The sequence below is a fragment of the Phacochoerus africanus genome, chromosome 7, assembly GCF_016906955.1.
Source record: "Phacochoerus africanus isolate WHEZ1 chromosome 7, ROS_Pafr_v1, whole genome shotgun sequence".
Classification (NCBI taxonomy): domain Eukaryota; kingdom Metazoa; phylum Chordata; class Mammalia; order Artiodactyla; family Suidae; genus Phacochoerus; species Phacochoerus africanus.
Genome location: NC_062550.1, coordinates 56,019,237 through 56,134,721, shown reverse-complemented (window position 1 = coordinate 56,134,721; position 115,485 = coordinate 56,019,237). Strand labels below are relative to the sequence as shown.

Sequence of the window (115,485 nt, the reverse complement as noted above, 5' to 3'; positions counted from 1 at the left end):
TTAAGACCAGATACTATAGAATTCTTAGACGAAAACATAGGCATACCACTCTGACATAAATTGCAAAAATATCAATTTTGATCAACCTCCTAGAGTAATTAAAATAAAAATAAAAATAAACAAATTGGATCTACTTAAATTTAAAGTGTTTGTACAGCAAAGGAACCATAACAAAACAAAATGACAACCCTAGAATGGGAGAAAATATTTTAAAATGAAGCAACCGACAAGGGATTAATCTCCAAAATATGCAAACACTTCCTGCTGTTCAGTATCCAAAAAAACCCCAATCCAATAAAAAAAAATGAGCAGATCTAAACAGACATTTCTCCAAGAAGACAGATAGCCAAAAACACATGAAAAGATGTTCAACATCACTAAATATTAGAGAAATGCAAATCAAAACTAATATGAGGTACCACTGTACACCAGCCAGAATGGCCATTATCAAAAAGTCTACAAACAATAAATGCTGGGAAAAGTGCGGAGAAAAGGGAACACTCTGACACTTTTGGTGGGAATATAAATTGGCGCAACCACTATGAAAATGACTATGGATTTTCCTCAAAAAACTGAAAATAGAACTACCATATGATCTATCTAGAGATTTAGTAGTGGGATTTATCTAGAGAAAAGCATAATTTGAAAAGATACATGCACCTAAAATGTTCACTGCAGCACTATTTACAATAGTCAAGATATGGAAATGTCTATCAACAGAGGAATGGATAAAGAAGATGTGTACCTATAGACAATGGGGTATTAGACATAAAAATGATGAAATAATGCCATTTGCAGCAAAATGGATGGATGTATAGATTATCATACTAAGTGAAGTTAGACAGTGAATGACCAACATCATACACCATTTATATGTGGAATCTAAAAAAAAGATATAAATGAACTTATCTGCAGAACATAAACAGACTCACAGACTTTGTAAACAAACCTATGGTTAATGAAGGGGACAGGAGGGCCTGGGGAGGGATGGACTGGGGCTTGAATTTGGCATATGCATACTGAGGTATATGGAATGATTGGCCAATGGCTTTACAGCACAGAGAACTCTACCCAATATTCTGTGATAATCTATGTGGGAAAATAGTCTGAAAAAGAATGAGTGCATATATAACTGAATCACTTTGTTGTACAGCAGAAATTCTCACAACATTGTAAATCAACTATGTATCAATAAAATTTTTAAAATGAAGAAATCAACCCCAGAAAAGAATTGAGCAAAAATGACTAGAGACTAATCAATATGCTACTAAAAAACCAATAGGTCAATGAGGAAATCAAAAAGGAAATTAAAAAACACCTTGAAGAGTTCCCTGCTGGCAAATTATTACACTTAGAATGGATAAGCAACGTGGTCCTAGTGTACAGCACAGAGAACTATATCCAGTCTCTTTGGATGGAGCATGGTGAAAGATAATATGGGAAAGGGAATGCATATATAGGTATGATGAGGTCACTTTGCTATACAGGAGAAATTGACACAACATTGTAAATCAAATGTACTTTAATAAGAAAAAAATCTGCTGTGGCTCAGGTCACTGTGGGTTTGAGGGCTTCATACACAGCTTGGCGCAGTGGTTTAAGGACTTGGCATTGCTGTAGCTGTGGCATAGGTTGCAATTTCATGTTGGGTTTGATCCCTGGCCTGGGAACTTCCATATGCCATTGGTGCAGTCATAAAAGTCAAAAGACAAATGCCTTGACACACACAACAATGCAACTACAACCATACAAAATCTACGAAAATTCATGATGATACAGGCCTTCCTCAAAATATAAGAAAAATCTCAAAATATCTAACATACCACCTAAATGAATTAGAAAAGGAAGAACGAACAAAAGGTAAAGTCTTCTTAGGAAGAAAATAATAAAGATCAGAGAGGAAACCAATAAAATAGAGATTTAAAAAATACAAAAATGAAATAAAATCAAGAGCTGAATGGGAAAATTCAGCTTTGGGTAAATTTGACAAACTTCTGGCCAGGGTCACTAAGAAGAAGAAAGAAAACAAAAATGAACAAAATAAGAAATGAAAAAGGGGAATAGCAATCAATACTGCAGAAATACAAAAAGTCCTAAGAGAATACTATGAACATTTATATGCTACAAAACTGACAACCTAGAAGAAATGGACCACTTTTTAGAAACATATAGCTACTAAAATTTAATCAAGAAGAAATAGGTATTTTGAACAGACCAATCACTAGAATTTTAATAGAATCTGTAAGAAAAAAAAGCAGAAATAACAGTAACACAAATCTCCATACAAGCAAAAGTCTAGGACCAGATGGTTTCCCAGGCAAATTATACCAAATATACAGAGTAAAATTTATACTGATTTTTCTCAAACTCTTCTGAAAGATTGAAGAGGACACCCCAAAGACACTGTATGAAGCCACCATAACCCTTTTAACACAACCAAATATACCACCCAAAAATATATTAAAGGCCATTATCTTTGGTGAATATAGATGTAAAAATTTTCAATAAAATATTAGCAAATTGAATCCAACAACATACAAAAAATCATACACCACAACCACGTAGGATTCACCCCAAGTTCACAAATATGGTTCAACATACAGAGGTCATATATCACATTAACAACAAAAAAGAACATGATCATCTCTACTGATGCAGAAAAAACATTTGACAAAATTCAACATCCATTTGTTATCAAACTCTTACCAAAGCAGGTATAGAGGGAACATAGCTCAAAATAATAAAAGCCATTTATGACAAACTCATAGCCAATGTAATGCTCATTGGTGAAAAGATGAAAAACTTCATGCTAAAGTCTGGAGCAAGACAAGAATTGCCTTCACATCACTTCTATTCAACATAATATTGGAAGTCCTAGCCACAGCAATCAGACAAGAAAAAGAAATGAAAGTATCCAAATTGGAAGAGAAGAGGTAAAATTGTCACTCTATGCAGATGACATGGTACCACATACAAAAAAACCCTAAGGACTCCACACAAAAACTACTAGAAATGATCAATGAATTCAACAAAATAGCAGGAGTCAAGACTTACATTCAGAAATCAGTAGCATTTCTATATACAAACAATGAAATATCAGAAAGGAAATATTTTTTAAAAACCTTTAAAATCCCCCCCCCCAAAAAAAACACCTGGGAAAAATTCTGACCAAGAAGGTGAAAGACTTCTATTCTGAGAACTACAAAACATTAATAAAGGAAATTAACGATGATACAAAGAAACAAAAAGAAATTCCATGCTCTTAGATTGAAAGAATTAATATTGTTAAAGTGGTAATATGACACAAAAGAATCTACAGTTTTAATGTGGTCCCTATATAATTACCCATGACATTTTTCACAGAACTAAAATAATTCAAAATTTATATTGAACAATAAAAGAACCAGAATTGCCAAGGTAATTCAGAGGGAGAAAAAAAAAAAGCAGGAATCATAACTCTCCCAGATTTCAAACTGTATTTCAAATGCTATAAAGCTAGTGTAATCAAAACAGTGCACTACTGGTACAAAGAAAAAAATATGGATCAAAGCAATAGAATAGAGCAGAAGTAAACCCATGTGCATACAGTCAATTAACCTTTGACAAAGGAGGCAAGCATATTCAATGGGAAAAAGACTGTTTCTTCAGCAAGTTGTGCTGGAAAAGTTGAACAGCTGCACATATATCAATGAAGTCAGAACACACTCTCACACTGGGTACAGAAAGAAACTTAAAATGGCTTAGAGACTTAAGACATAACACTAAAACTACAGAAGAGAACATAGGCATAACATTCTCTTGACATAAATCATACCAATGTTTTCTTAGGTCAGTATTCCAAGGCAAGAGAAATAAAAGCAAAAAAAAAAAAAATCCAACTTACAAGTTTTTGCAAGGCAAGGGAAACAATTTTTTAAAAATGAAAAGACAATCTATGGACTGGGAGAAAATCTTTGCAAACATGGTGACTAACAAGAGCTTACTATACAAAATATACAAAGGGTACCTACAACTGAATAACAAAAAAGCAAATCACTTTGAAAAATGGGTATAAGACCTAAACATATATTTCTTCCAAAGAAGACATAGGGATGGCCAGTAGGCATATAAAAAGATGCTCAACTTCAACCCATAAATACACCCAGACACGTATGGTCTATTAATCTTTACAAAGGAGGCAAGAATATGAAATGGGAAAAAGACAGTCTCTTCAGTAAGTGGTGCTGGGAAAACTGGACAGCTGCCAACTGCATGTAAATCAATGAAACTAGAACATACCTTCACACCATGCAGAAAAATAAACTCAAAACTGCCTAAAGACTTAAAAATAAGATAAGACACCATAAAACTCCTACAAGAGAACATAGACAAAAATTCTCAAGGGGGGAGAAGATGGAAGCAGAGGAGTAGGACAACTACTCCCACAAATCCATCAAAAATTCATCTATATGTAGAATTTTTGCCCCACAAAATTGCTGAATGCTGACCAAAGAACCCAGGATTCTAATAGAGAAAGAAAGCCTTCATGAAACTGGGTAGGACAAAAAGAAAAAAGGAAAAAAAAAAGGAGAGAAAAGGAGAAACAAAGCAGGTCAAGACCTGCACACCTGGGAGAGAGCTGGAAACAGAGGAAAAACAAACAAACAAAACTCTACACCCTGAGAAGTCCCCCACAGTAGTGAGGAGACCAGACAAGGTAGAGGAAGAACTTTTGAGTATTGGAAGAGAACAGAGCAATCAGACTAAAGCAGTTGAAATGGAAATGACCCTCCCAAACAAAAGCAGGGGCAGACAAGGGCAAGGTACTGAAATTCCAGCTTTGGAGATCAGACTCAGACAGAAAACTGGGGCTGACTACCCAGGGAAAAACTGGGATTGGTAGCACGGGGACAGCTTGGAGGGACTGGAGTCTAGAATAAATACATTTGAAGTTGTAAGCTGAAGAATCCTGGTCAGACTTGGAGGTTAGATACCATTCTTGGGGGTGCTGGAGAGAAGGCTATAATCCACCACTATACCCTTATGCTCTATGATCATTCTTGGACTGCAAGACCCCAACTGCCCCAGCTCCAGGATTTACCCTTGAGCAGTGGCTGCTTAGAAGCAGTTGCAGAGCAGCCCACAGTACTTAAGGCTATAGAGAAAGAGGAGCAAGCAGAGGGAACCCTTTCAATAGATGAAGGGAACTCAGGAATAGCACAGTCCACACTTCCCCAGCCAGCATATGGGGGGGGGCACCAAAGTGACTGCTGTAACAGCACAGAAGACTCAGGGGATCTCCAATGGCCCTTGGTGTGGGTAGAGAGCTTGGTTTACCCTAGGGGAAAAATAAAGCTGTTTTTGCAAACAGTATGGAGGGACCAGAATTTGGCAGGAGGTCTCCTGAGCTGACAGAGACCTCTAGATTTCCTAGGGGGTGGAGAAAGCTATTTCTGAAGTAGCATGGAGGGGCGGGATTCTACAAGTGCCCCCCAGGTGGGCATAGAGCTGCAGTCTCCTTACCAGGGTGGAGAAAGTTACCTTTGAAACAGGAAAAGCTCCTGAGAGGCCATAAGGGGCCTTCCAGGTGGGTGCAGACCTGCAATTGGCCTAGCAGATAGAATGTGTTTTTGGAAACAGCATGGACAGTATAGAATTCTGCAGGAAGTCTCCTGAGCTGACAGAGACCTCTGGATTTACTAGGGGGTGGAGAAAGTTACTTCTGAGGCAGCACAGAGGGGTGGGATTCCTAAAGTGGCCTTCAGAATGGGCACAGAGCCACAATCTGCCTAAGGGACAGAAGGTGATTTGAGAAACAGCATGGACTGTCTGGGTTCTCTAAGGGGCCTCCTGGGTGGACACAGAGCTGTGATTTGCCTAGGGGGCAGTGAAAACTATCTTGGAAGAAGAAGTGAAAAGAATCCTGGAAATATGCAAAAGGCTTCCTAGGTGGGTTAAGAGCTGTGAAAAGCCCATTGAACTGGTAAAGTTATTTCAGAAACAGCCCAAAAGGTCCTGGGAATCACAAAAGGCCTAGTGGGTGGGTGAAGAGCTGTTAACTACACAAGAGATGGAGAAAGTGAAATTGGAAACAGCACAAAAGACACTGGGAGTCACAAGAAGCCAGGTAGGCAGGTGGAAAATCTCAAAAGGCCTAGTAAAGGGGAAAAGTGAACCTGGAAACAATGCAAATAGGCTGGGAGACACAAACCTCCTAGTGGATTGATGTAGTGATCTCATAAAAAGCATAAGTTCCATTTCTCTGCCAACAACCAACCAGGGGACCACAGAAGCAGAATATGCTGCATTGATAGTGAAAGGAGCTGAGAGGGACCCACTGCTGCACATTTTTATAGTACAACAGCTACAAGGAGCACTCTACCATCAGCCTGGTGAGAGAGGGACTGCTGGAAAGGTAGAGGACATTCAGCTAGAGAGAAAGCCTTTTATCAATAGTTAGGGAGCAGTCTCTGCCCCTGAGGCTACAGAGAATGGACAAACAAAGGGAGTGACTACAGAGAGGCACCTGGCTCCCAGCTACAGAGAGCAGTCCTTAGAACCTCCCTTACAATGGGAGGGACTGTGGTATCAACTGCTGATACTGCCAATCACAGGAAACCATCCTGAGAGCTACCTGGAAGAAAAAGGAGTCACAGGAGCCAGTCCTAACCCCCCCACCACAAAAGCTATCCTGTGAACCATGAACCACTGCCAACATTCACACAAACCCCATCTGTAATAGCTACCTGGCTTCAGGGCATAGCATAATACCACTGCTCCCATCACGTGCTCTAGTTACATGTGAGCCACTAACACCCCTGTGAACTTCAAGACAAGGCACCAACTGTGGCATCTACATACCTGTAATCAAGGTACAACAAATATAGAAAATTAGACATTATGAGATGACTAAGAAATAACCTTAAGACAAAGGAACAAGATGAAAACACACACACACACAAAAAAAGCCAACTAAATGAAGAGGACATAGGTACTATACCTGAAAAAAAATTCAGATTGATGATAGTAAAGATGGTCCTAGACCTTGGGAAAAAGATGGACACACAGAGGAGTTATGAGAAATGTTTAACAAAGAGCTAGAGGACCTAAAGAACAAGCCAACTAAGATGGATAGCACAATATCTGAAATGAAGAATACACTAGAAGCAATCAACAGCAGGATAATGGAGGCAGGAGAATGAATAAGTGACATGGAAGACAGAGTGGTAGAAGTCACTGCCACAGAAAAAAATAAAGAGAAAATAATGAAAAAAACTGAGGAGAGCCTAAGAGATCTCTGGGTCAACATTAAACATACCAACATTTGTATCACAGGGGCTCCAGAAGAAGAGGAGAGAAAGGGCCAGAGAAAATAATTGAAGAGATTATAGCTGAAAATTTCCCTAATATGCACTCACTCAAGTCAAGGAAGCACACACATAGAATGAACCCAAAGAGAAACACAGTGAGACATATACTAATAAAACTGAAAAAAAAGTACAAAGAAAAAAATATTAAAAGCAACAAGGGAAAAGCAACAAATAACATACAAAGGAATCCCCATAAGGGTAACAGCTGGTCTTTCCACAGAGACTCTGAAAGCTAGAAGAGAGTGGCAAGATATAGTCAAGATGATGAAGGGGAAGAATCTAGAACCAAGAATGTGATATCTAGAAAGGCTGTCATTCAGATTTGAGAGGAAGATCAAAAGCTTTTCAGACAAGCAAAAGCTTGAAAGAGTTCAGCAACTCTAAACCAGCTCTACATCAATTACTAAAGAAACTTCTCTAAGCAGAAAAGAAAATTCCACAACTAGAAACGAGAAAATTTCAAAAAGAAAACTCATTGGTAAAGACAAAATAATATAAAGGTAGAAAATCACCCATTGACAAAAATGATATCAAAACTAGCAGACATGAGAAGAAGAGAAGACAAATGCAGAACATTGAAAGTACATTAAAAAATAAGAGAACTGTAAACCAAAATAATAAATAGACACATAAAAAAAGAAAAAGCAATACAAATACCACACTAAAGATAGTCAGTACATCACAAGAGAAGACAACAAAAAAGGGAAGAGAAAAAAGACCCAAAGTAACAGTTCAAAGCTATTAACAAAATGGCAACAAATACTTACCCATAATTACACTGAATGTAAATCAATTAAATGCTCCAACCAAAAGGCACAGACTGGCTGACTGCATACAAAAACAATACCCATATATATGCTGATTACACGATACCCATTTCAGAAAGCGAGAGGATGAAAGATATTCCATGAAAATAGAATCAAAGGAAAGCAGGAATAGCAATACTCATATCAGACAAAATAGACTTTAAGATAAAGAAAAATCACAAAATACACAGAAGGACACTGTCTAATAATCAAAGGACAAATCCAAAAAGAAGATATAACAGTAGTAAGTATATAGGCACCTAACATAGGAGCACCTTAATATATATAGCAACTACTGACAGCCATAAAAGGAGAAATCTACAGCAACACAACAACAGTGGGGGATTTTAATATACCACTTATATCAAGTTAAAGACCATCCAGTCAGAAAATAAGGAGGAGTTCCTTTCATGGTGCAGTGGTTAATGAATCCGACTAGGAACCATGAGGTTGTAGGTTCAATCCCTGGCCTTGCTCAGTGGGTTAAGGATCCGGCATTGCCGTGAGCTGTGGTGTAGGTCGCAGATGCGACCCAGATCCCACATTGCTGTGGCTCTGGCAAAGGCCAGAGGCTATAGCTCCAATTCGACCCCTAGCCTGGGAACCTCCACATGCCATGGAAGTGGCCCAAGAAATGGCAAAAAGAAAAAAAAAGAAAAAAGAAAAGAAAAGAAACAAGGAAACACAGGTTTTAAATGACACCCTAGACCAGACAAATTTAACTGATATTTACAGAATTGTCCATCCCAAATCAGCAGAATTCTTCTCAGGATAGATCACATTTTGGGCCACAGATTAAGCCTTGCTAAATTTTAAAAAGTTGAAATTATTCCATGCATTTTTTTTCTGACCACAATGCTATGAGACTAGAAATCAACTACAAAAAAAAAAAAAATCCAAAAACACAAACTCCTGGAATCTAAATATGCTACTTAACAAACAACAGATCACTGAAGAAAGCAAAGAGGAAATCAAGATATCTAGAGACAAATGACAATGAAGATGCAACAATCAAAAATCTATGGCACACTGCAAAGGCAATTCTGAGAAGAAAGTTTATAGGAATACAATCTTACCTTGAGAAAAAGGAAAAAGCTCAAATAAACCTAAACTTACACCAAAACTAGAGAAGGAAGAATAGACAAAACCCAAAATTAGCAGAAAGAGAGGAATCATTAAGATCAGAGCAGAAATGAAATAGAGACAATGAAAACAATATAGAAGATCAATGAAACCGAAAGTTGGTTCTTTGAAAAGATTAACCAAGTTGATAAACCCATAGACTGACTCATCAAGAAAAAAAACAAAACAAAATGCGAGGGCTCAAATCAATAAAGTTAGAAATGAAAAAAGCAGAAGTGAAAACTAACTTCACAGAAATACAAAGGATTATAAGAGACTACTATAAGCAACAGGATGCCAATATAATGGAAAACCTAGAGGAAATGGACAGATTCTTACAAAGGTACAATTTGCCAAGACTGAATCAGGAAGACACTGAAAATATGAACAGACCAAACACAAGTACCAACATTGAAAATGTGATTAAAAACGTTCCAAAAAATGAAGGTCCAGGACCAATGGCTACACAGGTGAATTCTATAAAACATTCAGAGAAGTTAACGCCTATTCTTCTGAAACAAAAAACAACAGAGGAATGAACACTCCCAAGCTCATTCTATGAGGCCACCATCACCCTGATTCATAAACCAGACAAGGATATCACCAAAAAAGTAAATTACAGGTCAATATTACTGATGAATATATATGCAAAAATCCTTAACAAAACAGTAGAAAACCGAATCCATATATATAGTAAAGGATTAAATACCATGATCAAGTGGGATTCATCCCAGGAATGCAAGGATTCTTCTGTGAATCAATCGATGTGATACACCACATCAACAAACTGAAGAATAAAAACCATATGATCATCTCAATAGATGAAGAAAAGGCTTTTGACAAAATTCAACATCCATTTCTGATAAAAACTCTCCAAAGAGTGGCCATAGAGGGAACCTGCCTCAACATAATAAAAGCCATATATGAAAAACCCACAATTAACATCATCCTCAATGGTGAAAAACTGAAAACATTTCCACTAAGATCAGGAACAAGACAAGGATGTCCAATTTCAACAATTGTATTTAACATAGTTTTTACAGTCCTAGCCATGACAATCAGAGAAGAAAAAGAAATAAAATGAATAGAAATTGGAACAGAAATAAAACTACTACTGTTTTCAGATGACGTAATACTATACCTAGAAAACCCTGAAGACAGCGCCAAAAAAAAAAAAAATTAGAACTCATCAATACATTTGGCAAAGGTGCAGGCTACAAAATTAACACACAAAAATTGATTGCATTTCTACATACTAATAAAGAACCGAAAGAGAAATCAGAGGAACCATCCCATTTACAATTGCATCAAAAAGAATAAAATACCTTGCAATAAACCTACCTAAGAGACAAAAGAACTATACTCTGAAAACTATAAAATACTGATGAAAGATATCAAAGATGGTACAAATAGATGGAAAGATATACCATGATTTTGGATTGGAAGAATAAATATTGTCAAAATGACTATACTACACAAGGAAATCTACAGATTCAATGCATTTCCTATCAAATTACCAAAGGCATTCTTCACAGAACTAGAATAGTATATTTAAAAATTTGTATGGAAACACGAGAACACAAATAGCCAAAGCAATACTGAAAAACAAAAATGAAAATGGAGGAATCAAGCTTCCTGACTTTAGACAATGTTAAAAAGCTAGAGTCATCAAAAAAATATGGTACTGGCACAAAAACAGAATTATAGATCAATGGAACAGGATAGAAAGGCCACAAATAAACTCAAGCACCTATGGTTACCTAATCCATGACACAGGAGGAAACAACATACAGAGGAAGAAAGATATTCTTTTCAATAAATGGTTCTGGGGAAACTGGAAAGCTCATGTAAAAGAATGAAAGTAGAAGACTAATTTATATAGAAGACCATATATAAAAGTAAACTCAAAATGGATTAAAGACCTAAACATAAGGCCAGACAAGATAAAACTTCCAGAGGAAGACAGACAGAATGCTCTTTTGATATAAATCATAGCAACATCTTATTTGATCCACCTCCTAGAATAATGATAATAAAGACATAAATAAACTCATGAGATCTAATTAAACTCAAAAGCTTCTGCACAGCAAAGAAAACCATTGGGGGGTTTCCACAGAATGGGAGAAAATTTTGCCAATGATGCAACAGATCAGGGCCTAATCTCCAAAATATACAAAAAACTCATGCAACTCAACAACAACAAAAAACCCAAAAAACCCAATTGAAAAATGTGCAGAAGGCATAAATAGACATTTCTTCAAAGACATACAATGACCAACAGTCACATGAAAAAAATGTTAAATATCACCAATTATTAGAAAAACACAAATCAAAACTATAATGAGGTACCACCTCACAGCAGTTATAGTGTCCATCATTAATAAATCAACAAGCAATAAATGCTGGAGAGGGTGTGGAGAAAAGGCTACCATCCTACACTGTTGGTGGGAATGTAAAGTAGTATAATCACTATGGAAAACAATATGGAGGTACCTCAGAAAACTAAGTATAGAATTACCATATGATCCAGCAATCCCACTCCTAGGCATCTATCCAGATAAAATTTCATTCAAAAAGATACATTCACCACTATGTTCACTGAAGTGTTATTCACATTACCCAAGACATGAAAAAACCTAAATGTCCATGGACAGATGAATGGATTAAGATGTAGTACAGATATACAATGGAATACTATCATCCATAGAAAAAGACAAACTAATGCCATTTGTAGCAATATGGTGCAACTTCACTTAAGTGAAGTAAGCCAGAAAGAAAAAGAAAAATACAAAGGATATCACTTATATCTGGAATCTAAAATATGGCAGAGACGATCCTATCTACAAAACAGAAACAGATCACAGCCAAGGAAAGCAGACCTGTAGTTCTCAGGGGGTGAGGGGGGAAGGAGTGTGATGGACAGGCAGTTTGGGGTTTCTGGATACAAAACTGTTATATTTAAAATGGATGGGCAATGGGGCCCTACTCTATAGCACAGGGAATTATGTGTGATTGTGTCACTTTGCTGTACAACAGAAATTGAAGAAACATTGTAAATCAACTATACTTTTATAAAATATTTTAAAAATGGATCAAATAGAATAAAATACCTAGAAATAAACTCAACCAAGAAGGTGAAAAACTTATCCCCCAAAACTGTAAAATATTGGTGGAGGACATTTAAAATGATACGAAGCAATGGAAAGATATTCTGTGTCCTTAGATTGAAGGATTTAATATTGTTAAAATTTCCATAATACCCATGGTACTCTATGGATTTAATGGAATCCCTATAAAATTACCCATGACACTTCTCAGAGAACTAGAAAAAATCATTCTCAATTTCACATGGAACCGTAAAGTACCCCAACTTGTGAAAGCAATCCTGACAGAAAGGAACAAAACTGGCAGTATCACCACTTCAGACTTCAAGATATACTGTAAAACTATGATAAAAAGAGCATGATCCTGGCACACGCACACACACACACACACAGACATATAGATCAATGGCATGGGACAGTAAGCCCAGAAAGAAACCCTAAGTCTTGACTAACTAATATGAAAAATGAGGCAAGAATATACAATGGAGAAAAGACAGTCTCTTCAATAATTCTAGATGAGAAAACTAGAAAGCTAAACGTAAAAAAAGTTTTCCCCTGCAACATAGAAAAATATATGCAACATGTATTAAAAACCTAAATGTAAAACCATAAAACTCCTACAAGAAAATACAGGCAGAACACTCTGACATTAATCAAAGCAATAGTTTCTTTCAATGTCTCCTAAGGCAGAGAAAACAAAATTTTAAAAAAAGCAACAAAAAACTAAATGGGACCTAAGTAAAATCAAAAGCTTTTGTACAGCTTTGGAAACCACAATCAAAATGAAAAGACAAACTTCCTAACAGGAGAAAATATTTGCAAAGAATATGACTAATTGGAAGTTATCAAGAATATATAAAGAATTCATATAACTCAGTATCAAAGAAAATCTTAAAGAATGGCAATCACATGGGTCAGAATGGATATCATCAAAAAGTCTATGAGTAACAAAAGTTGGTGATAATGTGGAGCAAAGCAGACACTTGTACACTGTCGTTGGGCTTGGAAATAGGTGTAGCCACTGTGGAAGACATTTTGCATGCTTCTTAAAAAACTAAAAATCAAGCTACTCTAAGACTCAGCAGTCCAACTTCTGGGTGTATAAATATATATCCCAAAACAACACCTAATTCAAAAATATACATGCAACCCATAGTTTTAGTAATATTTAAAATTTCCAAGGTAAGAAAGCAAACTAGGTGTCCCCAAACAGATGAATGGAGATGATGTGGTACATATATGCAATGGAATAATACTAGGCCACAAGAAACAGAATGACACATTGTACCTTGCTGCAACATAGATGGACTTGGAGGGCCTTATGCTAAGTGAAATAAGTCAGACAGAGAAGCAAAAATACTATAGGATATCACTTATATGTGGAATCTCAACAGTCCAATACTATGAATATGACAACAAAGAACTGAACTCAAAAATGTAGAGAACAAGCTAGTAACCACCAGTAGGGAGTATGGGAGGAGCAAAATAGGGGTGGAGGTGTAGGAAACACAATGACTGGTTATAAGTTAGGCTCAAGCATATATTGTACCACAGGGGGAACCTGGTCAATATTTTGTAATAACTGTAAATGGGGAAAATCCTTTAAATTTGCATCAATTTTTTTTGTCTTTTGTTTTTTTAGGACCACACCCACATATGGAGCACAGCATATGGAGGTTCCCAGGCTAAGGGTCTAATTGGAGCTGTTGATGCCAGCCTATACCAGAGCCACAGCAATGCCAGATCTGAGCCATGTCTGCAACCTACACCACAGCTCACGGCAATGCCAGATCCTTAACCCACCAAGCAAGGCCAGGGATCGAACCTGCAACCACATGGTTCCTAATCTTATTCGTTTCCACTGCGCCAAGACAGGAACTCCTGGATCAAATTTTTAAAAATTAAAAAATAAATGAAATTTAACACAGCAAACACCATAATGAACAGTGGATAGCTGAAAGCCTTTCCTCTAGAATCGGGAACAAAGTAAAGACACTCACTCTTGCCATTTCTTCTTAAAATAAATGCATTTTCCATAGCATTGGAAGTCTTATCAGACCAAAAAAACAAAACAAAACAAAAAAAAAAAACCAAAAATGAAAAAAAGGCATCCAAACTGGAAGAGAAGGAATAAATCTGGCACTTTTTGCAGATGACATAATATTTTATGAGGAAAATCCTAAAGTCTCCACCTCAAAACTATTCAAACTAGTAAATGACTTTAGTAATGTTGTAGGATAGAAGATGAATATACAGAAATCTGTTGCTTTTCAATATACAATTAATAAACTATCAGTCAATGATGTAAAATAGAAAAAAATTCATTCCACTTAAAGTGCATCAAAAAGAAGAAAATATATAGAAATAAACTTAAACCTAGGAGTTAAAAGACCTATATCTGAAAACTATAAAGCAGATGTGAAAGACACTGAAGAGGTTACAAATTAATGGAAAGATATCTCATGCTTTTGGATTGGAAAAATTAATATTGTTAAAATTTCCATATGACCCTAAATAGTCTACAGATTTAATGCAATATCTATAAAAGTAACTGAGACATTTTTCACAGAACTAGAACAAATAATCCTAAAATTGATAGGGAACCACAAAAGACCTTGATTTGCCAAAGCAATATTGAGAAAAAAGAACAAAACTTGAAGTATCACCCTCCTGACTTCAAGATATACCATAAAACTATAATCAAAGCAGCACAGTACTGGCATTAAAAAAAAGATTCATTGATCAATGGAACAGAATAGAAAACCCAGAAAGAAACCCACAGGCCTATGCTTAATTAATTCAACAAAGGAGTCAAGAATATATAATGGATAAAAGAGTGTCTCTTCAATAAATGGTGCTAGGAAAACTATACAGTTGCATGTAAAGCAATGAGATTAAAATATTTCCTCACACCACATAGAATAATAAATTCAAAATAAATTAAAGACCTAAATACAAGACCCGCAACCAGAAAACTCCTAGAAGAGAACACAAGTAGAACACTCTTTGACATAAATCACAGTAATAACTTTTCTGGATTTGTCTCCTAAGAAAAAGAAAGAAAAGAAAAAGAAATGGAATCTAACTAAATTTAAAGGTTGCTGTACAGCATAGGAAACCATTACCAAAATGAAAAGACAACATATGGAATGGGAGAAAATATTTGCAAATGATATGTCTACAAGAGGTTAATATCCAAACTCTATAAGCAGCCCCTACAATTCAATACTTAATATCAAAAACCCCAATGATTCAATAAAATATGGGCAGAGGTACTAACAGACATTTTTCTAAAGAGGACATACAGGCTGGAAAAGAATGGCTATGTGTATATGTATAGCTGAATCACTTTGCTGTACAGCAGAAATTATTACAACCTTGTAAATCAACTCTACTTCAATAAAACTTAAAAAGAAGAAGACATAGAGAGAGCTAAGAGGCACATGAAAAAAAATGCTCAATATCAGTAGAAATGCAAAGCAAAAAAATAATATATTATCTCAAACAGGTCCAAATGGATATCATCAAAAAGTCTACATGGCTGTAAAAAGAAAAAAAATAATTAAGTCTACAAATAACAAACTTTGGCATGAATGTGGGGAAAGCATATGGTTGTATACTGTTGGTGTACATGGAAATTGGTGTGATCACTGTGTAAAACAACATGGAAGTTTCTCAAAAAAAACAAAAAATAGAACTACTGTAAGACAAAGCATTCTGACTTCTTAGTGTATATATCTTAAAACAACAAAACTACTAAATGAAAACAATGAGAATAAAGTAGTTCCTCACACCACACATAGAATAATAAATTCAAAATAAATTAAAGACCTAAATATAAGACCTGAAACCATAAAACTATAGTGAAGGAATCTAAGGTTTCCATCAACAGATGACTAGATAAAGAAGATGTGGATTATGTAAAAATATACAATGAATAATACTCCACCCATAAAAATGAACATTTTGCCATTTACAGCAACATGTATGGACTTGGAGGGCATTATGCTAAATGTAATAACATCAGAGAGAGAGAGATACTGTATGATATCATGTATATGTAGAATCTAAAAAGTAATACATGGAGTTTCCATCGTGGCACAATGGAAACAAATCCGACTAGGAACTATGAGGTTGCAGGTTCAAGCCCTGACCTCCCTCAGGGGTCAATGACCTGGCATTGCCATGAGCTATGGTGTAGGTCGCAGACGCAGCTTGGATTCCGTGTTCCACTGTGGCTATGGTGTAGGTCAACAGCTACAGCTCTGATTAGACCCTTAGCCTGAGAACCTCCATATGCCATGGGTGCAGCCCTAAAAAAAGAATAAAAGACAAAAAAGACAAAAAAAAGAAAGAAAGAAACAATACAAACAACTGAGTATGCAAAACAAAGCATACTCATATGTATAGAAAACAAACTAGTTGGTTACTAGTGGGGATAGCAAAGGAACAAGGGCCAATTTTAGGTGTATGGAATTAAGAGATAAAAAATAATATGTATAAAATTGATTATATATGCATCAATAAATTGATTATTGATATATATATATTAATATAGTAAATGAACTCTGCTTCAATTAAATTAGATAAATAATTAATGTACAAATAAAGTATTATATATAACAAGTCTTTAAGGCCCAGTGAGTCCATGATGATAATCTGAAAATAAGCCATGAGGGAATGTTAATGAGTTTTCTTCAACTATTTAAAACAATGTGGATACAAACACAGAACAGACAGAAACCTGGATTTCAAACAAATATGGTTTGCCATGGAAGAACAACAAATTGACTGATGAACAAAATGGAGTGGAGGTAGTGCAAGAATAACTAAAGTGATAGTGATTAGGGAGAGAGGCAAGATGGCAGAGTAGAAGGACTCAGCTCATCTCCTCTCATGAAAACACCAAAATTACAAGTAATTGATGAACAACCATCAACAAAGTAGACTGGAAACTACCAAAAAAAAAAAAAATCCTACATCCAAAGATGAAAAAGCCACATTGAGATAAGGGGGACAATTTAGTGATACAATCAATCCAATATCTACAGGGTAGGCAACCCACAAACTAGAAAATAACTGTATCTTTGAGGCTACCCTACAGGAGTGAGCATTCCAAACCCCATATCAGGTTCTACAGCCTGGGAATATGGCATGGGGAGGAAGAGCCCTCAGAGCATTTGGAGGCCACTGAGGGCCAGCAGGCTTGAGCAAAGGGGATTCACAGGCCTGGGGGAAACAGAAACTCCACTCTTGGAGGGTGCACATAGGTTTTCATGTGTACTGGGTCCCAGAGCAAAGCAAGGACTCTATAAAAATCTGAGCCAGACTAACCTGTGGGTTTTGGAGGATCTTCTGAGAAAGCAAGGGGTAGATGTGGCTTACTATGGAGCAGGACTTTAGAGGCAGAGGTCACAGGTAATAATCATCAATGTGAGCTACCCTGGAAGCTGCCACTATGGAAAAATCTAGACCAAAGCATTAGGGCCAAGGCCAAACAAAAGACAGGGTGGGGATGCAGACCCACCCATCAGCAAACAGGCTGCCTGAAGTCCTCCAAGGAACACATCCACAATTAAACATACTCAAAGATTAGACCCAACCTACTGGAGGACCAGTGGGCAGGTACCAGTCTCTCCCATCAATGCCTACCTACCACAAGCCACTATATCAATGTCACCTGCAAGAGGGAAGACATTGGAAGCAAAAGTTGCCACAACCCTCTAGCCTACAAAACAGAGACCACACAAAAAGCTATAGAAAATGAAAAGGTAGAGAAATATGAGCCAGATAAAAGAACAAAATTCCAGAAGAACAGCTAAAGTGGAGCACCTATATAAAAAATACTTTAGAGTAATGATAGAAAAGATGATCCAAGATCTTAGAAGAAACTAAAGTAAAATATTAATAAATTACAAGAAACTCTGAACAAAGAAATAGAAGATTTAAAGATCAAAGTGAACAACACAATAACTGAAATGAAAAATTCACTAGAAGGAAACAACAGCAGAATACAGGAAGCAGAAGAACGAATAAGTGCAGTGGAAGACAGACTGGTGGAACTCACTGACATGGAACAGAATAAAGAAAAAATAATGAAAAGAAATGAGGACAGTCTAAAAGAACTCTGGGAAAAGCAACAAATAGCAAACAAGGGAATCCCAATAAGGTTATCAACAGATTTTTCAGCAGAAACTCTGCAAATCAGAGGGAGTGGCACAATATACTTAAAGTGAGGAAAAGGAAAAAAACTCCAATCAAGAATACTCTACCCAGCAATGCTCTCATTCAGATTTGAAGAAATCAAACGCTTTACAAACAGGCAAAAACTAAGATAATTCAGCATCACCAAACCAGCTTTACAAAAAATATTTAAAAAAATAAAAATAAAAAAACTTCTCCGGGCAGAAAAGGCCCCAACTAGAAACAGGAAAATTACAAATGAGAAGGTACACAGGTAGAGGCAAACATATAGTAAATATAGGAAATCGTTCACACACAAATATATCAAAACCAGCAATGATGAGAAGAGGAGAATACAAATGCAGGATCCTGGAAGTGCATTTGCAATTAAGAGAACAGAAACTTAAAAGAACCTGGTATGTATATATAGAATCCTATATCTAAACCTTGTGGTAACCTCAAATTAAAAATCTACAATAGATACACAAATAGGAAAAAGCAATTCTAACACAACACTAAAGATAGTCATTAAACCACAAGAGATGAGAACATAAGAAGGGAATAAAAAAGAGCAACAAAACCAAATCCAAAACAATTAACAGAATGGCAATAAGAACATACATATCAATAATTACTTTAAATGTAAATGAACTAAATGCTCCAACTAAATGATACAGACTGGCTGAATGGATACAAAACACACACACATATATATATTACATATATGCTGTCTACAAGAGCATAGTTGTAGGGACAAGAGCATTTCAGTACTAGGGAAACACATAAAGTGAGAGGATTGAAGAAGACATTCCATATAAACAGAAAGAAAAAGAAAGCAAGAATAGTAATACTCATATCAGAAAAAAATTGACCTTAAAGACAGTTGCAAGGCACTAAGAAGGTCATTACTTAATGATCAAAGGATCAATTGCAGAAGATATAACAATTGAAAATATACATGCACCCAAATAGGAGAACCTCAATATATAAGGCAACTACTAACAGACATAAAAGGAGAAATCAATAATACAATAATAGTGGGGGGCTTTAACACCCTACTTACAGCAATTGACAGATTATCCAGACAGACAAACTACAAGGAAACAAAGGCCTTAAATGATGCATTAGAACAGATACACTTAATAAATATTTATAGAGCATTCTATGAAAGCAGCAGAATACCCATTCTTTTCAAGTGCACAGGGATCATTCTCCAGGATAGATCACATTCTGGGCCACAAATCAAACCTTGGTAGATTTAAGAAAACTGAAATCATATCAAGCACCTTTTCTTGCCACAACATGATAAGACCATAAATCAACTACAAAGGGGAAAAAGAAACTTCGGAAACAAACAAAAAAACCCTCCCACAAACAAGTGGAGACTAAACAATGTGCTACTATACAACCAATGGGTCACTACAGAAATTAAAGAAGATATCAAACAATATCTAGAGACAAATGAAAATGAAAACACAACTATCCACAATCCATAGGATGCATCAAAAGCACTTCTAATAGGGAAGTTTACAGCAACAAAAGCCTACTTCAGGAAACAAGAAAAATTGCAAATAAACAATTTAACCTTACACCTAAAGCAAACAGAGACAGAAAAACAAACAAAACCCAAAGTTAGTAGAAGGGGAGTTCCTATTGTGGCTCACTAGATTAAGGACCTGATGTTGTCTCTGTGAGAACACAGATTCAATCCCTGGCCTCACTCAGTGTGTTAAGGATTTGGCATTGCCACAAGTTGTGGCATAGGCTACAGCTGCAGCTCTGAATTAACACATGGTCTTCAAACTTTCATAGGCCACAGGTGTGGCTGTAAAAAAAAAAAAAAGTAACAGAAAACTCCCAAATCCTCCCAAAAAATCAAAGAAAAAAAATTTGGACCTCCCAAAAGCAAAAAAAAAAAAAAAAAGCAAAATCAAAACAAAAAAATTTAATAGAAGGAAAGAAATTATAAAGATCCACAAAAGCAATAAATGTTATAGAAAAGACAATAGTGGGAATAATCAATGAAAATAAAAGCTGGTGTTTTGAAACAATCAATAAAATTGATAAACCCATAGCCATAATCATCAAGAAAAAAGGAAAGGGCTCAATAAATAAAATTAAAAATGAAAAAGGAGATGTTACAATGGATATCCAAAAAATGCAAAGGATCATTAAGAGACTACTACAAGCAACTATATGCCAATAAAACAGACAACCTAGAAAAAAATGGATAGATTATTATAAAGGTACAATCTTTCAAGACTGAACCAGGAAGAAATAGAAAAGATGAATGAGCCAATCACAAGTACGAAATTGAAACTGTGATTTTTAAAACTTCCAAGATACTAAAGTAAAAGACTGGATGGCTTCACAGGTGAATTCTATCCAAACTATTTCAAAACACTGCAAAGGAAAAAACACTCCCAAAGTTATTATATGAGGCTACCATCACCCTGATACCAAAACCAGACAAAGATACCACACACAAAAAAAAGAAAATTCCAGCCAATATCACTGATTAACAGAGATGTAAAATCCTCAACAACATACTGGAGAACTGAATCCAACAATATATTAAAAGGATGATCAAGTGGGTTTTATCCCAGGGATGCAAGGGATTCTTTAATATCTGCAAATCAAACAGGGTTATACACCTCACTAACAAACTGAAGAATAAATACCATATGATCATCTCAAAAGATGCAGAAAAAGCTTTTTACAAAACCCAACACCAATTTCTGATTAAAAAAAAAAAAAAACCTTCCAGAAAGTGGGCATATAGGGAACCTACCTCAATGTAATAAGGGCCATTATGACAAACCCACAGACAACATCATTCTCAACAATGAAATGGTGAATTTCTGCTAATATCAGGAGAAAGGCAAGGATGTCTGCTCTTACCACTTTTATTCAACAGAGTTGTGGAAGGTCTAGCCACAGCAATCAGAGGAAAAAAATAAGTAAAAGGAATCCAAGTTGGAAGATAAGACATAAAAATATTGCTGTTTGCAGATGACACAATACTGTACAAATAAAATCCTAAAGGTGCTATCAGAAAACTACTAGAGCTCATCAATGAATTCAGTAAAGATTCAAGATACAAAATTAATAAACAGAAATCTCCACATTCCTATACACCAAGAAAGAAAGATCAGAAAGTGAAATTAAAGAAACAATCCCATTCACCATCACATCTAAAGAATAAAATACCTAAGAATACAAAAGATTGTACTCTGAAGACTATCAGACACTGTTGAAAGAAATCAAGGCGACACAAATAGATAAAAAAGTATGCCATGCTCTTAGATGGAAATAATCTATATTGTCAAAATGACTATACCACCCAAGGTAATCTACAGAGTCAGTATAATCACTATTAAATTACCAACAGCATTTTTCACACAACTAGAACTAAAAATTTTTAAAATTATATGGAAAAAACAAAGATCCTGAATAGCCCAAGCTATCCTTAGAAAAAAATGGAGCTGGAGGAGTCAGTCTCCCTGATTTTAGTCATCTAAACAGTATGGCACTGGAACACACACGCACGTGCACACACGCACACACACACGTATAGATCTACAGAACAGGATATAAAGCCCAGAAATAAACTCAAGCAGCTATGGTCAACTAATCTATGACAAAGGAGGCAAGAACATACAATGGAGGGAGTTTCTTTTGTGGCTCAGTGGTTAACGAATCTGACTAGGAACCATGACGTTGCAGGTTCAATCCCTGGCCTCACTCAGTGGGTTAAGGATCCAGTGTTGACATCAGCTTTGGTGTAGGTTGCAGACTCGGTTCAGATCTGGCATTGCTGTGTCTCTGGCATAGGCTGGCAGCTACATCTCCGATTAGACTCCTAGCCTGGGAACCTCCATATGCCATAGGTGCGGCCCTAGAAAAAGACAAAAAAAAAAAGAATATACAATGGAGAAAGACAGTCTCTTCAATTTGTGTGGCTGAGAAAACTGGACAGCTACATGTATAGGAATGAAATTAATATACTAACATCATACACAAAAATAAACTAAAAATGGATTAAGAACTAAGGGATGTAATATTGATACCATAAAACTCAAGACAGGAAAACACAGGCAGAATACTTTCTGATATTAACCACAGAAATATCTTCTCAGATCCACCTCCTAAAGCAATGAAAATAAAAACAAAATTAAACAAATGGGATCTATGTAGACTTAAGTTTTTGCACAGCAAAAGAAATCATAAACAAAATGAAAAAATCCACAGAATGAGAGAAAATAGTTGCAAATGAAGTGACTGACAAAGGGTTAATCTCCAAAATATACAAATGACTCAGGCAGCTCAATATAAAATGAACAAACAAACTAAAAACAACAACCAAATCAAAAATGGGTGGAAGAACTAAACAGACATTTCTCCAGAGAATAAATACAGATGGCTGAAAAGGTCATGACAAGATATCCAACACTACTCATCATTAGACAAATACAAACCAAAACTATGATGAGGTACCACAATATACGAGCCAGAATGGCCATCATCAAAAAGCCTACAGACAGTAAATGCTAGAGAGGGTGTAGAGGAAAGGGAACCCTCTTACACTGTTGGTGGGAATGTAAATTGCTACAACCAATATAGAGAACAGTATAAAGTTCCTTAAAAAAATAAAAATAGAACTATCATATGATCCAGCAATCCCACTCTTGGGCATCTATCTAAAGAAAACCTTAATTTGAAAATATACATGCTCCTCAGTGTTCATTGCGGCACTATTTACAATAGCCAAGACAAGGAAGCAACCTAAATGTCCTCTGTTAGAGGAATGGATAAAGATGATGTAGTTTATGTACAATGAACTATGAGCCATAAAAAGAAGGAAATAATGCCAATTGCCCACACTGCAGATGGATGTAGAGATTATCATACTAAGTGAAGTTAATGAAAGAATAACATTATATGTAGAGAATTTATATGTAGAATCTAAAACAAGGACATAAATGAACTTATTTGCAGAACAGAAATAGCCTCACAGAGTTTGAAAACCTATGGTTACCAAAGGGGATAGATGGGGTGTGGGGAAGGTTGGACCAGGTGTTTGGAATTGGCATATGCACACAATGGTATAAGGAATGATTGGACATTGGGGACTTTCTCTATAGCACAGGGAATTCTACCCAACTTTCTGTGGTAATCTATAGGGGAAAAGAATCTGAAAAAGAATGGATGTGAGTATATATATAACTGAATCATTTTGTTGTACCCTAGAATCACAACATTGTAGATTAACTATACTTCAATTAAACTTTAAAAAAAATATAGTGACTAAAATAATCTAAAAACAGAGATGCCAGGAGGTGGGATCAACATGGCAGAGAAGTAAGATGTGGCACTCACTTTCTCCCACAAACAAATTTAAAAAATCAACTACGTATAAAACAGTTTGCGCAGAACATCTACTGAACACTGGAAGACTTTAAACCTCAAAAAAGGGCAAGAAACTCTCCATATAACTGGGTAGAACAAAAGGCGAAAAGAGAGAGAGAGAAGAAAAAAGAATTAAAGTTGGGATCAGCACTCCTGAGAAGGAGATGTGAAAGAGGAAAGGAAAATGCACTCAGGGAGGCCACCTAACTAATGGGAAATCAGATGGGGAGATCTCAAAGGCTCATAGGAAAGTGCAGCAGCCTGACTGAGGAGGTCAAAGCAGAGAGAGAGCTGCACAAACCATCGGTACCACTGCCCCTGGAAAATACAGCCTAAGATGCTTACATGGGTGCTGGATAATGAGTCTTAGGCTCCGGAGGTCAGTTCTGGGTAGAGGACTAGGGTTGGCTGTGTGGAAACAGCCTGAGGTGCTAGGGAGTAATGTTCCACTGGCTGGGGAGCAGAGCACCACAGCTGAAGGAATCTGGGTGGGAGCCTGGGCCTGAAGGAGGAGCAAGATGCCATTGTTAGGGAGGGTGAGAGGAGGAGGGGTGGTACTGTCATAGGAATATCTTTCTCTAAACATGTGTGGGCTCCAAGTGGCAAGGTGCCTCTTCTGCAGGCTACGGGCTGTGGGGGCAAACCACCACAGACATCTCAGACTCTAGAGCTACATGTGGCCTGCCACTACCAGGGGTCCATAAATAGGCACCACCTGCAGCTCCAGTCACCTCAGGGATCCGTGCAGAGGAGTGCACTGTAACCAAGTGCCACCCACTATTTCTCTCACTCTCCTAGGAATACACAGGCCTGGCTGCTGCCACTACCAAATGCTCTGGGTTCCAGCTACACCTGCCTGATGGCCACTGCCACTTTCCAGGGCCCTACAACCAGGAGCTGCTGGGTCACCTCCCTGTGTGTCCTTGCCACTGTCAAGGGCCCAACAACAGGCACTGTATACTAGCTCTGCCTTTTGCCTCCATCTCTCTGGAAGCACAAGCAGGCCATATACCAGCATACCCCATATCAAGGATAACAGTCTGTACACACCGAGGAAAGAGACAGCAGACATCCAAACCAAAAGTCAATTTCATGTCAAAAAATAAAAAGTAAGCCCTCACAAACTACCCAGGGGCACTTCTGCATATAAATAGACCTCCAAGACTACAGAAGTTGTTTTCCCTAAACTTACAGGATAAGAAAAATATAAACAAAATAAATAAGCCCAGGAACCATTCTCAGTTAAAAGAACAGGAGAATTCTCCTGAAGGAGCAAATAATGAAACAGAGACTCACCTTAGGGGAAAGGACACATAAATTGAAAGTAAGGGGATGGAAAAAGATATTTCATGTGAATGGAAAAAACAGGAAAACAGGTGTTACAATACTCATGTCAGACAAAATAGACTTTATTTTTATTATTTTTTAAATTGTTATTTCCCCAAAACATTTTTTTTCTACTGTACAGCATGGTGATGCAGTTACACATGCATGTACACATTCTATTTTCTCACATTATCATGCTTCATCATAAGTGACTACACATAGTTCCTAGTGCTACACAGCAGGATCTCATTGCTTATCCATTCCATAGGCAATAGTGTGCATCTATTAACCTCAAGCTCCCAACCCATCCCACTCCCTCCCCTTCCCCCTTGACAACCACAAGTCTATTCTCCAAGGCCATGATTTTCTTTTCTGTGGAAAAGTTCATTTGTGTCATATATATCACCAGATATAAGTGATATCATATGGTATTTGTCTTCTCTTTCTGACTTACTTCATTCAGTATAAGAGTCTCTAGTTCCATCCATGTTGCTGCAAATGGCATTATTTTGTTCTTTTTTATGGCTGAGTAGTATTCCATTGTGTATATATTCCACATCTTCCTAATCCAATCATCTGTCCATGGACACTTGGGTTGTTTCCATGTCTTAGCTATTGTGAATGGTGCTGTAATGAACATGCAGGTGCATGTGTCTTTTTTAAGAAGGGTTTTGACTAGATTTATATGCCCAAGAGTGGGATTCCTGGGTCATATGGTTGTTCTATGTATAGTTTTCTAGGGTACCTCCATACTTGTTCTCCATAGTGGTTGTACCAGCTTACATTCCCACCAACAGTGCAGGAGGGTTCCCTTTTCTCCACATCCCTTCCAGCATTTGTTATTTGTGGACTTATTAATGGTGGCCATTCTAACAGATGTGAGGTGGTATCTCATGGTAGTTTTGATTTGCATTTCTCTAATAATCAGGGATTTTGAGCATTTTTTCATGTGCTTGTTGGCCATCTGTACATCTTCCTTGGAGAAATGTCTATTCATGTCTTTTGCCCATTTTTCCATTGGGTGGTTGGCTTTTATGTTGTTGAGTTGTATAAGTTGCTTGTATATTCTAGAGATTAAGCCCTTGTCAGGTGCATCATTTGAAACTATTTTCTCCCATTTTGTAAGCTGTCTTTTTGTTTTCTTTTTGGTTTCCTTTGCTGTGTAAAAGCTTGACAGTTTGCTTAGGTCCCATTGGTTTATACACTACATTAACCAAAGAAAAGTCTAAAACCACATGATCATCTCAATAGATGCAGAGAAAGCATTTGACAAAGTACAACATCCATTCATGATCAAAAATCTCACCAAAGTGGGTATAGAGGGAACATACCTTAACAGAATCAAAGCCATTTATGACTAACCCACAGCAAATATAATACTCAATGGAGAAAAGCTGAAAGCCTTCCCACAAAAATCTGGAACAAAACAAGGATGCCCACTCTCACCACTGCTATTCAACATAGTATTGGAAGTCCTAGCCACAGCAATCAGACAAACAAAAGAAATAAAAGGCATCCAAATAGAAATAGAAGAGGTAAAACTGTCACTGCATGAAGATGACATGACACTATATATAGAAAACCCTAAGGACTCAACCCCAAAACTACTTGAACTGATCAGCAAATTCAGCAGAGTAGTAGGATATAAGATTAACATTCAGAAATCAGTCACATTTCTGTATACTAACAATGAAATACTAGAAAAGGAATACAAAAATACAATACCCTTTAAAACTGCACCCCAAAAAATCAAATACCTGGGGATACACCTGACCAAGGAGGTAAAGGACTTATATGCCGAGAACTATAAAACATTAATCAAGGAAATTAAAGAAGATGTAAAGAAATCAAAAGATATTCCATGCTCCTGGGTTGGAAAAATTAATATTGTAAAAATGACTATACTACCCAAAACAATCTACAGATTCAATGCAATCCCTATCCAATTCCCCATGACATTTTTCACAGAACTAGAACAAATAATCCAAAAATTTAAATAGAACCACAAAGGACCCAGAATTGCCAAAGCAATCCTGAGGAACAAAAACTAAGCAGGAGGCATAACTCTCCCAGACTTTAGGCAATATTACAAAGCCACAGTCATCAAGACAGTGTGGTACTGGCACCAAAACAGACATACAGGCCGATGGAACAGAATAGAGAACCCAGAAATAAACCCAGACACATACAGTTTGATGAAAGAGGCAAAAATATAAAATGGGAAAAAGTCTTTTCAGCAAGTATTGCTGGGAAACCTAAACAGCTGCATGCAAATCAATGAAACTAGAACACACCATCACACCATTCATGAAAATAAACTCAAAATGGCTCAAAGACTCATATATAAGACAAGATACCATGAAACTCCTGGAAGAGAATATAGGCAAAATATTCTCTGACATCAACCTTAAATGTTTTCTCAGGTCAGTTTCCCAAAGTAACAGAAATAAAAGAAAAAATAAACAAAATAGACTTTAAAACAGAGGTCAGAAACAAAGAAAAACAAGGACACTATTAAATGATAAAAGGAACAATTCAAGAAGGGGATATTACACTCATCAATATATATGCCCCCATTATGGGAGCACTCAAGTACATACAACAAATACTAATTCACTAGACAGATAAATCAATAAGGCAACAGAGATCCTAAATTACACAAGAGAAAAGTTAGACTTGATGAAATTTTCAGGACATTACATCCAAAAAAATCATAATCTACATTCAAGTGCACATGGAACACTCTCAAGGATTGACCACATACTGGGGCACAAAACTAACCTCAACAAATTTAATAGCACAGAAATTATTCCAAGCATATTCTCTGACTGCAGTGGCATGAGATTAGAAATCAACCACAGGAAAAGAAATGATAAGTAGTAACAAAAACTAAAGTCAGGAGAAAGATGGAAATCATAAAGATCAGAAAGGAAATCCATAAAATAGAGACTTGAAAAACAATAGAAAAAACCAATAAAACCAAGAGCTTGTTCTTTGAAGGGTAAACAAAATTAACAAATCTCTGGCCACACTCACCAAGAAGAAGAGAGAAATAACCCAAATAAACAAAATAAGAAATGAAAAAGGAGAAAGCTCAACAGATACAGCAGAAATACAAAAAATAGGAAAATACTATGAACAATTATATGCCAAAAAATTTGACAGCCTAGAAGAAATGGACAGCTTTCTAGAGACATACAGCCAGCCAAAACTGAATCAAGAAGAAGTAGATCAACTGAACAGACCAATCACTAGAAATGAAATTGAATATGTAATAAAAACACTCCCTACAAACAAAATCCAGGGCCAGATGGCTTCACGGGTGAATTCTACCAAACATACAAAGAAGAACTGATATTCATCTTTCTTAATCTTTTCCAAAAGGTTGAAGGAGGAATGATTCCAAAGACATTCTATGAAGCCACCATCACCCTAATACCGAAACCAAAGATACTACCAAAAAAGAAAGTTAGAGGCCAATATCTTTGATGAATGTAGACGCAAAAATTCTCAACAAAATTTTAGCCAACCAAATCCAACATCATGTAAAAAAAATACACTATGACTAAGTGGGATTCATCCCAAGTTCACAAGGATGGTTCTACATATGCAAATCAATCAACATCATATACCACATTAACAAGAGAAAAGTAAAAAAGCACATGATCATTTCAATAGATGACAAAAAAGCATTTGACAAAGTCCAACATTCATTCATGATAAAAACTCTTACTGAAGTGGGCATAGGGAACATACCTTAACATAATCAAAGACGTTTATGATAAATCCGCAGCCAATATAATACTCAATGGAGAAAAGCTGAAATTTTCTTGGTAAAATCCAGAACAAGACAAGGGTGCCCACTCTCACCACTTTTATTCAACATAGTATTGGAAATCCTATCCACAACAATCAGACAAACAAAAGAAATAAAAAGTATCCAAATTGGAAGAGGTAAAATTGTCACTCCATACAGATGACATGATACCGTATATAGAAAACCCTAAGGACTGCACACAAAAAGTACTTGAACTAATCAATGAATTCAGCAAAATAGCAGGATACAAGATTAACATTCAGAAATCAGTTGCATTTCTGTATACTAACAATGAAATATCAGAAAAGAAATATAAAGACATAATACCTTTTAAAATTTCAGGCCAAAAAATTAAATACCTCGGAGTAAACCTGACCAAGTAGGTGAAAGACTTATATACTGAGAACTATAAAATATTAATTCAGTAAATAAAAGAGGATTCAAAGAAATGGAAAGAGATTCCATGCTTCTGGATTTCAAGAATTAATATTGTTAAAATGACAATTCTACCTATAGCAATCTATAGATTCAATGCAATCCCTATCAAATTACCCATGATATTTTTCTTAGAACTAGACCAAAAAGTCCAAAAATTTATGTGGAACCGTAAAAGATCCAGAATTGCCAAAGAAATCCTGAAGAAAAGAAAATAAGCAGGAGGCATAACTTTCCCAGACTTCATACAATATTACAAAGCTACAGTAAGCCAGACAGTGTGGTACTGGTACAAAAGCAGACATACAGATCAATGGAACAGAATAGAGAACCCAGAAATAAATGCAGACACCTATGGTCAATTAATCTTCAACAAAGGAGGCAAGAATATAAAATATATAGTCCCTTCAGCAAGTGGTGCTGGGAAAACTGGACAGCTGCAAGTAAATCAATAAAACTAGAACATACCCTCATGCCATGCACATAAAGAAACTCAAAATGGCTTAAAAACTTACACATAAGACAAGACACCATAAAACTCCTAGAAGAGAATGTAGGCAAAACATTCTCTGACATCAACTGTGCAAATATTTCTTAGATCTGTCTCCAACGGCAATAGATTTAAAAACTGGGTAATCAAACCTACAAGATTTTGAATAGCAAAGGAAACCATAAAAAAAAAGACAACCTATGGGATGGGAGAAAATAGTTACAAAAGGTGTAACAAATGAGAGCTAAATCTCCAAAATATACAAACAATGCATACAACTCAAAAGCCAAAAAACATACACCCCCAACTGAAAAGTGGGCAGAAGACCTAACAGACATTTCTCCAAAGACATATGACTGGCCAACAGGCACATGAAAAAATGTTCAATATCACTAATTATTAGAAAAATGCAAATCAAAACTATACTGAGGTACCACTGCAAGGATGCCCACTCTCAAACCACAAACAGTTCAGAATGGCAATAATTAATAAGTTTACAAATAACAAATACTGGAGAGGATGTGGAGAAAAGGGAACTCTCCTACACTGTTGGTGGGAATGTAAATTGGTACAACCACTGTGGAAAATAGTGTGGAGTTACCTCAGAAAAACATATCATCCAGCAATCCCACTCCCAGGCATATATCCAGACAAAACTTTCATTCAAAAAGATATATGCACCCCTATGTTTATTGCAGCACTATTCACGATAAGCAAGACATGGAAACAACCTAAATGTCCATGGACAGATGAATGGATTAAGATATTGTATATATACACAATGGAATACTACTCAGCCATAAAAAGAACAAAATAATACCATTTTCAGCAACAACTACAGACTCTCATACTAAGTGAAGTCAGAAAGACAAATATCACTTATATCTGGAATCTAATATATGGCATAAATGAACCTATCTACAGAAAAAAATTCATGGATATGGAGAACAGACTTGTGGCTGCCAAGTAGAAGGGAAGAGGTAGTGCGGTGGACTGGAGTTTGGGATTAGTTGCTGTGAACTACTGTATTTGGAACGGATAAGCATGAGGTCCCACTGCCTAACACAGGAAACTATATCTAATCACTTGTGATGGAATATGATGGAGGATGTTAAAAAAAGAATGTATATATATGCGTAATTGGGTCACTTTGCTGTATAGCAGAAACTGACAGAACACTCAAATAAACTATAGTAAAAATTTGTTTCAAATTAAAATTTAATAATAATAATAAAAACAGCATTGCTATATGATGTATCATTCCCCTCCTGGGTATATACCTGGAAAAGACAAAATCTCTAATTTGAAAATTTACATGTACCCCAATGTCCACAGCAGCACAACTTAAAATAACCAAGACAAGGCAGCAACCTAAATGTTCATCAACAAACGAATTGATAAATAAGATTGATATATATGTGTGTCTATATATATATGTATGTATATCTAATTGTATGTATATACACACACAGTGGAATATTTACTCATCCACAAAAAAGTATGAAATGTTGCCATTTGTAGCAACACTGTACCCAAAGATCATTAAACTAACTGGAGTAAGTCAGAGAAAGTCGAATATTATATGATATCACTTATATGTGGAATCTAAATCATAGTACAAGTGAACTTTCAAAACAGAAAGAGACTCATAGACATAGAAAACAATCTCATAGTTACTGAAGAGGAAAGGGGGGGTAGAGATAAATTGAGAGAGTATGGGATTACCATATGCACACAACCACAAATAAAAATAAACAAGGCCCTATTGTATAGTATAGGGAACTGTATTCAGTATCATGTAGTAAATCATAATAGGAAATGAAAAAGTATACATATGTATACACATACATATATATGCGTATAACCAAACTGCATTGCTGTATACTTGAAACTAACACAATACTGTAAATCAACTATATTTTAATAATAAATATATAAAGTGATTCCATGATATTCATCACAGATAAGGAGGGAAATAAGAATTTGAGTGCTGTGGGTTGAATTATGGCCCACCAAAAAGATATGTTATAATCCTAACTCCCTGTATCAATGGATGTGATCTTATTTGGAAAGAGTTTTTAAAGATATAATCAGGTTAAGGTGAGGTCCTTGGATTAGAGCCTAATTCAATATAACTGATGTCCTTTTAAGAAGAGGAGAAGACAAAAACATACAAGGAGAGGATGACTATGTGACAAAGGAGGTAGAGACTGAAGTGGTAAACCTATAAACCAAAGAATGCCAACAATTGTCAACAAATGCTAGAAAATAGAGGAGAAGCAAGGAAGGAGTCTCCTGCATAGGTTTGTAGGGAACCTGGCTCTGCCCACAACTTGATTTCGGACTTCCAGCTTTTAGTACTGAGATAATACAATTCTGTTGTTTTAAGCCACACAGTGTGTGATACTTTGTAAATTCATTCATTTATGGTTAACTCATTTATGGCTGATTTCACACCACAGTGGCAAGTTGAGTGATTTGTGATGGAGATTGTATGGTCTGCAAACCCTAAGATATTTGACCCTTTATAGAAAGTTTGCTGAACACTGGTCTAGAGTATGAAAGTAGGATACAATGCAACGCAAGGCTGTATGTGAGAAACTCTGAATATCATGTAAAATGAATATGATGTACATTCAAAATAGAAACATGAATGGTGGACTAAAGAGGTCAGAAAAGCAATCATGTTAGAGAGTGAATCTGAGCAAGCTGAGACTAGATCAAATTACACTCTCAGGGGAGAACTGCATTTTGTGGAGAGGAAAAATAGGCCTTTTGCATTTTTTTGATGGGTAAATAGTCTCCTCTTCATTGCAGTCAATAAAATAAGAATGGTGAACATGATAAGAGCTGTTGTAGTGCTAATGTTGAGTAGTGCTAGAGTGGCTCCAATGGCCTTCTGTCTGGCACATGAAAAGTTTAACACCTTAATGATGTTTGCTTTCTGATGGCAAAGGCTGGCTCATTACTAAAATAAATTATTTGGTCTTTTAGAGTCTGGACACACCATTGCTCCATTATAAGATTTATTATTTATTTTCCTTGTGTATTTTTCTTTTTGTAGTAAAATAGTTTTAATTTTTTTTTATTAAAGTATAGTTGATTTACAATGTTGTATCACTTTCCGCTGTAGAGCTGAGTCACCAACTCGTACATATATACATTTTTTTCTCATACTATATTCTAACATGTTCTATCCCAAGAGATTGGATATAGTTGCCTGTGCTCTATAACAGGACCTCATTGCTCATCCATTCTAAATGTAGCTAGCATCTATCAACCCCAAACTTCCCATCCATCACACTCCCTCCCCCCTTCCCCTTGGCAACCACGAGTCTGTTCTCCATGACTGTGAATCTGTTTGTCTTGAGATAATTCATTTGTGCTGTATTTTAGATTCCATATATGATATCATATGGTATTTGTCTTTCTCTTTCTGACTTACTTCCCTTAGTATGAGAATCTCTAGCTGCATTCATGTTGCTGCAAACGCCATTATTTCATTCTTTTTATGGCTGAATGTAGTAAAAAGTCTAATAATAATATTTGACAATTAATGATCCTACCATTATATGAATATCATATGTGTAATGATGAAAACTTTTAGACATTTTGTACTTTGTTATTTGCAATATATTTTTGAATATATAATTTAATCCTTAAAACCACTCTGTGAATCTGTGTTTTATTTTTTTAATAAAAATTCTGCTTTATAGAGGAAGAAGTTGAGACTCAATAAAGTTAATCAAGCCAGTATCACAGCCATTTAAGAATATGGTGGATTTTGGAGTTCCCGTCGTGGCTCAGTGGTTAACAAATCCGACTAGGAACCATGAGGTTGCAGGTTCGATCCCTGGCCTTGCTCAGTGGATTAAGGATCCGGCATTGCAATGAGCTGTGGTGTAGGTTGCAGATGCGGCTCGGACCCCATGTTGCTGTGGCTCTGGCGTAGGCTGGTGGCTCCAGCTCCGATTCGACCCCTAGCCTGGGAACCTCCATGTGCTGTGGGAGCGGCCCTAGGAAAGGCGGAAAAAAAAAAGGCAAAAAAAAAAGAATATGGTGGATTTTGGTTAATACCATTAGCAAATTCATTTCTTAGTATAAACTGCATGCAAGCTAATGCTGATCAAAATCCTCTAAAATGGTACTCTTAAAAAAGAATTTATTAGAGTTGTATAATTTCTCAGTGCAAGGAGTTCTTCCTTCTTGGAATTTAGATGGAATGACTAACTGAATGCCAGAAAATCAATTTTTTCCCCTTTTTTGGCCTCTAAGATTCATAGAATTGTGATTATGAGCAAAGGATCATGTCGCTTTGAAAATTAACTCTTTCTCAAAAGAACTCTGCAGAGCCTTGGGCTCATCAGATTCTAGAAAGAATCCCATTGGGGGAAGAACTATACAGATATTTAGCCCATGAGCTTTTTTTTTTTTTTTTTTTTTTTTTTTTAAGAAGGATTCCAGTGATGTCCTCAAGGAGTGGCTGGCTTAAAAACTTCTTGGAAGGAGAAGGAGAGATCTTTGTTACAAACTTCCGTCCCTCCTCCTGATTCTGTTCTCTTACCCTCTGCCCCCTGCAGAGTTGTGTTTTCTGGGAATCAGCAAGTAAGATCACAAGTGGTCTTTTCTTTTTTCACTCCTACCCATAAAGAAAGCTTTATCACGTGTGGCCTTAAACTTGCAGCAAATTGCAAAGAAATGGCTCAAAGGCTTCAGCTCTTTCCGTGCCCTGGGAGCTGAGATGCACGTCAGTCGCTTTGCCAGCGTGGCCTGTTTCCTGCAGACTGACAAAGAAAAGAGGCCAGGAGGAAAGAGAAAAGAGAAGGGCTTGGCCAGGGGTGAGACCATGCCCTGCATCTTTTCTTTTCCCTAATCTGCTCTGTTTGTGTCCATCCAAGCTCTCCCCACCTGGCAAAACAGCACAAAGTTGCTGTAGAATTCACCTGTTTCCTTTTTCAGCCTGTGGAGTGTGGTCCAGCCTCTGACTAGGCACATTGAGAGGAACTGACTGTCTGATCTCCATCTCCAGGTAAGATTTGGTTCTCTGCTTTTGTATTTTTGTGATGATCACATCAGATTCTCACAGGAGAAAGTTTAATCAACTCTTATGATCTGCACTGGAAGTGTCTTACCCCTAACACTTCTCGTAAAACTTGTAGGGGCCCTTGTTAGGTTGTTGGACATGAGAGAGGAAAACTGGTTAAAGTCAGATAAACTCAGATCTGGGTTCAGATTTTGACTCTGATGCTTGTTAGCTGGGTTGTTTTTGAAAAGTCTCTTAACTGCTCTGAGTCACATTATTTTCTATAAAATGGGGATTATAATATTAACCTTGTTGTTTTAAGGATTAGCAACAAGTATATAAATCACCTGGCACATAAACAGTACATGTTAAATCTGCATCTGATACAAACAATTACTGGCAGTGCCCTCAATGATCCCTTGATCAGCTTTCTAAACAATACATACCCCCTAGAAAGGAATATGAGATTATTTGCCCTTCCAAAGGGAGGGATCCTGGTGTCCAGAAGAAAAGCTAGTATAAAGATAGCTATGAGAAGAGAGTAATGGGAGAGGCTGCCTTTCTACCTTTCTCTGTGGGGTCTATGGAGGCTGACTGCTGGATGGAGTTCATCTCAGGATCCAGGCACGGAAGTCACTCTATCTGCATGATCCGACTACAACCTTCCCAGGGCACCTGCACTCTTTAAAGACTAGAGGCTTGCCTTTTAAAACCCTGTGAACAGAGAATTACCTTTTTTGGAGCTGAAATGGGGAAAACTGCTTGGTTTAATTTTCTTTGGCTTCCAGAGTAAGTTATACCCCAGCACAGGGTGTTGGATGAAAACTTCGTGGAAATCTGTTCAAGTGGTGGGAGAACAAGTAAGGATCTGCCAAATGCAAAGCCTGCTAACCAACTGTGCTCTCACTCTACTTTTGCAATTGTTAATGTGGGGGGTGGGGGGGGGGTGGCAAGTGCAGAGAACACATACCGGCAAGATCTCTCCATTCATATTAGCAAGAGTCGCATTTCCTTTTTTTTTTCCACAGACAGATAAAGAGCTCAATGCTCATAAATGTAGCTTCCTTGAAACACACTATACTTGAGAGGATATGCAAATTAGCCATGAAGATGAAACTGTATTTTCAGTGAAACTATGCAGTGTCAATATTTGAAGCTAGATGCTATTTTGCCCTAGCACAGCATCAACTAGGATGGCTAGAGTTCTCTCATTTTTTTTTTTTCAATTACTTACGGATTCTCGTTAGAGTGCTTTTTGTGTCAACACCTATAAATGTAAAAGAACACAGTGTGCTTTGGTGTCTTAGGTTTTAAATATTATTTTCAACATTTCTTTCCTCTCTCTCTAGCATTAGCATTCTAGATATAACCCTTTGACTTTAAAAGCTACATTTAGTAGAAGTGATAGTATAATTTATTATTAATTTATTTACTGGTCAGCAGTTTAACTATTGTGACAGACCAGAAATAATATATCTGGACCTCTAAAATAGTAGGCCAGTTTGAATTGCAGAGTTTAATTCTTGGAAGAAGATAGTATTTTACACTGTAAATGTGATATTATACATTTTGTATTTTAAAATATTTTGGTATGTATTTCTTGCTTGGTGATATTTCTGTATCTTTAACATTTAAAATATTTTTTCATATAAGAAATGTATGTTTATTTAAAAATTGGAAAATATGGATACACAAAACATTTAAAAAAATCATCTACAATGCCACCAACCAGAAATAGTGTTTACTTTTTCTTTATAAACTTTCTGAATTTTTGTTTCTATGTATATGTATCAGTGAATATATGTGCTTATTTTATAAAATAGTGTTATACATGCTGTTTTGCAACATTGTATTTTAAAAATCAACTCTACAATAAAAATATTTCTATATAACTATATTTACTTCTTTACACTAATTTCTATTGGTTTCAGAAGTTTTCATTGTGTGAGTATACTATAATTTGTTGAACATTTAGGTCATTTTGTTTTGATTTTTTTTTTTTAACTAAGCAATGTATCTCTCCAGGAGTTTAATTAAAGGTACTCAGTAGTTTCACAGGAAAGAAATTTTCTTAACCCAATAATTCCCCTATGCCCTTTCATTGTTCTGACAAAACACTGATCTGGAAAACTAGTTTTAGCGGCTCAGTGGGTATATGAATTTGGCTATTGGTATTAATAGGTAAAGAAGAACCTCTATGTCCTCAATTTCTTATAATTTGTTTTTTAAAAAACCATAAATGGATGTTGAATTTTATCACCTGATGTTTTGCTTATACTGAGATTTTATCATTTTTCATTTCAAATTTTTCTAGTTTTTTGAGATAAAATTGATAAAAATTGTAAATATTTAGGGTATACAATGTGATGTTTTAATATACATATGTAACATTTTGAATTTACAATATGATGATTTAGGTAAATAAATTTCCTAATATGAATCAACTGTTACAAATAAAACAGAAAAATCTTAATTATGTAATTTTAATTAATTTGTATTTTCTAGTATTTTACTTAGGATTTTAGCATCTCTAGGTTGGCTCTGAAGTTTTCCTTTTTGTGCTATCCTAATGAGGTTTTGTTATCAAGATAATCCTGGCTTTGTCAAATTAATGGAGAGTATTAGCATGTATTTCCATTATCTACTAATTTTCCTTAAAGAGTATTCCTTGAAGCACTTCTGTACATCATTTATACTTAGCATTTTTGCTTAGGAGATAACTTGAAAGACATTTTTGTTAATATTTTATTTTTTCCCTCCTGGTTTGTACCAATACAGTAAACCTATATTTGCTAAAAAGTTATCCATTGCCAAGACTTTAAAGTTATTTCTGTATATTTTGCATAATTTTTATTTTCCTAAACATGTTTTACAGTTCACTAATATATGCACAAGTCTTTGTCTTTGCTCTTGTTTAGACTTCTCTGCTCTTTGTTTGTTTTAGTTTTTTTGGCTTTAAATTTTGTTTTCCTCACTTCCCTTTGTCCATTTTTAAAAGTTAAATTTATGCATGTTTATGAAATTGAATGATCTAAAAGTCTAATAATAAGTTGGATAAAAAATGTCCTTGCCCTCTCCTCAACCCATTTCCTACTCCCTGGAAGAAACCCCTCCACTTTTAAATCTTTTAGGTCTTTCTTCTGATATTTCAAAATAAATTGTGTATACTGCTATTCTTAGATAGCAGATTTTCCAGTTTGAGATATTATCTATGAATTCAAACTATGAAAGATTTAGTAAACATAGAACAAGTATTACATAAAGTTAAGGTAATATACACATTGGTAGAATAACCCTAAACTTATACGATAGTACATTAAATTTTTACTCCAAAGTTATTCCTTTAGTTCGTGTGATGAGAATATAGAAGATGTATTAAAGTATAAATGCATCATCTGATAAACATTAAGGTTATCCAGAAGTTAGTTTATTTTTAAATCCCTCAACTTAGATTACTTTATCAGGCAGACACAGAGCTACATGGGATCTTCAGGAAGTGGGGCATAGGATATGTAAATATCGACGTGAACAACAACAATAACAAAAAATAGGTTCAGAATATGTGAAAATGTCCAGTGCTTGGTAAGGACAAAGGAGGGTGGGAAATTAGACATAAGAAGAGAGGCCATCTTTCTTACTTTAAAGCAAGCCAAAGACTATTTGTGCTTGAATTAAATCTAAGCCTGAGGCACAAATTATGCTGCTTATTTGTCAAACTAAAATGATGCACAAATTGGCCCTCTTCTCTTTTTTTGCCATCTTTTAAGTTTTACTTTGGATGCTGCAGGCCCAAGAGAATCACAATGTGCTGTAGGCATCTTTTCCATCCATTCTGCTAAGATGATAGATTTAAAGGCTTTAAAGTCTTAATTCTAATGAATCAATATTCAAATGGCTGAATTCCTCTCCTTCCTTTCCTGCTTGCCTCTAGTTTAAGCTGGCAAGACCACAAAGTTAGCAAAATTCTTTCTCATTATTTATTCCAAAGGCAACATTTAAATTTATTCTTTGCTGTAATGAGGCTTAAACTGGAGGAATTGAGGAAGAATGCTGGCTACAGCATCCCAATAGCAGGATTACTTAATCAAATATCCTGGTCCATTTTAATTGAAAAACTTTGCCAACTTACTGTGGTAAAATAAGGTAGCATCATGTCAACTTATGTCTACAAAATTGCAATCTACTGTGAAATAAAAACATTACTTAATAAACTGTGTGGATTTGAATTAAATTGTTTTTTGGTTTTTTTGTTTTTTTACTTTAAAAATCAACTGTGACGGATCAGAGACAAGGAACATTTTCATAATGGACCCTACAGCCAAAGAAAATATCCAGTTATTCAACAAAAATTCAGTGCAGTCTGTTGGGAGGCCTTCTTTTAAAACAGAATATCCCTCCTCAGAGGAGAAACAACCCTGCTGTGGTGAACTAAAGGTAACAATTAAATGATAAACAACCCTTAATGGTTAACTGAAGAGCATCAGAAAATCTGGTGAAGTTGATGCTCTTGGCTCTCAATCCAGGTATTTTCTATACATTGCCGCTAAAAGCAAGATTTTTTTGCCTTCATAAAAAGTGATCTTACTTGCAATTTATGAAAACCACACTCTGCCAGGCAGCGAAAGCAATCTTTGCCTAACCACAGAGGTTAAATTACTAAATATTAAATAGAAAGGAGAGAAGTAGACAATAATAATATTTATGAAACATGTACCATGTACCAGATGTTACACTATGCACAGTTAAACCATTTAATTGATGAGATCTCCATATTATTCTCATTCTATAAATGAATATTTTGACTTTCCTGGCCACAAAATAAGGGGCAGGGTTGCCTTTTAAATGATGCTCCACATGACTACAAGTTCCTGTTCTTTTTTTTTTTTTTTTGAACCAAACATTCACTTAACAAATATATAGGTGTTTTTCATATAATGCTAACCTGCCCTATGGATAAATACTCGATCACAGACCCAAGTCTAGCAAAATGAAAATGAACTATTTTTTTCATTGATTACAAATTTGAGTATGAACTTAATTGAATACGAATTTAAACATGAGGAACTGTAATTCTACTACTCCCATTTATTATGTTTCCTGCTGGAACATACACCATTGCTACAAAATACACAATCAAGAATATTGTTGTAAGATGTTGAGGTGTTTGGTTTATGTTTCCATTTTTTTACCTTTCAGTGGCTCTTTCCTGTCACTGCTTTACCATACAACGTCTTCTTTTCAAAGCCCAGAACCTCTAAATGTCCTTTTTTTGCGGGGGTGGAGGAAAAGGGAAAAGAGATGGAAATCAACATACATTATGAATGAAAATGTATTTTTATTATTGGATAATCATTATTCAATTTTTAGAACTCCCCATGAGCTTGAAGTGGGAAGAAGCCTATTATAGTGCTTGAATGAAATCTTCAGTGATAACAAGCTTGTTACCTTGTTCATGGTTGGCGTTTTTTTTCTCTTTTGTTTAGCAAATTTCCAGTCCTGTGTCAGGCTGGAGTTAGATGAAGTGTGACCTGTCATATTTTCCAGGTGTTCTTAGGTGCCTTGTCTTTCGTTTACTTTGCCAAAGCGCTGGCAGAAGGCTATTTGAAGAGCACCATCACGCAGATTGAGAGAAGGTTTGAACTCCCTTCTTCACTGGTGGGAGTTATTGACGGTAGTTTTGAAATTGGTAGGTATTACAGGTGTCTGATTTTTTTTTTCTTTTTACAGCATCACCTGCGGCATATGGAAGTTCCTGGACTAGGGGTCGAATTGGAGCTGCAGCGGCCAGCCTATGTCACAGCCACAGCAACACCAAATCCAAGCAATACCTGTGACCTACACCACAGCTCTCAGCAACACCGGATCCTTAACCCACTGAGTGAAACCAGGGATCAAACATACATCTTCACAGACACTAAGTCGGGTTCTTAACCTGCTGAGCCACAATGGGAACTCCTGACTTTACATTTAGTATGGGGTTTCCAGGCATGACTAAATGATATCCTCACTGCATTCCATTGTCAGCTAGGATCAGACCATTTGGACAGTTTTGCTTGGGCCTTATCTTATGCTACAGTACAGGCAATTTGTTCTCTTTGAGTAAATGGCAATGAAAATTCTGCCCCAGGTGTTCACTATTATAATACTCACACCAGTTTTCAATCAGAGTGAGAAAGTTTTCTGGGAGAGAGGGTAAGATACTGCAGGTTTTGGAGTTAAAGCATGTGGAAAATATCGTTAGAGAAGAATTAAATATCCTAGAAGCCCTGGCATTTAAAATTCAGAAGAATCCAAATGAGCCCTATGAAAATTTATTATAATGATTTAAGAAGTGAAACCATAAAAAGGTTCCTTCTGCCCAGTGGCCTAGAAAAACGATAAAGGGATTCTATTAACAAGAACACTAGAGCAAAGCACACAAAAATTCTACTCTCTCATGTCTTTGGTTGGCCATTGACTATACACTTCCTCTTAGAATTTCAAAAGACCATGCAATTTTAGTCACTGTTTTGGAAGTACTTTAAAGAGTGCAACCCCACTTAGTCAGCTTCCTGAGCTGATACACTAAGAGGCTTTGATTTTTTGTTGAAGTGATCAAAATTAGTAGCCTCTGTGGTCTTCACTGCCTGTAGGGACACAAATATACGAGACGGTAAAATCTCAAATGGCTCCAGGTTCAGCTACACTTGAACTTTCAGAAGTATGAAGGAATATTTTTTTCAGCAATTTTTTTTTTTTTAGTTCAGTTGGGCTGCACTCCATAGGCCCACAAGCCCGGTACAGCAGAAACTGACAGGACATTGTAAATCAACTGTAATTTTAAAAATTAAAAATAATAAAGAATAAAATTTGTGGGAGGGAAAAAAAGACTGAAGACAGACCCCACAGTCAACAAAAGAGACATAAATAGTTTAATGGATAGGGGGAGCTTACTCGTCTGAAGCAAGGTCATGGAGACACAGCCCACCGTATGCAGCAGACCATGGGCAGGACATGGTGGCAGTCTTTACTTCTACTCCCAGGGGCAGGGGACATTACCAATTATAGGGGGAATTGACTTCAGGTTGGCACATTGGTTACCAGGGAAACCAGTGGAGGGTCACTCCCCTCACCACCCCTTTGATAAGCTGTGGTAGTGGAGATGTTCTGTCAGAGGTCAGAGCAATCACTAGCTGGGGGCAGGAGCAAGTTTATAGGAAAGACGATTATGTGAGAGTATAGACGAAGCAGATACTGGTTGAGCAGGAGATGTATAGAGAGCAAGAGAACAGCCATCTTCGGTGCCCTGACTGAAGATGTTCATACTATATATTTCAGTTCTGATACTAAATATCACAGCATTAAAAGACTGAATAGGTAAACTTTTACCTTCAGGCTTTTGCTTTCCAAACTCATCTTTCATCATCCTACTAGAAAAAGATTTTTTGTTTCATTGCTAGTCAAACATTAATATTCATACACATGACTGGACAATTTGTTTAAAATGCACAGACTGATTTTGTAAGAAGGGAAGTAAGATTCTGCATATCTAACAAGCTCCAATACAATGCTGATGCTATTTGTCAATGAGCTGCACTTTGTGTAACAAGTTTCTAAAGCATCTGACCATTTCATTTCCTTCTGTAAATTCCTTAGATAGGCCTGGATAGTTGATGTATTCTTTGATGCTTGCCCTACCTTGAATGAAAGACCATAGAGAGTGAAGGTAAGGGTAACACTGTATCAGAAGAACAAGTATGAAGAGGCAGCTTGTGTCAGGCAAAAGAATAAATGAGACTTACAGAAATAAGAAGAAATGAACAGAGAAAAACATTTTAGAAAGAATATGGTGCAAGCTTCTTGTTGGATTCCTAGATCCCAGTGCAAAACTTGAGAGAATCTATATTTAATAGAGGGTGCTAATGTTGCATAGGAAGTAACAAAGACCCTGAATCTATCATGTTAATTCTTCCAGACCATTCTAAGTACAGAAATTTACTGTTTACTGGATTAGATGCAATAAAAGTCCTCATAATTCCATTCCAAAACATTATCTCAAACATCACAGGTTTGCTTTATTTATTTGCAATCCATAGTTTTCCAGAAAAGTGGGTTCCCTGACCATAATTTTAATTTATTCCTTTTACCTTTTTCCACATTCCTTTCTTCTAGGACTCTGGACCCCCTTTCCACCCCCTGTCATTAGTTTAAATTCTTCCCTTTTTGTGCAGAACAATTTTATTTATCTTTTTTTAAATTTTTTTATTTTTTAGGGCCACACTCACGACACATGGAAGTTCCCAGGCGGTGGATTGAAACAGCCATAGCTGCTGGCCTTATCCACAACCACAGCAATGTGGGATCTGAGCCAAGTCTGCGACCTACATCACAGCTCATGGCAATGCTGGATCCTTAACCCACTGAACAAGGCCAGGGATCGAACTCGCATCCTCATGGATGCTAGTCTGGTTCATTACCACTGAGCCATGACAGGAACTCCAGAACAATTTCATTTATCTTTTGACATCGATTGGCATTATCATCTAACATTCATATACTGACACTCAATTTCTTCCCAAATAAAGTTGTAACAAGGACTCTTGCCCCTAAAATAACAGGGTTGCCAAAAAAATAAAATATTTTTATATCAAGAGTCTGCTAATATTTCCAGATATTATTTCTTTGTTTCAAAGTTTTCCATGTATTTTCTACTAAATATTTCAAACGATTGCCTTTTACATTTTAATATTAAGTCAACTTGATATAAATGTTTTAGGTACACTTGGGTTTTTAGGGAAGCTTTGGGTTCACAGCAAAACTGAGTAGAAGGTACAGAAATTTCCGACATACCCCTTGCCCAGAGTGGTACATTCTTTACTATTTATGACCTGCAATAACAGCTCATTATCACCCAGATTTTACATTAGGGCTCATTCTTGGTGGTGTGTATTCTGTGGGATTAAACAAATGTATAATGAATATATCCACTATTATATTATCATGCAGAGTACCTTCAATGCTCTAAGAATCCTGTGCTCTATCTATTCATCCTTTTCCCATACCCCTGACAACCACTGATTTATTATTATTATTATTATTTTTTGCTGTCTCTATAGTTTTGCCTATTTCAGGATGTTATATATTTGGAGTCATACATTACGTAGCCTTTTCAAATTGGGTTCCTTCTCATGGTAATAAGCATTTAAGGTTCCTCCATGTCTTTTCATGACTAGGTAACTCACCTATTTCTAGCACTGAATAATAATCCATTTTCTGGATGGACCTTCATTTACTTATCTGTTCATCTATGGAAGGACATCTTGATTGCTTCCAAGTTTTGCCAATTATAAATAAAGCTGCTATAAATGTGTGTGCAGATTTTTGTGGGGACATAAACTTTCTACGCTTTTGTGTAAATACCAAGGAGCATATTTGCTGGATCTTATGGGAAGAATATCTTTAGTCTTGTAAGACATTACCAAATTGTCTTCTAAAGTGGCTGTTCCTTTTGCAATGAAAGTTCAGCAATAAATGAGAGTTCTTGTTGTTCCACACCCTCATCGGCTTCTAATGTTTTGGATTTTGGCCATTCTAACAGATATGCAGTAGTGTTTCATTGTTATTTTAATCTGCAGTTCCCTGATGACATACGATGTTGAACATCTTTCCATGCATTATTTGCCATCTACGTATCTCCTTTGATAATGTATCTGGCAAGGTATTTGGCCCATGTTTTAATCATGTTGTTTGTGTTCTTATCGTTGGGTTTGAAGAATTCTTTGTATATTTTGGACAAGAGTTCTTCACTGAATATGGCTTTTGTAAATATTTTCTCTCAGTCTATGGCTTCTAATTCTCTTAAAGTTGTCTTTCATAGAGCAGAATTTTAATAAAGTCTAGCTTATCAATTCTTTTTCCTGGATTGTGTTTTTGTGTTGCACCTAAAAAGTCATCACCAAACCCAAAGTCCTCTAGGTTTTCTTCTAAGTTACATACTATTGAAACTTACATTTACGTCTATTATCCATTTTGAGTTTATATTTGTGAAGACTGTAAACTCTATGTCCATATTCTTTTTTCTTTTTGCATGCATATATCAAGTTACAGCCCATTTAAAAAAACTACCTTTGCTGTGTTGTATTACCTTCATTCCTTCCTCCAAAATCAGTTAACTGTATTTACATAGGCTCATTTCTGGGCTATCTATTCTGTTCATGAACCTGTTTGTTTATTCTTTCAGCAGTATCTCACTGTCTTAATTACTATGACTTTATATTACGTCTTGAGATTGGGTAATGTCAGTCCTCTAACTTGGTTTTTCTTCAATATTTTGTGGCTATTCTGGGTCTTTCGCCTCTCCATATAAACTTTATAATCAGTTTGTTACTCACTAGCCATAAATAACTTGCTGGGATTTTGATTGAGTTTGCATTAAATACATCAATCAAGTTGGAAAGGATTAATATTTTGACACACTGAGTCTCCTTATCCAAGAACATGAGATATCTCTCCATTTACTGAGTTTTTTCTATTTCTTTAATCAGTCTTGCAGACCTCTTCATATAAATTTTTTTTCAATTTTTTAATCTTCTTTAATATTTTAATTTTTTTCTATTATAGTTGATTTACAATGTTCTGTCAATTTCTACTGTACAGCAAAGTGACTCATTCATATATTTTTTTTCTCACATTATCCTCCATCATGTTCCATAACAAGTGACTAGATATAGTCCCCTGCACTATACAGAAGGATCTCATTGCTTATCCACTCCAGAAGCAACAGTTTACATCAATTAACCCCAAACTCTCAGTCCATCCCACTCCCTTGCCCTCCCCCTTGATAACCACAAGTCTTTTCTCCAAGTCCATGCGTTTGCTACTTTTCTGTAGAAAGGTTCATTTGTGCTGTAAATTAGATTCCAGACATAAGTGATAAGGTCATATGGTATCTGTCTCTTTCTGACTTACTTCACTTAGTATGAGAGTCTCTAGTTCCATCTATGTTGCCGCAATGGCATTATTTCTCCCCATTTTTCAATTGGGTTGTTGGCTTTTTTGCTGTTGAGTTGTATAAACTGTTTGTATATTTTACAGATTAAGCCCTTGCCAGTTGCATCATTTGAAACCACCTTCTCCCATTCTGTAAATTGTCTTTTTTTTTTAAACAGTTTCCTTTTTTGTACAAAATCTTTTAAGTTTGATTAGGCCCCATTGGTTTATTTTTGTTTTTATTTCTGTTGCCTTGGGAGACTGGCCTAAGAAAACATTTGTATGGTTGATGTCAGAGAATATTTTGCCTATGTTCTCTTCTAGGAGTTTTATGGTTTCTTATGTTTAAGTCTTTAAGCCATTTTGAGTTTTATTTTTGTGCATGGTGTGAGGGTGTGTTCTAGTTTCTGTCCTTGTTAAACTTTTCCAAAAGATCGAAGAAGGAGGAACACTCCCAAAGACATTCTATGAAGCCACCATCACCATAATACCAAAACCAGACAAAGACACTACCAAAAAGAAAATTATAGGCCAATATCTTTGATGAATATAAACACAAAAATGTTCAACAAAATTTTAGCCAACCGAATCCAACAATATATTAAAAAGATCATACACCATGACCAAGTGGGATTCATCCCAGGTTCACAAGGATGGTTCAACATATACAAATCAGTCAATGCCATACACCACATTAACAAAAGTCAAATACCACATGATTATCTCAATAGATATAGAAAAAGCATTTGATAAAGTCCAACATCCATTCATGAAAAAAAAATTCTTACCAAAGTGGGTATAGAGGGAACATATCTTAACATAATAAAAGCCATTTGTAACAAACCCACAGCCAATCTAATACTCAAAAGAGAAAAGCTGAGTCTTCCTTCTAAAATCTAGAACAAGACAAGGATGCCCGCTCTCACCACTTTTATTCAACATAGTACTGGAAGTCCTAGCCACAGCAATCAGACAAACAAAAGAAAGAAAATGTATCCAAACTGGAAGAGAAGTGATAAAATTATCACTCTATGCAGATGACATAATACTATATATAGAAAACCCTAAGGACTCCACAGAAAAACTAGTTGAAAAGATCGATGAATTCAACAAAGTAGCAGGATACAAGATTAACATTCAGAAATCAGTTGCATTTCTGTACACTAACAAAGAAATATTAGAAAAAGAATATAAAAATACAATACCTTTTAAAGTCACACCCCCCAAGAAAATTAAATACCTAGGAATAAACCTGACTCTTCACATAAATCTTGTAAGTATATTGTTAGATTTATACCTATTTCATTTTGGGAGTGCTAATGCAAATGGTATTTTTTTTTTTAATTTTAAGTATAGTTAATTTACCACATTGTGTTAGTTTCTAAGTGTATAGCAAAGTAATTCAATTTATATATATTATATATATTCAGTTTATATATATTTATTTCATTATGGGGGTGTTAAGGTAAATGAAGTTGTTTTGAATTCCAATTGTTTATTGCTGGTATATAAGAAAGTGGTTGACTTTTGTATATTAAACTTGTATCTTACAACCCTATTATAATCACTTATTAGTTCCAGGACTCTTTTGTTAATCCTTTCAGATTTTCTACATAGGTGATTGCATTTTTTGGAAACAAGGACAATTTTATTTCTTCCTTCTCAATCTATTCACTTTTGTTTCCTTTTTTTTTGGTTCTATGACACTAGTTCAGACTAGTAGTGAGAAGGGACATCCTTGCCTGATCTTAATGGAAAAGATTTGACTTATCACCATTAAATATAATGTTATCTATATTTTTGGTAGGTTTTTTGTTTGTTTTTCGTGTTGCTTTATAATGATGAACCCTTGGCATATGGAGGTTCCCAGTGGCTAGGGGTGGAATCTTGAGCTATATAGCTGCTGGCCTATGCCATAGCCACAGCAACGAAGGATCTGAGCCATGTCTGTGACCGATAGCACAGCTCATGACAACACTGGATCCCCAACCCACTGAGCGAGGCTGGGGATTGAACCCTCATCCTCATGGATACTAGTCAGATTCATTTCTGCTGAATCACAATGGGAACCCCTTGGTAGGTATTTTTTTTTTACTGAGTTGAGGATGCTCCTCTCTTCCAAGTTCCTGGAGCTCTTTTTATGAATGGCTGTAGAATTTTATAAAATGCTTTTTCTGCATCTATTGATATGAGCATGTAAGTTTTCTTCTTTAGCCTGTTGATGTGACAGATTATATTAACTGATTTTCTAATCAATTATTTAAAAAAAACCCTGCATACCTGGGAAAAAGCCATTTGGTCTTAATGTATAATTCTTTTTATATATTGTTGGATTTTATTTGCTAAGATGCTGTTGAGGTTTGTTTCAACTATGTTCATGAGAGACATTAGTTTGTAGTTTTCTTGTAATGTCTGTCTGAATTTGGTATTAGGGTAATGGTGCCCTTGTAGAATTAGGAAATGTGTCTATATTCTGAAAGACTTTGCAGATAATTGGTATAATTTCTTCATTAACTATGTGGTAAAATTCACCAATGAATCTATTTGGACCTGGTGCTTTGTGTTTTGGAAGGATATTAATTATTGGTTCACAATTTATTTTTTACTTTTTATTTTTTTGTCTTTTTTTGCTATTTCTTTGGGCCACACCCGAGGCATATGGAGATTCCCAGGCTAGGGGTTGAATCGGAGCTGTTGCCACCGGCCTATGCCAGAGCCACAGCAACGCGGGATCCGAGCCGCGTCTGCAACCTACACTACAGCTCACGGCAACGCTGGATCCTTAACCCACTGAGCAAGGGCAGGGACCGAACCCGCAACCTCATGGCTCCCATTCGTATTCGTTAACCACTGCGCCACGACGGGAACTCCACAATTTCTTTTTTAGATATAGGAATATTCAGATTATCTGTTTCTTATTATGTGAGATTTGGCCAATTTTGTCTTTCAAGGAATTTGTCCATTTCATTGAGATAATCAAATTTGGGGGCATAGAGTTATTCATAATATTCCTTTATTATCTAATGAATTAAATTATTTATTACTTGTTTTCTTCTGCCTGCTTTGATTTGCTCTTCTTTTTCTAATTTTCTAATGTGGAAACCTAAGATTACTGATTTTGGATACTTCTTTTTAATATATGCCTTCAGTGCTATAAATTTCCCTCTCAACACTGCTTTTTCTCCAACATGCAAATTTTGATAAGCTCTGTTTTTGTTTTCATTTAGTTGAATTTTTAAAAATTTATTTTGAGACAACTCGTATTTTACTTAGAGACAAATTATTTAATCTCCACATGTTTGAGATTTTACAGCTCTCTTTCTGCTACTGATTTCTAGTTTAATTCTGTTGTATTCTGAAAACAGATATTGCATGATTTATATCCTTTGAAGTAGTTATGGTATATTTTACAGTCCAGAATGTGGTCTCTCTTGGTGAATGTTACATGTGAATTTGAGGAAAATGTATATTATGCATTCATTGAATGAAGTAGTCTGTAGATATTATAACAAATTAATTGGGGTGTTGAGTTCAACCATGTCTTCACTGATTTTCAGTGTGCTAGATCTGTCCATTTCTGTTAGAGGGATATTGAAGTCTCTAACTATAATGGTGAATTCATCTATTTCTCCTTGCAGTTCTATCAATTTTTTTCACATATTTTGATATTCTATTATTAGGCATATGCACATTTGGGGTTGTTATGTTTTCTTAGAGAATTGAATACATTTTTTTTTATATTATACAATGGCACTGATAACTTTCCTGGTCTGAAATCTGTCTGAACTTACTATACTACTCCTGCTTTCTTTTTATTAATGTTAGCATACTACATTTTCTCCATTTATTTTTAACCTATATGTGTCTTTAAAGTGAGTTTATAGACAAATATCTTGACCAGCTCTGGCAATCTCTCTTCTAATTGGTACACAGAGACTGTTGATATTCAAACTAATTATTGATATAGCTAGATTAATCTCTACCATGTTTGCTACTCTTTTTTATTTGTTGTTGCTCTGTCTTATATTTGTCTTCCACCCGTCTTCCGTCTTTTGTGGTTTTAATTAAGCATTTTATATTATTCCATTTTTTCTCCCCTTTATTATCGTAACAGTTATTTCTTTGTCTTTTGGGGCGGAGTGCCTTAAGAGTTTGCAATATACATTTACAAATAATCCAAGTCCACAGTTAAATAACTATTCCACTTCAAGGGTAGTTCAAGTACCTTAGAATAACAAAATAATTTGAATTCCTCTCTCTCATCCTTTGTATTATTGCTATTATTCATTTATTTATACATAAAAATACATATATACATAAGAATACATTTTTGATATTATTGATACTATTATTTTGAAATGTTATTTGCTAGATCAATTGAGAATAAGAAAAATAAAAGTTTTTAATTTATCTTCCCTTATTTCTTCTCTGATACTCATCCTTTCCTTATGCAGATCTGAGTTTCCAAACTTTATTTTTTTCTTTTCTCTAAAGAACTGCCTTTTCATGCAAGGCAGGTTTACTAGAAACACTTTTTCTAAATATTTGTTTGAGAAAATATTTCTTCTTCAGTTTTGAAGGGTAACTTCACAGAATCCAAAACTTGAGGTTAATGGGTTTCTCTTAACACTCTAGAAATTTCTCTACTACACTTTTTTTCTATTTTGCATGGTTTCTGAAATCAGATTAAATTCCTTTTTTCCCCTCCTCTATAGGTAAGGTGGGTTTTTCCTTTTTAAAGGAACTATCTCCTTATCTTTAGTTTTCTCTATTTTGAAAATAATTGATCTAATTTAGATTTTTATGGGATTTATCCTGCTTGTTGTGTTCTCAGCTTCCTGTGCCTGTGTTTTAGTATCTGGCACTAATTTGGTAGAAATTCTCATGCATTATAGTCTTAAATATTTGTTTTCTTTTCTCTTTCTGAAACTTCCATTACCTGTATGTTACACCTTATGTGATTCCGCAGTCCTTGGGATATTCTATTCTTTCTTCCCCCAGTCTTTTCTCCCTTTGCTTTTCAGTTTTGGAGTTTACTATTGACATATCCACAGGCTCAGAGATTCTTTCCTTAGCTGTGTCCAGTTTACTAAAAAGCCCATCAAAAGCATTCTTCATTTCTGTTACAATGTTTTTGATCTCCAGCATTTTTTTCCAATTCTTTCTCAGAATTCACATCTCTTTGATTACATTGCCCATTTGTTCTTGCATGCTGTTTCCTTGATCCATGAGAGCTCTAGGCATCTCATTCATAGTAGGTTTATATTCCCAGTCTGAAAACTCCAATATCCCTGCCATGTCTGGTTCTGATGCTTACTCTGTCACTTCACTTTTTTTTCTTCTTACTTTCAGTGTGTAATTTTTTTCATGCTAATTGAGCTCCTGAAGTAAAAATCACAAAAGGGTGGGGACCCTCGATCACTAGGTTTTGCTGGAGATTTTATCTCTCAGAATTGTCCATGCTGAGCCTCCAGGAATTTGTCAGTTATAATAGCTCAGGTTTTTCCTACCATAGCACTAGTTCCCAAGATGTGTTCTTGTGGGTTTCTGTTCCAGCTGGCCACAATTCTCTGCATTTTCCTGTTGGTCTTTCCAATTTAATGGGCAGAAGTCTACCCATGACCTCATCTGTCTAAAAGATCCAAGAAGAGTTGTTGGGTTTTGGTCTTTTACATGATGTTAGGATGAAGTGGCTACATCCAGCTTCTTACATATTGAACTGGAAAAGGCATTTCCTTGAAATAGATTTTAAATATAAAGTTAAGTAGCAAGCTCTTTATATTATTGTTGCTAATTATCCAACCAACACTAACTGAATATACACTTAACCCAATTATTTTGATATCTTCTTTATCATATATTAACTTACCACTTAAGTGTAAATATTTTCCATTAAGTCTGTTGATCCCTACTCAATAAAAGACTTTTTTTTAAATGATTTTTATTTTTCCATTATAGTTGGTTTACAGTGTTCTGTCAATTTTCTACTGTACAGCAGTGACCCAGTCACACACATATATATACATTCTTTTTCTCATATTATCCTCCATCATGCTCCATCACAAGTAACCTATACAACAGGATCTCATTGCTTATCCATTCCAAAAGCAATAGTTTGCTTCTATTAACCACGGATTTCCAGTCCATCCCACTCCCTCCCCCTTGGCAACCACAAGTCTGTTCTCCAAGTCCATGAGTTTCTTTTCTATGTAAAAGTTTATTTGTGCCATATATTAGATTCCAGATATAAGTGGTATCATGTGGTATTTGTCTTTCCAAGACTGTCTTCTTGATTATAGTTTTATAATTAGCTCAGCTAGTAGGTGGGAATATCTCCAACTTTTCATCAGTTTTTTTCTTGGCTATACTTGGAATAGTTTCCTGAAACATCTTATTTTGGTTTGATTGAAATTGCATAAAATTTATATATCAAATTGGATACCTGGCATTTTATGTTAATGAGTTTTTCCAGCCATGAACATGTTATATCTCTTCATTTAGTTTGACCTTTTTTAAAAATAGCTTTCAATATTATAATCTATAAATATACTACTTACTTTTTTATATTTTTCTACATATTTTAAGTTTTTGTTGTCAAAGAATTTCAGTTACATTTATTTAGTAGTTCCTTGAATACTGAAGCAGTATTAATATCTAATGTTATATGAATGCAGCAATCATTAAATTCATATTAATTTTAATTGATTATCTATAGAGGATGTAGAGTTTTTTTGAATAAACAATCCTACTGCATTGACCTCAGTGTTAGAAGCAGTGACAGTGAGCATCCTTCTCATATCTGAGCTTAATGAAAATAAAATTTTCACCATTAAACAATATGTGTGTTTTGCAATTTTGATAGATACTTTAAATTTGCTTAGATTTTTTTCCTATCATAAATGAGAGGTTAATTATACTGAACGCTTTTGCATCACTTAAGACAGTCATGGAATTTTTCTCCTATCATTTAATGTAGAGCTTTAATTAATAGATTTGTTTAATTGGTGGTACACTTGCACTCCTAGAATAAACTGCATTTGGTCATTTCTTCCATTGGCCCTAGTGTGGTTTTGGTTTCAAGAGTATATTTGTCTTATAGCATGAGTTGGGTAGCATTCTTTTTTGTTATCAGAAGTATTGTGCGTGGGTATGTTAGGAGAAAGTGAAAAAGAGAAAGATGAAGCGAATGAGAGGAAAAATCTACCACTTGAAAAACTGATAAAACATATTTGTAAGCCTCTCTGGACCTGTTGTCTTTTTCAAAAATTTGTGGTAGTAGATGTGAAGTGGTTGAAACACAGTTTGATCTTTTATTCATCATTTATTTTCTAAATGTATCTTCTGAGAACTCAGAAAGGATACTAAGTAAAGGAAGCAAAAACTTCTATAGGTATCACAGAGACTAAAATGGTACTATGTAGTGTTTGGCATACCAACAATTGTTAACACAGAAATAGCTTGAAAACATGACTTTTATTGTGAGATGGTGGTGGTGTGGGAGTTGCAGAGGGTAGCTAAATTACCTATAAATCAAAAGTCAGTTTTCACTTGAAGTTTGATTTACTGTGACACATCAGCAGAAATATAGACAATTATCAATATAGATTTCCTCTACTAAATATTTAAATTCAAATGAGAAATGTCATACTTGATTAATTTTTTTTTTAATGTGAAAACTGAAAAGAGCTCAATTCTTCCTGGAGCAAGCTACTTTCCTTACTATCATCACTGTCCTCAGGCTGCAAAAATTGCTACTTTTTGCATTTGACTAAAGCTGGCAATGTGAATAAACAGTAGTAAATTAGATAATTGCTTACAGATGTAAGGAAACTCACTCTTTCTGGAAAATTGTAACATCAAGAACTTCAAAGCAAGGCCACCCAACAGCCATCACAATCAATTGTTGAAGAATTGCTAAGTCTTACTCCACCTAGCACTAGTTCTTTCAGATGTAAATATCTAAAACTTTAAAGTCTCTTGAAATCTAAGACCCTAAACAATGTTTATCAAAGCATGTACCAGGAACCATCTCCATCAAATATGATACTAAAAATGTAGATTTCTTGACCTGCTCTGTCCCACCTCCCCAACCTATGAAATCAGAAACTGTTAGTAGCTGCCAAAGATTATGCATTTTTAATGTTTCTATTTCCCTTGCCACCCCTTTCCAGTAATTTTTGTGCACAGCAAAGCATGAGAATATCTTCCCTAAAGCATGTTTAATCAGTTTTAACCATCATCAGCTAAAAGTAATTTATCACATCCTTTACTAGAGTTATTTTTAAAATGCTTAAGTCCCACCTTCAAAAATGTATTCTTTAGTTATCTTAAAAAAAGAGAGAGATGGATATATTTTATAGAGACTTTCTATTTTATAAAATTTGTATTGCAGGCATACGTTGAGGTTATATAATTGATGTATTTCTGAAGTTATGTGAAGTAATTTTTGTTTCTATTTTGAGTCATGTTTTTGTAAAAAAAGTATATAAATATGTATTTCATAATTTGCTTTCACTTAAAGGGAAGGACAGTTGTGTTTATTTTTTCTTTCGGAGCTATTGGGTAAAGCAAGAATATATATGCTGCAAGAAGAAACAGGAAACTGATAAAAATTTTAATAGAAAATGTTAACAAGTGAAGAAAGGGTAATAAAATAGACTTCAAAAATCACCAAGGAAAATTTAAGAGGGCAATTAAATGAAGCCTTCTACAATTTAATTTACAATTTGAAAGTGTTTGATAAAACACTTTTTCAAAGCACAAATTAAAGTGGATGAAAATGAGATAGGTTAGTTATTAAAATATTTTGATAAAGGAATGAGATGATTGATGTAATGAATTTGAAAATAGTTTCCACAGTCAGATCAAAGGAAAAAAGACAAATGACAGAGAAGATGGTGGAAGATGGTTTACTCAAAACGAAACATTGCCAGACATTCATTCATTTAGTGGTAGCCATTTAGTTATGCTGATGACTTTTTCTAAGTTCTCCAGTTTATAAATATTTTATTCTTTTCCCCAAAGGGAATCTCTTAGTTATAACATTTGTTAGCTACTTTGGAGCCAAACTTCACAGGCCAAAAATAATTGGAGCAGGGTGCCTAATCATGGGAGTTGGAACATTGCTCATTGCAATGCCTCAGTTCTTCATGGAGACGTAAGTATAAAGCAAACATTTTTTTCTTGCTTTAACCATACAGTTGCATAGATTCCATTTGATGATTACAATTAATTATTTAAATTTAAGAAAATAACTTGTGCCTTAAACCCTGATAATTTATATCTTATTTTTATTACATGTACTTTGGGAAAATTTCAAAATGCTTATAATTTTACCTATGATATAATAAGCTACAAAAAAATTTTTCAATATACTAGTATGAATTGTCAATAAAATTAAAGGAGTATTTTCACTATTTCTTCATTCAAAGACTAACTATGGAAGCAAAATATATAAATAAAAGGAAAATAATAAATTATATGGTAAATGTCAAACAAGAGTCAAATGAGTAACAAATGAATGCTACAGACAATATGTTGGATCATGGTACAGCTGACTGGCAGATCATTGGCTTTGGGATATATCACCAACAGAAGTAACTCTTCAGTGTTCACATACTATCTAATAGAACTTCCTCAATAGAAGTGAAGTGTCTGTGTTCTTTAACCCTGAAGTTTACTTTTGTTACTTCAGTTCATAATATTGTTAGTTCTTACATACAACTTTGGTAGTTCCAACTTTCCACATTTGTCATATCAATTCACCCTTAGAACAACCCATAAGGCAGGAGAGCAGAGTTTATAATTTTTATTTCACATCTAAGGACCATGACTTAAGAGTCTGGTGACCTTCTCAAGTTTAGGTGTCTTGTAGTTATAGAACTGGAATCTTAAAACAGGTATTCAGACTTCTTCATGCATATCCATACTGCCTCTCTTCTCTGTGGTTACCCATTGCCTACTGAGCCAAGTGACTACCAAGAGGTTTTTAGAGCAAGAGAATATTTTAGAAAATATTATATATCAAGTAATACTTTGAGGTCTGCCCATTCTAGATGATCATACCACAACATTTTAGAGCTGATTTCAGAGACGTAAGTGATCTGCCAAACTTTTTCTTGGTTTCCTAGGTCATTTATATCAACATTCAAAATCTAAATAATTATGCCTATAGAAGTTGCCTTCTGATAATTGAGAAAGCTCAATTAAAAAAATTCAAAATACAACATAATCACTATTGACAGTCACTTTAAAAGCCTTTAGGCATTATAATGATCCTTGGTATCTGTGGAATTATCTGAAGAAAGGAAATTATATTTTCCATGATTTTAATGCTAAATGTCCTCCTCTATGGAAATTTTTTCACCATAAGAGGTGATTTATAGTCATTATTTTTACATAAAAATGAGCCACTGTAAATAATTATTACTTTACTTTCTTTCATGACACCGGGTAATTGATTCAGATATAGTATAGTACCTGCAAACTAGATCTACCAGCAATCTCTTCAGAAAACTGTCCTGTTAAATGTTGGTTTGGTTGAGTGATTCAGATTCAGGGAGAGCTGTAGAGTCAAACAGGCCCCCTAAATGAGTCAAGTAATATACCTATAATATTTTAACATGATGTTAAATGAGCCCAGAGTAAAGAAAATATTCTTTTTTATACAGGTACAAATATGAAAGATATTCTCCTTTCTCCAATTCCAGTCTCAGCATTTCTCCATGTCTGGAGTCAAACAGTCCATTACAAATCTCCGTTATGGAAAAATCACAATCCAAAATAAATAATGGTAAGAGGATTATTTTTTACCTAACTTGACTAAGCAAGCTCTTTTTAAAGACTTTATAAGTGCTTTAGTACGAAAAAAAGTATCTATGTGATTTTTTGCTGTCAAAAATTAATGCTTAAATTAAGATATTATAGTGCCATAAAATTTCCTAGAATATAAGGGAGTATGTGATGAGATCCTAAGAAAATATGCATACAATCAAATATTACATAAAACTGGGCATTGATTGCTGGTGACTGAGAAAAGCTTCCAGTGTTTCCAAATAAGGTGGGCTGACTGGCCAACAGGGACTTGCTGTATAGCACAGGGAACTCTACCCAATATTCTGTGATAATCTATATGGGAAAGGAATCTGAAAAAGAATGGGTATGTAGATATGTGTAACTGAATCACTATCTTGTACAGAAGACATTATCACAACATTGTAAATCAACTATATTTCAATGAAAATTTAAATAAAACAAAACAAAGTGGGCTGTGAAATAGGTTCAAACTAGTTTAGCACATACATATCTCAGTCCACTGCTCAGACATAAAAGAAACACATTTTTCCCCCAAACTTAATTTCTGTGTCCAGCCCCTTTTTATCAGAATGACAAAAACATAACCTCAGTCATTTTGTCCCTAACCTCCATGCATTTTCCCAGTGGTTGCTTACATTCTAGGGAGCTTACATAATAATAAAGGGGAAAACCGGGGGAGGGCACCTCGGTGTTATCAGTTCTCTGTCAGCATGAATATCTAAAATCCCTCTGGTCACAGAGTTTGTTCATACATGTCATCTTAGGGTCATCTTATGTCCACATTCATGTCCTTTTTAGCACAAAGGCTCTCTCTGGAGCAAAAGTGACCATCTTGGAAACATGGAAATAATTATGCTTTCCACAGGAGATAGGATGTGGGGAATTTCAATACAATGTCCAGAGTTCCATGCAGCTGACCTACACTGCACAATGATATGCTTGGGAGCATGGGAATCATCTCTTCTGTGTCACTCTAGGCATGGGGAATCCTATGAAAATGCAGGGGCAGGAACACTTAGCTATACTGTGTAGTCATCTCATCTTTGGGGCATTGCTATCTCCCTGGTCTCTACTGGCCATAGTGGCACAAGGTCTTCTCACTCATGAAGTCCTCAAATCTACCCATAAGTCTCTGTCATGTCTCTAGGATGCTGCACTGACAGCAGCTTGAAATCCTCTCATTCCATAGCCATTGGTATCAATATATTCAATACTTCCTCCTCACCACCCCCATTTCACTCCCAACTCCTAGCTTCGGAAATCTATTTCTATGTAGGCAATGTGGAAGCCCTTTTTTTATATTCCTGCTATACACTCAAATCTTTTATCTACGCTATAAAACTTTTTCACTCCATTAATTTCCTCACTGATGCTTTCTTTTGAGATGTCTTTTCCTTGGTCAATGAACCCTAGAGATCTGGCTCTTGGATTGAAGGGAAGGAACAGAGGATTAAAAGAAGTATTGAAATATGAGAGGAGAAAATGGGGAGGTCATAAACATGTAAAAATTTTACCTTGTCCTGCTGCATGAAAAGAAGAAAGCAAGCATTTTAGAAGAAAAGGCAAGTATGAAATAGGACATATATAAATCAATAGATGAAAACAGAGGGATTGTTTATATAAAAACACAATAGTAAATTTAATTTCGGTCCACACAAAGAGGCAAGGAGTTGAGATAAAGGATTTGGACTTTCATCTGTACATAATGTACAGTCATTGAAGATATTTTATCTTGTCTTTGGTTTACACAATCAGAGAAGAGACATGCTATAAATGGCAATACAACTAATTAGGAAATACCTAAATGTTTAATGTTAAAAAGAGAAACATAGTGTTTAAGGGTGGGAAATGAAAATATTTTTAATGTAAAGAGAAAAGTTATTAGGTACAGAGTATAAGATTCACAATTCAATCATTTCCTTTCTTTTAAATGAAGCCTTTCTCCCTTAAAGTCATAGATGTATGTGGACAGGTGATAATGGGGGTAAATAGAGGACTCCTTTCAAAAAGGTTTTTTGCACAAACCCCATTTCCACAGTAAAACTCTAGAGCAGAGATGTCCACCAGAACTTCTGTGATGTTGGAAACATTCTACATCTACGCTGTCTAATACAGTAGCCATTCGCTGCATGTGACTATTGAGCATTTGAAATACAGCCAGTATGACTAAGGAACTGAAGTATTAACTTTACGTAATTTTAATTTAAATTTCAATAGCCACCTGTGGCTTTTGTGGCCATTGTATTAGAAAGCATAGATGTAAGGGGCCCTCACTTGTTTACAAGACTATTCTACCAACAAGCTTAGAATCCCACAAATATTAGGTCTGGAATTGACATTTGAATCGATTTTGAAGAAAGGAATTCCCATTGTAATTGGAGGAGTATAACAGAAATACAGGGAAGACACATGAAAAATCCCTGCTCACTAGCTACATTTCTAGAGAAGGCAGAATCAGAACTGCAAGCATCATGACTGGATAGTAATTTTTTGTCACAAAGACTGATTCATCTACGTAAAAGCATTCATCTGTTTTTTAAAACCCACACTTTACTTTCAAAAATTACTTTCAAGTTTACAAAAGGAGAAAATATCTCCTGCCCTGCCTCATGGGAGTATTAGGAGAATTCAATTTAAAAATGTCTGCAAAACCACTATCCCAGTGCCTGGCAGAAAAGAAGCATTCAGAAGTGGTAACTGTTGTGCAATCAGGTCAAGATGACAGAGAAGTAAGATGTGGGGCTCACCTTCTCACACAAATGTACCGAGAGAGAGAGAGAAATCTACATGCAGAACAGTTCTCACAGAACATCTACCGAATGCTGGCAGAAGACCTCAGACTTCCAAAAGGGCAAGAAAATGTCCATGTACCTTAGAAGGATGAAATAGAAAAAAAGAGAGAAAAGAGAAAAAGGAATAAGAATAGGACCAGCAACCCTGGAGGAAGCTGTGAAAGAAGAAAAGTTTCTGCATACTGGGAGTCCGCCTGAGTCCCAGTGGAGAGATCAGCAGGGGCAGAAGGGGAGCTTCAAAGTCTCAGAGAAAAGCACAGCAGCCAATCTGAGGAGGGTAAAGCAGAGAGAGCTGTCAATGGTCCATGCCACTGCCTGGTGCACCCAGGACTGAGACCCTTGACCAGGTACACCCTTGTCTGCTGGGGCAGGTGAAGTCTGGGTACTGAGGCTAGGGCTTCAGAGGTCATACCTGGGGAGAGGACTAGGGTTAGCTCTGGGAAAACAGCCTGAGAGGGCTAGGGTATGATGCAACTCAACCTAGGGAGTGCAAGAGGAGACCTGGGCCCACCAGAGGAAAAAGGCACCATTGTCAGGGAGTGTGAGAGAAGGAGGTTAGGGCCACCATAGGAACTTCTTTTTATTTGCTTTCTTCTTTTTTTAGGGTTGCACCTGTGGTATATGAAAGTTCCTGGTCTAGAGGTTTAACTGGAGCCACAGCTGCTGGCTGACACCACAGTCACAGCAACACCATATCTGAGCCATATCTGTGACCTCCACCACACCTCATAACAATGCCAGATCCTTAACCCACTGAGCAGGGCCAGGGATTTAACCCACATCCTTATGGATACTAGTTGGCTTTGTTACTGCTGAACCACAATAGGAACTCCCAGGAAATTATATTTCTGTGTACACAGGCTCTTAAGTGGCAAGGCACCATTTCTATGGGCCACAGGGGTGGGAATAAGCTGCATCAGCCCTCTCAGACTCCAGAGGTGGTCATGGCCCACTGCCATCAAGGGTCCTGCAACTGGGCACTACACACCACCACCACCTCCCAGGAGTATGCAAGGCCTGCTGCCACCACCACTGCCAGGGATCATACAACTGGGTGCTTCCCCACCTCCCTAGCAGTATACACAGGCTGTGCACCTTCATGCTGCTTACTGAGGGGATAAATGCCTGCACAAGCTGAAGAATGAGTCAGTAAACATCCAAATAAAAAGCAGTCTCACACCAAAACAAAACAAAACAAAAAAAACCAGTAAACCCACACAAGATACCCAGGGACACTTTGGCATGTAAATAGCCTTCCATGACTATAGTAAATAATTGTTCCCCCTAAACTCACAGAGTGATAAATATAAGCAAAATGAAGAAGCAGAGGAACCACTCCCAGTTAAAAGACCAAGAGAATTTCCCTGAAGAAATAAACAATAAAAATTGAAAGATACTGAGTTCAAAAAAGGAAATAGTATTCAGTCTAATAGATAACTGAGTTCAAAAAGGAGATAATAAAAATATTGAAGGAATTAAGAAAGGCAACAGTCTGCATCTATTAACCCCAAGCACCCCATAGATTCAGAGTATTGCCTTTGGTTTGGCCTAGCAATGAGATTTTACTGTGTAGCACTGGGAAATATGTCTGGTCACTTATGATGGAGCACAATAATGTGAGAAAAAAGAATGTACACATGTATGTGTAACTGAGTCACCATGCTGTAGAGTAGAAAATTGACAGAACACTGTAAACCAGCTATAATGGAAAAAAATAAAAATCATATAAAAAATTAAAAAAATAAATTAAAAAAATAAACATTAAATTAAATTTAAAAAATAGGCTATCAACAGAAATACAGATTACTGTAAAAAGAAACTAGAAACTATAAGGAGAGGCCAGGAAAAATTGGAAAATTTATTTGCTGAGATGAAGCTGAGCTAAAGGCAATGAATAGAAGAATAAATAATGCAGAGGAACAAATAAGTGACTGGATAGAATAACAGAAATTACCCAATCAGGATAGCAGACAGAAAGACAAATGAAAAAAAAAAAAAAGCAATATAAGAGATGTATGGGATAATATAAAGTGGGCCAATCTATGCATAATAGGGATTCCAGAAGGAGAAGAAAAGGAAAAAAGGGGGATAGAAAATATATTTGAAGAATTTATGACTGAACACTTCCCAAATCTGAAGAAGGGCTTTTTAATGACCTTTTTTACATCTTCATGTTTATCCTTTTGCTGTTCCTTGTGTTTATCAACACTTTCACATATATATTTTTTTCCTTATTGATATGTATACTGGCTTATTTAAGTGATTACTTTCTAATTGTTATTTCTTCCTTCCTATGTCTTCTTGCTTCTTTTCTCTTTAGAGGAGACCTTTCAATATATTTTTAGGATATGTTTAGTATTGCTGTATTTTTTTCTTAGTTTTGTTTTCCTTAAATTCACAAAGTAAGAGTTTCCAGAAACAGGAACTACAGAGGGTCCCAAAAAAGATGAATACAAAGATACCCACACCAAGACATATAATAAAAATGGCAAAATTTAAAAAGATGCTGAGGGCAACAAGAGAAAAACAAAGAGGTAATTACAAGACCCCCATAAGGCTGTCAGCTGATTTCTCTACTGAAACACTGCAGACAAGAAGGGAGTGATATATTCAAAGTTCCGAAAGGGAAAAATCTGCAACCTAGGATACTCTATCCAGCATGATTATCATTTAGAATAGGAGAAATAAAGAATTTCTTTGGTGAGCAAGAACTAAAATATAGCAATACTAAACTTATCCTAAAGAAATATTTAAAAGTCTCCACTAAAGAGAAAAGAAACAAGAAGACATAGGAGGAGGAGATCACAATTGGAAAGTAATCACTTAAAAAAGCCAGTAAACAGAGTAAAAAGGACAAAGAAAACTATTTGTGAAAGCCTTGGTGAACACAAGGAAACACAAAAGGATAAACGTGAAAATATATTAAAGGTCATCAAAATCATAAAATGTGGGAAAGGAGGGTAAGAAAATGTAGAAACTTTTTTGAAGAATATGATTAAGTAACAGGATTAAGATGGCAGAATAGAAGGACTGCAGCTCAACTTCTCTCCTAAAAACAACAAAATTCACAACTAAAGACTGAGCAATCTCCACCCAAATGGACCAGGAACCTTAAAAAAGATACCCTACTCCAGAAGCAAAAGAGGAGGACACAAAAAGAGGCAGGAGGGATGATTTCATGATATAAACAACCCCATGCCTCCCAGGTGGGAAGCTCCACAGACTGAAAACTATCTGGTTCACACAGACTCACCTATAGGAGTGAGAGTTCTGAGCCCCACATCAAACCCTCACATGCAGGGATCTGGCACTGGGAGAAAGAGCCCCTGGAGCATCTGGCATTGAAGGTCAGTGGGGCTTGTGCACAGGAGCTCCACGGGACTGGGAGAAATGGAGACCCCATTCTTAAAAGGTGCACACGGATTTTCACGTGCACTGGGTCCCAGGGCAGAGTGAGGTCTCCATAGGAATCTGAGTCAAACCTGGCTGCAGTACTTGGAGGACATCCTGGGAAAACAGGGCTGAATGTGGCTTGTTGTGGGGGAAGGACATTGAAAGCAAAGCTCTCAGGAATATTAAGCAGCCATGCCTTTCTCTGGAGGTGGCCATTTTGGGAAAGCTTGGGCCCACCCATCAGTCAGTGCTGAGAAGCACCAGGGCAAACAACAACCCAGGTGAGATCACAGCCCCACCCCTCAGTAAACAGGCTACCTAAAGACTCCCCAGGCAAACAGCTGCCTCTAATCCCATCCAGAGACAAAGCCCCACCCACCAGAGGGATAAGAATCAGCTCCACCTACCAGGGGGCAGCCATCAGCCCCTCCCATCAGGAAGCCTACAGCAAGCCCCCATGCTGACTTCAGCCACAAGGGGGGCAGAAGCCAGAAGTAAGAGAGACCACAACTCTATTATCTATAAAAAGGTCACCACACCAAAAACCTATAAAAATGAAAAGACAGAGATGAGGGAGAAAGGAAAAACCCCAGAAAATCAGCTAAGTGATCATGAGATTCTCAGCCTCCAGGAAAAAGACTTTAGACTGTTGATGCTGAAGATGATGCAAGACATTGGAAATAAACTGGAGGCAAAGATGGATAATGTACAGGAAACACTGACCAAAGAGATACAAGATAGAAAACTTAAACAAGAAGAGATGCAAAATACAATAACTGAAATAAAAAATTCACCAGAAGCAGCTAACAGCAGAATACAGGAGGCAGAAGAACGAATAAGTGAGGTGGAGGACAGATTAGTGGAAATTATGGATGCAGAACAGAAAAGAGAAAAAAGATTGAAAATAAATGAAGTGAGTCTCAGAGAACTCTGGGACAACATTAAATGCACCAACATCCGTATTATAGGGGTGCCAGAAGGAGAAGAGAGAGAGAAGGGGACAGAAAAAATATTCCAAGAGATAATAGCCGAAAACTTCCCTCACATGGGAAAGGAACCACTCACTCAAATCCAGGAAGCACAATGAGTACCATATAAAATAAACCCAAGGAGGAATACACCAGGACACATATTAATCAAACTGACCAAAATTAAAGACAAAGAGAAAATATCGAAAGCAGCTAGGGAAAAGAAACAAATAACATACAAGGGAACCCCAATAAGGTTATCAGCAGATTCTTCAGCAGAAACTCTGCAGGCCAGAAGGGAGTGGCATGATATACTTAATGTGATGAAAGGAAAAAACCTCCAACCAAGATTACTCTACCCAGCAAGGCTCTCATTCAGATTTGAAGGAGAAATCAAAACCTTCACAGATAAGCAAAAGTTGAGAGAATTCAGCAACACTGAACCAGCCTTACAACAAATACTAAAGGAACTTCTCTAGGCAGAAAAGAAAAGACCGCAACAGGAAACAAAAATTCCACAAATGACAATGCTCACCAGTAAAGGTATATATACAGTAAAGATACAAAATCATCCACACACAATTATGCCACCAAAATCAGAAATCATGAGAAGAGGTGGGTACAAATGCAGGACACTGGAGATGAACTTGCCATTAAGAGAACAACTTAAAACAATCTCATATACATATAGACTCTTATATGAAAACTTCAGAATAACTGCAAACCAAAAATCTACGATTAATAAACAATGAATCTCTGGAGAAGAAATATATCTCATAGTAAATAAGTGCATAATCCACCATGAAAGGGGTCATTTGACATCATTCTTGGAATGCTGAAGTCTTCTTAGATCTGATTCTGCTTTCCTCTCCATCAAAGAATTTATGATAATTAAGTAATGCAACTGTACAATTTAAAAAAAAAAAAAGAATATGGTTGAGGCTATATGATTATCAGTAAAAAGCAAGTAGATATAGGAAGGACTTAACATACTCAAAAAACAGAGCAACCACAAATCAAAAACATACAATATATATAAAAAAAGCAAAAAGAACACAAGCATAAAACAAGAAAAATATAAAGGAAAAGAAAATCATCAAACCATGAAATAAAAAAAAATGAATAAAGAAGAAACAAAATCAACTGGAAAATAAGTTTAAAAGAGCAATAATATATATGTGTCAATAATTACCTTAAATGTCAATGGACCGAATGCTGCAATCAAAAGGCATAGCATGGCAGACTAGACAAAAAAAATAAGAGCCTACAGTAAGCTACCTATAAGAGACCCACCTTAGGGCAAAGGGCACACACAGATTGAAAGTGAGAGAATGGGAAAAGATATTTCATGAAATTGGAAATTAAAAGAAAGAGGGAGTTGCAATACTCATAGCAGACAAATAGACTTTAAAGGCCAGAAAGAAAGAAAAAGAAGGGCAGTATATAATGATAAAAGAATTGAAACAAGAAAAGGATTTTACAGCTAATACACTAGAACCCAAATACATAAAACAAATAACAAACATAAAGAGAGATATTGATGGGAATATAATAATAGGAGATTTTAACACCCCACTCACATCAATTGACAGATCTTCTAGACAAAAATGAGGCAACAGAGATCCTAAATGATACAATAGAAAGTTAGACTTAATTTTTCTTTTTTTTTTTTTTTTTGTCTTTTAGGGCTGCACTGGTGGCATATGGAGGTTCCCAGGCTAGGGTCGCATTGGAGCTGTAGCTGCAGCCTATCCCAGAGCCACAGCAATGCAGAATCTGAGCTGCATCTGCAACCTACACCATAGTTCATGGTAATGCCAGATCCTCAACCCACTGAGCGAGGCCAGGGTTCAAACCCACGTCTTCAAGGATGCTAGCTGGGTTTGTTAACCACTGAGCCATGATGGGAACTCCAGTTAGACTTATTTGATATTTTCAGGGTATTACACCAAAAAAAAAAAAAAGCAAAAACACCCCAGAATATACATTCTTTACAGGTGCACATGGAATATTTTCTAAGATTGACCACACACTAAGATATAAAAATAACCTCGAAAAATTTAAGACTATAAAAATTATTCCAAGCATTTTCTCAGACAACAATGGCATGAAACTAGAAATCAACCATAGGAAAAGAAATGAGAAAAAATACAAATACTAAAAATTATGTTACTAAAAAACCAATGGCTCAATGATAAAATCAAAAAGAAAATAAAAAATATCTTGAGACAAATGAAAATGAAAACACAACCATAAAAAAAAAAAAAAAACAGGAGTTCCCGTCATGGCTCAGTGGTTAACGAATCCGACTAGGAACCATGAGGTTGCGGGTTTGATGCCTGGCCTTGCTCAGTGGGTTAAGGATCTGGCATTGCTGTAAGCTGTGGTGTAGGTTGCAGACGTGGCTCGGATCCCACGTTGCTGTGGCTCTGGTGTAGGCTGGCAGCTACAGCTCTGATTCAACCCCTAGCCTGGGAAACTCCATATGCCATGGGAGCGGCCCAAGAAATGGCAAAAAGACCAAAAAAAAAAAAAAAAAACACCCCACATATGGGATATTCCAAAAGCAGTTTTTAGAGGGAAGTTCATAGTGATACAGACTTTCCTCAAAAACAAGAAAAATCTCAAATCAACAACCTAACCTACAACCTAAAAGAATCAGAAAAAGAACAAACAAAACCTAAAGTCAGCAAAAGGAAATCGTAAAGACCAGAGAGTAAATCAATAAAGATTCAAAAAACAAAACAGTAGGAAAAAACCACCAAGATCATCGTAATAGATGCAGGGAAAAAAATAATTTGACAAAACTCAACATCTATTCAATATAAAAACTCTTACTAAAGTGGATATAGAGGGAATATATCTCAACATAATAAAAGCTATTTATGATAAACCCACAGCCAATACTCAGCAGAGAAAAACTGAAAGCCTTTCTGCTAAAATCTGGAACAAGACAAGAATGCCCACTCTCACCACTTCTCTAGAAATAATATTGGAAGTCCTAGCCACAGCAATCAGACAATAAAAAGAAATAAAAGCTATCCAAACTGGAAGAGAAGTAAAACTGTCAGTATTTGCAGATGACATGATACTATATATAGAAAACCCTGTAGTCTCCACACAAAAACTACTAGATCTGACAAATGAACTCAGCAAAGTAACAGGAATCAAGATTAACATTCAGAAATTGGTTACAAGTTCCCTGTGGCTCAGTGTGTTAAGAACCCAACTAGTATCCATGAGGATGCAGGTTCAATCCCTGGCCTCTCTCAGTGGGTTAAATATTGGCATTGCTGAGGCTGTGGCATAGGTCGTAGACACACCCCCAGATCCTGCATTGCTGTGGCTGTGGTGTAGGCTAGGAGCTGCAGCTCCAATTCAACCCTAGCCTGGGAAATTCCATATGCTGCAGGTGAGGCCCTAAAATGAAAAAAAAAAAAAAGTTGTGTTTCTGTGTACTAAAAATTACATATCAGAAAGGAAATGTAGAAAAGCAATACATTTTAAAAATCATGCCAGAAAAAAAAATACCTAGGAATAAACCTGACCACAGAGGTAAAAGACCTATATCCTGAGATTTATAAAACATTAATAAAGGAAACTAAAGAGGATTCAAAGAAATAGAAAGATATCCCATGCTCTAGATTGGAAGAATTAATATTGTTAAAATGGCAATACTACCCAAAGCAATTTACAGATTTACTGTGATCTCTAACAAATTACTCATGATATTTTTCACAGAACTAGAACAAATAATCCAAAAATTTACATGGAACCATAAAATATTCAGAACTGTCAGAGTAATTCCAAGGGGGGAAAAAAAGCAAGAGGCACAACTCTCCTAGATTTCAGACTATACTAAAAGCTACATTAATCAAAACAGACTAGTATTGGTACAAAAACAGGTGTATGGATCAATGGAAGAGAAGAGAGATCCAAGAAATAAACCCACACGCCCAGAGTCAATCTTTGACAAAAGGAGGCAAGAATATAAGATGGGAAGAAGACAGTCTCTTCAGAAGGTGGTGCTGGGAAAACTGGATAGCTGCATGTAACTCAATAAAGTTAGAATACACCCTCACACCATGCACAGAAATAAACTCAAACTGGCTTAAAGACTTAAACTAAGACATGACACCATAAAACTCCTAGAAAAGAACATAGGCAAAACATTTCTGACACAATCATACAGGTGTTTTATTAGTTCATTCTCCCAAGGCAATAAAGACAAAAATAAACAAATGGGACCTAATCAAACTTACAAGCTTTTGCACCACAAAGGAAACCATTAAAAAACCAAAATGACAACTTGCAGAATGGGAGAAAATAGTTGCAAATAATGCAACCAACAAGCACTTAATCTCTAAAACATACAAACAACCCATACAATGCAATAACAACAAACCCCACACAACCCAATCGAAAAATGGGCAGAAAAACTAAATAGTCATTCCTCCAAAGAAGACATGCAGATGGCCAGTAGGCACATGAAAAGAAGCTCAACATCACTAATTATTACAGAAATGCAGATCAAAACTACAATATGATATCACTTCACACTGGTCAGAATGGCCATCATCAAAAAGTCCACAAACAACAAATTCTGGAGAGGGTGTGGAGAGAAGGGAACTCTCTTCCATTGTTGGTGGGAATGTAAGTTATTGCAACCACTATGAAAAACAGCATGGAGGTATCTCAGAAAATTAAATCTAGAACTACCATATGATCCTGTAATCTCACTCATGAGTATATGTCTGGACAAAACTATAGTTCAAAAAGATACCCCTATGTTCACTGCAGCACTTTTCATATGGCCGAGACATGGAAACAACCTAAATGTCCATGGACAGATGAATAGATTAAGAAGATGTGGGTCATTCTGCTGTACAGCATAAATTGACAGAACACTGTAAAAAAACTGAACTGGAAAAAATGAAAATCATTTTTTTAAAAAAAAGTTGTGGTTCATACATACAATGGAATATTAGTCATAAAAAGAACAAAATAAAATTATTCACAGCAACATGGATGTAACTAGAGATTATCATATTAAATGAAGTCAGAAAGAGAAATACCATATGATATCATTTATATGTGGAATCTAACACATGACACAACTGAATTTATCTACAAAGCAGAAAGAGACTCACAGACACAGAGAACAGATTTGTGATTGCCAAGGGAGTGTGGGTAAGGGATGGATTGGGAGTTTGGGATTGCTAGTTGCTAACTATTATATATGGAATGGATAAACAAGGTCCTATGGTATAACAGGGAATATATTCAATATCCTGTGATAAACCATAATGGAATAGAATATTATTTAAAAAGAATGTACAAACTAGTGCTTATCAGTAAGAAGAGGGGCAAAATAGGGGAATTTGGTTAGGAGATACAAACTATTATGTATAAAGTTGATAAGCAACATGGATATATTGTATAACAAAGGAAATTATAGCCATTATTTTGGAATAATTTTTAATGGAGTATAATCTACAGAAATACTGAACCACTATGCTGTACCCCTGAAAGTAATATGAGATTGTCTCTGTTCTATAGATAGGTCTATTTGTGTGATATTTTAGATTCCACCTAAGTGATAGCATGTTATTTGTCTTTCTGACTTATTTCACTTAGTATGAGAATCTCTAGTTGCATCCATGTTGCTGAAAGTGGCATTATTTTGCCCTTTTATGGCTGATTAGTATTCCATTGTGTATGTGAATCACATCTTAATCCATCTGTTGATGGGCATTTATGTTCTTTCCATGTCTTACAGTGCTACAACAAACAGAGGAGTGCACATATTTTTTTAAATGAAAGTTTTGTCTGGATATATGCCAGGGAGTGGGATTGCTGATTCATATGGTAGTTCTATATTTAGTTTTCTGAAGAACCTCCATACTGTTTTCTGTAGTGGTTGTACCAATTTACATTCTTACCAACAGTGTAGGAGGTTTCCCTTTTCTCCGCACCCTTTCCAGCATTTGTTATTTTTAGACTGATTAATGAGAGCCATTTTGGCCCATGTGAAGTGGTACCTCCATTGTAGTTTTGATTTGCATTTCTAATAGTGATCTAATTTTAATTCTCTTGTTTTCTTTCAAGAGTGTGAAATTGATGCCAGCTCCTCCATGTGGGTTTATGTCTTCTTGGGAAACCTTCTTCGTGGAATTGGTGAAACTCCCATTCAGCCTCTAGGCATTGCCTACCTTGACGATTTTGCCAGTGAGGACAATGCAGCTTTCTACATTGGTAATGCCCACCTCATTCATCTTTGGAAGCACAATACCTGGTTTTTCTCAACTCCATTCTCAACCTAATAGGATGTGGAATATTTTATACTTCATATCCAACTCTTTTATTCAGTTCACATATTTCTGAATTCCACATCGAGGATTTGGGTAGTGAAGAAACTTCAATTATAAGTACCTTTTGCATCAGGGAAAGAATATCAGATTAAAATATATGTCAGCTCAACTGCAGTAATCTATGGCCTTGTGTAAGTATCCTCATGGATATATAAGAACAAGAGCAAGCCCTAACCGACCCCATATCTGGAACAGGTCCCAGTGGATAGAACAGCAGCTTAAAATCACAAAACCCAAAATATAGCAAAGACAAACTGCAAAGCCAGATGAGTAGAAGCAGCATTTTGTGAGTGCTTCTTATATCCTAGAAGCTAAATTTGTTATCTGTTTCACACATCACTCTAGATTTCTTGGAGTTCTGATCTTTTGAGGGCCCCTCCCTCAGTATCAGAAGGATAAAAGTTAAAATTCATTGAGTGGGTCTATAGCTAGGTCTACTATATAGTTCCATCCCAGCTATTCACACAGAACTCCTGAAGGCTCTACTACAGCCAAGCATGCTGTAGTAAGATCCCTGTTCTAATAGAAAATTGTGGCATTGATCAGGACCTGGAACTGGAATAGAGGCTCTATCACACATGCTAGGCAATTACTCAGGACTGGAGGAAAATTTGCATCCAGGAGATGCAGGCAGTTATCCAGGTGTCCCCATTTTCTCCAGGAGCTCAGCATCTGCTCACTCTCCTTTTCCCTCTCTTCTATTCTGAAAAGGATATGGTAACTGCTGTTTACTCCTCCAGTTAATTTAATCTCCCAGGGAAAGTGTGCATTAAGCTCTGTGGTGAAATGAAAGGCAGATGGAAGGTGTTTTGTGAGGAAGAACAACCTTTCTAGTTACTAGAAATGGTTTCCTTTAGGAGATCTGCTCCACCAATCTGTTAAAGCTACCCAGGCTGGTCATGAGTATTCCAGAGAGAACCTCACCTCTCCCCCAACTCGAGCTCCTTTGCTGACTGCATAGTTACTGCTCTTGAATATGGTGCCACAGAAGTTCTGAATGAGTGGACTTTTTCATTCAGGGGGGATACTCAATTTTAATGTCAAGACAAATCTTACGCTTAATCTTTTCTAAGTTTTTCAAAAGACTGTCAAAAACAGCACAATTTTGATTTTTATCACTGGGGGAAATCTAATCCTAAGGAGTAAAATTTGCTTCAATTGAGGAAATTAACTTCTTCAGAGTCTTATGTTTATTTTCTTACTAAGAGGTAATTAATACATTAAAAATGTTCATTCTTCTTCCAACACCAAAAAGGACTTATTCTGGATTCTATGAGGTTGAAAAATTGATAAATTAAGTGCAATTAAGTGAAGAGTTGGTAAATATTTTCAGCTACTAACTGGATCTTGTGCACATTTCTTGCTTAAAAACTTACTAATTTCCAAAATCAAAGAAATGATACCTTTGTGGGTTTTTTTTGGTGCAGGGTGTGTGCAGACGGTTGCAATTATAGGACCAATCTTTGGCTTCCTGTTAGGCTCATTATGTGCCAAACTGTATGTTGACATTGGCTTTGTCAATCTAGGTAAGGAAGTCTATTTCTATTTATTCATTTATTGCAGTTATTGTAATTTTTAATGGGAATGGTGGCAAAAATATCAAACTGCATTTTTACGAAATGATAGGATGGTAATCTTTCATAAATTAAAAATGATCCATGGAAAACATAACTGATATAATCACAGACATTAATAAATGGCATATGAAAAATAGGCAGTGATTAGAACTGGATGACCTATGATGGTTTGTTATTCAGATGTATCATTTTCCATGACTAGTTTCCCAATTCAAATGCATTCCAGCAGAGTTAAGACTAACAACTGTGGTTACTTGTTGGCTCTTATTGGTGTCAGGTGTATCAACATTTATTACAGTCACATCAATTGATAATATATTTGTGCGTTTGTCAGCAAGGCCAAGGACTGAAAGTCTTCTGGCGACTAAAATTCCCTTTTGGATGTACAAATCTTTTTTAGTTGGAGGCATTTTACAGTGAGATTAACTTTCCTTCTGGCAGAACGTTTGTAGAGGGAATAAATGGAAGACCTCATCTTCCCACAGCCATTAATTTCTTACTTTGTAAGATGTAACTCATAGACATAGATAGTATTTATCTTTTTTTTTTTTTACAAAAAAGCTTAAGAAAGCTGTTTGAAAAAAAACTTTCTTTTTTTTAATTCTCAAATTACACTGCCATGAGTGTGTTATAATTTTTGTGTGTTAAAATAGAATGCAAAACTCTTTAGACTCATTGTTCTTTTTTTAATCAAATAAACTGGAATATGCATTCCAAAAAGTTTTATTCATTCATTTAATACCTCCCAAATTTATTTGACATCTACTCTATCCCAGGTACCACAGTGAACAAAATAGTTGAGTTTCTTGCCTTCAAGAAGTTTAAAATCTGTTTGTGGAGACTGATATGGATAAGAAAGTGTAGGTGTGATGAGTGGTACAGAGGAAATTGTTGCAGAGAAGCAATGACCATGCACTGAAAAACTAGTATAAACATTTACTGAGTCAGGGATCTGGCACTGCTGTGAGCTGTGGTATAGGTCGCAGATGTGGTTCATATCCTGAGTTGCTGTGGCGCAGGCCAGCAGCAGTAGCTCAGATTTGACCCCTAGCCTGGCAACATCCATATGCCATGTGTGCAGCCCTAAAAAGCAAAAAAAAAAAAAAAAAATTTACTGAGTATAATGTAGTACCAACTGAGCCTCAATGTCAAAAGATCCTCAAAGAGTGTGGTAGAGGTAGAGTATAATCATATTTCATAGGTTCTTATATAGAAAAATAGCACTTGATTTGGTTAAAAAACTTTCAATACTACTTTTTAGCCAAAAATAAAGTTTTATGATGGCTAAATACTGATGTTTTATTAACATATACAAATCTTGCTTCAGCCCTAGCATAGCTCTGAAGTATTATTAACTATCATTTAATAAATAACATTCTGAGTGGTTGAGACTAGATTTGGGCCAGAGGGTAAATAGAGCATAATATTTTCTTTTGGTACAATCTTAGACGTTCAATATGTACATCAGACGACAGTGGTACCCATGTACAGTAGCTGGCAGAAGGTTTTAAGCCCTCATAATTCTCCCTCACATGCTGCTTTTCTCCTTCCATGAGTCCAGGGGTCCATGTGCAGAACCTCAGAGCAGAATAAGACCCCTTCCAGTATATAGACTCTATACATTTAATATAAGGAACAAAAGAAAAAAGAATCATGCTCTGAAAACACCCTTTTTTTTCCTTCAAAAAGCAAAATAATAATAATGCTCAGATTGGAAAAATTATCCTGTATGAATTACTAGGCACTTTTGTGATGTGATAGAGCTAATGCTAGGATTTTTTTTTAAACAAATAGTCTTATTCAACACACTATCTTTGCTGTACATGCTCTTTGGCACCCCTCTCTCTTTTTCAGATCACATAACCATTACCCCAAAGGATCCACAGTGGGTAGGTGCCTGGTGGCTTGGTTATCTAATAGCAGGAATCATAAGTCTTCTGGCAGCTGTGCCTTTCTGGTTTTTACCAAAGAGTCTGCCAAGAACCCAGAGCAGAGAGGATTCCAACTCCTCCTCTGAGAAATCAAAGTTTATTATGGATGATCATACAGACTATCAAACACCTCTAGGAGAAAAAGCAAAAATCATGGAAATGGCAAAAGGTAAGGCAAAAATCTCCTTGATTTTGAATCATTTTTAGTTTTCCTGTTGGGACTTTATGGGGCAATCAATAAAAAATAACCCTCTCTCCTCTTCCTGAGTTCAGAAAAAAATTGAGAAATTGTACAGGAAGCAGAAATAAAGATCATTAAAAAGTCAGCTTTTTTATTGGAAAACTAAAGAACTTGACCTTCCTCGGTACGGACCTAACCCTTACACTGCCACAGTGTAGACATCTCAACTGCCCCTACCCGGGAAAGCTGCTTCACATTATTCTGGGTGGACAAAAAAAGAGTGATTCGTCAGGGCTGTGGCCTTTTAACAGGTGATCTACCCCCCACCTTAGAATATGCAGTGTCCCACCTGTGATCAAAGAGTGAGTGGAGTGTGGGGCCAAAGGTCAGATGTGTTCTAATGAATTCCCTCCATACAGAAATAGGTGGCCATGAGAAAGATGGGTCTTCCTCAATGGGGTATTTACATTTACAGACAATCTTCACATCTGTAACTGTTTGGCTGCTTGAAAGGAAGAAGAAAGAATGCCAAAGCTTATTTCTTACAAAAATTAATTGGAGATAAATTTTGTATTCTGTTCTCTGCATCCATAACCCAAGTTTGAAGGCGAGGGATCAGAAAACTGAAGTTCTTAATATCTGCCTATGACTCCCAGCTCGGTGGTGAGGGATAGTCTTATGCCTTGTGTCTTTTACCTACATCAGAGGAATCTGTTCCTGTCTGATTGATAACTCTGATTTATAATCTAGATTTTATGCCTATAGAAGTGAGTTTTTCTGTATGGATTTGAGCCTGGACAGGTATTAGCCTTGACTTGTGCCAGTGGCTTAATATTCAGAGGGCATGTGTGTACTACCACCCTATAAATGCTCCTGAGAATGACAAAGGGGATCAGCCATCTAATGCCACCAATGCCACAGCTACATCTTCTGTCAAGTGTGACACTGTCATTAGTTACTCCATGCTTTGTTTGTTTTTTGTATTTTGTCTTACAGATTTTCTGCCTTCACTGAAGAGTCTTTTTGGAAATCCAGTTTACTTCTTATATTTGTGTGCAAGCACCATTCAGTTCAATTCTTTATTTGGCATGGTGACTTACAAACCAAAGTACATTGAGCAACAGTATGGGCAGTCATCCTCCAAGGCCAACTTTGTTATCGGTATGCTTATCAGTCCTTCCTGCTTTCCAATAGGTACTATCAACAATGTCTTGTGAATCCTTAGTCATTTTAGAGAAATTGTCCCAATATTTAGACTGAAGGTAATGTATGGCACTTCAAAAGTGAGTGGGAAAAAAAAAAACCTAGCAGGGTAAAATAAGTTGTCTGTTGTATAGTTTGTAGCAAAAAATTATTCAGAACTACATGTGAGTGACCATGAGAATACCACATAGACCAAACATAACATTTTATTGGGAGATTGTTAATACTGGATATTCGTCTTTCAAGTGTAGCTGAAACTTCGTAACAATGGACGCTTTACCTGAACAGTTTCTAGGATTACAAAAAGTGAGTATTTAGACAGGTTAAAAGGTATTCACTGCAAAACAGTTTGTGTTTGCTCAGAGTCAAAAGACTTCTCTGATTTCTGGCATTTGGGTTATTTAAAAGGGCTGTGTTTTCAGCATAGCAGGACAGCCAGTATGAGAAAGTTGTCAAGGGCAAAGAAACACATGAAAAGATGAATGAAAAAAAAAAAAAAAACTAGACTCTGCAAATATGTAGCCACTACCCTGCCATTAATTCTGTACTTTAAAACCCGGATTAACTCCTTTATTTCATGAAGATATCAGTCAATGCTACTGTTTTAAAGTATAAAATTTATTCTATTCCTTTGGACATGTTCCTTTATGATAGGAGACTCCAACCATTTAAAATCATTTCTTAGAGTTTCCCTCTGATGTGTATTTGATCCCTGGCCTGGGAACTTCTATATGCCACAGGTATGGCCAAAAAAAAATTCATAAAATATTTAAATAATTGCTCTATTTATTTATCTCTCAAAGAGACCTAGTCTGGGGGAGGGGAGGAGGAGGAAACAGCTGCACATATTTTAGGATATATAATTTTCCTATAACAGTCCTGGATAATGGGCACTTAGCAGATGCAATTTTTTTTCTTTTTATGGTTGTATCTATGGTATATGAAATTTCCTAGGACAAGGATTGAATCAAAGCTGCAGCTGTGGCACCACCAGATCCTTTACCTCCATGGCACCAGGCCAGGGATGGAACTCATACCTCCACAATGACCGAAGCCACTGCAGTCAGATTTTTAACCCCACTGTGCCACAGTGGGAACTGCAACAGATGCAATTCTGACTCTTTGGACTGTTCTTCCCCTAAATTCTAAATATTAAGGCTATAACAACTATTGAATTTTACTTTCAACATTAATTGGTTGAAATTAATTTAATTGTATTATTTAATGGTTGACCTGAAGAAATATTTTAGGGTTTTTTAAACCCCATACCTCCATCCATGCTGATCAATGCTTTATACTGACTTTTAGAAGAGGAATGAAATCTTGAGATATTGTTTTTATTTTAACATTTCTTTTGTGTTTATTGAGATATAACTTACAAGCAATAAAGTCTGCAGACCTTCACTGTATAGCTCATCTGGATATAAATGTTTACACATATACACCAGTGTAGTGACCATTATCCAGAACATTTAGTGCCTTTCCATTCCTCAGAAGGCTCCCTCAAACCTTCTTCTACTCAGTGTTCTTCTCCAAGCTAATAACTATTCTGAATTCCACCATCATAAATCAGTCTTATATATAAGTTTTGAACTTTATATAAAAAGTTATGCACCTTTCTGTAGCTAGCTTTTTTTCCAATTGAGGTGAAATCTACAAAATTCATTCATGTTATTGCCTGCAGCGGTGATTCTCATTCTGTGCAATATCCCATTACATGAATATACTACCATTTATTTTTTCATTTTCTTGCTAATGGACATTTGGATTGTTCATTGCTTTGGGCTATTATAAATAATACTGTCTGAACAGTCTACATGTACTTAGGTAGGCATGTACATTTGTCTTGGTTATATCCTAGAGTAGAATTGCTGGGTTCTAAGGAGTATGTATGTTTCCATCTGGTAGATATTGCTAAAACATTTTACAAAAGAGTTGTGCTAATGTTTACTGTTTTTAGAAGTATAGGTTGCTCCATATCCTTCTAATGTTTGGTATTGTCAGTCTTTTTTCATTGTAACTATTTTATGGGGTGTGATAGTATCTTATTGTGGCTTAATTTGCATTTTCTTGTTGCTAATGATGTTGATCACTTTTCCTTGACTTATTAATCATTTCAACGTTATCTCTTGTTAATTCAGTTTGAGTTATTTGCCCATTTTATTGGATTATCAATCCTTTATTGATTTGTAGGATTACTGTATATCTTTTTTGATACAAGTTCTTTATTGAATATAAGTTTTGGGATCACTTTCTCAGAGATTTCAATTTGCCTTTTCACTCTACTTAATTTTAATTAAGTCTAGTTTTCAATCTTTTCCTTTTTCATTGTGCTATTTTGACTCTGTTTTAAGAAATCTTTGTCAAGCCACAATTATGAAAAAAATGTGTTCCTAATATTTCTTCTACAGATTGTTTTACCTTTCAGATTTGGTTTATAATCCATTTCAAGTTATTTTCTGTAATATGTGAAGGAGGTCAAGGTTCATTCATCAAAATGAAAAGACCATCTTTTCCCCATGATTTTGCAGTGAAGGGACACACCTTTAAATACATGTTTATTTTTCATTATTCAACATGGGCAAAACATGTAGAGAGACTTGAGGGCATTAGATTTTTCTCTCACTAGAATGATATATTTTTTTTAATTTACAATTTGAAAATCTTATTCCGTAAAGGAAAATCAGGGCATTATTGGGGGGGGGGGTTACTTAGAATAGAAATGAAATTACATTTAATCTTATTCCTTTTTTAAGTGGATAAAAAATGAAATATATTTTGCCTATAAAATTGCTTTAAGGATAATTATCACAGATGGAAGAATGTGAAATTCTGAGAGATTCACTGGCCTGCCCAATATCATGCACATGTATCATACACCCATTTGATATATGATACATGCATTGAGATATAGCCAGGAATACAATTACTTCCCTTGAGTTTCAGAGGTATATTTCCTCACTGGGCATTATTATTTTGGAAAACTGACAGGAAGAATCTAATTATCTTTTGAATGTAGCTGATTGATTTCTTTTAATCCATAACCCTACTCTGTATACCGAAATGGACTCTGAGATCCAAACAAACTCATCATCAGAATTTTTGGAGCCACACATCAAAAGTTGCCTAAAACTCTAATTCCTCATAGTTTCTGACATATTTATAGATAATTCAAGTACTTTTTGTGAGAGATAAGTAATAGTGTTTAATAACTTCATGTCAGTGCAACTAGGATACTCTCCTGAGTGCTGTGATTTTACATTATTAAGAATGGGATGGAAGAGAGTAAAGGGAGGGGGTAAATTATTCAACATCCCCAACAGTTTGATTATCTATAGAATGGTGAAAAGAAATGCTTCATTAGGTTAAAATAAAGATTAAATAAGACATAAAATGATTGTAAATGCACATAGCACTCATTCAAAAATGTTTTCTCCCTTACTTCACTTCCTTATTTTGTTTTCTCATTTTTTTCCTTTGGATTGTGGGATAATGACCATTTCTCTGATAAAATATGGGGGAGGCACAAAGAAGACACATTTCCTTCTACTCTCAGAGAAGGCATTTGATGTGTCATAGAGGATAAACAAATGTTCTTACAGTGTTCAAGGGCCAACTTATCCAATAACAGTTTATTTTACCATACATATTTTTATATGTTGGTCACATTCTAAAGTTCAGAAATGACATTTTCTCATGTTAATTTTGCAAATAAGATGAAAGAAAAACAAACAATAAAAAATTCCAATTCAGGAACTAGAAAATACATGCTGAATTTTTCTAAGGGTATGGGCTTTTAAACATTTTTCCATTGGAGAGAGGGACTAAGATAGCAAAGTAGTAGGAAGTGAAGCTCACCTCCTCCCACAAATACATCAAAAATACATCTACATGTGGAACAACACAGAAAATTTACTGAATGCTGGCAAAAACCCTTAGGATTCTGATAGTGCAAGAAAATCTCCATACAATCAGGTAGAGCAAAAGAAAAAAAAAGAAGAAACTGAGAAAGGAGCAGGGACAGGACCTGTGCCCCTAAGAGGGATCTGGGAAAGAAGAAAAGTTTATGCACCCTGGGAAGTCCCCCCACTTGTGGGGAGATCATCTGGGATAGAGGACCTTCAACGTCTCACTGGAGAACGCAGAAAGCAGTTTATAACAACTAAAACGGACACAGTCCTCCACATACAGTCAGGGCCATCACTCTGCATTCCCCAACCTGAGAAGCCTGCCAGTTTAAGCAGGGGCTGGGAGCTAAAACTCAAGATTTGGAGATTAGATTCAAGGAGAGAATCGGGGCTGGTTGAGTAGGGAAAAAAACCTGGGGTCTGAGCATAGAAACAGCCTGAAGGGGCTAAAGTCTAGAATGCCACATTTGAGGGTATAAACTGAGGAAACTCAAACTGGCGTAGAGGCCAGGTGCCACTGTCTAGGGGTACAGGAGAGAAGAGGCAAAATCCAGCACTACAACCTGGTTTTATGCTAATGCTCTCAGGCAGCAGGACACTGGCTATACCAGCTCTAGGAGTGAGAGTGAGAGTGGCTACTGCCTGGCTTTAGGAGGGGTCAAGGGAGCAGCCAACACTACTACCAGCAGCAGGGAGGAGTCGCACAAGCTGAGGGGCTGTGGGAGCAGCAGCTGTCAGAGTCAGCCACTGGAATTTGTTGCAAGAGCTGCCTGACTCTGGGAGGGGTTTGTGGGAGCAGCCTCTGCCAGAACTAGCTACCAGAAGCAGTTGCAGGAACCACGTGGCAGCAGAAGGGGTCACAGGGACTGCCTGGCAGAGAAGGGACCATGGGATCAGCTGTCACCTTGCATCATGAGCAATCACACAAACCACCTTTAATGAGGGGCCATAGGAGCAGCCACTGCCAGAGCCAGCCACTGGGAGCAGTTACAAGAGCTGCCTGACTCTGGGAGGTGTCACAGGGGCCACTACTTGGAACCTCTTCCTCAAGAAATAGTTCTATGAACCACTGCCACATTTTTCATAGACTCTTTAGAAGTCACCTAACTCCAGGAGAGGCAGTGAGCCACCACCAATCCTATCCTGTGCTCCAGATGCACATGAGCCACTGCCACTACCAAGAACTCCACGATGGGGTGATTGCCACTGCATCTACACTCCTGATATCAAGGGGACCACAAACATAGAAAGCTGGAGAATTTGAGACAACAGAGAAATATGTTTCAGACAAAGGAAGAAGATTTAAAAAAAACAGCCAAATGAAGAGGACATAGATAACTGACCTGAAAAATAATTGAGTGATGATAGTAAAGATAACCTAATATCTCACAAAAATAATGGAGGCACAGATTGAGAAATTACAGGAAATGTTTAACAAAGAGAAGATTTAAAGAACAAAGATGAATATAATATCCAAAATGAAAAATACACCAGAAGGAATCAATAGCAGGATAATGGAGGCAGAAGAATGAATAAGTGAGGTAGAAGACATAGTGGAAGTCACTGCCACAGAAAAGAATAAAGAAAAAATAAAAGAATTGAGGACAGTCTAAGAGATCTCTGGGACAAAAATAAACATATCGACATTCATATCATAGAGATCCCAGAAGCAGAAAAGAGAAAGAAAGTGCCAAGAAAATATTTGAAGAGATTATAGCCAAAAACTTCTCTCTTATGGGAAAGGAAACAGTCACTCAAGTTGAGGAAGCTTTATCCCACTTAGGATAAAGCCAAGAAGGAACATGCCGAGAGACATACTAAACAAACTGACAAAAATTAAATACAAAGAAAAAATATAAAAAGCAACAAGGGAAAAGCAACACATAACATACAAAGGAATTCCCTATAAGGTTATCAGCAGATTTTTTTCAGCAGAATTCTCCAAGCCTGAAGAGAATGGCAAGATATATTTAGTGTGATAATGAAGAAGAATCTAGAACCAAGAATACTCTACTCAGAAAAGATCTCACTCAGATAAAATGGAGAAATCAAAAGCTTTACAAACAAGCAAAAGTTAAAGGATTCAGCATCACCAAACTAGCTTTGCAACAAATGCTAAAAGAGCTCTTCTAGGTTGAAAAGAAAAGGCCACAACCAGAAACAGGTAAATTACAAATGTGGAAACTCACCAGTAAATGCAAACACTAAAGGTAGTAAATAATCTGCACACAAATAGGATATCAAAACTAGCAATTGTGAGGATCATACAAATGCAGGAAATTGAAAATGCATTTGAAATTAAGACCCCAGCAACTTAAAAACAATTTTACATATATATAGAATTCCCTAAGGGAGCCACAAAATTAAAAAGTACAATAGACACACAAATTAAAAAAAAACCAAATGCAACACTAAAGATAGTCAGAAAATCACAAGAGAAAAAAAAGGATAGTAAGAAAAAAGCCCAACATTAACAAATTCAAAATGATTAAGAAAATGGCAATAAGTACATATATATCAATAATTACCTTAAATATAACTGGATTAAATGCTACAACCAAGAGGCATAAACTGGCTAAATGGATAAAAACATGACACCCCTATATGATATCTACAAAAAACCCACTTCAGATTTAGGGACATATACAGACTGAAAGTGAAAGGATGACGGAAGATATTCCATGCAAATAGAAAGCAAAAAAAGGTGGACTAGCAATATGCATATCGGACAAATTAGACTTTAAAATAAAGAATGTTACAATAGACAAGGAAGGATACTACATAATGATCAAGCAATCAATCCAAGAAGAAGCTATTATAATTGTAAATATATATGCATGCAAGATAGGAGCACATTATAAGGCTACTGCTAAAAGACATAAAAGGACAAATTGACAATAACGTAATAGTTGGATAATTTAACAACCCACTTACATCAATGAGCAGATCCAAACAGAAAATAAATGTTAAAAAGATACAGGGCTTAAATTACACATTATATTAGACAGACTTAATTGGAACATACAGAACGTTCTTCTGAAAACAGCAGAATACACACTTTTCTCAAGTGCACATGGAATATTCTCTAGGATAGATAACATCATAGGGCATGGATAAAGCCTTAAGAAATTTAAGAAAATTGAAATCATATCAAGCATTTTTTTCTGACCACAATTCTGTGACACTAGAAATCAACTACAAGAAAATTTAAAAAAAAAAAAAAAACAGCAAAGAAAACAAACACATGAAGGCTAATACGCCATTGAACAACCAATGGATCAGAGTAAATACAAAAATTCCTAAAAACAACTGACACTGAAGACATGATGATCCAAAACATATGTGACACAGCAAAAGCAGTTCTGAGAAGGAAGTTTACAGCAATAAATCTCATCTCAGGAAATAAGATAAGTCCCAAATAAACAACCTAACTTTAGACTTAAAGCAACTAAATAAAGAAAAACAAGCAAAACCAAAGTTAGTAGAAAGTAAACAATCATAGAGATTAGAACAGAAATAATGAGATAGAAATAAACAATAAGAAGACAATGAAACTAAAACTTGGTTCTTTAAAAATATCAACAAAATTGATTAACCTTTAACAAGACTCATCAAGAAAACAAAGGGAGATGGCCAAATAAAATTAGAAATAAAAAAGGAAAAGTTGCAACAGACATCACAGAAATACAAAGCACCATGAGAAACTACTACAAACAACTATATGGCAATAAAATGGACAACCTAGAAGAAATGGACAAATTCTTAGGATGGTATAATCTTCCTAGACTTAACCAGGAAAAAAACAGAAAAGATGAACAGACCAATCACAAGAACTGATATTAAAATTGTGATTTAAAAACTTCCAAAACACAAAAGTTCAGGACAGCTGGCTTCACAGATAAATTCTACCAAACATTTAGAGAAGAGCTATCACCTATCCTTCTGAAACTCTTCCAGAAAATTGCAGAGGAAGGAACACTCTCAAACTCAATCTATAAGGCCACCATCACCATGATACCAAAGCCAGACAAAAATAGCACATACATACACATGCACACACAAATTATAGGCCATTATCATTGATGAACACAGATGCAAAAATTCTCAACAAAATACTTATAAATGGAATCCAACAATACATTAAAATGACCTATACTCTGAAAACTATAAGACGCTTATGAAGGAAATCAAAGATGACACAATTGGAAAAGATACACCGTGTCTTGAATTGGAAGAATCGATATTGTCAAAATGACTCTACTACCCAAGGCAATCTACAAATTCAGTGCAATCCCTATTAAGTTACCAATGGCATTTTTCAAAGATCTAGAATTTTTTAATTTATATGGAAACAGAAAAGACCCTGAATAGCCAAAGGAATCTTGAGAAAGAGAAATGGAGCTGGAAGAATCAGGATCCTGGAATTTAGACTATATTACACAGCTACAGTCATCAAAACATCATGGCATTGCCACAAAAATATGAATATAGATCAGTGGAATAGCATAGAAAGCCCAGAAATAAATCCACCTACCTATAGTCAATTAATCTACGACAAAAGAGACAAGAATATACAACAGTGTAAGGACAATCTCTTCACTAAGTTGTGCTGGGAAAACATGACAGATACATGTAAAAGAATGAAATGAGAACACTTTCTAACACCATACATAAAAATAAACTCAAAATGCATTAAAAACCCAAACAGAATACTAGATACTATAAAACTCTTAGAGGAAAACATAGGCAAGACACTCTTTGACATAAATCACAGCAATATCTTTTCAGTTACACCTCCTAGAGTAATGACAATAGAAACAAAAATAAACAAACAGGAACTAATTAAACTTAAAAGCTTTTGTACAGCAAAGGAAACCATAGAAAAAATGAAAATACAACTCACAGAATGGGAGGAAATATTTGCAAATAAGACAACTTGGCAAGGGATTAATCTCCAGAATATACAAGCATCTTATACAGCTTTATAAAAAAAATCCAGTGAAAAAATGGTCACAAAATCTGAAAAGACATTTTTCCAAATAAAAAATACAGATGGCCAAAAAGCACATGAAAAATGCTCAAAAAATGCTCACTAATTATTAGGGAAGTGCAAATCAAAACTATGATGAGATACCACCTTACACCAGCCAGAATGGACATCATCAAAAAGTCTACGAACAATAAATGCTAGAGATAGTGCAGAGGAAAGGGAACCCATTTACACTGTTTGCAGGAATGTAAATTGGTACAACCAATATAGAGAACAGTATAGAGGTTCCTTAAAAAAAATAACTATTCTATGATCCAGCAACCCCATTCTCAGGCATCTATCCAGAGAAAACCATAATTCAAAAAGATACATGTACCCCAACATTCATTGCAGCACTATTTTCAATAGGAAGACACGGAAGCAACCTAAATATCCATCATTAGAGGAACGGATAAAGATATGTTGCAAATATATAATCGAATATTACTTTTCAATAAAAAGAACTAAATAATGTCATTTGCAGCAACATGGGTAGATCTAGAAATTATCACAGTAAGTGAAGTCAGACTGAGAAAGACGAATATCATACGAGATTCCTAATATGTGGAATATAATAAAAATGTACAAAACAGAAACAGACTCAAAGATTTAGAAACCAAACTCATGGCTACCAAAGGAGAAATGTGGTGGGGGAAGGATAAATTAGGGGTTTGGGATTAATGCATACACACTACTATACATAAAATAGATGAGTAACAAGGACATATTGTATAACAGGGAAATCTACTCAATGTTTTGTAATAACCCAGATAAGAAAAGAATCTGAAAAGCAATGTATGTATGTATATATAATTGATTCACTTTTGCTATACACCTGAATCTAACACAACATTATAAGTCAACTATATTTCAATAAAACTACAAAAAATTCCATTGTAATTTGTACTAAAGTTTTTGAAAGAAGTTTGATTAGACAGATGAATCTTTCATTTAAGCTTCTCCCATCGCTATGAATTTACATGGAAATGATCTTTCTTTTTTCTTCTTAATGCATAGATTGCAGTTACTTACTTATTTCAGCTTAATTTTTTTGCTCACCCACAGCTTATGGAAATTCCCTGGCCAGGGATTGAATCTGACCTACACTGCAGCTGTGGCGATGCTCGATCTTTAACCCATTGTGCCTGGTAGGGAACCAAACCCATGCCTCCACAGAGACCCAATTCATTGCAGTCAGAGACTTAATCCACTGTGCCATGGTGGGAACTCCCAGGAAAATTTTTAATTAAATAAGATAGTAACTCATAGAGAAGATACACTGATACTGGCTATTGTTGACGATGATTATCATTCTCAATGTTTGGAGCTTATTACACATACAAAGAAAAATTAAGAATTATTTGAGAAAAGATGATTATAATGGAAATCATTATTTTGTGGCTACGCTAGCATAACAAATTTAGAATTTTATGATGATGTGTTCAAGAATTAAGTTACATTAAAAATTCATAAATAGATGTTCCTGTCTTGGCTTGGCTCTTAATGAACCTAACTAGTATCCATGAGGTCATGGGTTCAATCCCTGGCCTTGCTCAGTGGGTTAAGGATCCAGTGTTGCCATGAGCTGTGATGTAGGTCACAGATATAGCTCAGATCCTGCATTGCTGTGGCATAGGCCCATGTTACAGCTCTGATTTGACCCCTAGTCCGGGAACCTCCATATGCTGTGGGTGCATACCTAAAAGAAAAAAAATCCATAAATAAATTGAAATGAATTGTGAGAGCTAACATAAATTACAGCTAATATTTCCATTTGTAATATTTAGATGGTCAACACTTTTAAAGCAACATATTTTATGGGGTGAGTGGAAAAAGTATGCAATGGAGTCAGAGTGAAATTTCTACCTCATTAAATGACTCAAGAATACCCAAGATGAAAGAAAAGAAGCTTTGGGAGGCAAGAACTACATCTCATCTGATTTTCAGGAACTTCAACATCAAATTGGCCCAGCATGGACAGCTTATAGATCTTAGGGAGCTTAGAAGGGAGAATCAAGTTGACAGTATATTTGTAAAGCACTACTAATCTTCTTTGGGATCATGTTATAATTTAGTTATTTTGATATAGGAGAGTAAGATATCCTGGAGAAATGTTTTTTATGCACATTTTTACAGAAAGCAATCTGTCCAAGAAACACATGATTTGATGGTGAACACAGTTCTTGCCTTGAAGGTTTGGTTGGAAAGTCAAAGGTAGAACCAAATAAGCTAACAGGTAATTGTGCTCTTACAAGTACCAATGCTGCTACCTACAGGACCTGGCACAAGGGCCTCAGACTGAGAGTGGAAAAGGGGTTCTGATGATCAAGCTATTCACCTTAGGATCAGATTCATCCCCTGGAGTCCCACCACATGGCTGGTGGAGGATATGATAATTGCTTTAAGTAGGGAAAGCTCAGAGTATTCTGGAAGGACAAACCTACTCTTGGAGTCATAAAGAATTTTCAGGAGAAGGTGATGATACCTAAGAACAAAAGCATAAGAAAGTGCTAAAAAATGAAAGTATGAGAATTGGGGTGGAGATTTGGAAGGACATGGGGTCAGATTCAGCAAATATCTTAAGTGGAAAGATCTAGGAGCAAGAGAACACATTAAATCCTCTGTAAGTTTCAGGACGGCACAAGTCTCTAAAAAGAGGCCAATCAGGAGAGGATATTCCTAATTTTGAAAATTCATACTGAGGGAGAAATGCCCCTCCCTCATTTTGATTTTGATTTTCAGGCTCTTCTAGACCAGATGGAGTGGTGGGAGGTCAGCAGAATTCAGCATTCTACATAGCTACAGGCTAAAGAGTGCATTTTGTGCTATGATTTATTATGTCCCAGGTTTGATGGGTGCTTTACAAAATTAAATTTTAACCACATTCTCTGAAGTTTTCAGCTTAGTGTTTTGTTTTCAGAAATTATTTTTTCCCATAAATTGCTTTTTGAGGATAGAACTGAGAAAGAGAATAGAACTCTGTGCTTTTTTGTGTCATTCTCAGGTCTATAAGAAGGGATTCAAAGTCAAATACTAAGAATACTTGTGTAAAAATATGGGGCTTAAATTAAATACATCAAATCCATGGCAGTTCCCGGGCTAGGAGCCTATGCCACAGCCACAGCCACATGGGATCCAAGCCGCATTTGCAACCTACACCATAGCTTATGGCAATGCCGGATCATCAACCCACTGAGCGAAGCCAGGGATTGAACCCACATCCTACGGAGTCTAGTCAGATTCATTTCTTTTGTGCCGTAAAGCTAACTCCTGCAGCACTTGTTAACTCCTGCAGCACTTGTTCTTGGGAAGGAAAACAGAACAGAGGGAGAATCAGTTTCCTGTATCTCCATAATTTTAAAAATCAGGGAAAAAATGAGAAAATATTAGCAATTAATAACTTGGGTCATGAGAAACCAGGTTCATTATATTATTTACTGTCTTCTCTTTCTCTTTTTATAATAATCTCTTCTGTTAAAATGCCATTGGTATTTTGATAGAGAATGCATTGAACCTATAGATTGCCTTGGGTCGTAAGGTCATTTTAACAATATTAATTCTATTATATGATCCAGCAATTCCACTCCGGAAAAAATAAAACTCTAATTTGAAAGGCTACATGCACCCCAATGTTCATAGTAGTATTATTTACAACAACCAGGGTATGGAAGAAACCAACATTTCCATCAACAGATAAATGGGTAAAGAAGATGTGGTACATATATACAACGGAATACTACTCAGTTATAAGAATGAAATTTTGCCATTTGCAGCAACATGGATGGATTTGGAGCATTTTATGCTATATAACATGTCAGACAGAGAAAGAGAAATACTGTATATCACTTATATGTGGAACCTAAAAAACTGCAACAAACCAGTGAATAAAATAAAAAAGCAACAGACTCACAGATATAGAGAACAAACTAGTGGTTACCAGCAGGAAGAGGGAGGGGGGAAGGGCAATGCAGGGTCAGGGGACTAAAAAAAGGGTTATTATGGAATTATCTGGAGTCATGTGAAACTTTAGAAAATTATAAAGCGCCGTAGAATTTAAAGAATCTTTCATTCAATAAATAAATAAACTTTTAGGGATGATAATAATAACAATAATAACCTGGTGCCTCTTAGTTGATGTTTGGCTCTTCAGGGGCCCAATATACAATCTCTGCTACTTGCACATCCCCAAACTTCATTTCAGCTGAAGAAGCAAAAATTAACCTCTCTTCTTTTCACTAATTTCATATACATGTCTTTTTAAGGAGGGTTGATTTCTAATGTGATCATTTTAATAAGTTAATGAATGTATAGTCAAACCAAAAGAGATGAAGCAATATGCCCTTTTAAAAATCATCTATAAAATAGATGGTGAAAATATTTTTAAAATAAAATGATGTAATAGCTAGTTAAGATTATTACATAGTTGATATTTTAGATCCTACGAAAGTTCAGAGGCTGGATATAGAATTCTAAAAAGAAAGAAAATAGCAAGAAGGAAGTTAGTTTGCATCTTATTATTAATTAGATGTCAGTGTTTTTAAGTTTTCAGTATGATCAAATTTAGTCAGAGTCAGGATGTTTACCTCAGAAGTTGCTAAGCTCATATTGAACCTTGCATATTGGCTGAATTTTCTACAAAGTTCAGTACTTTTGAAAGAAACGTGTTATCTCAAAACCTCAAGATAACATGGACATCAGTGATTGATGGGTACACAATATTAGAAACACTAATTCATAGAGAAGTTCTTTATTGTTGAGTGCCTGATTACCTTTCTCTACAGTTATTTCCAATTTCTCTGTAGAGAAAGGGCACCAAAAACCTTTCCTCATGTCTCCTAACACAGAGGTGTTCCACTTCTCCCTACCCCAATATTTTCATCTTTGTAAATCTTGTAGATAGAAGTATTAATAATAACTTAATTGAATCAAAGTTTTTTGCCAGGTATTGTGCTAATAACTTTTAATGTCATTTAATCACCTCAACAACACTATTATTAGCTTCATATATGAGAGGAGAAAGGTTTAGAGAAATTCAGAGAATTACCTGCAGTTGCACAGCTACTAAGTTGTAGAACTGAGATCCAAATCCATGCAGTTGAGCCTTTAGAGTCCAAGCTTTCAACCACTTTATTGGACCTTTTCCTAGTATTGCTTTTAAGCCACCTTTATTTGACTATCAGTGAGATTGCACATCTATTTATAAAGAATACTGTCTCTTCAATCCTTTGAAGGAGAGGCTGTTTGACATATTGACTGAAAACATGGAACTTGACATTGAACCTCCTGGATGCAAATCTAGCTTTACCACTTACTAACCACAATATGAACAAATTGGTCTCTAAAATGAGGATAATAATATGCCTATTTATGAAGGTTGTGGTGAAGAGTAGATGTAATAATTTATCAAATGCTTAGCTGAGTACTTGGTACATTGTAAAAAAGTAACAAGTAAGAAAGTTGTCTAATAATATATCATTGTTTTAAATTGTTAGAAAGGATAACACACTAAGAGGCTAAGAGGCTGGGACAATAAAAGCAATTTCTGTTTGGGCCGGAAAATAGAACTAAGACTTTTTAAATTCTCTACAATCCATTTGCCTATTCTTTTTTTAAAATTACTTAGTGAATTTTATTACATTTATAGGTGTACAATGATATTCACACACAACCTTTTAATAACATCATAGTCACCTAAGAGCTACCTGATTGTACCCGATAATCTTGGGATTGGACCAGAAAGACATTGATTCAATGAGTTATTTGGTGTTTATTGATTTCAAACCCTGTGCTAGACATTGTGAGAGGCAGAACTGTGTCTGTCAGCTGTGATCACTAATCTCAACCCTAGATGATAGTGACTGAATATTTCTATTATCTAAATTGACCAAGTAGTTTAATATGTTAACTATTACATAGTTTTATACTATCCCTTAGAAAACTTGTGTGAGTTCACTCAGATTTCTTTTAGAGATTCACAAAATGATACATTTTTCTTTTTCCTCAGGGCTCATCAACATACCTGCAGTGGCTCTTGGAATATTCTCTGGGGGGATAGTTATGAAAAAATTCAAAATTGGTGTGTGTGGAGCCTCAAAACTCTATTTGGGATCATCTGTCCTTGGGTACCTCCTATTCCTTTCTCTGTTTGCACTGGGCTGTGAAAATTCTGATGTTGCAGGACTAACTGTCACCTACCAAGGGTATGTTCACTCAAGTAATCTGAGGAGATTGCCTTGTTTAAGCAAATCAATTTTGGTAGAGTTTTGAAATAAACTAATTTAACTGTAAAGCAACATAACTATGAAAATTATTATTTTATTGTAGAACAGTGGACAATGCTTATGACATAGAAGCTGTTATTGTCACCAAATTCTGTCATCTCCCTTGAATTTGAGTATGTTAGAGAAATATTTTTATTTTTATTTTATTTTATTTTTTTTGTCTTTTTGCCATTTCTTCAGCCACTCCTGCGGCATATGGAGGTTCCCTGGCTAGGGGTTGAATCAGAGCTGTAGCCACCAGCCTACGTCACAGCCACAGAAACGCGGGGATCAGAGCTATGTCTGCAATCTGCACCACAGCTCATGGAAACGCTGGATCCCTAAACCACTGAGCAAGGCCAGGGATCGAACCCACAACCTCATGGTTCCTAGTCGGATTCCTTAACAACTGAGCCATGACGGGAACTCCGAGAAATACTTTTAAAATGCTAAATCCACATCTTACTTTATGGGAGAGCAAGCTGATAGTGGAAAATAAAGACCTTGAATTTTACTTCTACCCATTCTTGGTGAAGTGACAGTGTGTGGGTTGTTTAATCTAATCCAACCTCAATTTTCCTATGTTAAAAATAGGAATAACTGTCTTTTAAGGTTTTCTAAGGCATATGTAAGATAAGATACATGAAAATGATTGGTAGTTACTGGCACAGAATAGATGTGCCACACATGGAAACAACTGGATACTTTAGTTTGATATATGTATAACCAAAATGGTCTCTATGCTACACTCTCCAGTCTATGCTACTCAAATCAAAGGAAAGTCCTAGAGAGAATGGCCATCACTCAACCCAGTGACCCACATGCCATATCTCTTTAGCTCTTTGCAGCTGATCGCAAGAATATTTACTGATGCTTTCAGACCTATGCCATGCTGTATGAGATGGATGATTAGATTTTTTAGTTTTCAGTCTAAAGGCTGTATCTTATAGAAATTACTTTGCTTTTCCCCTTCAAGAGCCCTGTATCCCTCTACCTCTGAATATGATTTCCCAAAGGCAGCTCTCTTCATCCTTCTGCCTATCTCTACATCATTTGTTAAAAAAAACTATTGAGCTGCTACCGGTTGCCAGGCCAACCTCCATGATAGTATCTGCCTAACTGCCTGTGGCCCAAACTCCTAACATTACATTCTATTTCCTAATGGTTCAGCTGCGTCTTGCTCACTGCTTGCTCTGCAGCTTCCTTCCATGCTTATCTGTCTTGTATTCATGTTCTATTACTTTCATTAACCTGGTTTCTCCTGCTGTTAAGTGAACATCAATTATACCTTTTGCCATCTAAAATATCCAGGAAAATTAGTGAATGCACAATTAATATACCATTGTTTCTGGGAGTTATCACAGCAATATTAGACTTAAAGGGGGTTGGTAACATTACCTTGGTAACAGTGAGAAATGTAGATTAAGAATGTTAAGCTGTAAACAGCAATTTCAAGAGAGAGTACAAGTTTGAGCCATCTTTCACTATCCACATGGTAGATGGACAGTGATAAAGTACTTTATATTTTGCAATTTTGAAAATAACCTTAGCTTTTATTATCTCATTTCTATTTTCAGATGCCTTTATGAGGTATGTTTTGTCATCTTTGTTTAAGTGGAACTGAGTTTAGAAAAGTCAATTAGCTTCCTCAAAGTATAATAATATTCTTCTATGGCATTATGCCGTCTGTAAGCCAAAAGCAAATATATAAATGAACAGAAAAAATATTGAGATTTACATGAAAAGTATACTCAGTAACAAGAGCAATATTTTAAATAAAAAATGATATATTCATTGAGTACTAGCCCTTAAAAGCAGTCACCTTGAAAGCCTATCATTGCAGTAATGCTATCATTGTTTTAAACTCCTCTTTTGAAATTGCCTTCCATATTTTTTAGAATATTCTCAACAATGGCAAAGATTCAACTTTTAAAAGTAGCTTTGTCATTGGAAACAAAGAAATGAGAATAAACATTCTGGGAGTTCCCGTCATGGCTCAGTGGTTAATGAACCCAACTAGCATCCATGAGGTTGCAGATTCAAACCCTGGCCTCACTCAGTGTGTTAAGGATCTGGTGTTGCCCTGAGCTGTGGTGTAGATCACAGACGCAGCTCCAATCCAGTGTTGCTTTGGCTCTGGCATAGGCTGGCAACTACAGCTCCGATTCAACCTCTAACCTGGGAACCTCCATATGCTGCCAGTGCGGCCCCTAAAGACAAAAAAAAAAAAAAGAGAGAGAATAAACATTCTGACATATTTGTTCAAACTCATAATTAAAATTTTAAATAACAACTCCACCATAAACACATCCTTCATAAAACATATGTGCAATGAATTTCTTCAACATTGTCCTAAGGAATAATTTTAACCTACCTTCAGTAATATAAATGTATTAGATTTATAAAATACAACATGCTTTCTAGGGGTTACCCAGAGTTTCTTTGTCTGTCAAGGCAGTTATGACTCTGGACATTCAACAGGAACACTATAGATGAGTTTGAGATATAGTAATGGAAGAAACTTTTCTTCTACAGTGATGATAATAAGTCTGATGCAAGATAAGAATTTAGAATCCAGAGACCTGAAAGGGTTCTAATTTTGGGTTTGTCACTACTAAACATTGTGAATTTGAGCAAATCATCTACCTACTTTCGACCTGACTTTCCTGGTCTGATCAATGATAAGTTGGCCTAGATCACCCCCCACAATTCTTTCAGCTTTAACTTTCTATGTTCTCAGTCCTACAGTATCCATAGTGGCCTAATTCTGGGCTTTCACAGACATGTATTTATACTTTGAGACACTATGAAAGTCTCAGTTAAAAATGAATGCCTTAGGGAAGAGAATAAGATGAAGTAGTCCTAGATGATTTCCCAGGATGCCTAGCTAAATATGCTTTCATTCTAGAAGACTTCTCAGAGGTCTTTTGTTTTCACATTTGAGGTGATCAAAACCATAGCAGTTCTATGAGGTGAAATATTATAGTAAGAGTGATGTCATAAGTTACTTTTCAAGTTTACTTTTCTACCTTGTTAGCCATTTTCCTATATCTTTGCATAGAAATATATTGGAAGATTCTAGAGTCAGCAGATGTTAGTAAAAGCCATCAGCCAAGAACTGGATATCACGTGGAGTGGTAAACCTCTAAAGATAACTTGCAAGAAATAGCTAAGAGTGGATTCACATTTAATGATCATAAGCTGGCATTTCTGATCATTCTGATGACAACTGTATCCCTCCAAAACAAACTTTGCTGGCAGTGCCATTTATATTGCTCAAGAACTTGATTTTTGAAGATATGAGGGTGCTGCCTACTAAGAGGTAATATTTTATACCATTACATTTCTTTTCAGAACCAAACCTGTCTCTTATCATGAACGAGCTCTCTTTTCAGATTGCAACTCAAGATGCAAATGTTCAGAGACAAAATGGGAACCAATGTGTGGTGAAAATGGAATCACATATGTAACAGCTTGTCTTGCTGGTTGTCAAACATCCACTGGGAGTGGAAAGACCACTGTAAGAACTCCTTTCTAAAGTGTCTACTCATGGGGCCTGTGACAATGCATAACTGTACAACTCTATAAGGCTCAGGTACCAACTCAGGGGTGAACTATACTAGTAGAACCCTGGATCTTATTCTGCCCTTGTTCTTTTTTTTGTGGAAATAGGAAATATAAGCATCACTAGTAGAACTACAGTTGTTGGAGTAATGAGAATAAGAAGTAAAATAACCAAATGGGCTGGAGGAACATTGTAATTATGTTATTTAGTTCTCTTACTTTGTTTATAAGGACTATTAGCCTCAAATAAAAAAGTCTCAGTTATAAGATCATAATAACATTTGCACTGGGATCCATCTCTCCTGATCCCATGACTCTGGTCCTTGGAATTTTCAGGAAGAGGACAAATAGAGGCCAGTGTTAGGACGTCTAGACACAGGGATCAGGATTCTGGTTGTGAGGAGACTGATGTTTCTGGAACATCTCTGTCTGAAATATCAAGCCAATTCATGTAATGATGAAAAAAGCAGGTGGCTGGAATGAAGGATTCCTATAAGTTATAAGAGGAAGATAAGGTTGTAAATAGAGGTAGGAAAACAATGGTGAAGGATATTATGTACTCCAGTCATTAGCAGACTTTTCCCTCTGATCGCATATTTGCATTCTAATCCCAAATATAGACTTTACCTTATATTTACTATGGCACAGTAGTCAGATGGCTTTTTATTTGTGGCTGATAAAATCTGCCTGAATTTTAGCTCTGGAGGACTGAAAATTAAACCACACATATATTTACAAATTCTTATCAACTAGATAAGAATGCTTAGGCAAACACTTTTGTAGACACAGATCAATGCTTGTTAATTTTGTCTCTCTGTTGTTATTTTGACTTTTTTTTTTTTGGTCTTTTTGCCTTTTCTAGGGCCGCTCCCACGGCATATGGAGGTTCCCAGGATAGGGGTCAAATTGGATCTGTAGCAGCTGGCCTACGCCAGAGCCACAGCAATGCAGGATCCAAGCCCTCTCTGCGACCTACACCACAGCTCACAGCAATGCCAGATCCTTAACCCACTGAGTGAGGCCAGGGATCGAACCCGCAACCTCATGGTTCCTAGTCGGATCTGTTAACCACTGGGTCACGATGGGAACTACTATTTTGACATTTTATCTAAAGCAAAAAGGATTGGTCTTTAGCAACAGTGAATAAGAGTACCCTGTCAACTGAAATCTGAGTTTTCACTTCCATCCCCTTTCTTCCTTCTTTCCATTCTCCCCCCTCCTCCCCCTGCCCCGCTACCACCCCAGCAAACTTTGGCCACTACTCTTTGGCCCAAATTGTTTGAAGTTTTTTCTTAACCAAAGCTTCCATTTATTAAAAACATTGCATGCCAAGGGCTAAGGAAGGTGCTTTAAAAATAAAATTGTATTTAAACATCATGATCCTCAAGTGATGGGTATTATTTCACTTATTTTTTTCATGTGAGAACTGAAGCACTGAGATTCAAGGAAACTGCCTAAACTTATGTATCTAATGAGAAACATCAAGATTCAACCTTTTTTACCTGAAAGTTAAAAACAAAAAACAAAAACCTGTATGTCTACTCTTCTCTTGAAAGGAAATGTCACTTTTGTTTCATTTTTTTAAATTTCACTCTTCCATAATAAAAATGACAACTCATATGTACACATTCATACAAGGAATTTATAGAAACTGATGAGATATCATGAAAGTTGCCTCTCTATCCAAGATTAGTTGAGTTATACTCAAGAGGTACAATTTTTCCTCTCATATAAATTCTGTCCTATCTTTATACTGTATCCATTTAGTTAACAAATTTTTACTCAGTGCCTACAATAAGGGGCTATTTTTAGGCCTAGATGTACAAAGAGTTTCTTCCAGAGGTTACATTTTACTGTGGATAGGTAATTTAAAATTAAATGATTATATGATATTCCAATAAGTAAGCACCATGAGGAAAACATAAGTTAGAATAAAAGTGGGGTGAGATGGAGGTATTATTTTGAATGGGCGGTCAATGAAACCTCCCTTTAATAAACAATCTGAGCCGAGACCTGAATGTATACCAGCCATGTAACTCTCTAGATGAACTTTCCAGCAAAGAGGAGGGCCATGAGGTCTAGATAAACTCACCATGTTTGAGGGTTGGCAAGGGCCCCATAGGAACCCATGTGTGTGGCTGAAGTAGAGGGAGAAGGAAGATCCTTGAGCAATGAGATCAGGGTGAAATTCAGCCGTGTCATGGGTAGTATGGAAACCATTATAAGGACTTGGGGTTTTATCTAAGTACAATGAGAAGCCATTGAAAGGTTGAGAATAGTGGTGCCAACTACTGCCATGTTTAAAATCCCACATTGGTTATTGTGGAAAACAGACTATAGCTGAGTAAGAGCAGAAAGAGGTGTGAGCATGAAGAATAATGATTATCACAATAATCAAAGCAAGAAAAAAAAACAGTGGCTTAGATGTAGAAGTGGTAGAGAAGATAAGATACTATTAGACTTGTTAGGATTTGCTTGGAGATTGTTCTATAGGATCAGTAGTTGGTAGACTAAATGCTCTTTGGATAATGAAATGTCTCTCTAGATTTCACTCTGCTTGATATAATGTAACTTGGAAAAAAATAAAACTTTCCCCATTGTTTATGTAATAAATATATGCTACAAAGTCTTTTACAATAAATATTTATTTTTTAATTTAATATGACACCTCAGTAATTGGATTTTTCCATATTGTATTACAGATATTTTACAACTGCACCTGTGTGGGAGCTGCAGCCTCAAAATCAGGAAATTCCTCAGGCATGGTGGGAAGATGTCAGAAAGATAATGGATGTCCTAGAATGTTTCTGTATTTTCTTATCATTTCAGTCATCACGTCCTATACTTTGTCTCTAGGTGGCATACCTGGATACATATTGCTTCTGAGGTAGACACTGATTCTCTCTGCCCCAATTTTAATATAAGACTTACTGTAGTCATCTAGAGCAGTGATTTCAAATTCTACTATGTGGAGTTTTTATAATTCTTTATAGTTCTCTCAGGAAAAATGTCCCACATTCTTGCTCCAATTTTATGTTTTACCACTTCAGGTTTTTATACAAAAATGTAGTTGAATACAGCATATGAGAAGATACTCAGTGTTAATAATCACTTTGTTAGGGAAGTTCAAATCAAAACCACAATGAGATGCCACTTTACACCCACTGGGATGTCTATCATCAAAAACAAAACCAAAAACTAATTAGTGTTGGTGAGGACTAGAGAAATTGGAACCCTTGTACATTGTGGGTGTGAATGTAAAATGGTACAGCCACAGTGGAAAACAGCTTGGCAGTTCTTCAGTAAGTTAAACACAGAATTACCACATGATGCAGGAATTCCATTCCTCAAAGAAATGAAAATTGGTTCTCAGATAAATCCTTCCCAATGAGTGTTCACAGTAGCACTCTCAAATGGTGGAAATAATGCAAATGCCTGTCAACCACTGAATGGATAAACAAAATGTGGTATATCCAAACAATGGAATATTACTAAGCCACGAAAAAGAATAAATCACTGATACACTCTGTAACAATGGATGAGACTCAGAAATCTTATGCTAAGTGAAAGAAGTTAGATGCAAAAGGCCACATAATATATGATTCTATATATATATACAAAACACCGAGTGAATGCAAATTCATAGAGACAGAGAGAAGACTAGTGGTTTCCAGGTGCTATGAGAGGCAGGAAGAGGGGAGGAAGACAGGGAAGTGACTGTTTAGTGGGTAAGATTTCCTCTTTGGATGATAAAAATAGAACTAGACAATACTAATGCTTGCATAACATTTGTTTGCATTTGGTAAATGTACCAAATGCAACTGTATTATATATTTTAAAATGGAAAAAATATAACTTTTATATTATGAAAATTTTACTAAAATTAGAGATAAATATATAAATTTAAAAGGTGGTTGAATAGAAATTTTTCATTATAACTTATGCTTGTACATTTTTATTGGCTTTCCTAAAATAGACCTCTATAAAATATACACATAAATTCAAAATTTAAAATATTAGTTTTGTAACAAGTATTTTTAATTATAAAATTTTCCTCCTTATTGAATTAGTGTTGTAAATATTACTGTTATACAACGGATCAAAATCACCTAAAGATATAAAAAATTTTAATAAAATTATTAAACATGAAAAGTCAAATTTTTACTGGAAACCAATCTTTTGAGATGGATTTGGTGATTTTTAAATTAATTCACACAACCAAGGATGAATATTGTTTTTCTAAAATGAAACTAATAAAAATATTATATGCATCTTTAATTTCCCACAATTAATATGGAAATCAATTAGGAAAGATCAACAGAAAATGAGACCTAACATCCACAAATCTGTTTTTCTTAAGAAGGATTATGGAGAACATGAGCTGTTGATGTTTTTCAGACGGGAGCTTGGGTTTGAGGGGAAAGCATGGCCCCAGAGTTTTCAGACCAGGATAGTTCTTCATGGGTACTTATTTCTTAAACATTTCCTTATATCGTACCAAGTCACCTGGGCCAAGGAAATAATTAGGCTTCTAGAGGAAGAAATTTCCTCACCACATTTCTTCACCTCACCCCATGAAATGAACCACATTTTGATGTCAGAAGAAAATGTCCTTTGCTTTAAAGAGAAAAGTTGTGATTTTTTACCCGTTTTAAAGCAGAGGTCGGAGTTCCTGTCGTGGCTCAGTGGTTAACGAATCCGACTAGGAACCATGAGGTTGCAGTTTCGATCCCTGGCCTTGCTCAGTGGGTTAAGGATCCGGCATTGCCATGAGCTGTGATGTGGGTTGCAGACACGGCTTGGATCCCACGTTTCTGTGGCTGTGGCGTAGGCTGGTGGCAACAGCTCTGATTCGACCCCTAGCCTGGGAACCTCCATATGCCACAGGAGTGGCCCAAGAAATGGCAAAAAGACAAAAAAAAAAAGCAGAGGTTAAATGATTTTATGCATATGAAGAACTTACTACCATGGTTAACATTCAGTGGTTATTGCATTTAATCATGATTATCAATTTTTTTTCTTTTTAGGGCCAAAGTTGCAGAATATGGAAGTTCCCAGGCTAGAAGTCGAATCAGAGCTACAACTGCTGGCCTACACCACAGCAACACCACATCTGAGCTGTGTCTGTGACCTACAGTAGATACTTAACTCACTGAAAAAGGCCAGGGATCAAACCTGCATCCTGATGGATACTAGTTTAGCTCATTACTGCTGAGCCACAACAGGAACTTCCATGATTATTACTATTAAAATCTATAGGCAATCCATCAGTTTAAGCTCTGCAGTCATACTAAGGATGTTCTTGTTATTTTAGATATTCTAGTACTTGGCTGGTAAATTCAGTTCCTTACTATTTGGCAAAAACACTTGGTATGCCACAGTGATTCTGATTGTATCAACTTGTATCAGAATGGTCCTGTGTTTTAGAGCAAAACTCACAAAAACTAGTTACAGATTACTAATCCCTTATTGTGCCTCATATTCTTACAATTTTTTAGATTTTTTTTCTGTGAATCTTTGTTACTTTACTGACTAAAACTGACTTCATTCCAAACCATTTGAATACGTCATGTAAGAGTGGTTTACGTTTTAGAAATATCAACTATAAACTCCTTGATGCATAGCCTATAACGGAAGATGGCTTTTTTTTTTTTTTGGTCTCTTTGCCTTTTTCTAGGGCTGCACCCGAGGCATAGGAGATTCCCAGGCTAGGGGTCGAATCAGAGCTGTAGCTGCCAGCCTACGCCAGAGCCACAGCAATGCGGGATCCAAGCCACGTCTGCAACCTACACCACAGCTCATGGCAACGCCGGATCCTTAACCCACTGAGCAAGGCCAGGGATTGAACCTGCAACCTCATGGTTCTTAGTCAGATTCGTTAACCACTGAGCCACAACGGGAACTCCTGGAAGACGGCTTTTAACATAACTTGCTTTCCCTAAGCTAGGACACTGACGGGTTCTCCATAAGAGCTACTTGAATTCTAATCATTTAATGTATGTTCAGTAGATTATCATTGACATTACTATTGGCTTTAATGTATTATTCTTTTTTTTAAAATAATGCTTTTGTTGTTTGTAGGTGCATTAAGCCACAACTTAAGTCTTTTGCCCTCGGTATCTACACCTTAGCAGTAAGAGTTCTTGGTAAGTATAGTCTGCTTTAATTATGGTACTCATCGCAAGTATATATTTTATCATGCTAATTATATTTTTATAGTGGATTTATAATGTTTTTTCAATTTCTGTTGTACAGCAAAGTGACCCAGATATACATATAAATACATTCTTTTTCTCATATTATCTTCCATCATGTTCCATCACAAGTGATTGGATATAGTTCCCTGTGCTATACAGTAGGACCTCATTGCTTACTCCAAATGCAATAGTTTGCATCTACTAACCCCAAACTCCCAGTCTATCACAAGTGTATTCTGAATATTTTTTTAAATATTTTTAGAGTTTTCACACATAAATAAATGATATAAGTGGCAGATCCCCATTTTTTCACTAATTTTCTTATGTACTTTATTTCTTCCTTCCCTCTTTCCTTGCCCTGACTACTGTCTTCCCTTTTTCAAAAGTTTATTGAGAACCAATTTTATATCCATAATAAAGTGATTTTATAACAGTAATGACTTTTTTTAAAAACAATCTTGTCTCTTTCCATACTGGTCTACTGTAAAAAAAAAAATCCATTCCTATTATGAAAAAGCTCTCTGAGAGGAAAGCAAAAAACGAATCCAGAAGAAAAGATGAAATCTAAATGTAATTTTTTTTGGTTTTTAAATGGAAGGAATTCTAGGGTATATCATTGGTAGAAAGATAAGATCATTCAAACAATCAAAGCAATATGGATTTGAGTTTGTGATTTTTTAAACATAACTGGAATTTTTCTTCAACTACCAAATTTATCAATATCCATTAGTTACAACTCATGGAAAATAGTGAATAAATCCCATGAGGTTTTGTCCTTACAGAGTTTATATTCTTAAGAAAAATGAAACCATTGTAAATGTTCCTCTGAAATTTGACAGAACTACCTGAAAGAAAAACAAATTCAGACCTTCAAATAAATATAACTCTTGATATTAAAGATAATTCAATATTAAAATGGATATACATGAGGATACAATTTTTTTTGTTTTTTTTTTTTTTTTTTTTTTTTTGCTTTCTAGGGCTACTCCTACAGCAAGCATATGGAAGTTCCCAGGCTAGGGGTCAAATCAGACCTACAGCTGCTGGCCTACACCACAGCCACAGCAAGGCCAGGGATCAAACCCACATCCTTATGGATACTAGTTGGATTTGTTTCCCCTGTGCCACAATGGGAACTCCCAATAGAATTTTGATAAAATTAAGAAAACAACAAAAATGGAGGTGTATGCCATTATGTCTGGCTCTAAATCTACAAAATCAAACAGAGGTTATCTAGAAAAAAAGTTACTGAGCCTAAAGTACATCCCTTGTTGGAATTAGTCTATCTACCTCCCTTTAGGAACAAAGATGTACACCACAACATGAAAAAGATCCCAAGTAAAAGAAAATATGCTTAATACTGTAAGGTATCACCTATATTGGAATCTAAAAATATAACAAACTAGTGAATATAACTTTAAAAAAGCAAACCCACAGATATAGAGAATGAACTAGTTGGTAGTTACCAGTGAGGAGAGGCAGGGAGGGGAAACATAGGGGTGAGGAAATGGAAGATACAAACTACTAGGTATACGATAGGCTCAAGAATGCATTATACAACATGGGGAATATAGTCAATATTTTGTAAATACTGTAAGTGGAAAGTAACCTTTAAAAGTTATATAAAAATAAAAAATTGAAAATGACAAATATATCATAAAGCAAATGACAAACTGTCAACAATTTTTCTTCATTCCATATAACAGACAAGTGACTGATATCCTTATTATAAAGAGAGTTCCTAAGTATTGAGAACAATAAGATCAACACCCTAAGAGAAAAGTGGGTAAAAGTTGTAAACAACCATTTTATGGAAAAATAAATGTAAATACCTCTTAATATATAAAAAGGTGAAGGTCCCTCATAATAATAAAAGTACAAATTAAAACTATGCTACATTATTAATTCATATTGCCCAGATTGGCAAACTACCAAATGTTGTATGTCCTGTACTACAATACAGATAGAAAATAGATACACATATATTATTGTTGAGAAAATTATACTATTTCTGGGAAGAAATATTTGGCAATAACAAAATTATATACAGATTTTTATCTTTTGACCTAGCAGCCTCACTTCTAGGACTTGATGCCAAAAATTTGCTAGCAAAATATGGAGTCTAATCTTATGGATGTTCGATTGTGGCATTATTTACAATAGTGCCATTGCAAGCAGTCTAAATGTCCTTCAGTATGATTCTGGCTAAATAAACTATAGTAGTAGAATACTATGCAGCTATAAGAACGAATGGGGAAAAATTTCTGTCTCCAAGTTTATTAGTCAGTACTTGCTGCCATAACAAACACCATGGACTAAGGGCCTTAAGCAACACAAAAGGTATTTTCTCATAGTTCTGAAGGCTGCAAAGTCCAAGATCAGTGTGCCAACAGGGTTGGTCTCTGGTGAGACCTCTCTTCATAATTTGTATACAACCTTCTTCACACTGTGCATTCATATGACACTTCCTCTGTGTACATAAGGTAAAAGAGAGAGAAGGATCTTTGGTGTCTCTTCTTATAAGGACACAGGCCCATCAGATTAGGGCCCCACCATTATCACCTCATTTGACCTTAGTTGTCTCCTTGATTACTTTGTTTCCACATGCAATTACATTAGGGGTTAGGGCTTTAACATGAATTTTGGAGGGACCTAATTTATATCAACTGATCTCCAAGATATGCTATTAAGTGAAGAAAGCAAAATGCTCATATAAAAAAAAAAAGCCATGGAAGTATAAACTAAAAACTAATCATCTTTTTTTTTTAAAAAAAAGGTTACCTGTTAGGGAAGAAAGGAAAGAGGGGAGAGAGGAGGATGGAATGAGACTTTGCAAATGCAACTATTGTATAATTTTTAATTTGAAACCATGCACAGATTTTATATAATTTAAAATGATTAAAAGAACCAAAGAAATTCTTAAAAACAACTCCAAAGAGTGTAATATATAGATGACATCTTTTCATGTGTTTTTTTGGCCATCCACATGTCTTCTTTGGAGAACTGTCTGTTTAGATTTTCTGTCCATTTTTTGATGGGATTGTTTGGTTTTTGGTATTGAGCAGTAGGAGGGGGATCTGAGAAGTAAGAGGTGGATCTGAGAAAATGTTGCTGTCGTTTATGGCAGAGAGTGTTTGGCCTATGTTTTCCTTTAGGAGTTTTACAGTATCTGGTCTTATATCTAGGTCTTTAATCCATTTTGAGTTTTAGTGTATGGTGTTAGGGAGTGTTCTAATTTCATTCTTTTACATATGGCTGTCCAGTTTTCCCAGCACCCCTTACTGAAAAAGCTGTCTTTTCTCCACTGTATATTCTTGCCTCCTTTGTCATAGATTAGTTGGCTGTAGATGCATGGGTTTAATTCTGGGCTTTCTATCCTGTTCCACTGATCTATTTTCTTGGAAACTTTCAAAAAGATATCCTACTCCAGAAGACAAAGAGGAGGCCACATCAAGAGGTAGGAGGGGTGATTACATGATATAAGAAACCCCATAACTCCCAAGTAGGAAACCCCACAGACTGGAAAGTAACTGTATCATGGAGACTCACCTACAGGAGTGAGAGTTCTGAGCCCCATTTCAAGTCCCCACTCCTGGGAATCTGGCATTTGGAGAAAGAGCCCCCAGAGCATCTGGCATTGAAGGCCTCTGGGCCTTGTGCACAGGAGCTCCACAGGACTGGGGGAAATGGAGACCCCATTCTTAAAAGGCGCACACAGACTTTCATGTACACTGGGTCCCAGGGCAAAGCAAAGTCTCCATAAGAATCTGGGTCAGACCTGACTGCAGTTCTTAGAGGACTGCCCCAGAAAACAGGGGTGAATGTGGCTTGTTGTGGGGGAAGGGCATTGGAAGCAAAACTCTGGGCAGTATTCATCAGCATGCCTTTCTCTGGAGGTGGCCATTTTGGAAAAATCTGGCCCCACCAATCAGTGTTGAGAAGCCCCAGGCCAAACAACAATCCAGTTGGGATCACAGCCCCACCCATCAGTAAACAGGCTGCCTAAAGAACCCCTAGGCACAAAGCTGCCTCTAATCTCACCCAGAAACAAAGCCCTACCACCCAGAGGGATAGGAATCAGCTCCATCTACCAGTGGGCAGATATCAGTCCCTCCCATCAGGAAGCCTACAGCAAGCCCCTATACTGACTTCAGTCACAAAGGGGGCAGAAGCCAGAAGTAAGAAGGGCTACAACTCTATCTGTAAAAAGGTCACTACACCAAAAACCTATAAAAACGAAGACAAAGAACAATAAATCAGAGAAGGGAGAAGGAAAAAAACCAGAAAAACAGCTAAGTGATCAGGAGATTCTCAGCCTCCATGAAAAAGACTTTAGACTGTTGATGCTGAAGATGATGCAAGACATTGGAAATAAACTGGAAGCAAAGATGGATAATGTACAGGAAATACTGAGCAAAGAGATACAAGATATAAAACCTATGCAAGAAGAAATGCAAAATACAATAACTGAAATAAAAAATTCACTAGAAGCAGCTAACAGCAGAATACAGGAGGCAGAAGAATGAATAAGCGAGGTGGAGGACAAATTAGTTGAAATAATGGATGCAGAACAGAAAAGAGAAAAAAGATTGAAAACAAATGAAGAGAGTCTCAGAGAACTCTGGAACAACGTTAAACGCACCTACATCCGTATTATAGAGGTGCCAGAAGGAGAAGACAGAGAGAAAAGGGCAGAAAAAATATACCAAGAGATAATAGCTGAAAATGTCTGTAACATGGGAAAAGAACCACTCTCTCAAATCCAGGAAGCTCAATGAAACACTCTTTCAAATCCAGGAAGTGCAACAAGTACCATATAAAATAAACCCAAGGAGGAACACCCTGAGACACATATTAATCAAACTGTGCAAAATTAAAGACAAAGAGAAGATACTGACAGCACCTAGGGAAAAGAAACAAATAACATACAAGGGAACCCCAGTAAGGTTATCAGCAGAATTTTCAGAAGAAACTCTGCAAGCTATAAGAGAGTGACATGATACACTTTATGTGATGAAAGGGAAAAAACCTCCAACCAAAATTACTTTACCCAAAATTACTTTTCTCATTCAGATTTGAAGGAGAAATCAAAACCTTCACAGATAAGCAAGAGCTAAGAGAACTCAGCAACGCTAAATCAGCTTTACAACAAATACTAAAGAAACTTCTCTAGGCAGAAAAGAAAAGGCCAGAAACAAAAATACCACAAATGACAAGGCTCTCCAGTAAAGGTATATGTACAGTAAAGATACAAAATCATCCATGCACAATTATGCCACCAAAATCAGAAATCATGAGGAGGGTACAAATGCAGGACACTGGAGATGCACTTGCAATTAAGAGACCAACAACTTAAAACAATCTCATATATATATATATATATATATATATATATATATATATATGTATATATATAGACTCTTGTATCAAAATAATAACTTCAGAGTAATTGCAAACCAAAAATCTACAATTGATACACAAACAAATAAGGAAAATCAACTCAAATACAACACTAAAGATAGTCTTCAAACCACAAGAGGAGAGAACAAGAGAAGAAGGGAAGAAAAAAAGAGCAACAAAAACAAATCCAAAGCAATGAATAAAATGGAAGTAAGAACATTCGTATCAATAATTACCTTAAATGTTAATGGACTAAATGCCCCAACCAAAAGACACAGACTGGCTGAATGGATACAAAAACAAGATCCATATACATGTTGTCTTCAAGAGACCCACTTCACTTCTAGGGACACATAAAAATTGAAAGTGAGAGAATGGAAGAAAATATTCCATGCAAAAGGGAATCAAAAAAAAGCTGGAGTAATAATACTCACATCAGACAAAATAGACTTTAAAATGAAGACTATTTTAAGGGACAAGGAAGGTCACTACATAGTGATCAAAGGATCAATCCAAGAAGAAGATATAACAATTTTAAAAATCTACACACCCAACATAGGTTCACCACAATATATAAGGCAATGGCTAACAACCATAAAAGGAAAAATTGACAATAACACAATAATAGTGTGGGGCTTTAATACTCCACTTACATCGATGGACAGATCATCCAGACAGAAAATCAATAAGGAAACACAGGCCCTGAATGATGCATTAGACCAGATGGACTTAATAGATATTTATAGGACATTCCATCCAAAAGCAATAGAACACACATTCTTCTCAAGTGCACATGGAATATTCTCTAAGATTGATCACATTCTTTTTTTTTTTTTTTGGTCTTTTTGCTATTTCTTGGGCCGCTCCTGCGGCATATGGAGGTTCCCAGGCTAGGGGTCCAATTGGAGCTGTAGCCACCGGCCTACACCAGAGCCACAGCAACACGGGATCCGAGCCGCATCTGCAACCTACACCACAGCCCACGGCAATGCCGGATCGTTAACCCACTGAGCAAGGGCAGGGACTGAACCCGCAACCTCATGGTTCCTAGTCGGATTCGTTAACCACTGCCCCATGACAGGAACTCCAGATTGATCACATTCTGGGCTACAAATCCAACCTCGGTAACTCTAAGAAAATTGAAATCATTTCAAGCATCTTTTCTGACAACAACGCTGTATGACTAGAAATAACAAGAAAAAAAATTGCAAAAAACACAAACACGTGGAGACTCAACAACATGCTACTAAACAACCAATGGATCACTGAAGAAATCAAAGAGGAAATTAAAAAATACCTAGCAGCAAATGACAATGAAGATTCAACACTCCAAAACCTATGGGATGCAGAAAAGCCATTCTAAGAAGAAAGTTTACAAGCCCACCTCAGGAAACAAGAAAAAGCTCAAATAAACAAGCTAACTTTACATCTAAAGCAGCTAGAGAAGAACAGACAATACCTAAAGTTAGTAGAAGGAAAGAAATCATAAAGATCAGAGCAGAAATGAAATAGAAGCAAAGAAAACCACAGAAAAGATCAATGAAATGAAAAGCTAGTTCTTTGAAAAGATCAACAAAATTGATAAACCCTTAGCCAGACTTACCAAGAAAAAGAGTGAGAGGACTCAAATCAATAAAATTAGAAACGAAAAATGAGAAGTAACAACGGACATCACAGAAATACAAAGGATCATAAGAGACTACTATATGCCAATAAAATAGAAAACCTAGAAGAAATGGACAAATTCTTAGTAAAGTACAATCTTCCAAGACTAAACCAAAATGAAATAGAAAAAATGAATGGACCAATCACAAGTACTGAAATTGAAACTGTGATTAAAAAACTTCCAACGAAGAAAAGTCCAGGACCAGATGGCTTCACAGACGAATTCTATCAAACATTTAGAGAAGAGCTAATACTTCTCCTTCTGAAACTATTTCAAAAAATTGCAGAGGAAGGGATTCTCCCAAACTCATTCCATGAGGCCACCATCACCCTGATACCAAAATCAGACAAAGATACCACACACAAACACAAAAATTATGGGCCAATTTCACCGATGAACTTAGATCCAACAATCCTCAACAAAATACTAGCAAACCAAATCCAACAATACACTAAAAGCATTGTACATCATGATCAAGTGGGATTTATCCCAGGGATGCAAGGGTTCTTCAATATCCACAAATCAATCAGTGTGATACACCACATTAACAAACTGAGGAATAAAAATCATATGGTCCTCTCAATAGATGCAGAAAAAGCCTTTGACAAAATCCAACACCCATTTCTGATAAAAAACCCTTCAGAAAATGGGCATAGAGGGAAACTGCCTCAAAATAATAATGACCATACATGACAAACCCACAGCTAACATCATTCTCAATGGTGAAAAGCTGAAAGAATTCCTGCTGAGATCAGGAACGAGATAAGGATGTCTGCTCTTGCCACTACTGTTCAACATAGTTTTGGAAGTCCTAGCCACAGCAATCAGAGAAGTAAAAGAAATAAAAGGAATCCAGATTGGAAAGGAAGAAGTAAAACTATCCCTATTTGCAGATGACATGATACTATACCTAGAGAATCCTAAAGATTCTACCAGAAGACTGTTAGAGCTTATCAATGAATCTGACAAAGTCACAGGATACAAAATTAATACACAGAAATCGACTGCATTTCTATGCACTAACAATGAAAGAGCAGAAAGAGAAATTAGGGATGCAATCCCATTTACCATCACATTAAAAAGAATAAAATACCTAGGAGTAAACCTACCTAAAGAGACAAAAGACCTGTACTCTGAAAACCATAAGACACTGATGAAAGAAATCAAAGATGACACAAATAGATGGAAAGATATACCAAGCTCTTGGATTGGAAGAGTCAATATTATCAAAATGCTTATACTACACAATGCAATCTATAGATTCAATGCAATCCCTATCAAATTACAAAGGACATTTTTCACAGAACTTGAACAAAATATTTTAAAATTTGTTTGAATGCACAAAAGACCCAAAATAGCCAAAGACATCCTGAAAAAGAAAAATGGAGCTGGAGTAATCAGGTTCTCTGACTTCAGACTATACTACAAAGTAACAGTCATCAAAACCATATCATTATTCTTAAAATTGAAAAAGGGGAAGAATTGAGCATTTATCCTGCCTTCCTGCTACTAACTATATTTCAAAGTAATCAAGTACGTAGTCACAAGGGAACATTCTTTTATAGAAAAATTCTAAATAATTGGTACACAACAAAGAACACAAGTTTTCAAAAATATGTTTTGCAACCTCATCAACAAAAGCAAAAGCAAAAAAAACAAAAAACAAAAAAACAAAAGCAAAAGGTGAAGATTGATTAAAACAAACAAAAAAAAAACACTTCACAATGGAGGACACAGCCTGAGCATCGGAACCATTTCAACATTACTAAGAGTGGCAGGTAAGCAGTATATGACTCCTGCCAAGACACAAAGAACTGCCTGTTCCTTGTTCCTGCCTTAGTCCATATAAGAGCTAACTGCCAGATTATTCAGAAAGTGAAGGATAGGAGAACAAATTAAACAACACAGAGAAGAGCAACAATTAAATACAAGGTGGCAAATGACTTTCCTCAAAATCATTAGTATGAAAAAAAAAAAGTTGGGGAAGAAGCTGATATAAAGAGTCATCAACTAAATGTAATGTGTTTACCAGGTTTAAATCCTGATGAGAATGAACCAATTCTAAAACAGTGCCTTGAATACATTCAGAAAAATTTGAATATAGACTTTTGAGAGGATTAAAGAATTATTACAAAATATGTCATGTGTCAAATGGCATAGTGACATGTTTAAAAAATGTCATCAGTTAGAGATGTGTTTTGAAATATGTTTAAGGAGAATGATATGATACCTGAGAAATCTCAAAATATCACCACCTCCCCATAAAAAAAAAGGTTTCTGGATGGAGATTGGGTGGGTTGCAGGGCTAGAGAGAAAGGACAAAGGAACAACAAATATTAATAATTGTTAGTGATGGTGCATGAGGTTTCATTATGTCATCCTCTCTAATTTTGTGAAGGTTTGAAAATTTTCCATTATAAAAATTTTAACACATAGGAGATGGCAAGTATTTGAATCTTGAGGATCATCTTCACATTATTAAGAGCACTGTAAAGTTATCACCTACATATTTTTTTAAATGGCAAACAATCTATTTAACTAGACAATGTATATAGATAGGAACTTTAAGACACCAAATAACCCAAATTGACTATTAGATATCATTTAAGTTATCTTCTTGTTTATTGGATTTTATGCAAAATAGGGTCAGAGAGTTCTTTCCTGAGTCTAGGATCTTTCTCTTCCTGGTACATAGGAAGAGACACTTTCAAATAATTTCCTTTGTAAATGTGTTTTCCTTACAATTGGGAAACATATGCTTTGTCTTTGGAGCTTCTACTTTTGTCTTCTGTTTCTCAAAATAATCAGCTCAAAAGAATCTTTAAACCAGAGGCATATTTTGGGGTGGCATATTCTGGGTCTCCCATAGATGCCCCGTTATCTCCAAATCAGTAGTTTTTGGAATGAGTGTGGTTCCCGATAATCATTTGTTATAGGCTAACCAAAAAGATATAAATCTATTTTATAATAGCAATTATGTGTTTTTTTCTCACAGCAGGAATCCCATCTCCTGTATATTTTGGAGTTTTGATTGATACTTCATGCCTCAAGTGGGGATTTAAAAGATGTGGAAGTAGAGGAGCCTGCAGATTATATGACTCAAATGCTTTCAGGTATCATATCAAACTCATTCCCTCATCGCACTGCTATCACATCCCAAGTTTGCACAAAGCAATATCCACTAGTAATCTTTATGTATTTTCATTGCTCATAAGGATAAGTATAGTCTGATCAAAAAGGGTGTTCTGTTTTATAGAAAAATTTTACTACTATTTGATTATTTTGCTATATTTTTCCTTACTTTTAATCTTGGCTCCCATTTTAAATGCATAATCATTTTTTTGAAATGACAAAATTTTAGAATAGATTAGAATTTTGAAAGTTTATGCACACAAGTGAGTAATTCTCTGAAACTCAGAAGCATTGAAATTTAGGTCACATTTGGGGTTTAATTCTATTCTTTTTCAAACTGAGCCAAACTGTCCCATTTACGTCAGATATAATCCCCCTGGGCAAGAGTTGGATTTGGCTCTAAATCTGTCCGGCTTTTATTGCCAAACTAATGTTCAATTATTCCAGTACTTGAAATGCATAAAAGTAAAAGGTTTTCTCTGTGTGTGTGAGTGTGTATGGGGCTCAGGGGCATGGTTTTTCACTATAGTATCATTCAATTCAATTCATCAAACATTTAGTCCCCTTATTGCTTAAAGCAAAGCTTCAATGACTTAAAAAGCAAGGATTTTTTTTTAAATTTACAATCTGAGTATTCTCTAGGGAAATAAACTTGGTGCTGAACCATGTAAGTTGGAAGTTGGATGTGAATTGAGCCGACATTCTCAAATATGTGTTTGATTTAATAGGCTTTGCTGTTATGTGAGAAATTTATTTTGGTCTTTGAAAGGGACATGATCTATGAGTAAAATGGGCACTTTATTCACATTTCCTAAGGCTGTATTTTAACGTAAAGACAATGTTACTCAATCAGAGATATGAGTGTACGAACAAGGTAACCAGTGTGAATCATTCAACCTGCACTTTCAAACCTTCCTATCTTACAATAGAATGTAGAACTAAAGGCTTCTCATGGAAGAAATGGTTTAAAGCTCTGGTTTGTTGTTAAGTCAGTCTACTCTACTGAGAGTTCCATTTCCCTTAACATTGATTCTTGCAGTTTTTCTGTAGAAATGCCTTTGGGCAAGGGTAACCACATAATTTATCATTCAAACCCGGATGCTTTTGAGAGTGAAAGAGGGCACTATTAAAAATTACACTGGGACAACACTAGCATAAGCTGGGACTGTTCTGGGCAAACAGGGATGTAGTCACCTGGTCTAAGGGAGTAATTTAGAGAGGATGGAACTGATTATATAATTAGCAGTAACTGCAAATGATGGTACTACTAAAAATACTAGCTTACTGCGTTACTGCCTTCAGTATCTGTCAGATGTTCATAGAAAGGCCTTTTATAGCCACTCAATCTGCATTCTTAAGGAAAACCATCCTCATGATGGTTTTAATGATATTGATTTCATTGATATTGGTATTTTTAGTGATACTGTAATTTTCTTTTCATATTTTGTTTGAAGTTGGATAGTTATAATAATTAAGACTGAGATTCTTTCTTCTTCTAGACACATATATCTGGGACTAACCATGATGCTTGGGATAATGTCCATATTCCTAAGTATTGCAGTACTTTTTGCTTTGAAGAAAAATTATGTTTCAAAACACAGAAGCTTCAGAACCAAGAGAGAAAGAACCATGGTGTCTACAAGAATCAGCAAGGAAAACTGTACTACAAGTGACCATTTGCTACAACCCAACTATTGGCCAGGCAAAGAAACTCAGCTCTAGAAAAATGATGACTTGAAACTATATGTTTTCTAACTTCTGAAAATTCTGCAAATTTTAATCAAAAGGGGTTTGAATGTGTAAATTCATTCTCCTTTCAAAAAAATGTCTACTTTGTTTTTGATCCTAGGAATTAGATAATGTACCTGATAACAAATATAATTAATCACGTTATAGAAGATGTAGATGGTAAAGTTAATCTTAAACCATTTAATTCATAAACAACTTCCTTATATTATTTACTCATTTGGCTTAATTTTGCTTTGTGCCATTGATGTACTAGCTCTACTGCTAGTACTCCAACTGTTGCTATAGTTTAATGGCCATGTGTAAAGTAACTTCTAAATAGAGGTATTTGTCTAGGATAAGAGAGCATTTTTTTAAAAATTAAACCACATCTTGGTCTTCTTCAAATATCACCTTAATGATAATATTAGAATGGAGTCAGAACATTTTTCCTACTTTTTTTCTTTTGAAATATAATAATATAGAATGCATAGTAGAAATGATCTTGGGGGATTAGAATTTTGGATTATTAGCTCTTCTGCAATTCACTGTATGTACTTTATGTGTGAGATTGTAAGTGACCATAGTTGTAAAGTAATAAAATTAATATTAACATGCTTTACTGTCCTGTGAATTTGATGGAGTAAAAAATAATCTTAAATACAAAATTACCCATATTTTAATGTAGGTGAGCTGCTCCAGGCTTAGGCAGGTAGTGTGGTCCTAAAACATATTTGAAAGTTGAATTTCTGGATGTCTATAATAAACTTAGATGTTCTAATAGGAATGCAGAGTGATGGCTTGAGTGATGGTGTGGTCCCTTTTGATGCTCTCCCTGGCATCTGTCACACAGCCTGAGCATTTCTGGCCATGGTGCTGCCACTGGTCAAGCCTGCCAGATAGCCCTCTGTTTCTTGCAACTGAAAAAGTCAAGCCAAACAGCCATTTCCTCTTCAGTGGCTTGCTGGTCCTGCTCTGACGATCTAGTAGGTTCAGCAATTCACTGTCTTTAATATTTAGCCCTATTATGTGCTATCTTTTTTTTTTCCTTCACTACATCTGCACCCTAAGAGGAAAGCAGCCCTCCCAAGAAAAGCAGACTTAGGTAGAGCCCCCTCCCTCCCCAGGGGTGTCTTGGAATTATGTCACAATTCTTTGCAACCTTTAGAACAGATAGAACACACAGAGAGGTGCTCCCAACAAGGAGTTTTTTTGAGGTATTTCTTGGGAGCCAAAGTCCAACAAAAAGATCCAGCTCAAAAATGCAGTCTCCTTAACACAGTGGAAGGATCAATTAGTGCAAACAAAAGGAACAGTCTCTAAATTTGTCCCTTTTATACCAGTACTGGCACTATGATGAATGGAAAAAACACTAGAGGTGGAAAGCGTGGGGACAGAGAGCAGAGCAAATTTCCTTTAAATACTTGCTTTTTTGAATAGGTGGTGTAAGATTTTAACATATTGTATACTGTTTTTCAACATGAAAATAGACTTGTTTCGTTTCCAGCAGATCTACTTCAGACCTGCTGCTGTACTAATTTTTAAGCAGGAATCCTTTTTGTCATCTCACAGTCTTACCCATAACAAATGTTTACTGAATGGGTGAGTGAGTACACTTGCCGAGAGTTTTCTTTGTAGAGATATAATTAAAATTCAAGTTCCTCTTCCCGTCTCCCACATTCTATATTTTTCAAACCTTTTTGTAGCAATATCCTGAAAAATAACTTCTCTGCAAGTCAATTTCTAAACAGAATCTACCCAATTTACACTTGAATGACTTGAAAAGTAAAAATTATCATAAAGGATATTTACATGATTTTTTTCATAAAAGAAAAATGAAGAGCAAATTTTTATGCAAAACCATTCATTCAACAGTGGAATTATATATACTGAACTCATATGGTGTATGAGGATATCATTTAGTGTTGAAGTGAATTTACTAAAAGGATGTTGATATTTTAGATTATTAGATTCATCTGACAGAAGTAAACAGGCTTTTTTATGCATCAGAAAGCACATCATTATTATTATTATTATTTTTTGACGAACCAAATCCCATTTCAGAGGTCAAAAAAATTCTCTCGGCCTCAGGGCCAAACATTAGAGACAAGGGCTAGACAGAAGTGTGGGATCCCACAATTGCTCCACATTCAATGGGATATTTTATTCACTTATTTTACAGTCATGACACAAGGAGATATGTGATCAGCACCTCACAGGAACATCTGACTCACAATAACCTTGAGTAGGTTGATGCTCCAGCAAAATCATTTTATAAATGGAGTGGCTTAAATTGGATTAAATGACTTGCCCAAGTGGAGGGAGTCAAACAAATGCTGGGTTCTTCCATTACATTATGATGCGTCTAAAGTGAGGTCATAAAAAACAATTTTCGATCTCTACAAATATCTGAAAGGACTTTTGTGGCCATTAGTATTTAAGAAATCTCCACTTAGAAATGCATAGACTCAGACATAAAAAGGAGATTAAAAGAATAAGTTGACTATAACATTTGCAGTTACAATTGCTGTAACAATGCTTAAGTATAACAATTAATATTAAGTGCCCCCTTTATCTGTTCTGAGTGCTTTAGAAAATTATCTCAATCTCAAAGGTCAAAATAACCTTATGTGTTAGGTGTAAGCACCGGTATGTTCAGAGGAAGCTTAGAGAGGTTTAGGGACTCCTCCAAAACCAATATACTCTCATAGTTGGTAAAGCCAAGATTTAAACTGAGGTTTATCAAATTCGAAGAGCCATGTTATGCTTATATTGGTCTACATCCTAAATTACTGTCTTCCACCAACTTTGCTGAAAGTAAATTTTGTACACAGTCATTACAGAAGTCTTAACATATTAAAACATGGTTTTAAAAAAATGTTACAAAACAATTTAAAGTAAGAAGTAACACTCCTCCATACCACCTTCACTTCTATTCCTTGAAGGGAATTACTTCTAACAGATTTGATTTGTTGGTTTTCCTGCTAGTCACTTGCATTATCTTTAAAAAATATGCACATACCACTTTCTCGATTTACTAAAGTGGAGTGATGTTTAGAGACTCTATTCTGATAGATTAGAACTAATGTCACTTACCTCATTGCTCTTCGCCTGTAATCTGCACATAGGTGAAGACACTATTTTGAGTTCCTCAAATGTCACATGGATACCTCCATTTTTTGTTCAGTAACCATTAACAGTATCATGTTTCCCCACTTTGCAAAATGAGCATCTTAGAGCTCACCTCCCTTCTCTCCATGTCTCTGACCCTTGTCCATCTTCCTCTTTCTGTTAGCTTACCTTTGCTCTTGCATTGCTAAGAATGATGACAATTTTAGGCA

General features: G+C 35.9%; 1 protein-coding gene across 3 annotated transcripts; it reads left to right on the top strand.

Moving 5' to 3' along the window:
* Nucleotides 1-34,589: 34,589 nt before the first annotated feature.
* SLCO1C1 (solute carrier organic anion transporter family member 1C1) lies at nucleotides 34,590-112,731 on the top strand. Of its 3 annotated transcripts, XM_047787448.1 has the most exons (16): nucleotides 34,590-34,879; nucleotides 35,001-35,070; nucleotides 39,350-39,498; nucleotides 40,609-40,750; nucleotides 55,057-55,189; nucleotides 56,703-56,824; nucleotides 70,109-70,255; nucleotides 71,799-71,897; nucleotides 73,803-74,048; nucleotides 75,057-75,221; nucleotides 90,205-90,400; nucleotides 93,815-93,980; nucleotides 96,727-96,911; nucleotides 100,106-100,170; nucleotides 110,283-110,400; nucleotides 111,919-112,731. In XM_047787448.1, the coding sequence occupies exons 3-16, from the start codon at nucleotides 39,370-39,372 to the stop codon at nucleotides 112,139-112,141; spliced, it is 2,136 nt and encodes a 711-aa protein (XP_047643404.1). In that variant the 5' UTR covers nucleotides 34,590-34,879; nucleotides 35,001-35,070; nucleotides 39,350-39,369; the 3' UTR covers nucleotides 112,142-112,731. The 3 variants fall into 3 exon arrangements, with proteins under 3 accessions (XP_047643404.1, XP_047643405.1, XP_047643406.1); XM_047787449.1 differs by lacking the exon at nucleotides 90,205-90,400 and having other exon boundaries at nucleotides 34,590-35,070; nucleotides 93,856-93,980; XM_047787450.1 differs by lacking the exons at nucleotides 39,350-39,498; nucleotides 40,609-40,750 and having other exon boundaries at nucleotides 34,590-35,070; nucleotides 111,919-112,730.
* The last annotated feature ends 2,754 nt before the right edge of the window (nucleotides 112,732-115,485 follow it).

Coding starts and splice junctions, on each gene's coding strand:
- SLCO1C1 (XM_047787448.1), top strand. CDS start 39,370: ATGGACCCTACAGCCAAAGAAAATATCCAGTTATTCAACAAAAATTCA. Junction 56,825..70,108: donor ACAATCCAAAATAAATAATG/GTAAGAGGATTA, acceptor TTTTCTTTCAAG/AGTGTGAAATTGATGCCAGC. Junction 70,256..71,798: donor CAATGCAGCTTTCTACATTG/GTAATGCCCACC, acceptor TTTTTGGTGCAG/GGTGTGTGCAGACGGTTGCA.